General features: G+C 38.7%; 10 protein-coding genes and 2 pseudogenes across 17 annotated transcripts; 8 read left to right on the top strand and 4 right to left on the bottom strand.

Moving 5' to 3' along the window:
- The first annotated feature begins 1,623 nt into the window (after positions 1 to 1,623).
- LOC122658624 (cell division cycle-associated protein 7-like) lies at positions 1,624 to 7,618 on the top strand. Of its 2 annotated transcripts, none has more exons than XM_043853650.1 (5): positions 1,624 to 1,948; positions 2,178 to 2,420; positions 5,528 to 5,611; positions 6,643 to 6,772; positions 6,865 to 7,618. In XM_043853650.1, the coding sequence occupies exons 1-5, from the start codon at positions 1,653 to 1,655 to the stop codon at positions 7,447 to 7,449; spliced, it is 1,338 nt and encodes a 445-aa protein (XP_043709585.1). In that variant the 5' UTR covers positions 1,624 to 1,652; the 3' UTR covers positions 7,450 to 7,618. The 2 variants fall into 2 exon arrangements, with proteins under 2 accessions (XP_043709585.1, XP_043709586.1); XM_043853651.1 differs by having other exon boundaries at positions 6,643 to 6,781; positions 6,877 to 7,618.
- Positions 7,619 to 22,335: 14,717 nt separating this feature from the next.
- On the top strand, positions 22,336 to 25,554 carry LOC122658615 (annotated as a pseudogene).
- A 3,149-nt stretch (positions 25,555 to 28,703) lies between these two features.
- LOC122657619 lies at positions 28,704 to 32,356 on the bottom strand. Its single transcript, XM_043852379.1, has 3 exons — positions 32,062 to 32,356; positions 29,256 to 29,363; positions 28,704 to 29,168 (listed from the first exon to the last, which is right to left on the bottom strand). Exons 1-3 carry the CDS (start codon positions 32,353 to 32,355, stop codon positions 28,857 to 28,859), a joined length of 714 nt encoding a protein of 237 aa, XP_043708314.1. The 5' UTR covers position 32,356; the 3' UTR covers positions 28,704 to 28,856.
- A 5,900-nt stretch (positions 32,357 to 38,256) lies between these two features.
- On the bottom strand, positions 38,257 to 41,205 carry LOC122657372 (pentatricopeptide repeat-containing protein At1g08070, chloroplastic-like). Of its 2 annotated transcripts, XM_043852057.1 has the most exons (3): positions 39,087 to 41,205; positions 38,832 to 38,934; positions 38,257 to 38,603 (listed from the first exon to the last, which is right to left on the bottom strand). In XM_043852057.1, the coding sequence occupies exon 1, from the start codon at positions 41,168 to 41,170 to the stop codon at positions 39,353 to 39,355; it is 1,818 nt and encodes a 605-aa protein (XP_043707992.1). In that variant the 5' UTR covers positions 41,171 to 41,205; the 3' UTR covers positions 38,257 to 38,603; positions 38,832 to 38,934; positions 39,087 to 39,352. The 2 variants fall into 2 exon arrangements, with proteins under 2 accessions (XP_043707992.1, XP_043707991.1); XM_043852056.1 differs by lacking the exon at positions 38,257 to 38,603 and having other exon boundaries at positions 38,634 to 38,934.
- A 3,099-nt stretch (positions 41,206 to 44,304) lies between these two features.
- Positions 44,305 to 49,598, top strand: LOC122657373 (putative B3 domain-containing protein At5g66980). Of its 2 annotated transcripts, none has more exons than XM_043852059.1 (4): positions 44,305 to 44,376; positions 48,383 to 48,881; positions 48,946 to 49,094; positions 49,257 to 49,598. In XM_043852059.1, the coding sequence occupies exons 1-4, from the start codon at positions 44,320 to 44,322 to the stop codon at positions 49,515 to 49,517; spliced, it is 966 nt and encodes a 321-aa protein (XP_043707994.1). In that variant the 5' UTR covers positions 44,305 to 44,319; the 3' UTR covers positions 49,518 to 49,598. The 2 variants fall into 2 exon arrangements, with proteins under 2 accessions (XP_043707994.1, XP_043707993.1); XM_043852058.1 differs by lacking the exon at positions 44,305 to 44,376 and adding an exon at positions 47,846 to 47,999.
- A 6,093-nt stretch (positions 49,599 to 55,691) lies between these two features.
- On the top strand, positions 55,692 to 58,295 carry LOC122660501 (B3 domain-containing transcription factor VRN1-like). Of its 4 annotated transcripts, none has more exons than XM_043855833.1 (6): positions 55,692 to 55,856; positions 56,111 to 56,404; positions 56,603 to 56,787; positions 56,992 to 57,380; positions 57,465 to 57,667; positions 57,875 to 58,295. In XM_043855833.1, exons 1-6 carry the CDS (start codon positions 55,755 to 55,757, stop codon positions 58,148 to 58,150), a joined length of 1,449 nt encoding a protein of 482 aa, XP_043711768.1. In that variant the 5' UTR covers positions 55,692 to 55,754; the 3' UTR covers positions 58,151 to 58,295. The 4 variants fall into 4 exon arrangements, with proteins under 4 accessions (XP_043711768.1, XP_043711769.1, XP_043711767.1 ...); XM_043855834.1 differs by having other exon boundaries at positions 57,459 to 57,661; XM_043855832.1 differs by having other exon boundaries at positions 57,459 to 57,667.
- Positions 58,296 to 64,570: 6,275 nt separating this feature from the next.
- Positions 64,571 to 68,047, top strand: LOC122659018 (B3 domain-containing protein At4g01580-like). Its single transcript, XM_043854183.1, has 3 exons — positions 64,571 to 64,672; positions 67,356 to 67,860; positions 67,941 to 68,047. The coding sequence occupies exons 1-3, from the start codon at positions 64,571 to 64,573 to the stop codon at positions 68,045 to 68,047; spliced, it is 714 nt and encodes a 237-aa protein (XP_043710118.1).
- A 7,993-nt stretch (positions 68,048 to 76,040) lies between these two features.
- LOC122659017 (putative B3 domain-containing protein At5g66980) lies at positions 76,041 to 80,096 on the top strand. The gene is made up of 4 exons (XM_043854182.1): positions 76,041 to 76,210; positions 76,501 to 76,903; positions 76,989 to 77,104; positions 79,761 to 80,096. The coding sequence occupies exons 1-4, from the start codon at positions 76,106 to 76,108 to the stop codon at positions 80,094 to 80,096; spliced, it is 960 nt and encodes a 319-aa protein (XP_043710117.1). The 5' UTR covers positions 76,041 to 76,105.
- Positions 80,097 to 82,675: 2,579 nt separating this feature from the next.
- On the top strand, positions 82,676 to 83,488 carry LOC122660304. Of its 2 annotated transcripts, none has more exons than XM_043855548.1 (2): positions 82,676 to 82,819; positions 82,922 to 83,488. In XM_043855548.1, the coding sequence occupies exon 2, from the start codon at positions 82,941 to 82,943 to the stop codon at positions 83,325 to 83,327; it is 387 nt and encodes a 128-aa protein (XP_043711483.1). In that variant the 5' UTR covers positions 82,676 to 82,819; positions 82,922 to 82,940; the 3' UTR covers positions 83,328 to 83,488. The 2 variants fall into 2 exon arrangements, with proteins under 2 accessions (XP_043711483.1, XP_043711484.1); XM_043855549.1 differs by having other exon boundaries at positions 82,912 to 83,488.
- A 1,250-nt stretch (positions 83,489 to 84,738) lies between these two features.
- On the bottom strand, positions 84,739 to 88,791 carry LOC122659016 (annotated as a pseudogene).
- A 51-nt stretch (positions 88,792 to 88,842) lies between these two features.
- On the bottom strand, positions 88,843 to 91,733 carry LOC122660380 (pentatricopeptide repeat-containing protein At1g05670, mitochondrial). The gene has a single exon (XM_043855662.1). It carries the CDS (start codon positions 91,683 to 91,685, stop codon positions 89,433 to 89,435), a length of 2,253 nt encoding a protein of 750 aa, XP_043711597.1. The 5' UTR covers positions 91,686 to 91,733; the 3' UTR covers positions 88,843 to 89,432.
- A 6,362-nt stretch (positions 91,734 to 98,095) lies between these two features.
- LOC122659015 (agamous-like MADS-box protein AGL82) lies at positions 98,096 to 98,932 on the top strand. Its single transcript, XM_043854181.1, has one exon. It carries the CDS (start codon positions 98,096 to 98,098, stop codon positions 98,930 to 98,932), a length of 837 nt encoding a protein of 278 aa, XP_043710116.1.
- The last annotated feature ends 16,052 nt before the right edge of the window (positions 98,933 to 114,984 follow it).

Genomic DNA, 114,984 nt, shown 5'->3' with positions numbered 1-114,984 from the left:
AGTTTGTAGGAGCTTGCGAGCTCTTCTTTTCTTTGTGACGTGTTATTCTCCCTCCTTCCCTGTCGATCCACTCCCTAGCCCAAGGCTACTCCAGAGAGGAAGATGGGGGAGGGCGGGGAGTGGTGGTAGGTTGGGTTGCAGCAAGGGGTAGGGGCGGGTCAACGTTTTAAAAATCAAGAATCGAATCAGTGAATCAGCTGATTCGGATCGGATTGTGGTGACATCAATCTCAATTTCCACCAATTCTAATCATTGCTTCTTGAATCAGAATCGAATGGGCAAATTCTTAGTCATTTAGTTTATAAACCATCTCGAATTGGACCGTTTCATGAGCAGTTCCCGATTCCTAAATTGAGTCGATTTTCACCATAAAATAGCTTAGATTCCCAATTTAGACCGATTTCGATCCAATTTGGATCAGAATACTCTTTGACTGATTTCGTTCTCGATTTCGAGTTTTAAAACCTTGCGGGCGGGTGGGATAGGGTTGAGTTGCAATAAGGCGTGGGGCCCGGTGGGATTGCTGGAGGAGGAGAAGGAGGAAGAAGAAGAGGAGGAGAAGGGGAGAGTGATGTGGGTCTCATTAGATTATTATATTAAAAAAAATAAAAAAGTTATTTATAAGGGTTTGAAAATAGAAAAAATTGAGTAAATCGATTAAATATAATCCAATTTAGGTATCCCAAACACAATATGTGAAACATTGAGTATCCTAAACTACAATTTGTCGAAACCTTAGGTGCCATTTACGTGGATCGTCGTTGGTGGTTGAGTCTTTGACGGTGCGAGCAGAGCTTCTTCATGCGATTAATAGTAGTATCACTGAAATTATTATCGAGTCCGACTGCTCCTCACTTATCAATCAATTGAACTCAAGCTCCTTTGATTTCGAGATTCTCAATATTTGCTAGGATATTTCTCACTTACAATGTCGTTGTCCTCTTGCACCGTTTTGTATGTTCCGAGGTCCTCCAATGTTGTGGTGGATTCCTTGATTAGGTTTGCCTTTTCGACTCCATTTCCGATCATTTGGCCTAATACCACCCAGTGATTTTTCCAGCTTGATTTAACTGATGCTACTGCTTGTATGGATGCGGTTCTTCAATGAATTTTTTTTGGTTAATTGGGAATTTTTACATATATAGTTGATAGAAGGGGGGGGGAAGGGATCAAACTGGGGAGGAGATAAGATACCAGCTAAGAGATTCAAACTCGAGACCTCTTGGTGAACATGGGCATGAAGCTCACCACGGCTCACCAATTGAGCCAAGCAGTTGTTGGTGTTCTTCAATGAATTTTCTACCCAAAAAAAGAAAAAAAAATTTATTCTTACCCTTTACTCCTTTAAGAACGGGAAAGAATTTTTTAAAATAAAAAGGAACCGTGGTGCCGCCCCACCTACCGCTGTCGTCTGGGTGAAGTTCTGTTGTCAAAATGCTATAAATCATGGTGGACGAGTAGGCATTGTACCAGTGGCAGTGAGCCAGTGAGAGGGTGAACGATCCTACTCCTTCCATTGATAGTTGTGACCGAAGTAATTTCTCCTTTCTTTTAAGAGATTTAGGGGTGGAGGGGTTTATTCTTATGATACGACTATTGTGAAGACGAAGAACGGAAGAAGTAGCACAGAACATTCAGCCGAGCAAGTAGAAATGGTCACTCTGAGGAAGAGAGCTCGAACGTCGGAAACACCTGCAAATGCCAAAGAATCCCAGAATGACAAAAACCCAACCGATGGCGCTGGAGATCAAGAAGGGTACGAACAGTGCAGAGATAAAAGGATTAAAGAAAACATGGAGCGAATGCAGAAGCTTGGGATCCTCGACCTCTCTCTCAAACTTAAGTCAGGTCTTTCCTCTCCCAAGCGCACTCCCAGAAACACTTCCGAAAGAAAAACCCCTCACCCGTCTCCATTACTTTCTTCTGCACCGTCGAGACGTTCTTCCAGGTATCCTCATCTTCCGATGTTTCTGCATTCAGAAACCAGCAGACGGGCTCTTGTCTGTTTCCTGCCTTTTCTTTCTTCTTTTTCTTCTCTATCTGTAAATGTGCTTTCCGTGTTACCCTGAATATTCTGTTTGTTCAAGTTTGTGTTATTTTTTGTGGGCTCTTTTAGCTTCTATTGAATGTCCTGGGTAACGCATCGGTTGTTTTATTGGGTTTCTTTCTGGTTTTAGGTTGCAGAATGCATCTCCTGTTAACTACTCAGAACTCCCTGTGCCCAAAAAGAACAAATCGGGATCCTTGGACGATAAGGAGCCATTCATGGGAGAAGGGGAGAAGCCAGAGATTTATACGGAAGAAGACGAGAAGCTCTTGGGTACGTGTGAAACGCCTTGGACTCTTTTTGTGGATGGATATGGGAAGGATGGTAAGCGTATATATGATTCGGTTAATGGTAAGACATGCCATCAATGCCGGTAAGTGATTGTCATCTTCTTTAACTCTCTTATGATCTTATCCAAAATTATTGAGTTTTTTTTGAATAATAATGTAAGATGAAGTATGTCATTCTCTGCAAATATTGGCATCTAAATTTTATATTTGTTGGTAAAACTGATGTTTTTAGTAGGTTAGTGAGTGTATTTTTGTTCTTTTACATTAGAACTTGCGGAGCCTTGATGAGTCCGATTGACGCTCTACTTTCATCCACTCATGAACATCCTTTCCTCTTTACCAACACTCCAAAACTCATATCTGTACTACTCTTGCATGTTCACCTTTTTTAGGTTCATTTGAATGTATCTCCCTTAAATGAAATTTAGAAGGTTTGATTTTATCACATCACTTTTCATTAATATGGTCATGGCTTCATATTACTTACTTCTTTGGTCTTTGTTAAGGGTGGTGGATATCATTATATTTCTGATTCTGTTGATTTTTCTCCCTCATCCCCTTATTCTTTCTTCTAGTAAATCATCTTTTAAATAAGAAAAAGGATCATGCAATGATCATCATGGTTACAAATTTGATATTGATGCTATTAAGAGTCCTATTAGCTGTAGATTTTGTTCCCACCATAGTTCTCATCACCTTCATTTGTTCATGAATAAAGTTCTTGTTATACTAGGCATATCTTTAAGACAAAGCAGATATACGAGAAATAGAGAAATACTCGTATCGCACACCAGGTTCGAGTGAAACGAACGAGAAAGGAAGAAGCACGGACAATCGAGTTGAGTCGTATCTGTAAATACTTTCCTTAAGGATTTAGATGCCCCCTCTTACGCAGCGGGGTTGATCTTGCACCTTACCCCTCCAAGATAAATACAACTCCTAAACGTATAGGTTGCGGAACCTAATACGTACCAAGGATATCAAACGGCTATACAACCCTCTTATTACTTAAATGAAAATACGATTCTGCTCTGGAACGGACATTGCGGGGACAATACGTCTCTGTTGTCTATATAAAAAACAAGCATGACATGGTGTATATATATAATCTTTGGAGTACCCTTTCATGAAGGGATACATCCGTATGAATACGGGTGATATACGTGCGGGGGTGTAACCGTACATGGGAGGTGTGACCGTATGTATACCTCCACGTACGGGGAGGGGTGTAACTATTCATATATATGTACGAATAGACAAGTGTGGTTCAACCGTATAGATGAACCACGGGTGAACCAAATCGAGTTTTAAACAAAACATTAAAACTCCTATAAGGTTTTGTCCACACCCACACCCACACCCACACCCCGACCCCGACCTCGGCCTCGGCCCGGCTCGGCGCGCGCGCGATTCAAAAGCACCCCAAGGACCCCCCACACACTAGAGAGTAGGGTGTGAAACAAAACACAATTTTGAAACTTTGACACACACTTGAAAAAGTGCTTTTTGAAACAAGTGCTTTGACCCAAAGTGCATCTATAAAATAATAATACAACAGTTCTAGAGGTTTAGGAATTATAGTACTGTAGGAACCTTTTAATTGAACTTTGTAACAAAAAGTTCATAATCTTGGTGATTCTCATGGTGTGCATCTTTGGAAAGGAACTGTAAATATTTTTCGGTTGTATTGTAGATCCACTGAGTTGAGTTCAGGCGATCACATCTGCTTTTGGGTTGATAAAGAAATGGACCAGCCCCTGAAAAGAGTAGAGATTCCATTTCATTTGGCCAAGAATAAGGAGGCTTTGGTGGCAAACTTTAAATCTTGCTGATTGGGAGATTCTGAGATATTTAAATAGATTAGATAGGACTGGTAACATGCGCAGAGCTGATCATAGGATTTGGAAACAAAACTGAACAAGACACCTCCAAGTATTACCCTTTTTTGTGTCCTCCCAGGGCTCTTACTATAGTCGATGTGCATGCCAGACAAATCTTTCTAATGCAACTGTAATGAAGATGATATGAATCATTTCTTGCTGGATTGCTTGTTTTAGAAGGGTATGTTGTCTGATTTCTTGCCTAATTTGAAATTTCTTGGGTCTTGGGAAGAAAGTTGGCCAAACTTAATCAAGGAACGAAAGATGGTTCAATTTGGCTCCATTAGGAGGATAATATGCAAACCGCTATTTTAGAAGTCTGGACTCTGGAGAGGAACGGATGAGTGCCTCTTCTAGAATCATTATATTACATTACTACTTTGAATTGGGTTATTCAAAATGTTTCTCTTTGCTATTTATGATGTTCTGTTTTACTTGACTTTGTGGGACTTTACGTCAAGGTTCGAAAGCTCGTTTTGTCTCGCTGTTTCGGTCAGACCGAGATGAGCGAAATACCGAAATTTCGCCCAAACAGTGTATTTTTCCCCATGAGTTTGCATTTGGTTTATTCCCATTGGCTACTGTGGTTTTTCTTGACTGAAATAATGATTTTTGCGTTTGATTTATGCAATGTTCTGGCATCTGATTCAGTATCTATCGAGTCACCTATTTCCTGTTCTTGAGTGTTGGTTAATTACCGAAATACCCCTTCCCCAAATCTGTTAAGTTTCCCCCTTGAGTTTGAATCATTCTTTGATTTGAAGATTTTGTCTATTGGCTACTGTTTTGAGTCTTTCAAATACAGTACTACATTAACTGGTTTCTTTTGTCATCTTTCTATCTGGATACTGCATCAATCAGGCCTTCATTAAGCCCCTTTTCGGTTCAATGCCTGGTCAGATTTAGAAACTATGGTTGTCTAATCTATAGAAGTAGTTGCTTCCAAAGGATGGCTTTACTATATTCTAGATAGGCAGAAACTTACTAACAATTTTTGGGTCTCAATCCTTTTTCTGATCTCTTTCCCTGTCCTTTGCATGTTATGTGTTGCTTAGTTTTTCTGATGTAATAGTGTGACCAAGCAGCTACTAACCTGGTCAGGTAGCCACCTTCTCTCAGTGGAATATTTTGTATAACCCTTTATGAACTTCATGTTTTACTGTCATATATCCTAACTGATTTGTCACATTTATGATTGTATAATTCCACAATCCACTATGCATTTTAAGATGATAATGTATATTGATTATGTCTATCTATAGAATCGTTCATTCAGTTTAGTATGCTAAGATAGACTCAATTTCTTGCAGGCAGAAAACTCTTGGTCATCGTACCCATTGCATTAAATGCAATATAGTACAGGGGCAGTTCTGTGGAGATTGCTTGTACATGAGGTATACCTATTGTAGCAATTTTTTACCCTGTTGAATATCCGACAACATTTTTGTTCCATTAACTCCATTGCCTCAATAATTCTCATGCCTTAAGAGTTTTATGTTCGCACTTCTAAATTCTTTTGGTATTGATCTTTATGATGTTCCAATTACCTCGCGTGATTAATAGTTTACACTCATTTTGTGATGCACATGTCAAAGTTGAGATAATGTCGTTAGAGTTGCAAGAATTTTTCATTTTTCTGCCATTTAATAAAAAGGTGTGAGATTTACATTTTTAAGGAACCCCAGGACGAAGAGGGGCAGAACCTGGCAACCACTCCTATACTGTCATGTGATAAAAAATGACAAATAATGTGTTTGGCCCTAATAGTCGATGATACCACATTAATGCCTGATGTGGTTAGCGTATTGGCTTAGACATCCTTGGTGGGAAATACTGTTTCAAATTCTTTTTGAATTGCCCCATTATTTGGCATGGCAGGGGTGATAACTCCTTCCCTTCTCATCTCAGGAACTGCCCACTCTCACAATAAACATCTCTTATGTGACGTGGGAATAAGGTAGAGAATCCTCACACTTAAGAACAAGAACCATGGTTTTGAAACACAGAGGGCTCCATGTGATACATCAAGTTTCAGCTCAAGACAAGTAGGGGAAGGGCCTTAAAAGTGAGTTCAAATTTTAGAAAATGATTCAAAACTCTAAACTCACTTTTTAACCACTTCCCCTGGTTGATATTTGATTAGGGAGACAAGTGTAAGATCCCCCATCACATGGACCCAACTGTGCAAAGAGACAAGTTGTGACAGGTACCAAATGTAATGAGGATTCTTTACATTTAATCTTTCCCCAAATTTTTAGGTATAAATGATCTACTACTTCAGTAATATCATTATCAAAGTTTCCCTATTAAACAAAGCTTTAGCTATCATCCCTTGATGAGTTGATGTCATTCCATACAAATGGTGAATCTTAGTCTCATACAGGCTTTTGGATAACTCTTTTTGTGTTTTAACTCTACTGTGAAGATATGGGGAGAATATACTAGAAGCCAATCAGAATCCCAATTGGATTTGCCCTGTTTGTCGAGGGATTTGCAACTGTAGCGTATGCCGACTGCGAAAAGGATGGGTTCCCACCGGGTATCTCTATAGGAAAGTAAGCTTATTTTACTCTTCTGTCCGCCTACTTTTATCTTTCACACATGTTTCAAATTGCCAATAAAGCCATGGCCATCGGTGTCCTTCCAGGTTGAGAGACTGGGCTACAAGTCAGTCGCACATTATCTCATCCAAACCCGCCGCCCTCAAACAAACTTAGAAGAAGATCCAGGTACAGAACACCCAGTTTCAGCAAAGAGCTCATTAGCCTGTGAAGACTCGGAAGGACTGTCCCAGCAGAAGCCTCTTGACTATGATGATGGCAATCATGAATGTTCAAAGCCGCAATTTGAAGATGATGATGGGACTAAAGGGAAGAAAGTGGAAGTACAGAGTATGCATACTGAGCATGATGTTAGCAATAGTGCATCAGAAGGTGACTCAAAGCTTAGAATGAATCATGTCCTAGCTACTGAAGTATGCCAAGAAAGTATTGCTGGAAGGCAGCAGAGTAACAATAATACCGATGACTGCAATAGATGCACAATGTCGGAGATTGGAAACAGCCAAGATGATGAGAAGTCCAGAGTGGGGAAAGAGGTAGGGAATACAGACGATGTAGAGATTATAAGCGATACTGCATCTGAGAGTGATCAGAAGCCACTTGCTTTTGCCAGCAAGTTGATTCCAGATAGTATTGTTCGAAGGTTGAGGCCAAGGCATAACAGGTCCTAAAGATGGATGCTCTCTTTGTATCAGCAAGGTACTGATGTTTTAGTATTGACTCTCAGTTACATATTGAAGCAAGCACCCACTTTTAAACAGGTTCCATATTTTCGGCAAGGATGCATGTGAATTCTTTTTCTGGTGGGATTCGAGTCTTTTTGTCATTTTACAGGTGCAAGATGACCCTGATGACTGGATGTTGACATGTGTGGTAGTTAAGTCACCAAAAACTTCACTGAGATTTTATTTGGCACTGAACCAATCTCCTATGTTGGTTTTCTGAGGTATCAACTTGTCCTGAAGGTGAATGCTGTCTTATTATCTAAGCATGAGTTGTTATTATTCATGCAAATGCTGCTCAAGTCATGGAAGCAAGTGCACATAGGTTCTGCAATTTATGCAGGGATAACAAAATGAATTTGTTTCTGATACTGTGTTACAAACTTCTAATGAAATTTTAGTCTTTCAAAACTTTTGAAAACACTCGTTAAAGTTGACCTTTCGCATGATTCTTGTCATTGTTCTATTACATAGAATGTGTTGTGTATTTAGAGAATCTTGGGCAATTAAACTCCTATTAAATGTTTGATGATTACCTTCTTCTATGGTAAACTGCAAGGGATGGAAACCCTAAATGTTCCCCTAAGCTGCTAGATTCTTTTTAATCTGGTAAGATCCACTTACTACTAGCCCAGTTCATGGGATTCCCCTTATTATGGTAAAATTTTGTGACCTGTTAATTTTTCATGACTATGCTTCACCATCTGGCTGCCCCCTTTTTTTATTGGGTCCACATCAATTCATGTATTTAATAACTAATTACACAAAATAGTAACAAATGGGTATTTTGGAAAACATACTGAAAACCTATAGGGTTTTGTGAACCCTAGGATGGTGTGGTGAAGGAAAACTTTCTTTTTTTTTCTTTTTTTTGGGTTCAAGGAAAGAAGTACATAACTGATGCATCATGAAATCGTCCCCCAATAGAAAGATGACACATGTATCCCTTCGGGGGTGAGGATGGAGAGAACGAGGAGCGAGTACCAACGAGGTTGGCCCCTTGAAGGACAAGGTCGGTCCTCGACCGATCTAGCCTTAGTAGCGACCCGATCTTAGTAGCGGCTTGATGTGGCCACAATGATTAATCCAGATAAGGCGGTAGAGTCACCTCCCGGAAATGAAACAAAATGGCCCTAATGGCCCTAAAATAATGCACCAATCCAGCTTGTGAGGCGTAGTGGGTTGGGGAACTTATCCCTAACACTAAAAGGACTCCTAATCACCTAAACTCACATCGAGGGAACTTCCTTTCCTAATGAGTCACATCATTGCCTGCAGGACTCTCCCAATCGCCCATTAATAATTGAGTAACCTCCTTCCATGATCATCTGAATTCAACTACCATTATCTGTTGTTAAAGAGTTCTGACTTAGGCATCGAAGTGACTGAATCGGCTCGGCCCGATTCTCTATTGTTGTTTACTTCTTTGCAGGAACAGTAGGCTCCACCCCCAGTTCTTGACGCAACAATAACATTGCCCAATTTAGAGTCTCTACTGCCGAGCTGCCCGGAAGGACCATGCTACCCACACACGATGTTGTGCGCAATGTCCACCTTACCCCTGCCCAGACGCCTTGCCTGAGTGGGGGTAAGGCGATCATTGCGCACAACACCGTGTCTAGGCAGCACGGTCCTGCCGGGCAGCTCGGCAGGAGAGGATCTGGATCCAACATTGCCACATCTTTTGTTTGGATCAAGAACTACCAACTGAGTATTGGGGCTCATGCAACTGGGCTAGGCCCATTTTAAACCCACATCCTACCAGTCATGGGCCTCGTCTATACTCATCCATGTATAAGAAAAACGGATCCAGATCCTCTATTGCCGAGCTGCCCAGTAGAACCGTGCTGCCCAGACACGGTACTGTGCACAAAGACCACCTTACCCCCACTCGGGGGCAAAGCATTTGGGCAGGGGTAAGGCGGACATTGTACACTGCACCATGTCTGGCCAGCACGGTCCTGCCGGGCAGCTCGGCACTAGAGGACCCACATTGAAGAAAAACTGTTTACCTTCTTCCTGTTATCAAATTTATCTGGGGACAATGCTTAACGATGGAATCCAAGAATTTTCTCAAGTCATCCTTAGGATACCTATCAGCCATTCGCAAAAAGGCCAAAAAGAACTCTATTCCTTAGCCCCCCTAACAACATCAGCAGTCAGCTCAGCACCACTCTTGCCGAACAAAGATGCATGAAGAAAAGGGAGACCCGCCCATGCTGCCATGCCCCCACTCACCTCTCACAGACATGAATTAACTTTTCAAGTAATGGAATTGACACCCAAGGAATAGGAAAAGTCTTTCTAAGTAAGAAAGCAACCAAAGCTGTATTTGTAGATATCATTCAAAACTCAAAAAGTAGGATTTTCTTTTTCTACTTTTCAACCCCACCTCAGACAAAGCTGTTGCTTATTATTATTTGGTCTTAAATGTGCCTGGACCCAAACCCGATCCGATTGTTATCCATAAGGCATGAGCGGGTTAATACTTGGAAGTAGAAATAAGGCGTTTCAGTTCAGTAGTAACCTAATAAGTTTGAGGTGAGGTGGAATCGGATTATTATGATTAAATTTGGGAAACCAAACTGCAGTGGAGGCTTGGAGAGTTCAGAGTTCGTTTGAAGCTTGAACCCCGATGAACCCCCAAAAACAGGACCAGAACCGTCCCATTAAAAACCTAAATCACACCTCTCACTAGTGTGTTGGGTCGTTTCTGGTTCCGGTTTTGCAACCCATTAGTTAATTGGGACGGTTCTAGTCCTTGCCCCCTGAAAAATAGGTGAAACCGATTAGAGCCTTATCTGACTTCGTTAATGTTGTTCTATTTGGTTTGATCTAAGAGGAGAGAATTGGGCACACCGCTGGCTTACGTTGAACTAGCAGTTGTGCCTGATCGAGAGAGTGAGATGGAGAGGGTAGGGGGTCATTTCCATAAGGGGTAGGAGAGAGACAAACTCAGATTGAGCACAGCGCCGAGCGTGCCTAACTTTTACTCTTTTTTTATTAGAAATTTCAATTGAAACCTTGATGTTGAAGAACAAGACTTGTCTTGGCTTATGAAGAACAATGACATCTCTCTCTTATAACCAAAAACAAAAAAACTCTCTCTCTCTCTCCCCTATGAAATGACAAATCTGCCCCTATCATGGGAGGAGAGAGATAGACCTGTGAAATGATAAATCTGCCCCCTACCATACGAGGAGAGAGATAGACACGTAATCGTTATCCTCTGCTATTACAGCACGGTGCTGTATTGCATCGTGCGGTGCTGCAGAGGCCATGTGGCACAACGAGCCCCACATGATGCACATGGTCTTTGCAGTCGCCGCACAATGTAGTACAACACCGGGCAATTACAGCATAGGATAAAAATTCTAACATACACCATGCAACTTCTTAATTCACCAATTTAGTGACAACAAGTTGCATCAATTAATTTTTAATCATTATTTTCATAAGAATCAATTAAAAAATCGAAATGGATCTATCTTTTCATTCTTAATTGATATTGATCCCAAGGTTTTGAACCGATTAATTAATATGAACAGTTCTGGTCCATGGCCCCCAAAAGAAGTGAAACCGATTAAATTAGAATCTTCTGTCCTAATTACTAAACATAAGCTTAAAGCTATATATAGAGCCTAATAGATGAAGAGGACACAATATATGCAATCACCATATTGGTGCATCGTACCTCGAGCCAATGCCACACATGAAAAGCAGAGCCCAGTTCCCATTTAAGTATCTCTCTCTCTCTCTCTCTCTCTCTCTCTCTCTCTCTCTCTCTCTCTCTATCTTCTTCTGTTCTTTCAAGTGTTTGCCACTTTGCCCATTCCGCAACAATACATAAAAGGGTTATAGACCCCAGAAGGCTTAGACTGCAAATGGAAAAATCTAAAAGGAAAGAAAGGAGAAACAAAAAATAAAGAGAAAAGAGAAAGTGCTTTACACAATTGTACCAAAGCTAAAAGTAGACAAATAATGATGAAATAAAGTGGAAAACACAATTATGTCAACTACAAATAGGCTAAATAATGTGCATACATTTGTTATAATTTTCCTACCATGCATTATACACCACTAGGGGTCTGGCCTCTCCCAAGTTGTGTGTACATATGATTAAGCAATACAATAAATGGACATAGTTCATTCTTCCCTATAGAGAGGTCTGGACCATTGAGTCCAAAGGGTACCTCTGAATTGCACAAATATATACACTTACATGGGGTTAAAATTTTATAGATAGATAGACCCCAATATGAGGGTGGGCCTTGGTGCAACAGTAAAGTTGCTCCATTGTTACCAAGTGATCACAGATTTGAGTCTAGAAACAGCCTTTTTGTGAAAGCAGGAGTAAGGCTACGTACATTATGACCCTTCACAGACCACGCAGTCAAGACTATAGAATGGTGCACCTCAAGACATGGATGATTAAAAAAATGAAAAAAGGAACTCTGTCCGGGAGTGTGGCCTATGCTAGCACTCCTATGAGTCTATCTCTCTTCTTCTCAAAGCCACACTCCCAGACACTCATCTCAAGCTCAAAGACTTCTCCCTTAAGTTTTCTCTCAAAGCACCTGGTCCCTTATCAATCCCCAATCTAAAAAGCCACTTAAAAGCCCAAAAATCACGATTTTGGGTAGAACAGGTCGACCTCCATTAGCAATCGATCAACTGATTGATTTTAGCTCTCAGCCAAAATGGATCTAGTTCCAATCGGCCAGTCGGTTCCTTGATCTGGCATAGGGCTGCAACATGGTCGGGTTGGGCCGGGCCTTTTAAAACCCCAACCCTTAGCTGGGCCCAGGCCCTACCTAGCCCTGACTCAGTACCAGAAAAATCCAACCCCGACCCACCCTCAGGGTCGGGCCGGGCCGACCTTGATTAGACCTGATGATGGGAGTGGAGGGAGATATGCAAGGGTTGGCCAAGCTGGGAAAGGGAGATGCATGGGCTGGCCAGGCTGGGCTTAGCCTGAGGTCTCAACCCTGACCCGGCCCGGCCCTGACTCAGGGCCATAAATTCCCAATCCTGACCCTCATTCAGGGCCAAGGTATCTCAACCCAAGCCTTGTTCGGGCTCAGGGTGGGTTCGGGCCGTCAGGGCCAAACTTGCACCCCTAATCTGACATAGGGGTGTCAATTCCAAGCCTGGCCCGGTAGACCTAACCGAGCCATTTGTAGCAAGGACCCTAGTTTGAACATTGCATTGGTCTGGGAAAGGGTACTTTCAATCAAGGTTCTAAAACTCGGGTTTCAACAAGGTTTCGACCAACCAACAATCGTGTTTGTCTCGATTTCGACCATATCTCGGTCGAAACCTGGGATTTTTTTCCCATTGATGGGGAAACCAAGGTTTCGACCCCAAAACAAAGTTTTTTAGGTCTGATTTTTTGCAGGTTGCTTATTTTTCACATTTTAAACACAATCCATGAATTATATTCACCAAAAAATCACTGAAAATAGTACTTGTGGTTATTGACCCAAGTTTACTAACGTACACTCTGATACAATACAAACACTAAAATAGTATTATAAATTTATAATTAGTTTACATAATTATAAAGTACTTGAACCATGAATAATACATTGAATCCAAATAAAACATTAAGATGCCTCTCTTCAATTCCATGCGGAGTTTCTTGGTGGGTCTAATCCACGAGCAACGTACCACTAAAGATTGCGAAGCCGTTCCTCCGAATGCACGACATACGTATCCATGATATGTTATGGGATCAATTGGTCTGATAGTCCATTACTGATTGGAAAAAGAAAAACAAAGGGTTGGAATTTAATGTCAAACTCTTTATTGATCTCCCCAACCCACCTGAGAAGCTTTTTGTCATACAAGGGGATGCCTCCGTAAAAATTGCTCTCCTCCTTGAAATGGTAATCTTTTCAAGATCTATGAATCCCAAAAAAAAAGCAAAATCAACAAAACAACACAGCATACAATTTGAACAATTATTGTGGAATAGAATAGAATAGAACAAAATGAATACCAAGAACAACTTCATTTCTCCCAAATATTTCTTCATCAGATCCTTTTCTCCATTTTGAACCAAAAATCTTTGGAAGGATAGACGACTTTGACCCAGAATGGAATTTTAACTAAAGGAAAGAAATAAATAAGGAGAAGAAGATGCAAAAATAAAGAATAGGAGAAGAAGATAAGGCTGTCATTGGTTTGTATGGGAAAAAGAAGGTAGGAATAGAAGATAAGGCTGTGTAGTATGGTTCTGCACCTAAAAGTAAAGATGCTTGGTCTGTGAATTATTGGCATCATGTTCAATTCAGCTAAAATCAAAGAAAAAGCATGCTGATTGGTCATGGTTTTGACCATTTCGATCTATTTTCGATCGAAACCAGGCCGAGTTAAGGGATTTTTAAAAGTTTTAGTCAAACTCATCTCGGAACCTCTCGAAATCGAGACAACTCGACGGTTTCGACAGGTTTTGTTCGAGTTCTTAATCACTGCTTTCAATTAAATACAATAGTGGGTAGGAGTTCAACGCACTCTGATGACTAAAATGGCTAATCTCTCTCGTCTAGTCTCTGATTGATTTGATTCTTTTTATATATAAAAGATTGTTCAAAGGATAAAATCATAACTTCCAACCACAATATCGGATTGATATGATTATTAAACTATTGGAAAGTAACTTAAAGATATATAATTCTCATGTTTTGAGTTTCCAAAAATCCTAAATGGAGAACTTCTCAAAACACCCATGAACTTACTGCCACAACATAAAACTGGCAGTATTCAACTTTTAACATTTCTCCTGAAACTTGTGCTCTTCTTCACACCGGCCACTCCTTGCTCTTTGAGTCTTCAACTTCTCATGTGAGTGTGTAGACCCACTGACTGTGTTGACAACAATGACAATATCAATAACACTTCGCTCAATACGGGTCTGAGGAGCCAGGTAGAGATGTTATTGCTAGACATAGACCAAGTAACCAAGATGCAAGATGAGGGGTAATAACAGTCTTACCTCACCTTATAGATAAGATAAAGAGAAAAAGAAAGAGAATGGTAACACTATATATTTTTCGGGAAAAAGATTTCTGTCCTGCCAGCACTCCCGTGAGTCTATTTCTCTCATCCTCATGTGAAAAGACACTTTTACCACCTTGTTTTAAGGAAGAGAGAGATAGACTCATGGGAATGCTGGCTTAGGCCACACTCCCATACAGAAAACTGCTTCCCATATTTTTTTATTGCCATATAGTGAAATTAAAAAATATAGAAATTTAAATTGTTCTTGGCTCGACCCACCTAGAAACGGCTTTTTGCGAGGCCCAAGTATCTACCACATGGTAGCTTGGATTAAGAGTGCCAATTTAGAACCGGAACCAAAAACCGAATCTAGCTTCATAAAACCAAAATGAATCGAACTAAAAAAACACAAATTTGTTCAGTTTTTGTTTTGCAAAAATAAAATTTCATTCGTTTCGATATCGAGAAAGCCATCTATTTGAACTCAATCGAACCTAAATCGTACTAAAACTGACATGTGCCTTTATTGAGTTGTGTCCTTTGTGTGAAATCACATATTATGGGTTGTGTAAAAAGGATGAAAGATACCAAATTTGATATTGTGGAACCGTATCTTCATGTGGTTGTAATTTTCTTATCAATTTTATTTGTTTTAGCATGTTATTTCCATTTAAAGCAAATTATTGAGTCCATGTATGAACCGAATGAAATTGCATACAAAAATCGAACAAAACCGAATTGAGTCAGTTTGATTACAGTTCATACATATTATATCTTAAATCGGATCGGACCAAAATCGAACATATTGACACCCTTAACTTGGTGCACGGGAGTAGTAACATAAGTATACCCAAAGGAGATATTTGATTGAATTGGAGTAAGAAATTTGACACGTGCCTAATCTAGACGATATCCTCTCTATCCTATGCCAAAAATGTGGCACAAAGATATTTGCCCGCACAAGAAAGCCACTCCATGTGAAGAGGGGGCAGCAAAAGCCTTTTTGCCAAATATAAAATGGTAAAAGGTTAGCTAGGTGGTCGACCCAATTGTTCACCTGTTCCATAATGTGGAAGGATGGATATCTTGATATTAGTTTGCATTGATCATGTGTCCAATTTCAGCCTTAAATTCAATCACTTAGTCTCCCATGCAATAAAAAACCTTCCAATGTATGACCATGTACCCTTCAGGTGGTCCCAGATTTTTCAATGTTTCATTTAATCACTTGGCAAATTTTATTCAGGGATTGGATCTTGATATGGGAGCGAGGGGCCTAGGATCTATATATCAACCAAACAAGCTTAGATATTTAAAAAAACATATAACTCAACTCGAAAGGATGACATTCCACCAAAAGCACTAAAAGGATGTATCCAGTGCACACGACTCCTATCACTGTGGGGTCTGAGGAGGTTCATAATGTACGCAGCCTTACAGCCTTAACACCGCAAAAACACTTGTTATAATTGAAATTGGACATGAACTAAATGGACAAATGAACAATTGTGAGTTGTATGAAACCCTACACCCCCTTTTGTGAAGGCAACCCTTGAATTAAAATATTTGGTGTACATGAAGGATAATCTTTTAATTAAACTTTGGGGAAGTCTAGCTAAGATTGCCATTAAAATATTCCAAATAGAGTGCTTGCCACTACAAGATTACATGGTTTTTAATTGAACATCAGGAAAGTCCAACCCTTAATCCAATCCTTAATCTATTTAACATCTTAAGGGGTGATACCCATATATATATAATAATAATAAACATGAATTACATGTGGAGGTCTATTCAATCAATCTCAACCCATCACAATAAAGGAAATTATTAATTTAAAAAAAGTTCGATTTTTGTGTATAATCGTGGATTTTGTTTCTATCCAAGGGTTCAAGTATGACCGTGCATCATACACGGTACTACATGAAACTTTTCTTTTTAAAAAATAAATTGAGAAGAAAATATTACTTTCATGAGTCAGGAGATCCAGTTGCGACAAATTTGAGCGTATAAATGACAAAGGATTTAGATGAAAAAAATATATTAAATCGTAGATTGGTACATCAAAGGGTACAAGTTGATTATTTTTTTGGGTAAACAAATCAAGATAACGGATGAAGCCTATGTTTACCCAAAAAAAAAAAAGACAAAAGATGAAGCCTATACAATTTGGATCCTTTACTGTAGAGCTGGCCGGCTGGATCCTAATGCCAAGATACAGCAAGGCGGTAAATGATTGCCTTACCCCCACTAGGGCAGCTCGGCAGTAGAAGATCTGAATCCAAACCTATAAGGGGGTGTATGGATTTAGATCCTCTCCAATGAAGTCTGCGCTCAATAAGTGCCCAATGAGCATTCAACGGCTGCACACGTTGGGTGCACGTCGGGATGTGTGCCTTCGTGCATCTCAATACACGCACAACACCTCAACTGTCAAATGACTCATTGGACTCTCCAATGTGTTGGAGAGGATGTTGATCCCAATGTGGTTTTTGACACGACAGTAAGAGTCCAAAAAATGAAGATAAAAATATATAAGAGGTATCCTAGTCGCGTGGCTTCTGTGCCAGACATAAGAGCATGTGAAAGTACCATTCTGCCCCTATAAAATAAAAAATTTCATCTATGTTGATGCCTTTGTATGTACTATAATTGACCCAACACATCTATACTGGTGCACGTGCTACACGACCTGAACGCAATTGTGTGACAAATAAATGGCAACTTATGAAATTCAATAAGACCAACGTTTTGTGGGTTTGAGACTTGAGACTTCAAACTTGAAATATGCATTGTGTCCCCAAGGCAAGCAAGTAGGGATGTAAATGGATAGTTTGAAAATTCGAATTCGATTCATTTCTTATCCATTTAGATATTCATGTCAAAGGGAATATGAATCCAAATTCAGATATTCCAGAACATAATCTTTTCTTTATATGCACCCCGACAACTTTGCAATTGACTAACTCAAAATAGGACCAAATCAAAATCTAAACCTAACCATGAATGAACCAGAACCTAAGCCAAAGTGGTTTACAACTAGGGGTGTAAATGAATAGTTAAAATCCATTTCCGTATCCGTGTCCGTATCCGTTTAGCACTATCCGAATCCGTTCGAAAACTAAACGGATGCGGATACGGATAGGCTATAGCTATCCGAAAAGCTATATTTACATGTAAACGAATAAAATATCCAATCCATATCTGTGTCCGTATCCTTTTAGCACTATCCGAATCCGTCTGATAGCTAATTGGATGCGGATGCGAATATAGCACTATCCAAGCCGAATCCGATCCGTTTACAGCCTTATTTACAACCTTGAATCGATGGTTTAAGTAATTAGTATCGTTTGAGTCCGGCTCAGCTCCTCGTACGAGGAGGGAGATATTTCTCCTTGTACGCTGGTTACTTGCCATCTGTACACCACAAAACCCAATACTTGTTCGTACCTCCTTTCCTTTAATAAAGTTGGAGAGGTGGAATAAAAAAAGAAACTTCAATTAGTTGATTAAACTATACATAAAGAGTGGGCCTAGTGATTCACCTGCATCATTTGTACATGGCACGAGGTGCCTATAGTATAGTCCTCCTTTTATTACCTATATCTTTGTGTATATATGTAGGCCAAATGTTCTCTATGTCGGGCGCAGGCTGGACCAGACATATGGCGGTGGCCAAAATGATCATCCTGGCCTTTGAATGGTAGGAATACTCAGTCCATGTGTCTAAGCACAGGTTGCATTGTGGCACAGAGAACATCAGCCCATACATTTATATATAGGAAAATTTATGAAACACCCCCTGAAAATGGGTCGATACTTAGATCACCCTCTCATATTTGAAAATATTCAGATCACCCCCTCTACACTAACGGTGTTAGTCTGTTGTTAGTTATTGGTGTAAAATGATTATTTTACCCTTATACTAAATCATTAGAATTAAATTTACAACACTACCCTTTCCTATTCTTCTCATCTTGTGTTTCTTCGAACCCTAGCCTCAATTTGTGTATCCAAACCAGACGAAACCCCAACCCAAGCTTCCTCATCTTTCTTATCTGAACTCATTGAAGCATCTCTAGCTTTCTCACCATCGGCATGGGCTGTTGCAGTAGCATCAGCATCAGACCCATTAATAATCTGGGACAGAGACCTCGAAGCAAACCCTTCAGAGAGAAAAGCCGAGAAAAGCCCTTTCGGGTTTGAAATCAATGCTCTCCAATCACTTCCGTTTCTACTATTACAGAGTATTACCCATTCACCAGAAATCTACATGTGTACAAACAAAATCTTCCATTTAAGACGGCATTGAAACCTAGGGTTTTGAATTCAAATCCTTCCCAGGTTCACAAATGGCACCAATACAACAACAAAACCAGTTATCAGGGTGAAAACTTCAAGGTCAGCAATGGCTTTAGAGATTCAACAGAGATTTTGAAGAGCTAGAGAGAACAGAACAATCAGTCTTCGTTATTCGATAATCCAACTAGCAAACAAAAAAAAAAAAAAAGGAACAAAAGAAGAGATTACGAGACGATAGTCTCTTTGCCCATTTTAATGAAGACTGGTATTTTTCTATTTGATTTTTGTCTTGGGGTTTTGTGGTGGGAGAAACAGGGAGAGCTAATCATGAGGTGCAAGGATCGTCGGAGATTCACGGCGTCTGACGCCCTACGATTGGTCGCCGGCCTATCACCACCCTTCGTCGGGATTATTGGGCCGCCGTCACAATGTTTTGGCAGCCATTCACGGCGTTTCCTTGAGGTAGAACCCTAAGGGTTTCATTTGTCTTTCCGTTGATTTGGGGAAGAAGAGGGAATATTCCCCTTTGATTCCCCTCATCCTTATAAACTTAAAAAAAATTGGGTTTTTAGATCTAAGGGTAAAAAGTAACTTCACATTAATCAAAGGGTAGTTTAGGGATTTAAATTTATTTAACTGGGTGACATATCTAAGGGTAAAATAGTAATTACACTCTTCTCAAGGGTAGTTTAGGGTTTTCAAAAAATTTAACTAGCTGACTTCATTAGTTAACTAACGGTAGGGTCTAATTTGAGTATAGGGCTCTAATGCAGGGGGTGATCTGAGTATTTTCAAATATGAGAGGGTGATCTGAGTATTAACCCATTTTCAGGGGGTGTTTCGTAAATTTCCCTTGTATATATAGGGAAAGAGAACACTAACTGCACATATGAAATGATCATCACGCCTTTGAAAAATTCCTTCTTTCTATGGGGGTGTGGCGGGTCATTTTGCGTACCTTGTATCTAGGCGTAGGGACAGTGCACCACACGTACCCAATTAACATTCTTTCTCCATATATATATGGAAAAACGTTCTCTCTGGGGAACACAAGGGCCACGCACTTGAGGCAGTCAATGAGAGAGAATGCATTTGCATCTCAAGGGTGGAATTTTCACCTTTTATGGGGGTGGGGAGATCATTTCGCTCCCCCACCCCACCATCCAAGCACACAACATTTTCCCCATATATAAATATCAATCTTTTTTAGCTAGTATCATGGTGGGGGAAGGCAGAATGACAAATGAGTATCTTTAATATCATTTTCACTATAATTTTTTATGAAAGTGTAATCACACAAACCACACACCAATCCCAAAAAGGTTAACCGACCCTTGGATCGTAGAATGGCGGATATCATTGTCATTATAATTGGGTAAAAATAATCATGACAATAAATATGATTCATTCATCATATATGAAACAAGAATATTAAAGGTTCAGTCCGAAAGAAGGGAAATGGACCATGTATTCTTATTGCAAATAATATTATTTGGTTCTAGGAACATGTTGTTATACGCTATCACGTCTTCTATTACTTTAATAATAATTTTCTTAAAATATCATATTTTTATGAATAATTTATTAAGAGTAAGGGAGGAAATGATATGATAGGGTGATAAGAACAAAGCTCTTAAAAAGGAGTTGACTGAAATAGTGAAAACAACTTGAGACGACGACAACTTACAGCGACCCTCTCTCATTCTCTACCTGATAAGTACCCCCAAGTCTCCCTCGGAGCTCCAGCCGTTTGCCACCCTATGACCCTTCACCCCTCCCTCCGCATTTTCTAGGACCCAAAGAATCCAAGAGAAGAATCCTCTCTTGGATTCCTTCCTCTCTGATCTCACCAGAGTTTTTTTTTTGATAAATTGATCTCACCAGTGTAAAATATTGGGATTCTTATTTTTAGAGGAGATAAAATGGAATTTGGTGTAAGGAGTTAGGACAGATAATGGCTTTATATAGTGGGTTTATTTGACTTTTGTCATGCCACTTTGCAGAAAAGCCATTGTTGCCTTGTGGGTCCTGCCAGAAATCAAGCATTAGCATATTTAATGCTTCTCTTTGTGATGTAGGCAAATAATATTACTAATTTCTTAAACCCTTTCTTAATTTAATGAATTGGGTAAATAATTAAGGGGGAAACAATATTAATTATTTGCTTTGTAGATTTGAAGTCAATGCTTCAATGGAGTCTGGTTCACTTGTTTATGTTACTTTTACTTTTTTCCTTCTGTTTTATTTGCATTATTTATGTGGTTTTACTGTTATAGTTAAATCAGGAGAGATAAGTTATTTTTGGCGATAGGAGAAATAATGAGGGAGGAAAAGAGCAGGGACAATCAATGCAAAAATGTTTGGATTGACCAACTCAAGTAATGAGAAGTTGATGGCAAAGAATAGTTTGCTTTTAATTTTATTGCAGAGGTAGTCAGGTCAGGCAGAGGAGAAAAACTTAAAGAGAGTTTGGTGGAAGCAGAGGGGTTGGTGGAGCTGTTATCACTGTTGCTTTCTTTTCTCTGTTCCACAATCAACTCTCTGGGTTTTGATGGTTTTTTTTTTTTTTTTTTTTTTTTAATGGGATTGGAGTCTAGGCCTTGTTTTGTTTTTGACCCTTTTACTCTCTTATCTTTACTCTGCTGTATTCACGTTTTAAGGTGAGTAGTTTTTTCAGGTTTGGAAATCATTTCTGGGTTTCTTTTTCTTGATCTAGGGATTCTTGGAGGGGGTTTTTGGTGTCGGGTTCTTTCGGTCCTGTTTTGCTTCTGAATCCATCTTTACTAGGACTCTGGGAGGTCAATTTTAATTCTTTTAGAGGAAATATTTTTTGAGTCTTTGCTGGGTTGTGTCTCGGGATCGTGTGATTAAGTTTTGGGATTTGAGGTTGCTTTACGTTTTAGCTGAGCGCTGGATTTGTTCCGGACTCTCTGGTTTTCTGGGAGGAGATGTCTCATGTCTGAGAATGTGGAGCTTCTTTCTTCTATGGGATTGAAACCTGGAGTTTGTTGTGTGAGATCTTTTGCTCTCTCATCTTTTGGATTTTTGATGTGGTGAGTTGTATCTGAATTGAATCTTGCCTTGGATTCTGTGGCGCAGACCCGGACTAAAATTAGGGTTTGTCTGATCAGGTTGAAGGTCAGAGGAAAACCGGAACTTTCTTTGGTTCTTTTCCCTTTTCCCTTCTTTTGGACTGAGCCTTGGTGATCTTGTTAAAGTTCTGGGTGTTAATGGAAGAATCTCTGATTCGGAGTGTTTGAATGTTTTGGATAAAGTAAAGCCTCCGCGGTCCAGCTATAGTTTGGACAATTGCTGATTCCATGCGATTTTCCCTCCTCAAATTAGGGTTTTGATTTTCGAAAGCAGAGGTTTGATTTTTTTCGGAAAGCTCCCATTCCTTTTGCTTTCTGTTGGACCTACACTGAATTTGTTTTTGTGGGGGTTTGTTAGATGGGCTGACACCTGCGTTCTGGGTGCGCTGTGGCTGTTTCTTCATTTCTGGATTTCCCCGTCAAAGATTGATTTTGTGAGGATCATTTCGATCAATGCATCTTTCACTATGGAAGCCTATATCCCACTGTGCGTCCCTATTCCTGGAGAAGAAGAGTAGGAGGAGAAATGGTTCGGATTCGACAGAGGAAGGCAATGGCAATCCTTCCACCCTCCGGCAGTTGCAGGAGAATAAGCTCAGAGAGGCTCTCGAGGAAGCATCGGAAGATGGGTTACTCGTCAAATCGCAAGACATGGATTCTCAGACCTTGAACAATCAAGATGGGAGCCTCGGCAGGTCGAGATCCCTCGCTAGGCTCCACGCTCAACGAGATTTTCTCCGTGCCACTTCACTCGCTGCTGAGCGTATCTTTGAGACCGAAGACTCCGTTCCTGACCTCCACGAAGCCTTCACCAAGTTCCTCATCATGTACCCCAAGTATGAATGCTCCGAGAAGATCGATCAGCTGAGATCGGATGAGTATGGCCACCTCTCTGACATGGTTGCCAAGGTATGTCTCGATTACTGTGGCTTTGGGCTCTTTTCTTATCTTCAGACTCTTCACTATTGGGAGTCTTGTGCCTTTAGCCTTTCCGAGATAACTGCAAACTTGAGCAACCATGCTCTCTACGGTGGTGCCGAGAAAGGCACTGCGGAACACGATATAAAGACTAGGATTATGGATTATTTGAACATCCCTGAGAATGAGTATAGCCTTGTATTCACTGTCAGTAGAGGTTCTGCCTTTAAATTGCTGGCCGAATCATACCCTTTCCAGACGAACAAGAAGTTATTGACCATGTTCGACTATGATAGTCAGTCTGTTAATTGGATGGCTCAGAGTGCAAAAGACAAAGGTGCAAAGATTAACAGTGCTTGGTTTAAGTGGCCAACGCTGAAACTCTGCTCCACGGAGCTGAGAAAGCAGATCACCAACAAGAAACGGAGGAAGAAGGATTCTGCAGTTGGGCTATTTGTGTTTCCTGTTCAGTCGAGGGTCACCGGAGCCAAGTATTCATACCAGTGGATGGCTCTGGCACAGCAGAACAATTGGCATGTCTTGCTTGATGCTGGGTCTTTGGGTCCCAAGGACATGGATTCACTCGGCTTGTCTCTCTTCCGACCAGATTTTATCATAACATCATTTTACAGGGTATTTGGGTCTGACCCTACTGGCTTTGGATGCCTTCTCATCAAGAAATCTGTTATGGGAAGCTTGCAAAGTCAGTGTGTGTACAGTGGGTCTGGGATGGTGAGGATTGTGCCTGTTTTCCCCCTGTACCTGAGTGATTCGGTGGATGATCTGGACGGTTTGACTGGAATTAAAGACGAGGAAATAGATGGGAATGAGGAATTGACACCTCAAACTCACCAGGGTTCACAATTACCTGCTTTTTCAGGAGTATTCACTTCTGCACAGGTGAGGGATGTGTTTGAGACAGAGATGGAACAAGATAACAGCTCTGACAGGGATGGTGCCAGCACAATATTTGAAGAAACTGAGAGCATTTCAGCTGGGGAAGTAATGAAGAGCCCTGTTTTCAGCGAAGATGAATCATCAGACAACTTGTTTTGGATTGATTTGGGTCAGAGCCCATATGGATCTGACCATTCTGGCCCGTTGAACAAAACGAAGCCAGACTCTTCTCCATTACCGCCCTCATGGTTTACTGGCAGGAAAAACAATACAAGGCTCTCTCCAAAACCAGCATCAGTGATATCTAGGAGTCCAATCTACGATGACAGACGGGTAAACCTCAGGCCACGTGAAGATCATGTCATATCTTTTGATGCGGCTCTATTATCAGTCTCACAGGAACTAGACCGTGTCAAGGAAGTCTCTGAAGAGGAACAGTTTGCAGAAACAGATCGTGAAAAGGATGTAGATTCTCAGCATGTCAATGAAATTGAGGAAGAAATCAGGGAAGAATCACTTACTGGTTCTAGGTTGTATTCTAAAGTAAATGGATCTGCACTCAAAGATCCTTCCAGCATTAAGCATGGTAGCCAACAGAGTGGCTCAACACCTGAAGTATGCGGAGAGACCCCTGAAGTATGCCGAGAGACAAATGAAAGCGCAATAAGGAGAGAAACAGAAGGTGAGTTTAGGTTGCTGGAAAGGAGGGAAGGTAACAGATTTGGTGGAGGTAGATTCTTTGGCATGGAGGAGAATGAAAGAGTTATGAGCATGGGTCGGAGGGTATCCTTCAGCATGGAGGACAACCGTAAGGAGCATCTAAGTCATACTCTAGAGCCTGGAGAAGTTTCTGCAGCTACACTTGGAGACGACGAATCATTTAGTGATGGAGAAGATGCGGATGGACTAGAATGAGATAGGAGAGAGCCTGAGATAATATGCCGGCATCTTGACCATGCTAATATGTTGGGTCTCAATAAAACTACCCTCAGACTGCGGTACCTGATCAATTGGCTTGTGACCTCATTACTGCAACTTCAGTTACCTGATTCAGATGGTACCACAGGAAAGCATCTTGTTCATATCTATGGTCCGAAGATCAAATATGAAAGGGGTGCAGCTGTTGCTTTCAATGTGAAGCACAGTAGTGGGCGGCTAATTAGCCCAGAAATTGTTCAGAGGCTAGCTGATAGACATGGCATATCTCTGGGCATCGGTTTCCTTAGTCATATACGAGTTGTGAACAGCCCAAAACAGCACAGTGGGGCATTAGATCTAGATGACACTTCCTTGTGCAAACCAATGGTGAACGGTCGCCAAGACAGTAAAAATGCATTCTTTCGGGTTGAGGTTGTCACAGCATCCCTTGGCTTTCTAACTAATTTTGAAGATGTGTATAAAATGTGGGCCTTTTTGGCCAAGTTTCTTAACCCTTCATTTGTTGAAGGGGACAGACTACCCACTGTCCCCGAGGGTTCAGAAACGTAATATATGCTAGTGGTATGTATGTTTTATTTCAAGTTTGTAGTGAGATGGACTCCACTGCTGCCAAACCCTCTCCCACCTTTTTCCAAAAAGACATGTGATAACCAATCTTAGTGGTATCTGTATCTGAGCTGGAGGGGGTTGGAGATCCAGAAGCAGTCTTTTGATCTTCATGGAGTGATTTTCCATGAGCGGGTGGATTTATTTATTCTTGTTTTTATTTTCCCTTACTTCGTTGGTATGTATTTTTTCTTGGATTCATGTAGAGGTTGCTTTAGAAGAAATTTGTATCATCTCAAGGAGACGTTCAGAACTAGAAACATCAATGAAATGGGCAGAGCAGAAACAAGTTCCACAATTTTGCAATCCTTTCTCTTGCTATCCACCCTAATCCCAAATCTCTTTTTTTGTGCGCAATAATTTATCTTTTATCATAATCTGTATGTATAAATTGGGTGTGTTTTACTAAATGGTTTGTCTGTTTGACCCGTATGTATTCTGTAGTTTAACCCTCAGGGGTTGCAACATAGGACTGATAAGATAGACATTGGAACTCTGTATTGAAAAATAGACAGTGAAAAGTAAAAAAGAAAGCTTATGTTTTGGAGACGCGGTGGAAAAGAAAGTAGGGGCAGTATATTAAGCAGGTCTTCTGATGCTTGTTCAAGGGAATGTGTCTTCGTTTTCAAAATATATTGGGATTTTATATATGTCCCCTTCTGATGCTAGTTTTTTATTTTTCCTTTTAATGCTTCAGTGGGTTCTTCAGAGTGTTATATGATCTGTTTCAGTGACGATGTTTTTTCTCTAAATCTGAAAACATGGGTGTGCGACTGAAGTTGCCTCAGGCCTATGTTTCTGTCTGCTTCTCTTTCACCCACTTTCACATATTTGAATTCAGGTTATGTTGCTGTGAAATTGATGGCAATTTGGGTTATTAGTCTGTTCAATGAAAGATCAAATTTTCCATAACAGGGTTGTTTACTGGATTGCAGTCCAAGGCCATGAGGTTTCTGCAGTTCCTTATTGTTGGTGACGGATTTTCTTTTTTGTCGGGTGCTGGGTTTGTGGTTCTTTTTCTCTAATTTACTCTCGTTACTGTTATTTGGTTTTGTTCTCTTTGGCTTGGCAGTCTATTTAGTGAAGTTCCCCTCACAGCCTCCAAACCGCCATGCCTTCCCCAATAGGAGGTTGGCCTCTGGCCGGAAAGCTTTGCTGAGCTTATGTGAGCAATAATGCGTTTGCATGTTAAGAATTAGATCTTTGAAAGATTGCAGACCCTGAAAAACTGAAGTAATTGAAAATTTTCACCCCATTTTAATCTATGACGAAAAAGACTAGCGTTTAGCAAAGAAAACGGATGCATTAACATGCAATGTCTTTCGCGTAATGGTAGTTTTGATCATAATTCTAGAGAAGCTGGGTGGGCATCTGTTATGCTATGTAATTCTCAGTATATTTTTGCATCTATGAACTATGGTGGCTCAGGATGTGCTCAAGATTTGGAGGCCAAAGGAATCCTGCTGGGTTTGCAAAAGTCAAGGGAGTAGGGATATGAAAGAATAGAGGTTTGGACTTTGGACTGATAGTTTGCAACTAATGGATGGCTTATGCAGGGAGTCGAGATTGATGGCCTTGGATCTAATATTATGGTTTCTGTTGGATCTGTAATTATTGTTAAAAGGATAGACAAATGATCTGAGAGACTCATAGAGTTGCAAGAATGGCTAGGATCTTAAAGAAGCAACAAACAGTGGTGGTGGATGTAACTATCTTTTCTCTTTTATTTAGTTTTCCTTGTCAAAAAAAAAAGGTGGGTGAGCACCTAGATCTGCTTGCTATCGACCACATGGCTTACTGGTTAGGGGCTGAACTTTTATAAACATTTAGACCTTAATGTTCCCTATCACATACTAATTTTCAGTCCAATCAGGGTTGGCCCTACCGTAAACAAAAAAAAATGGAGAAACCCAGGATTACCAAGAGAGTGTGCATGGATATACTTGATATCATATACAATTAATTTGAGGCTAAAATTTGGCACAGGGTCAATTTAGACTATTTCCTAAATATGCATCCATCAATTGTCACACACACTACTGTCATAAAAATAAAATAAATTTTTTGTCACACTCCACCACATATCAAAATAGATGCATCCATCCATACACCAATTTTACCCATGAGTTGAAACCACAAAATCCTTTCTTGAGTGATGTTAAGAAAGTTGCAGAACACCTCTTGCACCTATTAAAGGAAAAACCACACCATAACCCAGCTTTATTTTTCGGACTTAGTGAACCTTTTCAAAAAATTTCCTTGTGTTTGGACTTTAGTTTCCTTTTTCTGAATAATAATTACTGGGCCATGCCCATTAAGTTATGTTTGGCATGCAGATAAATAGATAATGGAATTTAACTTTTTGGCTTTTGCAAAGTGGGTTCTACTGCTACATTTCCAAAAGTTGTTTTGGCTGTGGATGTTTTTAACCGGACCCTGCTGTTGTGACCTGATGATGGTGACCAAAGAGAGCTGCAAAGTTGGTCCAGTGAATATGGTGCACCTCAAGTGTTCACCATTGGATCAGGTGATCCTCAAAAGAGATTACCAGTGGTGAACACATGATCCCTGTAGCTCGGTTTTTGGTAGCTCGGTTTTTGATAGTCTTATAATAACACTAACATCCATCATCTCTCTCTCTCTCTCTTTCTCTCTGTGTTTTTGATAGTCTTATAATAACACTAACAGTCATCTCCCTCTCCTTCTCTCTGGGCTTTATCTTAGGATCCTGAAGAAGGTCATAATAGAGAGACCCTTGGTTCAAAATATTAAAAAAAAAAAAAGATGTACCCAGCACACGAGGCTCCCGCTACTGCGGTGTTTGGGGAGGGGGTCATAATGCACGCAGCCTTACCCTTGTTTTCACAGGGTGGGCCTTGGTGGAACGGTAAGGTTGCTCCATTGTGACCAAGGCAAAACATCTGTTCAATCAAATTATAGACCTGGTTCCCAAAAAAACCAGAAACTGCTGTACTAGAAAAATGCTCTAGAGAGGGGCTATAATAATATGCATGCCAGACGAAACACAATCTATCTCTCATGGGGTAGTATTAGAATCCATTGATTTACACAGCATCTCAAAAATGGAAAAAAAGGGTGTCTGCTTATTTCTGTCTCTGATCATGTAGAATTGTTTCTGAAAAATTGAATCAAATGTCATACTTTTGTACCGTTACATCCGTCAAGCAGTTATGTAGCCTTTATCTGTTGATAATTTCTTTAAGGTGTTTAAGATCTTTTCGACTCCAAAATAATCATACATATCACTCATATTGTAGTGATGTAATTGCCTGAGCACCCGAACGAACTATAGACATGGGATTTTGTTGTAATTGATGTTTAATCAACAGGGTAAAAGATATGTTTGATAACATAATTTCAAATCTTCAACCATTTGACTTCCTTTTATGGTCATCCAGACGAGAAAAATCACCATTAAAAATTTTGGAGCAGAAGTGTCTAGAGATAATATATTTGAACATTAATTACATTGTGTGATGCATTAGTACAGGAAACTTAGAATGTCCATGTTCCAGAGGTCAGAAGAGAGGCAGATACAACATGCTACAGCTTAATGATGAACAAGAAAATACCTACCAGCTAGAAAATATTGTTGAATTGGCTCGTAAGAGAATCCCTTAGGTCGGAATACAGACCAAAGAGGGAGTACTGCCGGATATTTTTCACTTCATACCATGAGTTAAGCCCCTCATAGTTCTTATCTGTACCTGAGAATGCCAATTGTATTCCGATGTTGCAGTCAACAGATCCTCCCTTGCTTTTACAAGTGGAGAGTTGGATTGCACAGTCCTGGTGATTGAGGCAAATGAGAGATGATTCTCCAGAACATTTTGCACACCCATCTTTCTTCCAGAACAAGTTCTGTAGTGTACCCTTTTCAAATTCCAGTATCTTCGCAGACATACAAGCATGTGTTAGACAATGAGATCAAAAGAAAAAAAATAAGACCAGGAATGCCAATTTCCATATTGATCTTACCAGAGTAAAACTGGTTATGATGTGGCTACTATCTGCAACAAAAACAGGGATTGATCTAGCTGCATATTTTCGTCCAGCAAATGCTACCATGTAACCGCCATGCATATTCTAGGAAAGAAGGGGGAAACCCATTGAGTTATTTCATTTAGTGATATGGAGATAAATGGTTTAGGATTATTAAATAAAGTGCCTCATCAAAGATTGACAGTTGAATACCAAAATCTGCAGATAATAATAAAACTACTACAACTTTTACACTAGATTGAGGACTATGCCAGCTGGTTGCAATCCAAAAACCATACCCACTGATGTAAGTTTCAATTATCTAGGAACCCTCTCTGAGGAGGTTGGAGGATATTAGGTCTGCAAACCAGAAAATAAGTTTAACATTTGTCATTTCTTCCCTATGCAGAATGGGTTCATGTTGTGATGTTAAGAATGAAAGCAAACTTTCTTAAGAACAAGACCATGAAGCTTATTTCTCTTAGGAATGAGTTTCCTGACGGCTTAAGCACCAAAAAAGCAGGTGGGGGCAGGGTGAGGAAGAATACTGCAACCATTAACCTGAAAATATATTGAAAATTGAATTGGAATAATTTCTTCCCCGTGCAGAAGTGTTCATCTCAAGGTTTGGCATGAAGTTGCAATCTTATGTTTGTGAGTTGTGACAATTGAACCTATATATTTATCAGGCACATATCTTGGGATAGTTCAATCGTATCAGACAGCAGGAAGAAAATAAAGCAAACAAGGACAAACCTTACACCCATTCTCCTTTTGATGCAAATTATAATTCAGTCATTCACTTGAAGCACCTTTAAAAAGCTTATACCGAAAAAATGTTGGACATCAAAACAGTAAACAAAAGAGGAAATAACAGAAACATCTAGAACTGGTCTAGGTCTCGAACAAGTGCAGGTTTTTAGCTGCAGCAGCATATCATGGAATGAGTGATGGATGGTATACATTCTAACATATTTTACTGGCTATGCACTTCCACTAAACTATCTATTGCATCAAAGCTTACCATGTTCATTCAGAACAGATATATACCTCATTCAAGAAACTTCCCAAAAAAAGGGGGAAGATAAAATAGAAAATAAGGTATGAATTTTGAGGATCCGACATATCTAAACTCACCCATGTCATATTGTCTGATACAGGTAAATTGGATAAAATGAAGTATATTATATTGGTTGGGAGGGTCAGTGCAGTGGTGAATTGAATTGATATGAATTTCCTCAGTCTTTCCCATTTGATCAATTGCACTTTCTATGGCATCTTACATCAAGATAATTCTAAGCCAAGGAATCTTATATTGGTGGAGGTTGGGTGTGAGATATACAATGCAATTAAGAATTGTGAATGAAATAGGCTTAAATTCTAAAAAGTGTGAATGTTAAGACAGTGAGGACTTGTAACCTTTATAGTGAATTTGGGTGGATAACCAAATATTGGCTATGTACCATATTCAAAGAAAAATTCAAGAAGGAACAAAGGCGCAGATTAGACAATCTGGCGCATCTCTCACACTTAATAAACTTATTTAGCGAAAATATTGGTCCAGGTATTGTAAATTACATGTGGTCTTTTATCTTGGTTGGATGGATCAGTGATGCAATTTTCTGGATTGATGCGCACCCTGCCTTTGCTTTTGATATGCCAACTTTTTATGGCATGCGAGTTCTGGATTCAACTGGCCCTTGCTAGTGATATGTGATTAGACAACTTGAAAGTCGAAATCATTCTCCTTGAGAGTGACGTTTCTATATAAGTTTAGAGCTGCTTCTGTTGGTTCACTATTACTTATCTTTGCTTCTGTTGCTTTTTTCCCAGCAGTATTTTGAAGGATTGGAGTAGACAATCAGGCTCAATCAATTGATAGGCTTATCCTTTTACTGTTTATTTGGAAACATCCTGTCCAAAATATAAGTTCTCTGCAGGGTTCTCTAGAATAGTTTATTGATCAAAATAATAGGATCAGATAGTGAGGACGGTGATATTGAATCCAAGCAGTCTCACTTTCTACCGCTCCAAAGGTTGCTACGTCCTTTATCTCTACCCTCAGCAGCATGGCCAAATTGAACTCAATTAAATCCTATACAGGGCAAGCTTGACCATGAGAGAATTTGTTTAAAATCTTTCAGAAGTCTAGGTAGCCCTTTTGTTTCACCCTTACATATGGGCCTACTTAGTTTAGAAAGGTTAGAAGTCAGAGTACAATATCTGAAAATGGTTCTGTGCTATCCTTGGACTTAGTATAATCCTAAATTTGTTATTGAAGTTTGGAGGCTCATAGTTGGGCAGACAAGCTAACTTGCTAATAGTCTAACAACACATGCCTTCAAAATTTTATTCATCTGTTACTGATTAATCTCATATTGTAATTCCTGTTCTTATTAATCAGTGTTTAATTTGCCAAAAACAAAAATGAAGAATTTCCAGCATAAATACTGCTCTCAAGCTATTGTACAAAAAATAAGGCAAAGGATAAAGGGGGGTGGGGGAGGGAAGGATTGCCAACATTGGACCTTCACTGATAAATGCTGTTAGGCAGAAACTTAAAATTATAACTATGCAAAGAAAAGAATCTAGAGGTTAAATTTATCTAGCGATTTGAAGAGTAGAATCCTAGAAAAACATAGACAATGACATATCCGAAACAGAAAATGCAGATAGATGAAGAGTGTTCCTTTATTTGGGTTTGGGGGTGGGGGTGGGGGTGGGGGTGGGGGGGGGGGGGTGAGTTTCAATGAGGAGAGGATTTGAGTGAGTGAAGAGCCCCTTCCTTTTGTTTTGCACGTACCGGTGAGAAGGTACTGCTGTTGATGGTAAGGAGAGAGATCTCATCAACCTTTGGTCTAAAGACAGCAAGTTGAGCATTCATGCTTGATAGGGGAAGTCGTTTATCACATGGTGAGAGCTGCACCTGGTTTTGGAAGAATGACTCTTTAGTGGAAAATGCAAGCCCGAAGCTAAAACCGTCGAATTTCTGAACCTTTGCATCAGAGCAGGGATCAAATACTATGTTTGAATCGCTTGCATCCACGACTGTCACCGTCAATAGAGCGATCAGTAATGCGATCACCATTGTCCTCATCACTGTCGCTGCATCAGATTCATCAAAAACAAAAAGTAACTTTTCTCTTTACATACCAGAAGAACTTAAAAACCCATCACAAATTGATACCATAAGCCTTAACAGATGAATTTTAAAAATATAATTATTAAAAAACCAAAGAGTTCTATACCAAATTAATCCCGTCATTTGCGAGAGGGACCAAATCCAATAATCCAAACACAATAAAAGGAATATGGATCCGAAGAAACCATTTTATTTTACCTGGAAATGATGAAAGAAATCAGAAACGCTCAGGAAAGAGGGGGATTCGTTCCCCCGATGGATGCCGTTTTCCTCCGCCTCAAGACAACTAGTGCTGTTTCTGAAATTATCATTAACGATTCTCAAAATGTAAAAGACATGAAGAGAAGATGAAGTCGGAACAACATTCTAACTCTGGAGAATAAAACCTCAGATTTGGAAGATGATTTCAGATGTTCATGTCTCTCTCTGTTTCTCTTTTTCTCGCGTACTCTTCTCTTCCCAAGAACGAAACCGCCCGAACGCGTCGAGAGTCGAGATTTCCCCATCGTTCGCCAAGCTAGGTGGATCTTGTCGTAAAAACGGTTATGGAAGTTGGAAGGGTTCCGTGTGAATTTACAAAAATATGAAGGACCTCAAATTGCCAGAATACCCCCATCCGTTAGGGGGGCAAAGCAAGATTTCAAATAAAATAGGCTACCTAATTTTTTTTAAAAAAAGCCTTATTCAGTCAAATGCTCTTGCACGTGCTCTTATTGGTCCTGTGCTAATACAGGCGCTCCATGATCAGATAGCGATCTCTTGTCCTTAAAAAAAATCGGACGGCTTGGTGACCTTCCCTCCAAAACGGGGGATTGCTGCCAGGCTGCGTCAGATTAGAGATACCAATCAATTTTACGGGGTAATTATAGGTTTTTTGCATTATTAAACTAGTTCTTATCCATCAAAGAGTCATTCAATACTATCCAATTGGGGCAGGCCCGGGAGGGCAAAGGTCTGAGCCACTTGACCCATCCCATTGCTAATTTGCTATCCCTAAGGAGACTCCTTGTGGTTTCTTCTGGTCTAACCTCAAGGCAAACTTGCTGGTTTGTCCATCATCCAATTCAAAACAAATTGGATGAAAACTTGATACTTCTCATCTACTTAATTGGGATTGAAAACTACCATTTCGTCGAATCAAAAAAGGTTTTGAAGAGCGCAAAAGGTCAGTTCTTTGTGGCTTGTTTGATAAGAGAAACAGAAGACATCCCTCCAAGCCCTCATAAGCTAGTTAGGCGATCCTTACGTTTTTAAATTAGTATAAGCTCTTAGCTACTCTATTATAAGGCTAAAGGGTATTACTTGACTGAAAGAATACTCTCAGCTTACAAACCTATTACTAAGATGCATTAGCATGCCCATTTATCATTGGGACGTTAACACTTTTCTTGTCGCGTTAGCAACGACACTACCAAAAAAGAACGAGCTACGGTCAGTCAGCCTTCCTATGCTTTTTGGACAGAAGATTTATGTTTCCCAAAACTCCTTAGTATTTTTTTGTTTTAATCCCCACAGGAAAAGTAACCCAATGCATTACAGACTTCTTAAGTGTTCCCAAATTTTGAGTGTTCTGTTTGGACTAAGTTTCCTGTCCAAGTCTTTGGACTGGACCTATTGACCCAAAATCAATACAGAATTGCAGAAACACAGTTGTGGGTTACCAAGCCTAATATACATAATTAGATGCACCTAGTGGTCACGGGTTCGAATCGGGAAACAGCCTCTCTGCGAAGCAGGGGTAAGGCTGCGTACATTACGACCCTCCCTAGGCCCCACAGTGGCTGGAGCCTCATGCACTGGGTACACCCTTTTTGTTATCAGGTGAACACAATTGAGCAATCACTCGCCCAAATGACCAATGGCTGCTCGGCTGCTCCTAACTGTGAATAAAGCTGTTTGTTGAATTTCCTTTTCCCAGTCTGGCAGCAAAATAACAGAACAAAATTTCGCTGGGTAGCTTGCAGAATTTCGGATCACCAGTGTAGACCATGTTGATTTTAAATGCAAGTGATTGGTGTAGTTTCTCCCAATAATGTGGAACATGGCATGCCACTGTAAGCCTCTGAGGTACAAAACATGTGGATTCTGATCCCATTTATATGTTGCACATTTCAAAAAATGTTCCCATGGATGGTCTTTTTGCATTTGTATTTGCTGAGACTGAAAACACCAAGGTCTGTTAACAGCACATCCAATCATGTTTCACATTAAGAGAAACTTGTTTCAACATTCTTCGTGTAGGAAGACGCTGCACAGCGAAAATTAATCTGATCAAATCACTACCTTTTAATCCATCCAGAGGCAAAAAGCATCAAGTGGCTCCAATATTTCTGTTTTTACTGATGAGATAGGCAGCTTTTTGCAACATGTGAACTCCATTTGAGACCTGTCAAATGATCAGTCCTGTTCCCACCACCAGCATGTCATAGGATGGTTCCTCTTTCGCAGATCCTGCATGCCCTATACAGATGACTGGTATGAGAATCTCAAAAATTAGTGCAAGACAAGTGCATAACATAGGATCTGATAGATTAGGGAAGCACATGAAGCTCCAATGCCAGCTCCTTAACCAGACACCACAACCAAGAAAGAAACCTAATAGTTCGTAAATTTCAAGAATGAAATATACATGAGCTATAGCATATAATATTAGGACCTTTCTCGTCTCTCATCATTAGAAAAAAATTGTTACTTGAAACATGAAACTCATCCAACAATATAATAAAAAAGAAAAAGAAGTTCTAACACCTCATTCTATTGCTACCGTTGGTTGTAGGAATTTGGGTTTTGAAGATGATGATGAGTTATTAACAGATTGCCAGCAGAAATAATGATGAAGGTAATGTTGGACAAGTGTGTGTCCATCAAACCCGGTTCGGTCTGGTTCAACCCGGTTCACCTTTGTATTGAACATTTATACATTTTAGTTTAATATTGTCACATGCGATATAAACTTTTTGAGCATTATGTGTCTGTAAGTTATACTTAAAATGGTAGTCACGACTAGGGTTTGGGCTGGGCACCCTTATCATATGGTCGTCGCATTGGGTATGCCTAGACATGTGATGTCAGGGTATGAACGCGAGTGCTCACATGTTTGATGTGTGCATTGGCGAAGAATCTACTTTGTCGATTCCCTCATGTATTACTGCCAGATGTAGGAAGGGATAGATATGTGTCGCTGACACCCTGTACTGAGGAACCACATCCGCAAAGTGTGATCGCATTCTTTGGTTCATCAATGACGAGACTCAAGCGAGTCAAAGCCGGTGTTCTGGGAATGCGTGAACACTTTGTGAGTGAAGGAGTTATCCAACACGGTCACCACTGCCCGATTGGGGAACACCAAGATAGAGACTGTCGCATGGTCGGATCGAAATCTGGATCCAGCGCTTTTGGAAATGGTTTTGCAAAATTTATGTTACATAAAATTATACATTATTTATAGTTATTTCAAATAAAGTGTTTTATCGAGTTTTGCGGGACCCAATCGGATGCACAAACGCTCTTATATGGACATGTACTATGGATTGGGGTTTGGCAGTACATGTGCACATGCCCTAGATTCCATAATGATGGTGTTGATTAGTGGGGGGGGTTGTATATGATAAATTGTTATAATATAGGGAGTTATTTGAAATTTGCTAATTTAATTGGATCTTTATTTAATTAATGGATTTGGTACTAATTGTAATTATCCATTAATAATTAAATAAAGAATCTAATTAATACTTTTCCTATTAGATTCTGCTCACCTGTGTAGCACTTTGAGTTTAAACAGAACTGCCAGACTGAGAGAGAGAGAGTCAGACTCTCACTAGGGCTCTATTAAATCTATCTAGGATTTAATTAAACCCTATTATTATAAATAAGGGACCATAAAATGCAGAAGAGTGTAGCTCTCCATGTTTTTGGAGCAGACTCTCTCTCCTACGTTTTTGGTTTCTCTCTCTCCCTCTTGTGATCTCTCTTCTTCTTCTTGCTTCTCTCACCTGTGTTTGAGAGTTAGGGTTTGTGAAACCCTAGATCTGTGCTGAGGAGTTTGAGGGCATCTGGGATTGGAGTGTAGAACTTTGGTAGCACCATTGGAAGTTCAGATCTGTTTGCTTGGAGCGCTCATTGGAGGAAGAACCACTGTCTATTGGAGGAGCAACACTTGAGGCTCACCAGGTTAGCAGTTCTTTATTAATTCCTTCTGTTCATTGATTATTAATATTTATGGGATGCGAAAGAAACTCGAATCGATTAATTTTCGCTGCGTATTCGAGTATGGGATGATCCCCCTTGCCATGTGATGACTAGAGATGTATTTTCTCTGTCCCTAATGTGTGCTATAATTGCGTGGGACACATGAGGGAAGGAGAAACCCTAATAGGGATGCACCAGGGTTCTCATGGGCGACCATGGGAAACCCTAAAATTTATTAGGGGCACCCATGGGACACCATGGGATAACCCAGGGCATGCAATACCCTAATTGGTTTATAACTGGTTTCCTTAGGGAACCATGTTTTGATTCCTGGACCGTTGTTTGACCAACAGGTAATCCCAGATAAAGAGATAAGGAAATTCATGAGGGAAAATGGTAAATAGTAAGAATTCACTTTCAACTTTCACCTAAACAGACAGTTCTCAAAAACCAAAAGCGAAGAGAAATGCAAATAACAATCAATAAAAAGGAAATGCAACTATGAAGAGTTCTTATTCACTAATCCACAATTGGGAGGATGAGAAATTCGAACTCTTAAAATCCATATTCTTGACCTATTTATCAACTTCTTGAGCTTTGAATGGAAACAGAATAAATGCCACAATAGTTTTGCTCTCCTAGCCTTCAAACTTCTCTCCTATAGGAAATATTTAAAATATACAAATGTAAAACAGAAAATATAATAAATCAATATATAGAAATGTAGAAGGGATCAAGAAAACCTTTCAAGTTGTCTTCTTCATCAGTGCTTGAACCAATGCTCTGATGCCACCCTATGCCATTCAGTTCAGCCTTTGCTGGCACTAGACGCACTCATGGATAGTGCTGAACTTCACTCTGTTTTCGATTTTCTGTTCACTCATGATCTGGCCGTTTGCGTGGATGACCGAGTGATGCTATGTGAATATAGATCACCTGGAGGCGGACACAAACATAAGCTCTAGTACCCTTTTTGGTGTATTCTCGAGAGGACTCATCACATATTCCCGAATCGAATGCTGGCATAACGAGCATCAAAGGTTTGGAGCCACCACTTGGGATGGGAATGGCTCAGCCCACACGCATCAGTTGATGAAAGCACAGGCGCATTAGCGTGCTTCCATCAACTGAAGCACTCGGCTTTCACTTTGTTAACATCTCGAAGTTCTTTCAAACGAGGTACCATTAAGAGTTCAATATATACGAGTGTTATTCTGTGAAATAACTCGAATTTCAAATCATTCACTTGCTTCCGCGACTCTGGTTGCTCGGTTGGATCTTCAGGGCTATCAAAATTTTCCTCTCCTTTCCCTAAAATCTTCAAATGACAACGATTCTCTCTTCTGAACCGACTTGACGTTATGAATTGCAGTTTGGAAATGGAATTTTTATCCGGCCCTGATGATTCGGATACCCAGGGGAACTTTACTCTTTCCTTTCTCAACTATTATTCATGTCAACCATCTGCTATTCTGCATATAATTTAAGACAATTTTCAGTTTCTCTTACAAAAGATGAACAGAGACGATACTATATCTTTTTTTTTTTTTTAAATTAAAAGATGAAACAAAATCTTTAATAAAACAATTAATGTGCTAGGTATTAAAAGGTTAAATAGACTTTTACCTGTTTCAAGTGATTAAAATATACGCTTGTTGGATTCTCATTCAGGAAAATGGCATCTGGCTGCATCTTCAAGCTGTTCCCGTACAGAAGCAAATTGTATTAGTCCAAGAAAGAAATACTTAACTAAAGGCTTATTCCAACTACTTGGGGTTGTAATCCTCTTCTTCCATTTCCCTGTATCTAGAGGCATATTTCCCATTAGATCCATTAAACCATAAGTAATGATGTCCCATCTCATAACTTCACCCCAAATAAATTTCACCCTTCACCTTGTCCTTTTAATGCCTTCAACTTGCAACTTATTACTCCTCACGAGGAAAATGAAGAGAGAAGGGAAAGAATACCTGTTATTTCAGCACATGGCATGCAATAATCATGCTGCTGGACTTCTGGTGAACCAGACCAAAGATTAATTAATACTAAAATGTGGAGTACAATAGCATACTCTTCATATCAAAACATGAGCAAGACATACCGGCAATACCGCAATACAAACCTCCTGTTGGCGTGCCTCTTAAAGATTCTGATGCACAAATCCAAATATGGTGATCTTTTCATATAAAGGGTACAAGGAAGAGGAGGGAGGACTGCCAAATCCCACATATGAATCAAGACACCTCCACATTCCATGAGGATGCCATATGAATGAAGCAGCAGGAATGCACAGCACAAACAAACACAAGCTGCTATATTGAATCCCCCCGCATAATGTCATAAATCCTGACCATCCAAATTTCAAGGTATCTGTTAGAATTGTTTCGGACACACCTTCACTTTGTATACTCCTAGACATCTGATCAAGAACCTACTGTTGATTACAAGTTCTTCATTTACTAACGAACAGTATAACGTAAGAAATGGAAGAAACTTACCTGATTAGATTAGTACAGGATCAATAATGCATGTGTTGTTCTCAAAGGAACCTATAACTTTACAAGAGAAGACTTCATCTTGAAAATAGTGAAAGCAATTTGCATCTTTCATGACTATTTCTCTTCCAGGGGCCTTGGAGATAAATTTGCTCACTTTTTGACAATCATTACAGGTATGAATTTTGTTAGCTATCTAAATGATTGTTCCAGGTTGGGTTCTCATCAACCCTCTATAGCTAGCTTCTCACTATGGTGATACAGGAAATTTATGTCTCATCTGGTAGATCCTGGAAAACACAATTGGTGTCAGGTACATTTCCTGCAGTTTCAATCTTTGTAATCAAGCCCTTTAACATATTATAAATTTCAGGGTACTGGGGGTGATCTCTATCTCCCGCCATAAATGTATGAATCTCTCTATCTATCTCAATTGAACTGAAGCCTGGGGTCTTCTTCAATCCCTTTGATCTCAATGATATTCTGGTCGTCAAGGCAGCCTCCCAGTTTCCAGCAGTAGCATACATGTTTGAAAGCAAGATGTAGTAACCAGCTTCATCTGGATCCAACTCAAAGAGCTTTTGTGAAATCTGTAGCCCCAAGTCCATATTTCCATGAACTCTACAAGCACCAAGCAAGGCCCCATAAACCCCAGAATCAGGCTTCAAAGGCATGTTATTTATAAGTGAATGAGCATCTTCTAATCGCCCAGCACGGCCGAGGAGATCAACCACACAAGCAAACTGTTGCAAATTCAGCTTTATATGCCAATCCTTAACCATACAATTGAAAATGTGGAGCCCTTGATCAACCATTCCTGAGTGGCTGCACGCAGACAGGACACACAATAGAGTTGAATTAGCAGGCTCTAAGCCAGAACCCTTCATTTGCAAAAAGAGATCAATTGCATCATCACCATACCCATTCATCCCACTACCAGAAATCATGGCATTCCAGCATGCAATATCCCTTTCCTTCATACCTTTGAATACATTTCTTGCATTTTCCAGGTCCCCACAGTTTGCATACATGTCTATAAGTGTGGAACCTATGAAGTTATCATCTCCAAAACCTGTTTTTATTGTAAGTGCATGAATACGTCTGCCATGTTGTAGAGCTCCAGACCTGCTGCAGCTTGATAGAATACCCATCAAAGCAACAGAATCTAAAGTTGCTATGCCTATGCACATCATTTCATTAAAAAGTTCTAGAGCCTTATTCCAGTAGCCAAAATCTGAAAAGGTCGATAACATCAATGTCCATGTAACCACATCCTTCGTTGGAGTCTCATTGAATACTCTATACGCATGCTCAATGCACCTGCACTTTACATACATATCAATCAGAGCAGTCTTAACAAGCAGGTCATTCTCAGAGCCATGTCTAATTGTGTAACTATGAATCGCAGTCCCTGCCTGTAAACAACCTATAATTGAACAACCCGATATCAAACTCATAATTGTCATAAAATCCGCAAGGAACCCATTTGTCTGCATCAACTTGAAAAGACAAAGAACCTCTTCACCAAATCCATTATGAGAATAGCCTGAAATAAGAGCATTCCATGAAACAACGTTTTTGTAGGGCATTCTGTCGAACAGTCTCTGAGCAGCATTTATGCAACCAAATCTCGAATACATATAAATGAGAGATGTTTCTACAAAGACATTAACATCCAAGCTACATCGAAGCAAGAAACAATGCAATGATTTCCCGATCTGAGTCAAACCCAAGTTAGCAATGGCAGGTAGGACGCTTGTGATGGTAACCGCATTGGGCAGGAACCCACTCGTCTTCATCTCACAGAAGACCTCAAAAGCTTCCATATGGAGGTCATATTTGGTGAATGCAGATATCAAAATTGTCCATGAAACCACGTTTTTATGCTTAATTCGTCTGAAAATGTGCTCTGCCACGGCCATGAGACCAGACGATGCGTAACAGTTCATCAATCTGTTGGCGAGAAAAATGTTGTTGGTAAGACCTAATGTAATTATGTGGGCGTGAACTTGTTTAAGGGGCTTCAGTCCACTAAGCCTATGAAGGATAGAAGCGTAAGATGGAGCTTGGTGGACTATCGACTTCATTGAGTTCAATCTGAGATTCGGCAGTTGAATGATTGAGTGGAATACAAGGAACGACAATTACAAAGATGAATTGATGATGATGATGAAGATGATGCAGAGAATTCAAATGGAGATTGGCTTTTTCACCGGAGGGAATAACGGTAACGACAATTTTTTTTCTTTCAGTTATGACTCATGTCATTTCCCTCCATTTAAAGACACGCATTTGACCTTCCTCAGACCCTGTTCAACACGGGAGACTTGTGGACTCGGTACTGCCTTTTTTTAATAAAGAAACAAAGATTTTGTACAGTTCAGAAAATGGAATTTAGAAATCAGGCATAATCAAGGTCAGTTGATTCCGATTTCTGAAACCATGATCCTCCTGTGCAAGGATTTAAAAGTCGGACTCAGTATCTACACCAGTTTCGATCCAATTTTGATTCAAATGAATTAAATTTGGATGGAAATCGGTCAGAATTGGGAAAAAAAAAAGAAGAAGCAAAAGTGGAAATGTGAGGAGCAGGGTTTTAAGTAGGGGTGTCAGCGGGCCGGGCTTGCACTAAACCCTAACCCAATCCCAGGCTAGGTCCCCTAGAAGCCTTAACCTAAACCCAAGCCCAGCCCAACCCTGCCAGGACCAAGCATACCATCAACCCAACCTGATCCTAGTAGGGTTTTCCCAAGCCCGGTCCAGCCCTGTTGGCCCTGAATATAAAGCCCACTCAATCTACCCACTTAATATAGCTAACCTTCGACCAATTGGTCATGCTAAAAGAATTAACCGCTGTACCAAGAGCCTCTCTTTCTTTATTTTCTAAATATATAGTATATAATATAGAGTCGGGCTGGCCCTGCCAGGGTCGAGGCCTCAACCCAAACCCGACCCGGCCCTATTCGGACTCAGGGCGAGTTAGGGAGGGTTCGGATTGGTCAGGTTTTTTTGGATTTGAAGACTGATTCTAAGATTTTTATTCTTTTTGATAGTTTTTCTCATATTTGTGGAGTTCCATATTATTATCAATCTAGCTACAATATGTAATTTTACCCCCCAAAAAAAGAAGAAGCTATAAGATGTAATTTTACTCGGGCTTCGTTTGTTTCGGCGTAAAATTTTACCTGAAAAATTTTGCGCAGCAAATTTTAGTTCGTAAATGTAAAATTTTACACGTTGAAAAATTTTGTAATGTTTGTTTTCATATAAAAATAAATATTGAAACACTTTTCAACATTTAAAATTTTACATCTAAAATTTTTTGCACATAAAGTTTTCAAGTAAAATTTTACGCCCAAATAAACGGAGCCTTAAGGGTGGCTAAGGAAGGAGATAATGGGCAACAAACTACGCAAGTTTTATGCCAAATCCATTTACCTTTTCTAGAGACTAGAATAGAAAATGTTGTATAATCGAACTTGAGTCGGGGAGTTTGAGCAATTACATGGTACGTATGGGGAGTGACAGTAATTTCCAAAAAATGAAACTCAACGAGTTAATGGCCAAAATTACAGTGGTCACCATCCGATGCACTTTAAAGGTGCACTAGACAGTGCACTGCACTTGAGAAGATGAAAATCCCAAAATTACACCTTAACGTGAAGATGACGCTTTCACTTCATCCATCGATGGCATAGTACAGCACCTATGGCATAAAAATAAAAGGGTAAATTACACTTGGTGCCCAATGTTTGATGCACTTGGAGTACCTCAAGTTTCAAAAGTGATATTTAAGAATAAGGAAGCAGTTTTCTGTATGGGAGTGTGGCCACGTAGGCCATGTGTCTATCTCTCTCCTCCTTAAAACAAGGGGGCAGGGATGTCTTTTCACATGAGGAGGAGAGAGATAGACTCATAGGAGTGCTGGTGTAAGCCACACTCTCGGACAGAGAACTTTTGCCCTTAAGAATAAGACTCCTCTCCAGTGAGTGTCCTACCTAGTGAGTGCCCACTGAGGCATCCAATGATTGTGCCTGTGTGGGCCCGGTGGGTATCTTACCAGCGCAACCGTTGGATGCCTAACTGGGCACTCCCTGGGTGATGGGCTCGCTAGAGAGGAGTCGGAACCGATATTTTGGGTATCTTGTGAAATGTTTTTTTCACAATCACACATATTTCCAAGTTCCAACTTTACTCATTTTCCTGAAATAATGTAAGCCAAATCTTCCCTAGTAAATCTTTTCATAGTGATGTGGCAACCCTCAATAGTGTATCCCAGTATATTGAGTGGTGATGTGGCAAAACGAAAAATCAAGATTCCAGGCTTTATCCCCTTTCTTCAGGTTGAAACCCACGAGACCGACGAAATATGTTCGAAATTTTGAACGCCTCAAGACCATGCCGGTTCTTTTTATGTAGGGGTTTGTAACATTTTGGCAAGATGGTACAAACAGTACTGAAATCGCACGAAAAAACTCAATTGAAACTATGTATGTTTGATATCTTGTATGCAATTTTGTCTCGATGATCTCGACGAGTTTTTGAACAAGTCTGGAAAGATCTCTTTCCCTCTTTTTTTTTTATAGGGCAACATTTGTTTTCTTTTCTCTGATTGTTGAGTGCAGTGGGATACTTTACTCCATTGTTAATCAAACAACTAAAAACTTGTAAAGAGAATGAGGAAAAAGCTTTGGCACATATGGAAGTTAAATCAGCCAGTTCCTGAGCTCTAGCCTCTAGCCCTGAGACCCGACTCTTGGGTCATGCTCAGTACTCCCATCACTGTTTAGTGGAGCCAGTAGCTACTAGCAACCAAAACTCTCAGTGAAGGAATCTAAGAAGCCACATGTGTCTCTCACAGTCACGACAATCTTTCCGACCGTTGGACGTTAACCCAAACGTTCTCAACACAAAAATAAGATCCACTCCAGGCTTGATTCAGCTGCAGCAGCTCAGAATGACTGATTCTATTTTCACTATAAATGCTTTTTTCACATGCACTTGTCCTTCTTGTTGTTTGCTCATTCAAGCTTCATCGTGGTTGGTCTGACCGTTGGTGGTAGTACAGTTTCTTCACTTTTTTAATTTATTTGTAGAGCCCGAGGAAGCATTAGCCTAACCTTTGGCTTCTTCTTCTTCTCCTCCCTCTATATAACCCAGACACTGAGCTCTCTTCCTTCGTGCCTTGTCTCTGTCTTCTCTTCCCATTCTAAGAATTCAAATTCAAAATTTCCGAATGGGTAGAAAACCTTCCTTCTTCAAAGTCCTCCTCCGTGACTTCTCAAAGAGACTGGTAAGAACATCTCTTCTCATTGATCCATGTTAGGATTCCATTTTTTTTCCCCCATTTGGTGATCCTATTTGCTGGTTTTATCTTTTGCAGAAGATACCAAGAGAATTTATCAAGCGTGTCAATGGGAAATTGCCAGGACAGTTCAAACTTCGAAGTCCTAATGGAACATATTGGTGTGTGAAGGTGAAGAAATTTAAGGATGGATGGTTTTTCCGAAAGGGTTGGAATCGCTTTGTAAAGTACCATTCTTTAAAAGTTGGGGAGTTCTTAGTTTTCAGTTACAATGGTAATTCCAAGTTCATCGTCACCATATACGATAGAAGTACATGCGAAAAAAAGCTTCCTTTAACCCAGAGGAGGAAGAGAAACGATCACGAAGGAGACATTACTGAACTTGGTTCTAAAGCCATTACCGAATTCACCAAGAAAGCTGTTAAGCATGAAGAAGAAGAAGAAGAAGAGCGCAGTATTTCTTCCCATATTAAGCGACAGGAACTTGGTTCTAAAGCCATTACCGAATTCACCAAGGAAGCTGTTATGCCTAGTGAGTGGAGTTCTTTATTGGGATTTTATTCTTCCATTTAGATATTGTTTAGAACTCTTCTCACTTCAGTTTCATTTATAGGTAATTACAAGATCAGAATAAATGGTAGGCTTGAATCAGTCCGCTTATTGGAAACAGATCGTCCACATCTTACCCAAATTTGGAGGCCCACTCTAAGAAAGCAGATTGTGAGTTCATTTTTTTTCCTTCCAATGTGCCCTCCTCCTCCATTTTGTTTGGTTACATTTTGTTGCATGTTCCAGGCTTATTCAGGATTGTATTCTTCTTCTTCTTCTTCTTCTTCTTCTTCTTGGTTTTGGATTTGTAGACTGTTCCGAGAGCTCTGGCAGAAGAGACTGGCCTCATAGATAAGGAGAGAACATTGCTTTGGGACCCTCAAGGGAGGTCATGGCCAGTAAAGGTATATTTAAAGACAGATGGCCGTGTGCAGTTCAGAACCGGATGGTCTGAGTTCTGGAAAGGAAACAATCTGGCAACAGGTGATGCTCTTGTTTTTGAGTTCCTACAAGAAGGAACAGACGATGATGATGGAGTATGTGTCCATATATACCGAGCAGCTGCAAAATATTTAGAGCCCATCATCAGCTCTGATTTGGTGCCACATACCAGAACTAATGCTAAAGATGGTGAAACCAGAGCAGCACTTGCCAGTCCTGGTCTCCAACTCCAAGAAGTACAGATATTGGAATGATGCACAAAGTTTCTGAGTTATTGTTATTGTTATTGTGGTAGAAATCCTGAATGATTTTAGCGGTCTTGAAATGTTCAAAGCCAAATGTTTCCACAGCCAATTTTACATTTCTGTCAAAATTTAAGGCCAAATGTTGATGACATGGACCACAAATTTGTGGTTTTTAGGGCCCTTCAAGAAATGCTTCCTAAACAGCCACAACAGATGGCTTAATTAATCCCACAGAATCAGAATAAACTATATAGAAATAGACCTCCTCTTTGCTACTGAATCCTCTGCATTTGCTGACCACATGATGTGAGAAGGTCTCTAGTGCACCAATCCACATTTTATTGACAAAATGATTAGACAAATAAACTAATCCATTCAAGAACCTGATTTTAAAGAACATTACCAGATTTAGTTATTCTATCTCAGAATCATAAAAACCACAACAGATGGCTTGATTAATCCCACAGAATCAGAAAAAATATATAGAAATAGACCTCCTCTTTGCTACTGAATTCTCTGCATTTGCTGACCACATGATGTGAGAAGGTCTCTAGTGCACCAATCTACATTTTATTGACAAAATGATTAGACAAATAAACTAATCCATTCAAGAACCTGATTTTAAAGAACATTTCCAGATTTAGTTATTCTATCTTAGAATCATAAAAATTTGAGTTCCCATTGTATCTGAAAACTGACAAGTGATTCTCACATGTTGTGATATTTCACAAAATCCTGCTAGCTTTTCTGAAACCGAACTTTTCCCTCAGCTTTACCACTGGGAACCTAGAGAACTGCTATGTTGGAGAGTTCCTTTCTGAATTTTTTGACAAAATTTTCAAGGAATCCTCTGGAAAAAGTACCCAAATCAAGTTTGTTCCACAAATTTAGTCCTATGGCTTTGCACTGTTAGACATATCTAGATAGATGACTCATTATGTAGGCACTGGGATCAAGCTTTTCAATGCTTTCTAATGCTGTAATTCCTACAAAAACATAAGGGATGGATCCTAAAAGGCTGTGGTCAAGGGCACTGGCACTCAGTTATCTCAACAAAATTGAACTCTCATGTCATCAAGTTCACCCTGCATATGTCAACACTCTTTAACATTTTATACTTCACAATTATAAATAGCAAACCAAACATCAAAATTTGATACAATTCATATTCTTAACTGTTCTACCATTAAAATATATAAAGCTCTTTTTTTTTTTTCCTGATTGGCTTCATCTGTTCAGATCTTAAAGATTTGAATAAAGAAGCATTCCACAGAGGCAGCAATTTCTCTCAACCGATAGAGGCACAGTGCATTTACTCTGACTGTCATCAACAGATAATTCATGTTTGTGAATCAGAGTCAAACCCAAAAAAAAAATGAATCAGAGTCGAACCAAAAACAGTAATGGACAAGCATCAATAAGTCAATTCAATATGCAAATAAGAAACTCTATCATTAAAACCTCCCATGAGAAGGGTTGAAATAGGGACACCAGATTGCTTTAGGATTGTTATTCAAACTGTACACAAAGCAAAAATCATTTTCTCTTCTTAGTACTCTGTAACTTAGATCAACCAACAAAGCAATACCTGCATAAACAGCTCATCTATGATTCATAGATCACACTGGTATATCAAAAATAGAGAACCCACACTCATAATAGAAAACAAGAATATGAGAGAGAGAGTGCTTTGTTGGTTGATCTCGAATGATGGCGAATCGCGTGACACAGGCCTAAGAAGGTCTAAGACTCCTGTGCTAGTCCCTAAGCACTGGAGAGTGGAGACTGGATTTGCAGTTTCCTCACGAAAATCTAAAAAGAATTGAATTGAAGCAACCCAAAGGCCCTGGGAGAGGGAAATGTATAGTGGATTTCAATTTTCAGAAGCAGTTTTTTTTTTGTTGGATTTGTTTTCTATTTTTGTTTTTCCAGTCCTCGACAGTTTTGAAGTTGGAAATGAAAAGAAAAGAAGAGCAGCCACCATAATTGTGCTGCATCAGGTTCTCTTTTTTTCCTACCGTTTGAAGCTGTTCTTGATGGATGGAACTTTTTTCCTACCGTTACACTCCAAGAACCAACAGACCCAGTCCCAACCACAGTTGAGCTAACCGTTAGAATGGGGAAAAGGACAACCATGACTGTCATTCAAGCTCAAGTACACTTGTGCCGAGATGGAAGATTGAAGAAGGGATCTCTATTTATATATGACAGAGCCTCCCCTCCCCATGTACATTTGTTCTGTGTTCCTTCTTTGGAGTTTCAGATGCAAAATTCAAATTCAAAAATTTTAAGTTTCAAATGGGTAGACTACCAAACTGTCGACAGATGCAACCTTCCTTCTTCAAAGTCCTCATCGGTGATTTTTCTAAGCGACTGGTAAGGTTAAATTCTTCCTCCTAATTAGTAGTTCCTTCCCATCTTCCTCAATCTTGAAAGGTTAAATTCTTCTTCACTTGCAAGCTTCCAGAGCAGGGCAGAGCATGCCTAGCACCTTCCTTTCTTTTTGCATGAAAGACCTTCGACTTTGTTGGCTGCTTCTTGCTCTGACGTGACGAGAAACTCATTATCTCATTAATCTCGTTAATGAGAGAGAGAGTATAAGGAAATCCTGAAAATTTTCTTTTTGCTTTTTCTGATGTCATTTAATTTGTTTACTTATTGAGGTACAACCGAGCTAAAGGAGTTGGTCTCTGTTTTGGGTAGTCTTTTCTCATCTTTTGCCTACTTTTCTAATCGGAGCTGCTTTTACCTTTTCTCAGCTGATACCTCCAGAATTTATCAAGCATTTCAATAGGAATTTGCCAGGAATATTCATCCTTCGAAATCCAAATGGAAAATTGTGGCCTGTGAGGGTGAAAAAGTTGAAGGACAACTGGTTTTTCCGAAGGGGTTGGCGGCAATTTGTGAGGTATCACCGTTTGAAACCTGGAGAATTCTTAATTTTCAGGTACAATGGCGATTCCAAGTTTAGGGTCACTATATTTGCTAAAAATGCTTGCGAAAAGGAATTTCCATCATCAGCTAAGAGGAGGAAGAACAGTGATCATGAAAATGGAAATAATCATCTCCATACAAAGAAAGAAGAACCCATTTCCTTTTCTGATGATGAAGATGAACCCATATCAGAATCAAAGAAGAAAATACTCATTTCCGAAATAGTGAAAGAAAAACCCAGTTCTCACATATTGAAGGAAGTACTTGGGAAGAAGAAGAGTCTCAAATCCTCAAAGAAAGGGGTTGCTTATGGTAAAATGACTAGTGAATTCAAGAATAAAGTTCGCTTATTTTTAATTTGCATTTCACACAAGCTTTGTATGTATAGGTGAATCCAGTGTATCAAAGAAGACGACGAAGAGTAGGATTCCAGCTAACAAGATTGAAAGGAATGGGAATCTTGAAGCAGTGCGCTTATTCAAAACAGAGCATCCACATTTCACCCAGATAATGAGAACGAACTCAAGATATCAGATTGTGAGTTTTCCCCGTCGATCTTTGATCCATCAGGTTCTTCCGATTTGCTGATTTCAAGGGGAAAAAAACTGTAAATAACCCCGTAAAAATGAAGTTAATAATTTGTGATTTGCTCTGTACCTTCACCTCATATGATCGTTTATTATTAATTTTGGATGGCAGACTGTTCCAAGGGCTATTGCAGTAAAGAATGGGTTCATAGATAAGGAGATAGCAGAAATCCAGGATCCGCAGGGGAGGTTGTGGACATTGAAGATTGCTCATATGAGAGACGGACGTACTTTTCTGCGTACCGGATTGCTAGAATTTTGGAATGGAAACAAACTGGTGGAAGGTGATGCTTGCGTGTTTGAGTTGATTGAAGTTGGAGAAACCAAGAATGCAATGCGTGTCCATATATTCCGAGTTGTTGAAACCCATTAGCCATGGTTAGTTTACTCTTTAATGCTGTTACAAGTAACGAAGACTGGAGCACCTGATAGTCCTATATAGTGTCCATGTCCAACTATGACTTCAACTATGTTTTTTTCCTTTGTAAAATCATAACTTTTCGGCATAGCATTTACAAAAGAAGGGGTTTTTTCTGGGGGTGTAAAAAGTACTAATACTATTAAGAAAAACTAAGGTTTCCATGGTTTCAGCAGAAGAAAAATAATAGAATATTTTTAGAGATGTCAAAAAGAAAAAGGGAAGAGGGGGTCCTTTCCATCCAGAGCAGGGAATAACTTTTCAATTAAAGTTATATTATCATCCTTAAAGGGACTTTTCTGCTGACAAATTAGAAATTTCTGAAAGCTTTATTATGAACAATCATTATTAGTAGAGAGAGAGAGAGAGAGAGACCTTATCTGCTGCCTCATGGACCTAATGATCTAAAAATTAGAAAGTAGAATTAGATCAGCAAAATATTACCTGTGCAGAATACATGATATTATAATTCAAGTGTGAAAATGTTCAGTTATAAGATATGAGAGATGAAACATTTTCCAGAATATCCCGATATTTAAAGTTTACACAATTTCAGAAACAATGTGAACTGGAATTAGTGGGGGGGAAAAATGAGGTCAAAAGTGTTCATTTTTCGACTCACTGAAGATGTGGCGTACCATATGGAAGTTAGGTGAGTCCATAGTTGCATTAGACTGTGTAAACTTTGTTAGATAAAAAATTCAATGGAAACAAACTGGAATAAAGGACTCAGGCAAGACTCTTCCAAGTATCATCAATAATAATCTTTGTTTCCACCAGAAATATCATTAAACTAAAGAAGAAGATTTACAGTCTGAAGAATTTAAATCACAGAATTGTATAATATAAAGTAGAATTGTTGAGATGGCTCCATGAAAATTGGATTTTTTTATTTTTTTTTAAAGTGCCTACAACCCCGCGGTGGAGTAGTATAAAATGTCACCTCCATTTATCTAAAACTAATACTATGATAAAAGGAAGAAAAACACAAGTAATTATGAATTGTGGTACCACAACAATATCATCAGCAACCCAAAGGAATTTGACAGATGGAAAGGATGATGATGGTTGCCCACATTTCCTCTAATACTACTCAAGTGTCTCTTGACTCTCAATGTTATTGTGAACGGAATAAACTTTGTCCGCATTTTCATTCTAATTTTGTTAAACTTACTTCTAAAATCCACGATGTATTTCCCTCATTTCCTTTTCGTCACAGCAGCTCACTTGTATTGTCTGATGCCCTGAGTATAAAGAAGCAATCCTCTCTGGCCCTAAGATACAAGATACACAGGAGTGTTATACTCCCCCCCCCCCTCCCCCTCCCCCTTTTTTTTTTTTTTTTTTTTTTTTTTTGGGGGGGGGGGGGGTTGGGGGAGGGGCACTTTCTCTTGACGTTCAATAGTTTTATCCAGTTGGTTTGTTCATTGATCACCATCCATGTAAAACTACCATAGTAGATTACTTTTGGAACTGATCCACACAAGGTTCTATATTTACCATATGGAGTCAAATACACGAGTTATATTCACTAATATAACTTGATGGGAAAGCTTCGCTACATTAGCATAAGCTTGAAACATTGCATTTATGAAAATCTAATGCTAGCTGCAAAATTGTTGCATACCTTCACCATTTCGCCAATTGCACTGTAGTAGAAAAACTTGATTCTTCTGTAACCCCAAGGGGGTAGCTGAGTTGGCAAGGACCATGTCTCACAACTAAAAGTCATGATTTCAACTCTCCTTGGGGCTACCTATCAAAAGAAAAAAAAAAAACAAAAACTTGATTTTGGCCGGGTACAAACTTCTTGCCCAGGTTGATATCCAACAAGGGACCTTCTTTTGTTTTAGCTAGACCTTTTTTAGCACAAGTCTGAAAATTAATTTACTTGAGTATTCTCATTTTGGTTTTAATGTTTTAGTAATAAATTATACACATGTTCTATTGGGGTGCACATGGATGGTCCTAGCCTCCTAGCTCTATAATCATGGCAGCAACATATACCCTACAATAGTTGAAAATACTAGACAAATTAAGCTGAACATATAAGAGCCATATACAAGATTTACTGCCCCACTGGATAAATTTCTAAAGCAGAAGTAGACAAAATCTGGTGAGAATTAATTGATCAGATAGGAATTAGAAGAGACACTTCCTTTGACACAGATCTGATTGGAACAGTATGTGATTATAATTCTATTGTTTTATAGGCTAGGTCAATTTGAGCATTATAGAGAAATAGGATGGTCAAAGCCTCTTACCCGAATATTGGATCCTTTCTTCCATAGTAAAGCCATTCACTTGTTAGACATGCATCACCTTCTCATTCCTATTTTCCCCCCTTTTGCTAGAGGAAATCTAACCAACCATCCGAATTTGGGGCCAATCTCTTGTTACCGTCCAAGTGAATTGACTTTATGTATCAGGAGCAGCCTCTTTCAATGATGATTAGAGCTAATATTCAGGGCTGTCATGTGCTTTTTCTTATTTATAATCGCTTGACCCCCCCCCCCCCCAACAAAAAAAAAGTCATAATGATCAATTTAATCATGATGATCGATTGATAAATTATAATTTAGTAGCAAAAAATAATGTGATCTATCAAATTTATGTCGGTAATCTTATTAAACTTCATCAGTTTCCATATGTTTCAAAATTAGATAAATTTATTTTCCCCCATCAATTCCAATCTCAATCTGAAAAGTGAGAAAGATCAGAAAAATGATTTAAGATCTTGCTTTTATGATCTCTCATTTATCTTGGATACTAGACCTCAGCACACTGAACTATACCCAACTACTTTGGGCTATTCTTTCAGGCTCCTCATGCAGTTTCTTAAGGTTGGAGTCCCCCCCCCCCCCACTGATCCTTTTATTTTATTTTTTTTAAATAGGCCACTAATTTATTATTTTATCCTACACCATTGGTCAATTGCTTGACCTCATTGGTGTTCATTATGACTCTACAAATTATGTATTCCTTTTTGCGAAGGTAAAGCCTTTGCTAAAGTCTTAAGACCAAGTTACCAAATAGAAACTATCAGGGGCAGATGAAGTAGCTCCAAATTATGACCAAGTAAGAATTAAGAGTTAGAATGTGTAGGAGTCCTTTATTCCAGTGCCAGCATAAACAGCCATCCTTTTATAACTGTCTGCTTAGTACTATTTCATCTATACCAAATAAATGTTATGGAAGTTACTTGATTTTGGGTCCTTTTCAGAGGATTCTCGGAAAATTCATCAGGATATTGGGAGAGGAACTCTCCAACATTGTGGTTCTTAAAATTCCCAGTGGTAAAGTCTGGCCTGTAGGATTGAGGAAAGATGATGACAAGGTTTTGTTTCAGAAGGGTTGGCAGGATTATGTAGAATATTTTTCTATACATTACAAGCACTTTTTACTCTTCAGATTTGATGGGAATATTCTAACTTTTTTCGGGGTGTCAAATTAAGGGACGAAAGAAATCGCAATACTGTGAAAAAAATCTTTGGTGTTTCTCTAGGACCAAGCCAGAATGTTGCTGCTTCAAGGAAAGTGAAAATTGATGCACTAAAAGAGCAACAGACAGCCAAATCCAGAGGGAATCCACCATTTCCACAGGTGTTGAAGAGAGTTTTGTGACTTTGTCAACATATTGAATCAAGGAAAATGTCCAACTGGCATTCACCTTTTAGGAGTAGTTACAGGATCAAGCATTCAAAAGAGTTGAATCAAACTATTTTGTGCAAAAAAAACAGGAGACAAAAGATTTTCAGTTTGTTAAGCAGCTAAAGCTGAAGCTGGAAAGTCTTCGAAAATGAGTTTTTTTATTGCATTAGATACCATTTTCTCATCATTTAGTCAATACAATGCAGATTGAAGTTGCTTGAAGTTAAGACAGGAAGTGAGTGAAACCATTCCTGTTGCCAAAGGACATACACAAACAAAGGATTGAGTGACAAATGAGACCAGTGATGATTCTAAGTTCTATTCCAAGATCCGTGATCCACCAAACATATATCAAACCTGGTTGGATCTGTTTTGGTTATTCATTGTCTTGTTTGCATCTGATCCTGGTAAAAGGGAAACTTATTCTAAGTTGAATAAGGTAAGCGTCAAAATTAAGCTTACATACACAACTGTAATTCTTATCTAACATAAATGTAGGACCATTTTTTTTTAATTTTGGGAACTGGATATGGTCCTACTTGGATTTGGATATGGAATCAGATAGCTTCAACTAAAATCCCATGTTTGTATACCTAATAAGCGGATTAATTAAAACAATAATGTGTTGGAGGTAAAATTGGAAAGGAAAAGATAGCCACAACCATGGTTCTACCTAATAAATACATATCTAATTCAATATATTCTCAGTTGTATGTCTGAGTTCATGGGAAGAGTAAAAGCTTATTCCTGTAGTAAGTATAACATGATGCCATTTTTGCTGAAAAGCTACTCTTGGATGTGTAATATGATACTGTTTTATTTGATGAATTTCCTAAACTAGAATGAAGGAACCAACTTAAGCTGATAGGAAGTTTTTATGTTGAAGTCTCAATCATTTAATTAACTCTAACTTGTTATTACGACATTCAGGAAACAGCCTCTCCGCAAAGCAGGGATAAGGCTGTGTATATTATGACTCTTCCCAGATCCTGCAGTGACCAAAGCCTCGTGCACTGGGTACGCCCTTTCTTGTTTTATTGTGACATTACTCCTTGTTCAGCCAAAGGGGGAAGAAACTTCTTAGGAGTCTGTTAGAAAGCCAATGTAATCTTGTATACAAAACAGGCAGAAAAATTAATTGTTGCTTTATTGAATCAAGGAAATATACTTCTGGATCAGAACCCCACAGGGGGTGGGGGGAGTTGATCCCTTGACTATGAGATAAACTCACTTGAATTCGATAGGGTGACGAGCGTAACTGACATATCTACAACCAAATTCTGTGGCAATTAGGAGTTTCCATCTAAGTTGATGCATCTCGTATATGTCGCCGTATTCATCGATTCCAGATGAGGTAAAGCTATTTTTTGGAAGCATGTTTTGTTCTAGCAAGTTTGAATGAATAATTAGATCCAAGAATTGGTGTCCACTAAGATTGAATGCCTTGCAACAGCAGAGAGAATCGTAGCAATTGCACTCAAGGAACTTCATATAGATATCGAAGGAAATTCTAAGGTGGTTGTTCTTAACCTGAATGACCACAACTGTTCTCCCTCCTAGAGAACCAAGCCACTATCATGGATTGAAGAGACCTCATATTCTAGATTCAGAATGTAAAGCCAAATAATCTAAGAGGAGTGCTAGATTATCTTCATTGTAAATAAGTCTCAAGATCAATTAAGAGTCTGTGAGTCTTCTCATTAGAAAAATTAAAAATTGATGGAGGGGAGAGGAAACCAAAACCAGAAAAATAAACGTTTATCCTTCAAAACAATGTTAACTTGGCAATGGTTGAATAAGATGCAGTAAATCTGAAAAACAGGGTAATTTAGCAATCCTAGAAATGAAAAACTTTGCTCATACAACATCATTCAATCAAAAAGTGAGTAAGAGATCACAACCAGCAGAGCGAAACAGTTCAGTACAAAGAGAAAGGAATTCATACCCGATCATTTCTACCATAACCCAAGATGAACCCATCAGGGAGACCTCTGTTCCTTCTGCATTAACTGAAAAAAAGATCTCTAATCATAACAGCAGAAGGGTTCCACCTAAATTATCTCATGTACAAGAAACCAGCTCAATCAGTTGTGCTTTTAATCATTTTTTGCAGAAACTGGAATTGTTGACATGATTGCTGTAGTTTCAGGAACTCCTTTTCAGTTCTATCGAGTATCGATCTCCTATAACAGTAGGACCTCTGCTTCAAGTGGGTCGTTGCTGTAATTAAAGGGTAATAGAAGGGCTAACTTTTACTTCCATTTTTTTTTTAATCAACTACGCGATTATCGGACAAATTTCTTTCTTTTAGGACATATAGAATTCCTAGTGTGGGTTGTCTTGTCGTAATCCGTATTCTCCATTGGAGAATGAGATCCGAAGATCCAGAATAGAAATGGGGGAAACACCTGACTGCCCTCCTCTGCTTCTGTTCTCGTTTTCTTCCATTGTCTCTTTCTCTTTATAGTCAGTTCATCATCACTCATCACGGTTCTCATCCCTTCACAGTTTAAGAGATTAGCAGAGCCCGTACACTGAAAGATGCGACGACGCCGGAGAATCCGAGAAGGCTCTCGTATTTCGAGTCCCAAACCCCATTTCTTCAAGATAATCGCCAAAGCAAGTCTTGAAAGTGGAGAGCTAGTAAGTTTCTCTCACCCTCTCTTTCCTTCCGTCGTTCTGCTACTCTTTGTTTGCCATCTTGTAATGGTTTTCAGATTTTTCATTTCACTGAGATCCTTCGTCAAATGCCAGTGGACTGTAACCTAGTTTTACTCCAAAAAAAAAAAAAAAAATCCAATCTTTACAAACCAAATCTATTATTAGGTTGTGATGCCAGTTTAGACATGCAGAAGAAATTACATTCATACAATTTGACATTATGGAGGGCTTTGCAGATGATCCCGAAAGAGTTCACAAGGCAATACGCAAAGAAAATAGCAGATGTTGCAGTCCTCAAGGTTCCCACTGGGAGAAAGTGGGAAGTAGAAGTTAAGAAAGTCGATGGATCAGTTACGTTTCAAAATGGCTGGCGGGGATTCCTTGAATATCACTCCATTTCTATTGGTCACTTTCTCGTTTTCAGATACGATGGGAATTCGACTTTCTCTGTCTTTATATTCCATCAGGGTGCTTGTGAGATAGATTATCCAAGCGACAGTGAAGACGATCTTGAAGAATCTAATCTTCACATGATCCCCGTAAAGGAAGAACCAGAGAAAGAGGATCCTGTGGAACCCTTGTGTGCCTTTCCTTCATTCCAGCCTCCGTCTTCTTCAACGGATGAAGCTCTCGACAATGCTCAAGAGCTACGGATTACTAAAAGAGGGAGAGGGAGACCAAGAAAAAGAAGTTCTGATCGAAAGCAGAGTAGAAACAGAAAGCATCACACTGAATGCTTGATCCCCGTAAAGGAAGAACCAGAGGAAGAGGATCCTGTGGAACCCTTGTGGGCCTTTCCTTCATTCCAGCCTCTGCCTTCTTCAACGGATGAGGTTCTCGACAATGCTCAAGAGCTACGGATTACTAAGAGAGGGAGAGGGAGACCACGAAAAAGAAGTTCTGCTCGAAAGCAGAGAAACAGAAAGCATCACACTGAATGCTTGACCCCCGTAAAGGAAGAACCAGAGGAAGAGGATCCTGTGGAACACTTGGGTGCCTTTCCTTCACTCCAGCCTCTGCCTTCTTCGACGGAAGAGGTTATCGACAAAGCTCAAGAGCTACGGATTATTAAAAGGAAGAGAGGGAGACCAAGAGGAAGTTTTTCTGCTCGAAAGTTGACGAGAAACAGAAAGCATCAGGAACTTAGAGAATTGGGTGATGGAAGTGGACTAACTGGAAACAAAGGCAAAGGTCCTATCTTTGATGCTGAGAATGAAATGGAAGTGATTGAGATTTCTTCCGATAATTCTAAAAATGAAACAAGCATGTTTACAGCAACAGAGACTTCCTCACTTAGCATGGGCGACGATGCTCAACATCAGAACACAGATGCAGACAATTCCCTACCTTTTGTTCCACTTCCTTCTTGTGAAGAAGTAAGCCCTCAGTTTAATAGGAGTGAACTTTCAGCAACTGCTATTCGGGAAGTTGAATCCAACTGTTTGGAGCAAGAATGTAGAAGCAAAGAATTTACAGCTAGGAACAGTACTTCAGCACCTGAACCCGGTAACCTTTTAAAACCAGGTGCTATTTTCATACAACAAATATAACAATTATTCTTGTTTGTTATTATTTTGATCAAAGATGCAGGAAAACACCTTGATTCTAAAGATGAAGAGAATGTGAGCATGCCCTCATCTCAGAGGTATAATAGGGTTGTGGCAGCAAGTAAGAGGTTGGTGATGTACCAACAAAGAGAAAAGGCGATTTCCGCAGCCCAGATGTTTAAAACAAAAAATCCTTCTGTTATGATAATCATGAAACCATCTTATGTGTACAAGGGAACGGTATTGGTAAGTTCTTGGAATGTAGTCCACTGTTGTGATTGTTTTCAGACTTCTACTTATAGTGTCTGTAATGGTTTCTGGGGCTATGGATTTGGTGGAAACAAGCATTTTGTTTCTTTTTTTCTGCTGAGACCTTTGCATCAGTTTGTTTCAAAAGTCAATTACATCTCTAGGTATATCATTTATCCAGCATTTTGTCTTCTTGCTTTACAGAATTTTCCAAAAATTTTTGCCAAAAAGTACCTGAACTACGGATTGCACAATGTCAAAGTATCAGTTTCAGATGGGAGAACATGGATACTTCGGTGCTCTATAAAGGAACGTAAGGCCATGATAAGTGCGGGTTGGTCCAAATTCGTTCGGGACAATAAACTAAAAGAGGGAGATTGTTGTGTCTTTGAACTATCTAAGGCTAAAGGTATGGAGCTCAAAATTTCAATCTTCCGTGTTGTTGAAGAAGCAGAACCAGAGTTAAAATATAATCAATAGGACTTCTGCTGAATAGGGAGCCAAGTAGACTGGCTATTAACTCCTTTTTTGTGTTGAACTGGTTTTTTATTTACTTGTGAAAGTATTGTATGGATCTTTACATTGATGGAGCAGAAGCAAGATTTCCTTTTTGGTCATGTTGGGTCATATCTTCATTTGTCTATCTATCTGTAATCAGTTGTTTCTTCAACCACCCCTACCCCAACCCCCACCCCACACCCATATTCTTATTCATATGAGAGTATGGAATCATCTATGACTCTTTTCTCAAGAACAAACTGATAAAGATACAGGAGAAACCACCTTCCCCATCTGATGCAAAGGATCCTGTCCTCCTTCCCCATGGTATATTAGTATTGTTATCGTTTTTTTTTTTTTTTTTTTGGGTTAAATAGCCTCCTGGTATTTGTGTGACACAGAAAAGAAGAATTAGCTTACTCATTCACTCTTAAGTGTGAAGTCTTTAAAAACCTTGATTCAATTAATTAATCAGAGAAAAGGGGTGTTTTTCCTTTTACTCAACATTATTCTCCTTTTTTTTCCTGCGAAATCTTCTCATGTGATTATGATATGGAATGAATGTAGTCAAGCTTTTGCCTTTTTTGCTTTTATATGATTTGTCTTCCTGAATATTTATACAGTAATAATAGAAACAACATACAATATTACATAATTTATTGACTTGTTATTGTAGCATCAGTACTAAATTTCAGTAGTAATAATTATTGAATGGCAAACAATACTGAATGGGTATTAAATCTCTCATCTTGTTAATGGATCTCAATTTGCTCTAAAGATGGCAAGGCATGCTGTTCGGATCAAAAGCTCTGAACAAATCCTTAAATGAGTGGAGAAGCTAGTGCTGTCTCTTTTCATTAAAGTTGGGAAGATGACCTTGTGTCATAACCTATTCATACAAAAATAGATAGTATCAGTGATCTTGTTGGCCCTGGATTGGATTGGAACATAGCATGCTCAAGTGTCACTCATGCTAAAACCTGAGAAACATCCCATGAGTAGTAATCCCTTGCCTTGCTGGATTACCATGAGTGTTGGTTTACTATGATTATTTCGGCAAAATAAATACTTTATTTTTGGTACAGATTCTGAATTTATTAAGTAATTCAATCTTCTTATTGAGGTAGAGCATTCTAGCCCACAATCCCCAACCCCACCCATGACCCCAAAAAGTAGTAATAGGAATAACTAACAAAGAAGAGAAAGAATGCTATCTGGGTACGTACGGTGCGCCCAGACACAGTGGTGCATGAAATGACCACTATGCCCTCATGGAAGGTGGAAATTTTCAGGGGTGCAGCGGTCATTTTGCTCACCTGTGTCTGGGCGCACCTTAAGCACCCAGGTAGCGTTCTCTTTCCCTCAACAAAGCTGTTGAAACCTTTTGTTAATCGAGATAAAGAATTTCTCCATAATTTTAGAGATTGCTTATGTTTTATGCCATAGAGGACTTGATTGCATTTGATTTTTGGAGTAGTTGAGTACCATACGGATTTGTGGTGACAAGTCAAACAATGTTTCTTTCAGTGGAATTAGTCAGGAAACAATGGAAAATTGCTAATACATCTCTATTGATGGGATGATCTCAAAAAACCTATTGAATTTGAATCTACAACACATCTGTTTTTTTTTAATAAGGTCACACTATATATTATTGGCAACAACACACAGTACATAACCTACATGGTTTTAACCAGTGATAGGTAGCCAATCTGCTGGAACCCTTATTCTGTCTACTTCCCATCACATTTTCAGTTATAGTCTGCTACACAGTTCAAGCTCCTATTTTTATACTTAACATTACAAACTTGGAAAGATTTGGTTGAGTCTCAACCAAAGCAAACCATCATAAAGCTCTCTATTGATGGTAGTATGCAGTCTTGGATTTGAAAGTTAAAATATGCCTTGTATCCAACAACTTAAACCTACCAAAAGCAGGGTTCGAGGAATAGGGATCGTCTGCAATTGATCCTGTTTCCAGCCAATTTGGCATAGCTTTTCCGGCGGGCTTGGTTTTTTGGCCAATTTATACCGATTAACCGATTTGGAACATAATTGGAGGTGACTGATTCCAGTTGCAGATTAAAATTACTCGAAATTTATGGTAAAGAAACATTGATTCAAATCCTAATATTGAATACACAAAACCACTTCATATGATTGAATAGATTCAATTATTTATAAATCTAAACTGTGAATCAATATATCTGTTTTCTCCTAAAAAACCTATGCATTGATTACAGAGCTGAATATTTGAAATATCAAACACAGGAGAAATGAACATGCCAAAAAAAAAATCAAAAAACTAATGACAACCATTGAAGAATTGCATGCTCAACAGCAAACTCTTCGGCCCATCCATAAGACCCAGTACAGAATCTTATAGGATTGTTCTTGGACATTCCCTCTTGCAGGCATAGGTTCTTTACATTGTGATGGGATAGAACATCTTGGCTTGGATCCCAATGATTCTGGAGGTCCTATATTTGTATATACTAGAGTTGGAATTGAAAGGTCTGTTTTGTATATGGAGCTTCTTGCCATATATAGGTGTTTGGTGCCATGTATGGAAAAGAATATTCAAAAGATATCTACCAAATCAGATTCAAAGCTAGCTATTGACATACAAGAGAAAAAGGTGCAAGGGCCTTGGATGGTGCAACATTTGAAGAGTACTATAGTAAATCTCGTTGTATGTACTAGTCTCTAAATTATTTTTTTGTAACTTTAAGAAATTTCATCTTCCCCAAATCTCTTGTTTTCCAGATCGGTTCAAACCCTAAATGATTTTGGGAAAAAAAAGATTTGGGGAAGATGAGGGCAATTTGGTTATTTTATTTTTTAATTTTGATGGGTTTTTATTGGAGGGGCATTTTGGTCATTAGATTCACTAAAACTAATGTCGAACATCCCAAATTAACGGATTGGACCAAAGCGTTACACTGTTTTGAAAGTAAAGGAGAGTTTATAATTAGAAAAGTTGTAGAGGGCATTTAGACAAATGGGCATTTCAGGGGGATATTTGTAAAAAACCCAAAAAAAAAAAGGATCCACCACAGAATCAAGAAAATAAATAAAGGGTGAAAGAATCCCACCCGGTCGTGTGCTGTGGTGTGTCCTGCATCCAAACACAACTGAATACGAAATGACCGCCCCACCCCTGGGTGAAAAATGCCACCCAGTCATCATCTTATCCTCTGTTTTCAGTATATCACTTTTGCTTATATTCCTAGAGAGACTAATAGTGTGACTGACACTCTAGCTCGAAAGTAGGGCTGTAAACGGATCGGATTTGGCTCGGATAGTGCTATATCCGCATCCACATCCGATTAGCTATCGGACGAATTCGGATAGTGCTAAACAGATACAGACACAAATACGGATCAGATATTTTATCCGTTTACATATAAATATAGCTTTTCGGATAGCTATAGCCTATCCGTATCCGCATCCGTTTAGTTTTCGGACAGATTCGGATAGTGCTAACGAATACAGATACGGATACGGAAACAAATTTTAACTATTCATTTACACTCCTACTCGAAAGGTCCAATCCAATATGTGCAAGATAGATTGGCCTGTTTCCACTCTTTGATTTCGCGAGCCATGTCTCTCATATGCTTTTGCCAGTGCACGTTTTTCTTCATAATCCAAATCTGCCTTACTCGGAATTTTGGATTGGGTATCTCAAAATAGGGCGCATGAATTTAACTTCACTCAACTACTTGGTTTTTCCTTGAAAAAACATACCAGAGATGGTGAAGGGAGCCCACTGATTCCTCCACCGTTCTAACTCAAAAAAAATAAAATAAAAATTACACCATCTTATTTACATAATGAAAAAAAAAAAGGATCAAGTTTCCCTCCACCCATAGAGGACAATTCACCCATCATTATATTTCGTATGTTCCAAAATAATCTCTCGATACCCATTTCCACCCTTCACAAGTTCATAGTTGGTGTTGCTTTTTTAAAATGCCTCTAAATATACTTTTCAACAACAGTAATTTGAATAAAAGAATAGGGTTGAGGAATTTTTTTCCTCTCCTTTCCGTTGCCCAGACAAAACCGTGCTGTCCTCTCACATGGGGGTGCAAAATGACGACTTAACCTTGCCCAGGCAGGGGGTTAGGTCATCATTTTGCGCCCCCATGTGAGGGGATAACACAGTCCTGTCCAAGCAGCGGACAGGAGAGGATAACGATTCAAGGGTTGAGGGCTAGTAATCAATAAACTCAGAGCTTTTCATAAGACTAAGCAAAGGTTGGCAATTCAATGTCTTCCAGTCAATTGCTCTCATCTATTCCAACAATTAGATTCATTAAACTTTCTTGGTGAGGCTTTGATTGGGGAAGTTATTCTATTCGTAAGTCTGGCATTTTACCGCCTCAAATAGGTATGTTATAGTGGGCTAAGTAGCAATTTTCATTTGCTTTCGCTAAAAACTTTATGGAAGAAAAAATACCACCCGATCGTGCCTGACACGCCGGCCCTGTACATTGACGATCATTTCACGTGCCCCTGTGTTAGGGTGCAGGGGCGACATGTGCGCGTCTAGATGGCATGATCTTTCCCAAACTTTATCTAGAGCCAATATCTTTTTTGGACTAAGTTACCCATTTCCCTATCCAAGGTAGGGGTGTCAATTGGTTCGGTTCTGGGCTATTGGTCTGGATCCTTAGCGACTCTGGCTCTAAGGAATCAAGACCATAACTGGACCAATAAACTTATCGGATCCAAATCTAAGACCTAGGACCGATAACTAATGGGTGGTCTGGTTTCGGTTCCTAATTGGTTCCAAACATTATTGAGCCCAAAATAAAGACAGAGAGAATTTTTCTAGGAAAACAAGAGCTTCATCATACATAGATATAGTTATGTAGAACCCAAAATAAAGACATTGATGCATATATAAATATGGAAATAGCCTTAAGAGGTCATGATTTTCATTTCAAACTCAACTCATATACTGATAACTTAAAGAGCAACAAAAGAATGCCATGTAAAAGTCCTAAGCAATATATAATACTATTAATAGGTTACGAAAGCCTTTTAGGGTTTTAGACTTCTAATTTCCCATTCGATTTGTTAAATATCATCTGGTTCCAACGGTTTTCGGTGCTATCGGGTCCTTAATGGGCTATCGGTTCTGGAACCGTTGGGAGATCCGGACCAATAGTATATCACTAGGACCAGATTCATCCCAATAAGCTATTGGGTGGTCCGGTTCCTATCGATCCGGATCGGTTCCAATTTCTAGTTCTAGTCCTAAATTGACACCCCTAATCCAAGGGTTAGCAACCCATCCTTACATTTTAGTATTTTTTTCAAAACTGACCGAAAAAACCCGACGATGATGATCACGGGGTTGCGTTAATGTTGATGATTTCTTGTACGATGAAGTTGTTAAGACATCTAGTTGGGCTTAAGTTTCTTCAATTGCCCTATTTGGATTTGGACAGAACTTCTAGTTTATTATCAATCGGGATCGTCTACGGCCTGCTTTCCGTAGCAGTCATAGCAGCGTACTAATGAGGCGCGGCACAATGACTGCCTTACCCCCGTTCAGGCAAGACGTTTGGACAGGAGTAAGGCGGTCATTGTGCCACGCCTCATTAGTGCGCTGCTCTGGCCGCTACGGGCAGGCAAGCCGTAAACCATCTGGATCGGTTTATTATTCTAAGAAAAAGGAAAGGCCGAACGCGGGAAACTGCTTAGGTTTCTTGCTGAAAGGGTTCGTGGAGGGTACCTTACTCTTCAGACATGGCCGAAAGCGGGAAACTGCGGAACCTTACTCAATATGGAAAAGGTGACGAAATGCAGCGAGATGCAGAAGACATGAATGGAAAAATCCAAGCTGGCTTCCGTAGAAGTTGGAAAACGTTTGGTTTACGTTTCAGGTTCAGGCCTTCAGGGATCATAACTCTCCAGAATCATGTTTAGGGTTTGGTTTATTAGAGTCTTTGAAGTTCTTAAATTATGGGGAATGTGGACAACAGCTTATCTTCCGTTTTGGGCTCATTAATGATATGGCCGAAAGCGGGAAATATGGAAAAGAGAAAGAAATGCAGCAAGATGAAACAGATAGGAATGGAAAAATCCAAGCTGGCTTCTGTCGATACGATTGGTTTTCTTTCTTTATTTTTTTGGTAAGAGTTTTCTTTCTTTATTTGGTTTATGTTTCAGGTTAAGATCTTCAGGGATCATAACTCCCCAAAATCATGTTTATGATTTGGTTCAAAATCTTCATAGCTCTTAAATTATGAACCCCAGCATCCTGTTTCTCAAAGAGCAAAACGGGAGGAACAGCACACTGCCCCTGCCGTTTCTCTTAAGTTTTCTTTTTTCTTTCTCACTTGTGTTTAAAATCCGTGTTTGGACTGTTCAACTACCGCTGAAACCATGCTGAGTCACCGGACGCTATCCCACAGGCAGAGTTCACAGGCAAGGAGACCCCATTTCTTCAAAGTCATCCTCGAACCAAGCATCCGCGATGGGAAGCTCGTAAGTGTCCTCTCTCCCCCTCCAGATTCTTCTAAAATTTCAACGCAGGGGCTAGGAGAGACTCGGTGTGTGTTGGGATTATCTCATTCTGGAATATTGTTGAGTGTTGTTTTTCTGTTTCGTTGCTTCATTTCTTTAAGTAGCGATTGTTATTGTTGTGTGTGTCTCAGTGGATTGTAGCTTGCCAAGCTTTGTTCTGCTAATAAAAGTTTCTTTACCTATCAAAAAGGGGATATAAAATCCTCAGGTGACAATTGTCCCAATTTATGAATTTTTTTTTAAATTTTTAGTTGAAATTACAAAAGTCCATTCTTTAGAATTCAAAAATTGAAATGATTAGGTCAACAACCCATCAATCACCACTCATAATTGATGAAAAGAAGCTTCTTTGTTTTTTTTGGAAAGATAGTTGTAATATTAGAGAGAGAGAGAGAGAGTGAGGATTTATTGGGTTTAAGCCTCTTGCTCCTATTAACACAACGTTTGCTTGGTAAATGGCTCTGAACTGTGCCGTCGGATTCTAAAAGCCAAATAAGGTGGGTGGTGGATGGAGTATAGGCTCAGTTACAACACCCTATGGTGTAGTTATATGGAGAGGAATTATGGTGTCGTATCCTTTTCATCAAAATCCTTCAGCTGTTAACAGGCAGAGGTGATAAGCCTCTATAAGAAGAAGTGCCCGTTTTATTTGAAAAATTAGAATAAATTACCAAGAATTCAAATTACCGTGGTAGCAGCCCTCTGTGTTGGGAACGAACGCACAACCATGAGGAAGAAACCAAGCAAAATAATCACACAACACGAGGAATTTAGCATGGTTTGACATGAATGCCTACATCCGCCCGAAAGAATCAAAGATTTTCCACCAAACCTGAAAAATTCTCTACACCACTCTCCAACTCACAAAGTGATTTCACCTTTGCTTGTTTCTAGGGTTTTCCACACAGATACAATATATAGGAAACCCCAAAACTTTGGTCAAGGAATTTGGACTCCTTATAGTGAAGGAGCTTCATCAGATCTTGAAATCTTCATGGCCTTGATGCTCCATAATAAACTTGCTTATGGAAAAGGTGAAGAAATGCAGTGAGATGCAGAGGACAGAAGGATATGGAATCTTTCATCAAAATAGTATTTTTCTACAAATTCCTTCTATGCATTTCACCTCCCAGTTGGTGATTGTCCTTATGCAGTTGTATGGCAGGCAAAGCATCCTCTAGAGAGACTTTTTTCTTATGGGACAGTAGCCAGGAATCATATTCAGACTGCAGAATTTTGTCAACCAAAGGGGGTCTCTATAGCAAGCAGATGGCCTCTTTCTTTAGGGAACACTGAAGATATAGTATACATGCTTATTCATTGCTCCTCCTCTTATGTAATATGGCTGTGGTTCATGGATTTATTTGAAGTATCTAACCCAATCCGAGGTAGTATGAAATCAGTCTTTGATTCATGGAGGGCCAAAGTTTTCAATGAAAGCAAGGAAGCATTTACTTAAACCTCTGCTTCATGCGATTGGATGGTGTACTCTGGAAAGAGAGAAATGCTTGCATCTTTAAAGAGCAGTCGAAAGAATCACATGAAATATGGTGTGATATGTGGGACTCTTTTGCATATTGGTCCCTTCTTCATCGAGCTCTAGATGGGTTATCTTTTAGATTTCTAATAGTAACTTGGTATTCCTTGATCGGAGAAATTAGAGATTGACCTTTGTATGTGTCTTGTCGTTACCATGTTTTGAATTGTTCTATAATTGCCATTTGTTTTGTTTAGTCTTTTACCCATTTGGTTGTAACCTTCTCAAGTCATGGGCTTTTCACCCCTTCTTTCCCTTCCCTCTGAATAAAACTCCCACTAACCACACCCCAAAAAAAAAAAAACAAAAAGCCATTGCTCAATTGGTATGGTCATGCTCTAGGTTTGGCTCAATAGCAAAAGAGAATGACCAGTGAATAGACCTCCCCTCCTTTTATTTTCTCTTTCAGTCTATTCAGTGTGCACCAGTTGTAGTGGCAATTGTTTAGAGCATGTATTTAGAAATAAACAAAAGAATATTTGAAGTAAAAAATAAGAGACTTGCATCAGATGTGTGAGAGTCATATTGGTTATTGAAAACTGGGTTAGCATTTAAAAAGTAATTTAGAGATATTGAGTTCAGGACAATGAATGTTCAAGGCAAAGATCATGAGCCATGGTTTTTGTCAAAAGTTCTTTTTTTTCAGTGTTAGTTTCTATTCTACATATATGTTTCTCTCTTTTGTAATTGTAGAGACAATTGTAAAGGTTTCAGCTCATGTGTTACATTATTTTCATAGTAATTAACTTTTCTTTGTGTTTCTTATAAAAAAAAACGTTGGTGCTCTTTATGGCTGGGTAATGCTTTCTTCATGGTAATTCATTATGGTCATTAGTTGCCACTATTTAAATCATGGTTCAAATGTCCAACTTAAGGAGACACCAAAAAGACAGATCATTTGATTAGGTGTCCTAACTGTTAGCTGCACGTTTTTTTTTTTGTTTGTAGGACTGTTAGCTGCAAGTCCGATATATGTCTTCATAATATGCTTTCTGCTGTATATAGAATCTTGTTGAAGAACTGATCCTTCTACCTCCATACTTTTTAGTTTTTATTCATCAAATCATTGTTGAAGGGAAGTTGAAATAACAATATGGATCTCTGTAGGAGATCCCAGTTGAATTTGTGAGAAAATTTGGAGGAGAGCTCCCTGATGTTGCAGTCCTCGAGGTTCCTGGTGGAAGAGAATGGTCCATAGAATTAAAAAAAATTGATGGAGCAGTTTGGTTCCACAATGGTTGGCAGGGATTCTTGAAGCATTACAATATATCTGCTGGTCATTTTCTAGTTTTCAGATATGATGGCAATTCACATTTCTTTGTTCTTATATTCAATGAGAATGCTTGTGAAATCAAGTATTTACATAATGTTGATACTCCGGGAGAGTCCAACCTTCTTAATAAAGGTTCGATGCTTGAAAGTGGAAAAAGAGGAAGTGGAGTCCAGTTCAGTTTGGGAAAGAGACCTGCATCAACTTGTGATATTGGATCAACTTCTAAACCTAGTGGGCTTTGTAGAAAGAATCGAATGAAAAACAAAGACCAAAGGAAGATGGAAGAGCTACCTTATGCGTGTGAACCAAATCAAGTAAAAAAGGATAGAAGTAAAGAAGGTATTTGATTTTTAGAAATTAAGTGATGTTTTCGTTTTATAACAATTGTCCTTCGCTTCATTAGCTTGATAAAAATGCAGGTGAAGACACATTCTGTATGAAACAGGATGAGCATATGCGCAAGCCCTTAGCTGAGAGAACAAGAAGGTCAAAAACAAGACAAGAAAGAGAGAAGGCAAAACTGTAAGGACCTAACTTATATAAGAAGATATGCATAATAATGGTTATTGTTATGGTGTACTTAGTTTCATAAATGATTCATATTAATCTTGAGAAAATATGGTCTTGTATATGGAGAATTAAACTATTCTTAAATTAGAAAAACATACTTGTTCTCTAAACCAGAGAGAAATTTGGTACTTGAAAAGCATGCTGAGATCAAGGTTGTAAAACTCGGGTCTCGGTGGCATCTCGGCCCAGCCAGAAAACGAGACGAGTCGAGATCTCAACGAGGTGCTGCATTTTTTTTTTCCCGACTTGTACCCCCAACTCGGTGGGTTTTACACATATTTTGGGTCTAAAACTTGGTATTTAGCCTATTTTAGGCCATTTAAACACAATGGCATGCCCAGATTTCCCAAAAAACAAGTCCAAATATGAGTTTCACTTTGGACTATAGGTTGGTAGGCGACGAGTCCTACTAAAACAACCTACTCTATCAAGGATTACACAAATTTTGTTGAAAAAAATAGATTTGGGGAAAACTAGAAAATACCTTTGAAAATTCTTGAAATAAGTGATGATTCTTGGACTATTGGAGTTGAATCTTCAATTTAGCACTTGAATCTCACTTGAAACCATGCAATCCACCTAAGATTTGAAGGAAAGAGGAAGAAAATGGAGCAAAATGGGCTGTTTTCCCTTTCTTTAGAGCTATGGACAGAACTCAACGAAATTTTCGAGTTCTGTCCATGTAGCTTAGTTTATAAAATGGGTTAGATGGGTGAAATGGGGAGAAAAAATGGGTCAAAACCCATATCCAGACCCGATACCGAGATCTCGGGGCAAAAAATTGCATTTTTATAACGTAAAAAATCAGGAAAAAAACTTCAAAAGTGGTCTGATTTGGCTGGGTCGAGACGATACCGAGATCTTGCCGAGAAAGTGTATTTTTATAATGCGTATGGCATCTCGACTCGAGTTTTTGAAAAACCGAGAAACTCGGCGAGATCTCGCAAGTTCTCGAACCACGGCTGAGATTTCAATATTTTCTTATCAGTAGAAAGGGGTTAGTAGATGCTGAGTTCTTCTCATATGACTTTAAGTGCATTCATAGTTGTCAAGGTGCCGCCTTGCAATCCTGGCACTTTCTTGGGTCCAACGCAACAACATGCCTTGTTGATACTTCACAACTTTGCGTTGATTTATGTATAATATTTTATTTTTTGATGAATATGCTTATATTATGACTATATCTTATGCTTTGTTTATTCTATGTTGGTTTTCTCATATTGTGTCACTACTAGCATAGTTATATCATATTGCGTTGATATGGCTTCTATGTTGCATATAAGCATAATTATATCAATTATCATTGCTATATTACAAAAGGACGGGCCTTGGTGCAACGGTAAGGTTGCTCCATTGTGACCAAGTGGTCACAAGTTCGAGTCTGGAAACAGCCTATCTGCATACATTATGTCCCTCCCCAGGCCCCGCAGTGGCGGGAGCCTCGTGCACTGGGTACGCCCTATCATTACTATATTACATGTAGTCATATACTACATGCTTAGGTGGTCACCTGGTTGCCTAGGCGCCCCTCCAACGCCTTGGGTCACCTAGTCCTTGTGACAACTATGAGTGTTCTATAATATTCACAAATTGATTCATAAATGATCTTTATGAAAAGATCATACACTTAGGACTGGTTCTTTTCTTAAAAGAAACTATACTTCAACTCATTTCAAACACCCTTAACAGTGGTGTAAAACTAGTCACGGATAGTTGCATGCTATTCCATAACCATACAAGTAAAGTTTCATTCTCACGCATCCATTCTTTATATCTTATATTGTTTGGAGATGGTGGGATGACATTAGGTAATCCATTTTTACCCTTTGGATTTATGTAATCTTTACAGCTTGTGCCTACATAAGATAATTGGTAGCCTCACTCAGTTTAATAGATGTAATTTGGACATTAACATTGTCCACATGAGGTTTAGAGTCACCTATTAAATCAGAGAAAATATAATATGAACAACAAAATTAGTTTCAGTAGTAGAGTAATCAATAGAATCAAGAAGAAATCATCGCAGGATGAAGAGTAATTCTCTCCAAACCGCAGAGAGAATAATTGGCTAAGGATGCCAAAAAATTATGTTTATATGCTGGTTGAGAGAAAAAACATGTCTAAAAAAAATATTATGAGAATAGCCACTAAAACAGTGAAGTAATCACCAAATAATAAATAAAAAAAACAGCAAGCATTCTAAACAATCACGAGGCATATAATATGGTGGAGATGGACTGATGGAGAAAATTCGTATCTCCAAATCAGCACCTCAGATCACCATGAAAGGCTGGGTAGAGTTTGCATGTAAGAGAACTACACCTCCAAGTTTGATAAACTTCTAATGGCCAGATTCAAAGATATGGGCTAAAATTGAATATATAAACTCAAGATCGAACAAAATATGGAAGCCCAGAACTTCCAATCAGTACAACAGATTTGACCCAAATTTTAATCAAATGTGATTTGGGAATAGAAGTACACAATCCCAAAATATTGCTTCAATCTACTGGTGGGATGATCAAATCTTTTAGAACCCTTTTTCAGATCTAGAACCTTGAAAAACATAGTATCACATGCAATGATTTTGTAGGAACCATGAATCATATCAGCATCACAGCAAAGTAGTCTTCAGATAAAGAAATCCCTTGTTTTACATATTCGATTAACCAAGGGAACCCATTAACCACACACACACACACACACACATATATATATATATGAGGGCGGTCCTTGGTGCAACAGTAAGTTTGCTCCATTGTGACCAAGTGGTCACGGGTTCGAGTCTGGAAACAGCCTCTCTGCGAAAGCAGGGGTAAGGCTGTGTACATTATGACCCTCCCCAGACCCCACAGTAGCAGGGGCCTTGTGCACTGGATACGCCTTTTATACAAACGCACACTCAAAATTCTTGAAATATTCTCTAATCAGGAGAAGAGAACAACCTTGGGTTATTGAATGAATATTGCTCTGATTGTTGTAATACTAGATCAACAGTGACCAAGAACCAGAAGAACAAGATCAAGAAGCAAAGAGCTATCAAAATAGGAGGTAATAATAACCCTATCGACAACAACTTAACTAACAACTTAGATAGTACCCTATATGCCCATGGAACATAAAAAAATGATAACTAAATCTCAAACCCCTGCGGTATAATAAAAGGAACGTTAACAAATGCAATCATGCCTGATGCTAATGATCACTTCCTCTCTACAGTTATAGCAAGAGGAAGAAGTCTACCCGAGAAGCAAGAGATTTCAAGTCTAGACACCCTTTCTTCAACGTTTTCATGCATTCCTCTTATGCTCAAGGGAGTTGGGAGTTAAGCTCCTAACCGAAAACCTTAATGTTGATTCAGATTTTAGTAAATTATGTCACAGGCATTCTTCTGGTTAAACTAGTTTTAGAGGCACCTTTAACAGCTTCATGTACTCTTGTTCCCCACTGTTAGATAAACTTTGTTAGTGAAAACATAGACTTCATCTGAGTGTTGGCCAAAGGTTTCCATATATAGTTGAGAATTGGAAGATCCCAGCTGATATTTCCCATTTTTAATTTACTCTTTAAGTATGGGTTTTATACAAAGTGTAAGTCATATCTTCTTTCTTGTGCAGATTTTGAAGACCAGCTTTATCAAAAGGCATTTGACAAATAACTTAGAAAGAGTTATATTTCAAGATACAGACGGAAGAAAATGGCCTATCAGATGCATTATGAAACGTGGCCATGGTAGGCTTGTGCTGGTTGGACTGACTTCGCAAAGAAAAATAATATAGAAGAGGGAGATGTTTGTGTTTTTGAGCTTATTGAGAGGAAGAATACTGTTTTGAAGGTCTCAATTTTCAAAAGCCATTGAATATTGATAAAACCATTAGACTTACCAAGTAAAATGGCATCTGTTAAGTGGTTGATGTTAAAATGGTAATTATTTTGAATTTTGAGTCATCTGAATCCCTTGTTTTCTTTTTCTGTTTCAGTTTCTTTAACCCATGCAGGATTAAGATTTAATGGCTTACCTAATCTACTTGAATGGAACGTAACCACCTAATTCTTTTTTGTTTTTTGTTTTTTTTTTTGAATTAGTTACTACTGATCCTTCTCAAAAGAATCCTTATTTTTATATCTAAACCTTAGGAGGAAGGTTTATATGTTATCTCTAGAGGCACTTATGCTTTGGACTTGCCCAGATTAGTTTCATAGAAAGGAGATTCAATAATTTTAATCTGGAAATAGGGTTAGTTTCACATTTATTAGATTCAGAAGTGACTATCTTGCCAGGTACTCAAACATGAATGGTCGACTAAAAAATGCAAACCTAGTGTATTGATCATTGTGTCTTATATGGATTTGAATGTGATGAAAAGCTTCAAAGATGGCTGCAGAGACTAATTCAAACTGGATTATTGGGTAATGGCGGTTAGAAGTGTATTAGAGCTAATATGAGACTAAAGTGAGGAATGAATATATTAGGATTGATGTGAGAATTGCCCCGATCAGCGACAAACTTTGAGAATATTGTCTAATGTGGTATGGCTATGTTCAACAAAGGCCTGGGGACGCACTAGTAAGGAGGAGTGATTTGATCCAGATTGAAGGAGCTAAAAGAGTTAGGGACAGGCTTAAAATGACCATAGGAGAGATTGTGAAGAATGACATGCATAGTCTAGGCTTTGTGTCAAGTATCACCTCAGATAGAGCCTATTGGAAGACAAGAATTCACGTTATCAACACTATTTAGTTGAGATTTTTCTAATTTTCTTGGCTATCCTTTGTCCTCTTATGTCCTCTTACGTCCATTTTTCGTATCTCACTTCTCTTATCTCTTTTCTTCATTTCTGTTACTTTCATTTCCCTTTTAGTGAAGACCTCAGTTTTTCCTACTTTGTTTTGAAAAGATCCATATAAACGATCCCATTTAGTTGGAATAAGGTTGAGTTGCTGTTGGCAGTTAGAAGTGGATTGTTGGAGGCACTCTCAGATTGTGTGAGCAACTTGTGATATGATTGAGAACATATTACATTGGCTATCTATTCTTGGGTTTGTGGAAGAACTCCTACCTAGACCTCATCAAAATTGTATTTACCATTTTGCTTAGTGTGACTATATTAAAAAAAACAGACTAGAGAAAATTCCCGGCTAATGGGGTTTTCAGCGAAAAGAAATTTTGATTGAACTATACTTAGCCCGGGTTCATTAGGGAAGCTTATCATTCTTGAGTCAATATTGTGGGTACAAACAACATTTTGTTGGACCCTTTTACAGGCTAGGTTCTATGAAGCCCTGGACCTTGGAAATTCCACTGAAGATCAATTGGTGCAGGCCTTAACAACTACAACATCTTATTGATCAAAACTCAAAACCCACCTGCCAGATCATATTGTTTGAATGCAGATCTGATTTTGGATTTATTCTGTTGGGTTTGTTATTGATGTTTTTGGTTATATATTTCATCAAAAATATGTTTGAACATCAAAAAATGAATAGAAAAGAGGAAAAAAAAAAAAAAAAAAAAACACAGAAGAAAAGCATAATAAAGCAAAGGACTGAGTGTTTCTTTATCCACAGCTTTATGGGGTTTGGAAACAACTTTTTTTTGCGATGTGAGATATGCAAGAAAAATGTAGGTGTAAGATTTTTTAAAAAATCAATTACATTCACGGAATGAGATCCAATTTTCACTATGAATTAAGAGAAAAGAAAATAGTACAACCCTTGTGATTTGATATTCAAACCCATGCGCCCATGTACACCTCATCTCTCATGTTCCCTTCACTCTACATACCTTGACTTTGGCTCCTCGCTTAGTCCTTGTACACACGTTGTATCTCTTGAACTTTCAAATTCCACTAGACTTCTTCCTAGGTGTCTCTTGGAAGACTTCATCGTGCTTAATGTCTTCAACCACCAACTACTTTCATTCCCTTGAAAGATCCAATCTTGTTGAAGACTTCACTTTTTCACTTACTAGGAAGACTCCACCTCCTTAGAAAACTTCACTACTTGAAAGGCTTCACCTGCTCTACTCCCTTGGAAGACTCATCCTTGCAAACATTCACTCATTCTCTTTTTTCTTCTCATAGTAGAGATAACCAACTTCATACACTTCCCTAAGTGACCAATTGGTTTTCACACTCCACTAAGGAAAGTGCTTGCCAACTCATATGGCACTTAAATACATAAACTTGGATCCAACATGGCCCAACACCAACAAATTCTCTATCTTCTCCATTAGCCCATCTAGACTAAGGGTGTTAGTTCCAGGCCCTTATTGGCCCGGCACGCCCGATCAAGCCTACCCAGTTAAAGGCCAGTCTGGATCGGAACTACCTGATTATTAAAACACATTTATAATTAGTCGTTCCCGATGTGGGGTTCTAGCCCGCTGGACACCTGACCGGACCGACCTATTATTAGCCCGACCTAGCCTACCCAATTAAAACACATGTGTAACAATTTTTTATTTTTCCCTCCAATGCCCATAAAACCCAATTCTTGGATTGATGTTTATATTATGGGAATTTGAAACTCGCATGCCTATGTTGTGTGTGTGGGATTCATAATGCAGATTTACTTAATCAAAAGTTTACTATCATATTTACCAAAACAAAAAAAGTTTATAATCATCTTATTGGGTTGATTTTATTTGATAGTTAAAATAGTGGACAATAATTTGAGGAACTTTTGTATATTATGATGTATTTGGCCGCAAAAGCTTAAACATTTTATAATTCTAAATCCATGAATGTTTTCCACCAAAAACAAAAAACACCCATGAATATTGTGAAATGGGAATTTATGGGTAATTATTTTTTATTTTTCCCTCTAGCCTACTTTAGAGATCAATTTTAGGATTGCACCATTTAGAGCCCGTTTAAAGACAAGCTAGAGTTAAATAGGATCACAACCTGATTAACGACTGATCCTTGCACTCAATTATATCCCGAGACCGATTGAGCCCATACAGACCTGACCCAGTTAGCTAAACGGGCGAACACGATGCAAGGCTTGAAGTTGGTTAAACCTGATTAAGCCCGACCAAGCCCAATCGATTAACACTCCTAATTTAAATCATTGACCTGAACCCTTAACCAATTTAGATAAAAACCACCACACCCAACAAACTTTCGGATGGAAGGAAAAGGTATTGCATAGATCCACTTCTTGGGAATGTTTAATGACTCCAGGACAATATCTAACTTTTCCCATCTCTTCCTTGAAGCAAAAGGAATGATTAGTGTATGTGTTCATCTAAACTCCTTTACTTTTGGCAGTCCAAACATAGCCAGAGTATCTATTCTTCAATCTCTACTACTATTAGTAATCTGAGATTGCCAGTTTTGCATTAGGCAAATGTTTTGATATTTAAAAATCTCAATTCTCACATCTTAAAGTACTGAGAATTAGAATACTGTTTTAGTTTGGATTTTCATGTTAGCATTTACGGAATTCCTCACTGATCTAAAAAGAGAAAAAGTGGTATTGTTTTCCTCCCACAAGATCCAAGAAATTTTAATTCTCTGCAAATTTTTGCAAAGCTTTTAGAACTGAGGGTATGATTCCCCATAGGATAACCCTTATTTTGGAAAGAATTTCGTTGTAATCCAATTGGTAAATGCGTACAACGAACATCTTACAAACCACAGAGAGAGAGAGAGAGAGAGAGATCTACTCATCTACCGTATTAGGAAACAGTAGGTAATGCGTTACAATCATCATCTAGTATCACTTTCTGTTTCCACTGTAACAGTGTTTCATAAATATGGCGGGATTCGTCCTGACACACAATGCTTCTTGGACAGTTGCGCATGGGTTTTAATAAAACCTCCTTTTTTACTGAAATCCACACCGTTCGATCCATTTCTATCCTACGTACTACACTCATGATTTAGGGTTCTCTGCATCTTCTCTCCTGCAAGTTTCACCCTTCCAAGAACCTCAACCCCCCTCTCCAACGCAACCCTTCTGGTCATTATTGTTTTCTCCGTCCGTCTCCGGTCAGAACACTGAAGAGATGGTGAGAGATTCCAACGAGAAGAAGAAGACCAATTTAATTACTCCTGAGAAGATCCCTGAATTCTTCAAGATTTATCTCCCTGACCACAGCTCTCAAAAAATGGTAAAATGTTCTCTCTTTCTCTCTTTGTTTACTCTGTTAGGTTCTGGGTTTGTTCCATTTTGCTTTTCTCTGAGCTATTTATCTTTCCATGACTGTTTCTCCGACTGGATGTTACTCAAGAGGGAGACTTGGGAGGAATGTGAAGTTTTGATTGATGGATTTCAGAGCTACTTCCCGTAGTAGTTTGCAAAGGCATCATTTACTCACAGGGGGGGGGGGGGGAAGAAGATTTTTTTTTTTTTTTTTGTTATTTTGATTTTGTTTCCTTTTTTTTTTTTAATTTTATGCAGAAGATACCGCCAGGTTTTATCAACCACTTCAATGGTTTGATACCCAACAAGGCCATCCTAAGAAGCCGTAATGGGAGAGTTTGGCATGTGGAACTGGAACAAGTTGACAACAATTTGTTTTTTCAGAATGGGTGGAAGGGGTTCGTGAAAGATCAGTCTTTGAAACTTGGAGAGTTTTTAGTTTTCAAATATGATGGCAATTCAGTGTTCAATGTTAAAATTTTTGGTACAAATGGATGTGAGAAGCAGGAAACATTGGCTTATAACAACAACTATGACCAGGAAGCTCCGCATCTAAAGAAGGAAGAACAACCAGAAGCAGAGGGAATCATAAACAACTGCACCCCTTTCATTCAAAATTTTCCTGAATTAAGTGGCAAGAGAATCAGAAGAAGACCAAAATGTAAAAAACTCTATTTTATCCCCTTAAACGTTTTAAGTTTTAGTATTTCTGCTTATTTACAGTTTTGCAAATTAACTTTCTGTAGATGGATCTCCTCGTTCAAAGGTGGTAGAAGCGCTGACGCTTAAAGCAGCTGGCTTGGGTAGACTGAAGAATCCATATTTTGTGGCTTCATTTGTGCCAGAAAGGCCGTATGATTTGGTGAGTTTTTCTACACCATCTTCTTGTAGAAATTATAAAATGCTAACATTCTTGCCTTCCCCACTTTCTTTTAAAATTATGATGTATAGAAAGAGCAGAAAAGTGTTAAGGTCTTATAGACATAAGATGCTTCCAAGATATACTTTGGAGGGCTTACAAGGAACTAATTCTGAGGCTATGGGGGACCTATTTCTAATAGTTTCCCATCCAAAAAGCCACCCAGTTCATGCTCCATTAAGATGAGCTCCCTTTGACAGTCCACAGAACTTTGCCAATGGAAAAATGATGTTGCAATTTCGACAGTTGGATAAATAGTGGATGGTTTACATACGCCATTTGTCAAATTTCAGACTGAAGTTCGACCGTAGTCTTCCCATGTATTGTTATGCATCTCAATGCATGTCCATGGTTGCTTATGGTACTTTGACCACTACTGTGCACTCTCCCATAGCCCTGGATTTTCAAAGCTCTATTTTTCCAGTTGGTAAACTCTGTTTGGGTTGAAATTTGACATGTGAACAGGGGCTCCAAAGGTTTATCTGTCCCAAAATTTGGGCCCATCGACATGCCATGTAGTAGATTTTTGAGCTGAATGGATATACATTGCCCATAGTAATAAATAATAATAATGATGGAAAATTTCTATTAGTTTCAGACTGTTACTGCAAAATGGTACTGCACATACCCTCTCAACCTCTTTGGTGATCTGTTCCCTCCAGCAAATCACTGCTGGTCTCTTGTCATCAGTGCCACCCACAATCACAACAGGTTCACATTATGGAGATCGACAAGCTCTTGCATCTGTCCAGATATTAGGTGGGAAAAATGCCTGAAGTTTTCATTTGACTTCTGTTTCTTCTACTAGTAGTTTGGTAGTAAGGGAAGTGGCTAGGTAAAGCCTTACATCGGGTTCCCCTTGACATCTAAGTGAAGTGTCAAAAGTCAGGTTTGTTCTGGATGCAAGTATGCCCATGCCCAATTTATCAAGGGAAAAAAAGATTTGTCCATGCCCAACTCTATTTTATACATTGGTTCTGGGTTCTGTTTAGTCCATGCCAAAGGGATGCTTCTCTGGGTTCTTAAACTTTAAAATAAATATTTGATACCAAACAGGTGACCAATGGGCTTCTGATGGCCATTGGGATCTTACTAATGATAGATAAAAGAAAATATTTTAGAAAGAGAGATGCAAAATAAAATAATAATCAAATAAGACTTGTATTGATTGATTACTAATCTGAATCAAAACTAGGTTTGCATCAAGTTACAGAGAGGAAGGTGTCTCTACTTTGGTATTAGGTAGGTCTCAGTAACCCATACATATGCATTGTATATTCAGATTATTGTCAGAAAAGATTAGTAACTAGATGTAGATCTCATTTACCGACAATAATGAAAAATAGAGATGCATGCAAAGAAAGTAGACTAATCTGAATCCAATGCTTACGCTAAATAGTGAGAAAATTTACACTTACAAAGTAAAGTATGTAAAGCAGTGTAAATTATGAAGAAGAAACAATTTTGGTAAAAGGGGTCGGGGGGGGGGGGGGGGCACATTAAATATCCTTCCAAGTACCCCATGTAATATTCCAAACTGCCTTCTGGCAGTTGAAATATGTTAAGGAGAATATTCAACTTTACAGAAATTGAAAATTAATTTTAGTGCTTTAACTGTTATTAAACTAGCTCGCAGCAGTTGAAAAAGCCCAACTCCGTACCAGATTTTGGCTTCCGATATCATGTAATAATCTATACATGTTCCCAATTTAAAAAAAAAATAACTTCATCATCATTTTGAAATTGGTTTTAAACCCCATTTTCAGACTTTAGAAATTTGTCTAGTTTTACTGTAGAAAGGTTATTTTCCCCGTATCAGGACAATGCACCTCAAAGACTTCTCTCAAAACAACCCCCTTTTGCTTCCTAGTGAATATGCCTGAACACACCTTGATCACACTGTTAGATGCAAAAAAGCCCCAGCTTGACCATGTAAGTTGGACTCAAAAAACAAAACAAAAAAGAGAAAAACTTGAGGCTAAATCCAAATTTGGAGCCTAGAGTTGGTGAATGTTTGACTGGTGGTAGAATAATTTTAGCAATAGAGAACTCAATGGAAGGTGAAGTATTTAAGAAAAAGAAGCAATGGAAGGTTAATGATTTAAAACAAACAACATCAGGGGGAATCTTTTCAGAGCTCAGAAGTGAAAAGGATAAATACTTAAATTATTAGAGTTCCTTAAACCTCAAACATGCTCCTTTACTTGGGATACTTGACCCAAGACCTCTGTTTTTTTCTTAAGAGTGATGAGGATTCAAATTGTGCACTCCCCAGACCAATTTTATCGGTCCCTGTGAGACAATCCAAACCAGTCTCTTTACTGCCATAATTTTTACCTATAAATATTCATTTAATGTTTTTAACTTCTGGGCCTTCAACCATATTTGATTACTTGAGACTTTGTTTCTTTTATCTGATTATTATCTTATTATGGAAAGATTACTGTGTGCCTGGGGGTGTCACTTGGAGTTTACACCCTTCTCAAACATGCTTCTCAAAGAGAGAAAGAGAGGGAGGAAAGAAAATCCTATCCATTTATTTGCTCACTTCATTTCATTATACATTCTTACCTACACAAAAACAATGTTTCCTTTACAGTTTATTCCAAGAACACTGATAGCTAAACATCATCTCAAAATAGTTCCTGAAATGACCATGTGCGATCCAAGTGGAAAGCATTGGCGTGTGAAAACGAGTCGATGGAAGGATGGTCGCGTATCTTTGGCTAAAGGGTGGTCAGCTCTCTGCAAAGAACACAACCTGGGAATAGATGATAAATGCATTTTTGAATTTATTAAAGGAAGAGACAGAAAGATTGGTGGTATTGTTAAGATACACTTTGTTTGGGCAGGGGCAGGAACTTCAATGCCAAACACCAAAGTGAAACGGGATGCTTATACAGCCCTGAAAAATTCTGAAATTCTTATTGACTGATAGTTGAGGCTGCTTGATCTTGAGGGTAACAGTGCTATTGTAGCTGTGGTATCAGATGTGGGTGAATGTAGCTTGAGGATAAGTAGGAGTTAAGGCTTGTGATGCTGATTTGAGTTTATTGGCATGAAGCTTCTCTAGCAATTTGCAGATTCAACTATTTTAACCAATGAGGTTAGCTCTTCTCTTTGGTCCAACTATAACTATTTATAATGGCTATAGCTTCCCTTTACTAGATTATGAAACACCTTGACCAATCAGTAAATCATTCAACGAAATCCACAGTCAAGAACTATTTCCATTCTAATGCAACAAGAAAAGGCTTCAAAGTCCTGAATATACCAACAAGCAAAGTGCTACAAATAACAACCTAAAAATCACAATCAGATATTCCATCAGAAAAATATCTGATTGTGATTTTTAGGTTGTTATTTGTAGCACTTCGCTTGTTGGTATATTCAGGACTTTGAAGCCTTTTCTTGTTGCATTAGAATGGAAATAGTTCTTGACTGTGGATTTCGTTGAATGATTTACTGATTGGTTAAAACATGCAGATTTGGAGATGGGAGCACAGTTGCTTATTTGTAGTTTGATGGCACTATGTTGCAAAGTATGCTTTCTTAATGACATTCTTGATTAGGCTTGTCAAATTTCTTGGATTGCATGGCCTCGCATACTATTTGGCTGATTCAACCAGGTCTTTGTAAGGATATAATGGGTAGTCGAAAATTTGTAGTTGATTCATATTCATATCCATTTAGGGAATTCCGTTTTTGAAAAATCAGTATCAGGAAATTATCCTAATCCGTTCGAAAGCAATATCATCTAATCTGATTATAAAAATATGATTAAATAATAGTTTATAAATAATATTAGGGAGAGAGTTCTCTGTGGGGGAGCGAAGCCCTTACAAACGGGGGCCAATGGGAGTGTGCACACAAGCATCAATAGTGCTGGCATTTTTGCCTTTCATGGTGCAAAGCAGTCATTTAGCCCCCCTCTGTCTAGGTGCATCTTGCACACTCCCCCCATAGAGTTCACTTTCCTATAATATTATATAATACTAAAATACTTTCTACCAAAAAATAATATAATACTAAAATACCCTTATTAGTTACATGTAATTAAACAAGAAATTAAATGAAAGAAAAAGATTCATGAGGATATCTATGTAATTTCAAAAAGGACTCTTCAAAGTCAATTGTAATGGGTAGTGGCTTGTGTCCTTCAACATCAACCTTAGTCGAGTTTTTCGTCTTCTTCAATTTTTTCCACTCAACGCAGACAACTAAGGATGTAAATTGGATAGTTGAAAATCGGTATTCAATTCGTGTTCATATATGTTTAAGGTATTCATCGAAAAATCGGTATCTAGAAACTATTTGAATCCATTCAGAAGCTAATCGAATGGGAATGCGGATTGTGTTATATCCAATTTATATTCGATCCGTTAACTTCTCTAGGTATTTGTAAGTGTTGGTTGAATAGTCACTCAAAAAGGCCCACGAGAGGGAATATAGATCCCCCAATTTCCGAATCTTTTTCTTCCAAGTCCAAGATGGTATATTTTTTTGAAGGAGGCTTAAAAGACGGGTCTATGTAGTTGGAAATTAAAGTCATACCGCAAGTTCTCCCCGAATTTTTATCCTATGCGGTTCCTTGATCGGTGTGGTTCCCTAGTGCCTCTCACAAGAGGAGGGTGGACTTCACCCGGGCAGAGTGTTCGGTTAGGTGCCCCGGATGGGTCTCACTCCCCTCTTGTGAGAGGCACTAGGGAACCGCACCGGTCAAGGAACCATAGACGATAACGATTCGCTCTCCCCTTCCTACTTAGCTCACAACTATGATACATCAACCAGGACCTCTAAGCTCTCCTTTAGTAAATTTGAGAGCTTCTTGTAACTTTTAATTTTAATGAATATTTTCTTCACACAAAAAATTGGTCCAAAGATTTCCCTCATGATTCATGAATCTTTATAGAGAAAATTTTCTTTCACCGTGGACCGAAGGAAAAGCACACCCATTTAAGGTCATAAACCCTCTACCCCTTATAATACGAAGTCCATAATACCCTTATAGTCCTAATACCCTCTTCACAATCCATCCGAATTCGATCACTTGGTCATTCTCCCTTGACCGTGGGTGAAGGAAAACTACCTCCAATCACCATAGATTCCAACACATATATGGATGTACTTATCCCATGGTTTTAGTGCCAGGTATCGGAATGGGTATCGGCAATATGCAAAATCGATACGATCTCAATACAGTATCTGTCTAGATCAGTTGTATCGGACAAAATTACCCCTAAAATTTCTTGAAAAGTGAGTTTTTTTTAATCATTTTACCCCTTGTCCATACCGTGCTACCGATACAATATCAATATCAAAGACTAGTAAAACCGATATGTATTGCAGGGCCCGACGATACGATACCGACACTTAGAACCATGACTTATCCCCCATTAAAAGAACAGCTAGTGGCTACACATTTTTTTCTTTTTTATTTTTTCAACACTTTTTTTTTTCTTGGACTACTTTTAAAGTTGGGAAGACATTTCTCACACATCTAATCCCCTCTTCAGCCAACCATCTTCTTCACACCTTATCCAAACTCTTTCATCCTTCCCCATACAAACTGTACAAAGTTTCATTTTTTTCTCAATCTCCTCTGTTTGTACTCACAATCCCATTGAAGAAGATCCCCCAGAAACCATCGCAATTCAGGTAATCCCACTGCCCTTCCACACTCTTCTGCCAATCGAATTCTAATTTGTTGTCTTCACTACAAAATTCTTTGTTTGCTCTCTGCAATTGTTGTTTTTGCAGAGTTAGGGCTACAGAAGAAATGGCGACCACATCTGCTACGCTTTCTTCGGCGACTTACGCCGCCGCTGCTGCCGTTGTGAGCTCAGGTCGCAGTTCATCCCAAAGGAGAAAGAGTAACGTAGCATACATAGCTGGCCTGAATTCCTTTGGAGGGTTGAAAGCCCACAATAATGTGGTGACGTTAGGCCTGCCCCTCTGTACCGAACGGTCCTTTGCAAAGGTGGTGAGCTCTCTGAAATCAGCTTCCCAAAGCAAAGGAACGGGTGGGGGAGCCCTCTCTTCTACGTGCAATGCTGCAGCCGAGATTTTCAAGATTGCAGCTATCATGAATGGCCTTACCCTTGTTGGAGTTGCTGTTGGCTTCATTCTCCTCCGAATGGAAGCAACTGTGGAGGAATCCGAGTGAGGATCTGAAAGTAAAATAGCTTCATTTCTGTATTCTTTTTCACTTCAAAACTCTGTTTCTCTGTTATCTTGTTCTTTTGATTTTAGGACTCATTTGTTTGGTTTGTATGTATAAAGCTAGATCAGGCAAACTGGGTGTCTCTTGAAATTTCATGAAGCATACACATCTCAACATTTTATTTCTTAATATTTCCCAACTCATCTGTCTTTATAATCATTATTCAATGGTTTAAGGGGGTTTAGAACATAATGGATTGATGGGAGTGATGAAATTACTTGCTTATGTTACACACTTACACCTCACTCTGAAAATGAAGGGGACCTTATTTAAGTGAAATTGTATACTTCTTAAAATTATGGGCCAGAATACTCTAAGCAAGCAACACAGAGAACCCCGTGATGAAACGGTTTGTGCATGGGGGTAGAAAGATCATTTCCTGCAAAGAGACAGATATAGAGGACCTTTCATGTGAGGATGAGAGTGATATGTATTTCTCTGGAGAATCCTATATAAATTATGGGAGAAAGAACACTGTTTGGTCGCGGGCAGCCTGCGTTCAGACACAGCCCCCGCTGAAATGACCAGCATCCCCCCCCCTCCTGATGACGAAACAACGTTCTTCTTTCATTAAATTTTTATTTGATAAAAGGAATTTCGTACATAGGGGAACATTGGGAGCACGCCAAAGGGATGTAAATATCTTCTAGGGGTGCTGTTCTCTGTGTCGCAGCGCAGCCTGCGCCCAGGCACATGGGCAGGGTGGTCATTACGCCCGCCCTCATGTGCCTAGGCGCAGGCTGCGCTGTGGCACAGAGAACATTTTCCCTATCTTCTAATATGAGTTTTATCTAAAAGGAGTTTTCTGCCCAGGAGAGTGGCCTACACCAGCGGCCTAGGTCTCTCTTCTTTCCCATTAAGAGGCAAAGATGTCATTTCATATGGGGAGAGAGATAGATACAGGAGACCGCTGACATAGACAATGCTCCTCGACATAAACCATTTCCCCATAACTTATAATTGGGAAAAAGAAAGGTGCATTGTTGCGTGCGGTTAGCGGCCAAACACAGCCCCACCCCTACAAAATGAAAAATCCCTTTGGTTGATGCCCCTACTTCCCCTTGTTGGCCCCGACGCTGGTACAGGGGCCATGCAACTGGACAGCATTCTTCTTCCTATTATTATTTGATAAAAGATTACCAGCCAGATTCAATTTAATATGCCAGCATGGGGACATGGTGGGTCAGCTAACTGCCCATGCATCATCAGGATATATAGCACAAGAACAACCACAATTACGGGTGGACTAGTTTCAAAAGTTCATTTTATGTGGCAATCTGAGTTTACAAACTGCAATTGGATTTTGCAAATAGTGTTGAATGTACCTAAAGTCAAGATCATCGGCAATTTACCCAAAAAAAAAAAAAAAAGATCATCAACAGATTCATCCCCTTCAACAAATCATCAGTAGTGAAAGCCTGCGAAAAAAATACAGCAGAATTCCTCAAGATTAAACCTGAATGTGGTTAAATTAAGTTTGCTTCAAGGCATGCTACATTCTTCTATGTTGGGAAATTGGAGATCCTTCAGCAGTAAAGTCAGATTGGAAGGCAAATCCCATCATTGAACAAAATTGGTTGGACCTTCCTCCGGTCACTGCTTCTAAGCTGCTGCAGTTCTCTGACATACAGAAGTTGCCAACTAATAAATGCCATCCCAAAGAAAGTAAAAAGTTCAAAACCCACCACCTTTGGAAAGTGCCATCCCAAACCTCACCTGAGATAGCTGCAGTAAACCACAGAACATCAGTTTAGCTTAAGGATGAAAAATAATATAGAAATTAAAAGAACACTAGCAGAAAAAGGATGCAGCGTTGGGGGCATGTCGCAGATGAAAAGCTTCGTTGTTACTGGTAAAAACACTAAGTTAAACCATCTTAGGGAGCTGGTCATTTTTGCAACACGTAAATATTAAGCAATTGCGATTTAGTCAGGCCCAACAGGATGCTGATCAGATGGGCATCCAAGAAAATTATAGCCCATCAGTATCATTTCGGATTATATAAAAACACCATAGGATTAAGATTGCAAAGAGGGAACTTGAAACAGATCATGCTTCAGTAGAAACAAAATCAGTCATTTGGAAAGGCAGCTTTCACTTCAGATGAAAAGTGCCAGATTATCAAACTTTTGTAGTTCTGTTTTGGCAAAAATAAGAGAGGAAACAGAAGAGCCCTTGTGGAAAAAGGTACTGGCCTGGGTGTCTATATGTGGAAACAGAAAGTTGAACAACTCAGAGGAACTGTTAGAGCATAGAATTAATATATCAAAATTATTGCCATTGTTAAGCAAACTTACAATTCTTGGGTAAGTGATGTATATGGTTCAAAAGCAAACCTTGTGATAGATGGCATAGTCGCAAGAATCCCAGCACACGCATAAATTATAGGAATCAGAGTCTTGGGTTTGTTCTTCCGGAGCCACATCAAAGATCCTAATGCAGCAAGAGTTACAGTTAAGACCTGAATGCAAAGTACAAGAAAATAAGGATCAGAAATCATCAGAATAAGGCCAAAAACTACATAGTAGATAAATAAGGCAAAGAGGAAAACAAAATGAACGACAAAGTAAATAATTCAAGGCATTCTGTATATGAGATACTGCAAATCCCCCATTCCTAAATCCCTCCTTGGACACTCAAAAAGACCTAGTTTATTCTTAATTTCCAACTACTTTTTTTTTTTGATAAGTGATTTCCAACTACTTTTGTTTAATAGCATTGAATTTTTAACGATGAAGTAAATAATTCAAAGCATACTGTATATGAGATACAGCAAATCCCCCATTCCTAAATCCCTCCCCGGACACTCAAAAAGACAAATAGTTTATTCTTAATTTCCATCTACTTTTGTTTAATAGCATTGAATGAAAATAACTTTCAAAGAAGGAGGGGAAAAAGAATTGAATGCAATATACACTTTTATGATTTTTCTGTCAACTTGTCCACAACTAATGAAGTTGGAAATGGTAGTGACTCAAAGATAACAGGGGTTGCAAGAAAGTAATCTCACCAGATTTGCATTTGCCTCGAGGCCTTGCAGAATGTATTCATAAGTAAATTCTAAGCCTCTTGCACCAACCCAGAGAGGTGCTAGCCTGTGTAGAACAGAATCAGCAAAAGCCCATCCTAGCAGCTGAAAAATATGGTCTGGTTAGCAATAGAAGGAATGAAAAAAACAACTAAAAGAAGAGATTAGGGAATGCTGGAATAGATTTCGAGATCCATTTCTCATTCCCATACACACTTGAAGGCATTGAGATTGAAAATGGTAAGTATATTTGTATACACACACAGATAGAGACCTGTAGATTACATACAAGACGAAAGACAACCACAAAACCTTTCAATTCTTCTCCCCTTCTCTATATGTTAAGTAACCTTTTATTTCAAGTCCTCAATCTCAAGGGGATTAAGGATCAATGGTTCTAGGATTAGAGTAGTTACAATTAAGGATTTAAGTACCAGTACAGGGTATCGTATCAGAGAAGGTGCTTTAAAGAGTCGTATCGTATTGTATCGGAGAGACGCAAGATACGATAAAGATATGCATGGAAATAGTCAAAAAATGCATGGATGTGCTTATGATACATATAAAATACAGTTTTGAATCATAAAACACCTTGTTTTGCAATATGTAAATATATATCAACTTGATGCAAGGATTTGAGTTGTTTTTACCTAATCTAGTGACATATAACAGAAAAAAAGAAGTAAGAAAAAAGAGAGAGAGATCTGCAACTTTACCACTTTTTCCCCCAAATCTGTTTCGATATGTGATTTGAGCATTGTAAATCCCCAAAACTTGTCTAAATAGTGAACAGGGTCATTTTTTTATGTTAGATGATTTCCTCCAACTCATATCGAAGAGAAAAACAATTTTCAAGGCCTTCGGTTGCTCTCATTTTGTATCTCACTCACGGTTTCTGTTTTGCAGATTTAAAGGAGTATCAACCCCGTATCCGACTGTATCAACCCGCATCGGTCAATAAAATTTTTTTTTTTTGAAAAATAAGTATCGTATTGTATCATATTGATACCAATATGATAAGCTACTTACCGGTACTTAAAACCATGGTTACAGTATCTCATCATCTGAGAAGAAGGGTAGTAGTAATGCACATAGAAAAGCAAACAAACCATGCTTAAATTTTTAGGTGGAAGAGAAACAATTAATTTGCAGAAGTAATATACGGCACATGACAAAGTGCTTTAGGCGCTTCCCACAAGGAACTATATGTCATCATCATTGATTGTGGCAGCCAGGCCTACACTTGACTATTTGAGGTCAGCCACATGGTAATGTAGTCCTAGATTGGTAGGAGACCAACTAGAAGCCAATAACCAGGATCTACTATGAACTAGATAATTCGGTTAGGTCAAAATAGGTGAACTTGTGAAATTAGGGTTAGGAGTTGATGGGGCCTAGGGTTTGATGGTAGGGCTATACTAAGTTGATGTAGGGAAGCCTTCTAGTGAAGGTTATGTTAAGTTTTAATGGAGGGAAGTGTGCTGGAATAAATCGGCAGCAAGGTGCAGGGGTAGGGTTTAGGGTTTTTGAAAAGAGGAAAAAATGGTTGGGTTTATGATGGTCAGATGAAGGAACCACTTGGATCGAGTTTTCCTTAGCATGAGAGAAGAATTCAATCAAAGACTCACAATGAACCTTGCATCACCTGAAAGTCCAATTTGAACATCATCATTGAACGTATTTGCTTAATCTCTGGTATATGTATCATTTTACTTCTTTGAGCTTTTACATACAATGACTGATTTCATGTTCCCCCAATAAAGCAAAAGTAACTGATATGACAGCAGATTGTTGAATAGACAAAGAACACAGCTAGAATAGAACCATGACAATGAACTAATGTAGAGAGAGGAAAAAACCAAAAGCATACAATATTTGGGTAATATGAGAAAGAACACAAAAAGAGACTGACTCTCCCCCCCCCCCCCTCCCCACCACGATATGACAGAAGATCCATTAAAAAGATAAACACCACCTGTGGTACCACCATGATGAAGAACCAATTTAGGTAGAGAGCAAAAACCACAAGCAATACAACATTTGGACAAGATAACAGAAAGAAGAGGATATGATATTATTATATATTATTTTTTTTGGGGTGGGGGGTGCCGGGATAGGGAGCAGTTTTCCATGGGTACAATGAATTTCCATTTGCGAACAAGTATTCAACATTGTTAGTCCTATAAGTCTATAACAGAGAAAACTGAGAAGGGAAAACATTAAGGTTTTCTCACCAAGTCCACCGGCTTGAAATTTATGATTTTGTGATATGTTTCTGTGGGTCAACTGAGTCAAAGCGAAGTACAGCCCAGCAACATCGATAAACCCAATCCAAGCTTTCAATAATTCCTGAAGAAATAAGCAATGAGCTATTACTATTTATAATTCACATTTTGACGGTAGTACCTCGACGCTATCAACTGAAACCCCACCAAGAGTGCAACAAATACTACACCTTTAAGTGATCAAGACAATATCCCCTCCTGAGGGTGTTCTGAGAAGACTCAGCCACTAACTAGCACATTATGGGGTGATGTCAAAAGAATTGCTTGTTGAGAGCTCTAAACCTTAAAAGTCAAGAAACGAAAACTTAAACCCACTTGATCTCTTCAACTATTAATTTCTTGATTTTTTTTATTCCAATGAATGTGGACAACTCTTTACATAGATAGCTCCGTACAGAATTCTCTTCGACACCCAGTAAGAAGCATTAATCACTTCCTAGAAGTTGTAGCTTTACATGTAAATAGTTTGAATACAGAAAAACACATTTAACCTTCAAAGACAAGAAGCTTAAGTGCAATTTATCTAGACACTTGGATTTTGTAGATACGAACCAACTTCTAAAATCTAAACAGATATTACAGGGGACATGTGTTATAGGAGCAAAAGATTTAGAACTTACCGTGGTTATAAATCGACAAGGTAAGTATGTTGAAGGCATCTGTCACCATGAGAATCCACTCAGCCAGAGCCACGCAATACTGTAAAAGCATCACCAACAATTGAATAAAGCGAAGCTACCTTTGTTCATTGTGAGTCTTCTTCACAAGAAAATTCTCAATTGCTTCATCACAAAGCTTGAGGGTCATCTCAATATTCCCCTCATCATAGTTTAGGTCAACAAAGTAATTGTATATTTCTTTATCAGCAACAAAACCTTCTCTCCTCATCTCATCAAATATTTCCCTTGCCTCAGCAAATCTCTTTTTCTTGAAAAGCCCCTTGATGAGTGCATTATATGAACTCACTCTGGGACTGAATCCTTTACTAACCATTTCTTTGTGAAGATACCATGCCTCTTTCATGTTCCTTGCTTTACAATGCCCTTTTATCAAAATGTCATATGTGTTGCTGTCAGAAATCACCCCTTGAGTGCACATCCCTTTATAGATTTCAATGGTGGACCTCATATCATTTCCAATGCAGTATTGCTTCATAAGAGAATTATATGTTGTGGCATTTGGCTTGATACCCTTCTCTAGCATCCAGCTTAGCAGCCTTTTAGCATCTTCCAGCATCCCCGATATACAAAACCCGTTCATCAACACATTGAATGTTACCACTGTTGGTTGAAGACCTTTATCCAGCATCTCACTAAGGAGCTCATGAGCGCGAACCATCTCTCCTGATTTGCAATAAGCATCCATTAGAGTGGTATAAGTAATTGTATCTGGATGAAGCCCTGCTAACTCCATATCTTCCATGAGCTTGACTGCTTGCACTGTATTTTCCACCTTGCAAAGACCATTAATTAGTGAATTGTATGTGTATATATTCAGTTCCAGACCCTTGCTGCACATCTCATGAAGAAGTTCATTTGCAGCTTCCAGATCTCCCTGTTTACAGAGACCATCTGCCAATGCTGTGTAAGTGACAATGTTAGGGGTAAGACCCATCTGAACCATTTGGTTGTGAACAGCAAAAGCCTCTTTCATCTGACCTGCCTTGCAATAACCATCAATTACCGCGGTATAAGTGATTTCATCTGGATTCAACCGTTTACCAAGCATTTCATGGAATAACTTATCTGCTTCCACCATCTTTCCACTTCTACAAAGCCCACAAATGAGGGCAGTATATGTTATGTTATCAGGAACAATCTGGCGATTCTGCATCTCATTGGAGAGCCAATATGCAGCCTGTAGATTTCCCAATTTGCAGAATGCATCAATGAGTGCAGTGTACACCACATTATCCGGAGCTATGCCATGACTCATCATCCCCCTCAACACCCTCTCTGCTTCTACTACTTGACTGTTCTTACACAAGAAAACGATAATGCTATTATAGGTAAATGCATTTGGCTTTAAATCTTTAAGTCCCATTTCCCCTATGAGCTCCAGTGCTCTTTGGAGATCCCCAGCATGACAGTAGCCATCAACAAGAGTACTGTAACTAATAACATCAGGAACACAGCCCCTTGACTCCATTTCACGGAGAAGAGAGTGAGCTTCCTTTAGTTTCCCTAATCGGCAGAGACTGTCGATTATTATATTGTGTGATGCGGTGTTCCAGCAAACACCCATATCAGGAAATTCACTAAAAATTTTCAAGGCGATGTCAACACCAGTAAAGGTGTTCGACAAGCGAGAGAGAAGAAGGTTACAGGAATCAACAGAGATAATCACTCCATAGTTCAACATTTTATCAAACAGCTTCCTTGCTTCATTAAACGTTCCAGCCTCAACAAGTACTTGGAAGAAAATATCGAAGACGAGGGGATTCGAACCCCAGTTTTTATAAGTGTATATCAAACGTTCGACGAAATGGCTGAAGGAGAGACCAACATCTAACTTGGGTTTCACCCAGAAATCACGAATAAGTTCGTGAGCCGTCTTCGGATGCTTAGAAGAAACGGCTATCTGAACAACTATGCATCGAGCTTCCAAGGTCGGATCTCTACGCAAGCATGCCCAGTTGAAAAAATCGATAACCAATTCGTAATCGTTCTTGATTCTCACAAGGACCCAGATAAGGTGATCGGGCCTGAATTTGGATTCAAAAGGCTTTAGGACGCGTCGAAGTGGCTCGTAGCGTCGCTGTTTGATAGCAGTGAAGATGTGGAGGACGAGTTCCGCGTCTGTGATGGTTGGTTTCTTCGGGGAATAATCAGGGAAAGGCCTACTGGTACCACTTAAGCCTAAGGAGGAGAGGTTGTGGCTCAAACTTCCGACGAAGAAGAATGGGAAGACGCCGGGAGCAGAACCCAATTGGAAAGAAGAGAGAATCGGCAAGCGACAATGAGATAACGAGATGATACACCTCTTCATGTCTGGAGGGGAACCCCATCAGGAGGGAACAAAAATGGCCATTTCTGCTGCAACAATGGAGGAGAGCGTCTTCATCTACGCTCCTGTGTCTTTTGGATTTCTGTCTTAAACCAGTTAGGCCTGATTTGGTACCATTTCTATTTCAATTTCATGGGGTAATTTTTATTTTCAAAAGTGTTTGATTTGATTTTCACACCTTATTTCAGTGAAATAGAAATTAATTTCTATTTCATTTGATTTCACTCTTGATCATTAATGACCACATTATAGTTAATTTGATGGGCAAGATAGTAATTTTATGTTAAATTTAAATACCACCATTCTTCTCCTAATATTCTCACTACCACCCTCCCACCACCACCACTCTTCTCAAAGAAATATATAGAATCTAATCTCAGAAATTGAACTGCCAAAAGAATTTTTTTGTTTTTGAAATATTTCATATTGATACAACCAAAACAATTTCAATTTCTACTAAAATCTATTTGTTAACTATTTCATGAAATTAATCTGAAATTAAAATAGAAATCATACCAAATCTGACCTTAGTTTGTGTCTTTGCTTATTGCATTAGAGGTTTGCCGAAAAAAGAACCTAACATGTTTTTCGGGCCATGGTTTAATTGGGATTGGTCTCAACCGATATCAATTCAATATAAATCCCGATCGTCTTAAATCTGTTTCACATCGAATGGAATTACCCCCCACCTTTTTATTTCCCCTCCCTCCTCCGCCTTTTTTTTTTTAAAATAAAAATCGGTTTTTATTACTTTTTTATCATTGGATTTTACCAGTGGATCACTATTAAATCGATCCATATTCGGGATCGACCTATTGATCCGATCTGGACGAATCAACCAATTTGATCTTAAGATTACGGACCATGTTCAGGGCTCTAGCTCCTCTCCAATACTTTCTAGAGCGTTGATCTCAAATTAAAGTCAATATATTATATGAAACATCACCTTGGGATAAGTGAAATCATGAAAGAACTGATGTTTTTCGGTGAAACCAATGACCCCACATCGAATGTGAGATGTAAAGACTTATAAGAATTTTTATACTTTCTTCTTAATAGCTAATTTTTGAGCAGAATCCCAACAAATGGTATCAAATAAAGAAATCTCATTAGAAACATTAGTTTTTTTTTGGAGAGGAGCCAAACCAAGCCTGGGGCTTTAATGGGGTAGGGGTAGGGGTAGGCTCAGTAAGGCTTGCTTTAAAGCATGAAAAATTTCAGCTGGGCTGGGCTGGGCTGGGCTTCCATGGTATTGATTTGGTTTTGGAATAGGGTATCATGAAACCGGCTGAAAACCAGACCCACCAAAACTGATTGAAACTGCATCAAACATAAAAATTAGACCGAAACCAAATCCAAACCAATATAAGATCGATACAAACTTGAAAATATAAAAAACATTGCTTTTCAATAATTATGTATATATACATGGTAAACCGAATCCAAACCCAATATCAAACCGCTAACAAAACCAAATCCAAACCGAAGCAAAACTGAAACCAATTCAAACCGAACCTTCCCTTTGATTAAGGTTCAGATTCACTCATTCCCACACCAAAACCGATTCTACCCATCCAATACCAGATCGAAGCGATCGATGGACACCCTTAGCTTTACCCTTACCCTTTACCGTGTAGGCTATTAATGGTATTTCAATCCGTAACTATCTATGGGTAAAAAGCATCATCAATGATGTTTGAGCTGGGGAAATGGGCCACAGGCTATGGACTTGGTTTGGTGTGCTGTCCTGAGCCTGGTCCGAGGTTCATGATGGTTGGCAAGGCTTAGACCTGGTCTGAGCCCAAAAAAGCTTGTGGGCTTGATGAGCTATTATTGAGCTTCTCTCAGCCTGGTCCAATTAAGTTCTGATCCTACGAGGAATTGGGATTGCAAGTCAAATCAAGTAAGGGTTAAACATTGGTAAATTAATTTGCAACAATAGCAAAAGTCTACCTTGAATGAAGTTTCCATGGAACTTACTCTTTCTTTGGATTTAAGGGCAACCAAAAGATACTTTCATCTCAAATTCTCCACCTGCCTGTCCCTTCCTTTTCTCTGCCTTTGACTGTGATTGCAGCTATTGGGGTTTCACGCGGAAGTCGGAAAAAAAAAATAGTCTCATATCGGATATGAATGAGGAATACGATGGATTATAGGTACACTTCGACATCTTCTCTTTGACGGTTAATTTTTGAGAATGAGTTCTACCCAAATTCCTAACAGCATCATTTGTGTATTTGGCAAACAATATGTCATTGATCACTTCGAATCCTCCAAGTATTTCAAGAACCATCCACGAGATAACAAGAGCAACTGTTTTGCTAGAGTTGCCATCATTATCCATCAAGAACACAATAAAGTGTTACTTTGTAGAGACCCAAAAGAGGTAAGTTGCTTAGTGGTAGAAAGTGATAAAGACTCTTTTAGTGACCTAAAACAGAGAAGAAGCTCTGGCATACTTGGTTTACCCTGTTGTTTATTGGGTGGTGTACAAGTCTGTTTTAAAGTAAATTTGTATCTGTGTTTATATTTACAGAGATGACATATTAAATACGTATTGTATCATTATTGTATTATTTTATTACTCTGGATTTCAATTTAGTTTGTTTAATTGTCGTATGTATTTGTACCTGTTTTATTGCCGTTCACGGTCTTACTAACTACGATTATGACTCACAAACCTAGTACATAGAAAATGACCCCTCCTTTTCTTTGGAGCATAGCTTTTAGGACCGACAAGTGGGATCGACTAGGGCATCAACTCTAAGCCCGCACTAGTAGGACTGACCTATCCTAATTGGTGAAAACCCCAAACCAGCCCAACATGTTAGCTAAATATGTCAGGCTAAGGTGCAAGGGGATGGACCAACGGGCGCTCGATTGAGCCCGACACATTTAAGCCCGTCTATGAACTGTTTGTTTTACCCTAATTATCCTTTAAATTCTTTGTTTTATCCCAAATATATACTCTTTCTTAATCCCATTGATTAATTTATCTTCTCACATTACATAAGCTATATATAAAGGACTATGAGCCAAGTAAAAACATAGAATTGATAATTGAATATTAATACACTATGAAGTTAATGGACATAGAAAATCAGGTTTGTTAGTAAAGTAAAAGACCTCCATTAGGGTTTTTGTTTCTCTTTTTTCGCTGTTGTTACTTTTCCATAGTCGTGCGTGTCTCTGTCTCTGTCTCCGCCTTTTGGCGTGTATTGATCTCCACCTTTGTGGCGTGTCTCTGTCTCCGCCTTTGTGCGTGTATTGAACCTGCGTTTTTCCTTCTCCATATCCTCCTTAGTTCTTCCATCATGACCATCGGCCTTGCCAACGATGAAGACGCCAACGACGACGATGTCGACGCCATCGTCGACATGATCTGTTCTTGCAAACAACAGAGCTTCACCTATGGCGACATCGACCAAAAGCTCTCGGTCTTCATCCAGGTTCTATAGGGCAAAAGTTCAGATCCATGGGCACGTTTCTCCCATCCTCTTTTGACCACCACTTGGGCTTGCTTCCTCTATATTTTTCGTGTCTCTATCTCTCTCTAGCGACGACGGTTGCAGCAATAACCCCTTCAAGTGCTGAAATCCTTTCAATTTTTTGATCCCTGCTACAAGTTGCTGGGGAGCTCTGCGTCATCGTGTACGTTGCTACTGGGAGTGGGAGAGGATGACGCGCTCATATTGGTGTTGTGCGTACAGCGCTTAAGCACGTAAGCCCACCAGCAACAACACCAGCTCGGGTGGCCGCCGATACACACCCAATCTCCTATCCGCCTTGCGATGGTGTTGTAATCCCTGGGTGGGCTTCCGTCTTATCCTTTTGCAATCGGTACGGTGTGCATAGGGGGCTTGTTCAATGTCGGAAACAATGGAGCAGTCTCGCCGGAGATTTCGAAGACTGCTCTGAATCGATCTAGGTCATTCGGAACAATCTCCGGAGAGAGTTGAAATTGCTCAGTCTCTTTGATAGGGAGGTTTTCGATATTAACCATTTTCCTACCCCGTTCCCTTCCCCTCTCCTAAAGCACCCTGCTTTGTGTTTTGTTAGGGTTTCTTGCCATTGCCGGCAAACAAACCTTGTTTTTGGGATCCAAATTCTGGTTTCCGTTTTTGGGTTTTTTGTGGACACCACCGAGGGGCTACCAGTACAGGAAGGTTTTTCTTTTCTCTTTCTCTATGTGTTTGTAGGTGTTGCCGACTTTGGTGCTGGTGGCATCATGCTTTTCGTCAGCTTGGATGTTCCATCGGTCGTTCAATCCTCATCAACCATTTCCTATCGTCGGATGATACCCCACTCGTCGGTCCATCAGATATTTGCCTCTCTGGTAAGTCTGTTTGAAAGTAGGCTGTGGCAGTATGTCGACACGAGTGGGCAGTGTGGATTTGTCCGGTTTGGCAAGTACGAGGACCCCTTTATTGGCACGTTTGTGCATGCGCTTAAACTTAGTTGTGTTTACAGCCTGTTCTCTAGGGAACTGTTTGTGAACCCACCCCTAGTCTGGATGACCCAGTCAATGGCAGGTGAGACCGGGTCAATCTCCACTCCTTGGTTTTGGATACCGCCTATCCATACCTCGTGTTTATCATGTTATCTTTTAGTTTTCTGTATTGTGTTTCCTTTTGTTTGGCATTGGGTGCGCATGAATGAATAGCCTTGCTTTCAACCCAAAAAAAAAAAAGTTAATGGACAAAAAACAAACGAAACACATAATCAGGGCGATTTAAATTGTTAGAAATGTGATCATATGTATGTCCATTGAGATTGAGCTCCATAGAACTTCAAATGCATTTAGATTTACTTATTTAATTGTTAGCCTCATGAGAAAGATTCTCTCAAATAAGTTCTTGTTTTGTCCGAAAGAATTGAACCTCATTAGGATCTATATGGATCAAACTTGCATAGTCCGATTGTAGCCCATTTAGTACGAGCTCAATTTTAGATTGATACCCGAACGACCATTTATAAATAGGACCATGCCTAGCCTATGAGGACCAATTACTTAAATAAGTCGGTTATGGTGCAGGATCTTAAAGTAAGGGGACCGATTAGTAGACAGTAAACAAATCGAATACCGATTGGATGTAATCGGATCCTGATATTCCCTGCCCATATACGTATATCCCTAAACAGATACGGATAAGAATTGAATTCGATTTTTTACATCTCTGACTTGTGTAACCTAGACCTTCCTCCCCCCAACAAATACGATTCACTCTCAATCCTTGTTTCTCAGTTGTTTTAGTCTCATAATTCTCATTTCTTCATTCTTTAGAACCTATCTAATCTTCAAAAACCCTCAAGAACACTAGTTAATTTTTTATTATTATTTGGATATCTATTCAGATCGGATAAATTTTTTTTGGATTATTTGAATTAAAATTCGGATACCACAAAACAATCGAATTCGGTTTTTTGAATATCTATTAACATTCCTACCGATTAGACCCAACCTAAACCGCCCGGACCAACGATTTACACCCTTAGGGTCGACTATACGAAATTACCGTCCACTGTCCACTCTGTAGTTCACCCCAAAGACTGAATTACTTACTAGTTTATGAAATCGCCCTTGAATGAGTGATTTAGCAGATATTTTCTTTGTACCCAAGGAAAACAAAAAAATAGTGCCAAATCATGAAATCAACCCAAATCCTTTTACCGTTAGAGAGAAATTTAGAACTAAGCACATGTGTTTTATTTCCTTCCTTTTATGCATCAAACGAAATACTCTAAAATTTGAAAAGATTTGATTTTATTTAGTTTTTAATTTTTGTGTTTGAAGACAGACCAATATCGGTTCTTGGAACGTGGGAAAAACACTATTTATAGCCTCATTAATCCTTCTTTACTTATTTACAATTACGCTAGCTGTCTTCAGCCCATCAATTGGTAAGCCATTCCTACCTTCCTTTTCTTTCTCTCTCTCTCTCTGTTTCACAGGTTTTCTTTTGTCCGCCATTAGAAGAGCTTTGGTTATCTCTCTCTTGCGCAACTTGTAAAATTATTTTGGCCATTAAATTCCATCGGTTGAGCTTGTTACGATCTACCACTTAATTAATACTTAAAGGAGTTTATGTTCTTTTCGGAAGCAGTTAGAGAGAGATCGAGAGAGATTAAAGGGTTTTACTAACTTTGATTTAAAGAATGGGTTAATCATCATATTAATTAAAATAGAAAGTTGTTTGAAGATTTAGGTAAATGGGTTTTATGATTTTCACAATTGAAATTTTGATTCTCTGTGTTAATTTGTATATCTTACACTCTTAATCTGTGGAGTTTAAAATAGGGATTAATAATCTTCATATATATATGATCTGCTTCTCTTTTCTTAGAAATTACAACGTTAGAAACACAAGAAGATGGGAAGATCAAAAGCAAAGATGGAACTCATAAGCAACGAAAGGGCTAGAAGAACAACTTTCCAGAAGAGAGTGAAGGGTTTGAAGAAGAAGATTCGTGAGTTCTCCATACTTTGCGATGTGAAAGCTTGCGCAATCATCTTCGGACCAAAACAAGGAAACTCATACCGATTGGTTGAACCAGAGATTTGGCCCGAGAACCAGACCGAAGTCTGTGAGATCTTGAAAGAGTTTCAGAAGCATGATATGAATGAACGAGGAAAACGAGAGGAGGGTATTGCCGATTTCTTCATCCACAAAACAAAGAATGTTAAAGCTGAATTGGATCGATTGCGTAGAAAGAAAGACAAAGCTGATCAGTACCCTACTTGGGACGAGCGGTTGGACCATTATTCCTTAGACCAGCTCAAGACTCTCTCTACTGAACTGGATTTGAAGGTTGAGCTTGTGAACCAGAAACTGAACAGGACAGAAGAAGAGGAATTTGACTTATTGGAGAAAGCGATAGAGTACTTCTCATCTCCACCAGATGATGATGTTCTACTACTACACCAGCAGCTGCCTCTCTCTTATGTGCCGAATCCCATGATGATGGATGAGTACTCCTGTTTGCCTATTGATTTCACATATGGTTCTCCAGCTATGTTATTTGATACAGGGACATTAATGATGGACGGTGTTGATTTCACATACGGTACTCCAGTGATATCATCTGTAGCTCAAATTCATGATCAGAAGAACTACTCTTATTTGTTACCAACGTTGGATGAGAATCAGATTGAGGGGGTATTCAACAATTCAAGTCAGGGTGGTGGTGGTGGCTATTATTACATCCCTGCAGTTGCAGACATTCAGTAGAGAGTGGCAGCATCAAATCCTTACTCCTCCTCCTCCGGACGTTTCATTCAGATTTGATTATAACAATTGACATATAAATACATTTTTATTTTGGGTGGTTATATTGGTTAACGGTTAGGTTGTTTTTTATTTTTGTGTAGATGTCAGATTGATTAATGTAATCGACTTTTAAGCAATAATAAATCATTGAGTGGTTTCAGTTTTTCAGATCATTGGGGTGGGGGGTAAGGCGGTCATTTTTAGATGTCCCAAAGTGGTTATGTGTCTAGGCATGGCCACGGGCAGCCGCCAAGTCTAGTGTAGAACCGGTTAGATTTTTCCCTTGTTTTATAATTTTATTCATTTTTAGCAGTAATCCAGCAATATTGTCACGATTGCAATTTATTATCTCAATTGTTGATACATGTTTCCAACTGTGACCATCGTGCCTCTAGGAATTTCCAACTTTCCATAGGGACATGACAATCATTTCACGTGGCACTGAAATGATTTCAGTTGAACATTCTATAAAGTATAGAATGCTCCAAGAAGAACAAGGTTTGTTTTTCCCTCCTATTCTGAGAAATTAAGCCTAGCTAAGTATGTTTTTTGAATGGTGGGCCCCAGCTCAACTCATACTTTGACTACTTAGTTACTTATTCCAGTAATGATAAATGATGATAATTAATTCTTTGGGTTTGGATTCTAAGTCATCCAAACTCCCCCACACAAGAAGGCTAGAAGCCATGAGGGGAAAATAAAATTCCTATTTATTTCACTGGAAGGGAAATTATTCTATGTGTAGATGTTGACATTTTAGGGCTGGAAGTTTTCCAATAAGGGTACGTAGGGTGTGCATGACAGGTTAATTAAGAGTCAAAAGGAAGGCTAGGTAAGGATTGAAATGAAAAACTATAGACAATGTGTCAGCATATATGGGAAGTGAGAGTGTGACAGTGTCACGAGAATATTTAAAAACCTATCTATTAATTTTTGTCCATTTATTGAAGGAGAGTTTTATAGAAGGACAGGTTTCAGTGATTCTTCTTTCATGTATTTATTTTGATGTTTGGCCCTTTGTGTGAGACAGTGTCTCTATATATTTGATTGATTAGATACTTTTTATATTTGTATTATTCATTATAGTGTAGGACCTTTGTACTGTGTAACATCATATATACATGTATAGACTGCCAATCATGGTCTATGCCTCCAAAATTAACTTGACCTAAAATAAAAAACCTATGATTAGTGGATAACCTGTAAAGCATAAATGAAACGAGATACCAAAGGTGGTCGGAGTGAACTCCGATGGGATTCTCCGATTCTTAAGTCAGTTCTTTGGTCGCAGTCTTGAACGTACGACAGATTAAATTCATAAAGCTGAGAACTTGATCCATACTAGTTCAAGTGAGGTCTTATTCATAGTATAGTACCTTGTGATGTAGGTTGTGATTAGAGTCCTTCTTGGGCATGTCGTTTTCTGGGTTAGTAATTTTCTTTTCAAAAATGGAATAAACATGGAGAGTCCTGTAATGGAAATTTTCTATTTACAGAGTTCTTGGGGAGATTCCAACCCCTTATTAATTTGGGAGTTTAATCTCGCTATCATAGATCTTCTTGAACCATTTATGACAAGGTGATGCATGTTTCCTATTTAGAATACTAATAGTAAATGCTTGATTTGAAGTTGGTTTCTGTTTAGGAAGATATGACCTGACACGAGAATCCAACCCACCAATCTTCTTCAAGATCTACCATGTTCACGTGTCATATTTTGAGTGGTTTTTATTTTACTCGTATCACTCACAAACATGATTTTAACGCACGGTATCGGAATGGGTATCGGTAACACGCAAAACCGATATGATATAGATACGGTATCCGCCTAGATCGGCTGTATCAGATAAGAATACCCTTGAATTTCCTTTAAAAAAATGAGTTTTTTGACCATTTTATCCCTTGTCTATACCGTACTAATGATATAATTTATAATATCAGCACAGTATCAATATCGATGACTAGCAAAACCGGTACATATCACCCACGGGCAATAAGATACCAATACTTAGAACCATGCTCACAAAAGGTTTTGATTCCAACTTTTGGTGTGCCTCATTTCCATCTAAATTCGAATTGACACAACTAATTTTCATATAATAGAATAACCTCAACGTTTCTTCCTATCTATCTCAAATATGAGGAGAAGACTCTACCCGGTCATGTGGCCCCTGCATCGGTAAGGACCAATGAGGGGACGTGAATAAGCATTGATTTGGGGGGATTTTTCATTTGTAGGGGTAAGGGTGATCATTTGGGGGGGGGGGGGTGAGGAAGTGCCTGAGCTTCCCCATGCATAATGAAGTGTTATGCTTCACTATCTACCATGTGGCCCCACCCATGTATTATCACGTGGTAAAAAATACTAAAGCCTAATACTACACCTCACTGGACACTCTAGTTTTTCCATATGGTTCTCCTAGGCTTTTCTCTATATAATGTGGCCCCACTCTTCCTATTGAAGGGTTATGCTTCATTCCAAGCCACATGGCAGGGTGGGTGATGTAACAAGTACTGAAATGTAACACTTCATTAGGCATAGTAAAGTGTGGTTTTTTTTCTTTCTAAAAATTTTGAAAAAACAACCTTATTTACTTATTTGAATAACCTTTATTTTTAATTCTACTGATTTGTTTAGGTGCGATAATGTAAGGTATAGTATGAATGATACGAATATACTTGGGTTAGGATTATGTATGGTATTTTAACAGCCCTCATATCTATTCAAGGTATTAAAAATTCTAAAAATTTAAGGTTCAATATTAGGGTTTGAAAGAAAGTACTCTTATTAAATTCTTAGCAGAAACTTTGATCTTGTTTTATACTTATCTTGTCGCGAACATGATTCTAATCTCACATTTTTTAATCCTTTTAGTATAATGCACTTTTTAAAAAATATATATATAAAGATAAATCCTATCATTTCCATAGTTAGTAAGTTCGGGAACGGTATTAATACGGGAACAGATACGTACGGCAGTCAAACGGACTATACGACAATAATACTTTTCAAAAAATCCAGCGCAATAATATGCTACAGCAATAATACGGTACGTGTTTAATATGTGTATAATACGATTGTTCTATAAAAATCCAGGAGTAAAAATACGTGCATATATTCACTATGCTACAAACATGTACACCTAATAAACACAATAATAGCATTTACTGATGTGCCTAAATATATAGTTTGAAAGCAATAGAGATTAGAGAGCGAAAGAGGGAGGGAGCTGTTGGTTGGCAACCAATGACAAATGGAAGGAGAGCTAAGGAGAGGTCCCATGTGAAAGGAAGGAAGAAATGGCTAAATGGGTGTGAGGTGAAGGGTGATAGATGGTTATTAACAAATCACCCAAAAACTAATAAAATTTACTACTTACAATTAAGAAGAACTTTTATACAAATGAAGAGGAAAAAGAAAGAGGATGAGGTGGGCAAACAACCCCCAAGTACGGAAAAGTGATGGTTATCTGAAGAAACAATAGGTCATGAACCACCGTTACTAGGTCATGAACCACCGTTACTGTTGCTATAGAGACACCACAACCACCACCATCACTATCACCATCTTATTACTTTCATGTTATAAGCATAGAAACACAGACATGAAACAGTTACTTTATTTTTTTCCCATTTCTTAATTTACTCTTTTAGATTTGGAAATTTGAAAAGGGCTGTGGTGTGAATTACATCGTGTGATCATGAAGTGTAGAAAATATTTTCTATAACAAATAAAAATAAATGAAAAAATAAGTCAAGAAAAAAATTCTCCTCCATCTATCAGACTACAACAGCTTTTGACCAAGTCAGAAAACTAGAACCTACAAGTTTGAAAATAAAACAAAGCAAAACAAATAGTCCTTTTCTTCTTTTGAAGCTTAGAGAATAGAAGAGAAGAGCATAAATTAAATCTTAAAAAACTAAATCAAAAGACAAAGGTTCTAAAACACTACGAGCTAATTAAGAAAATACCTTAAGGAATTCCCACTGCAATCGCCGACTTGACGAACGCAAGAAGCACCGCTGCAATCGTCGGTAGAACGCAAGAAGAAGAAGAAGAGACAGAGAGGAATGGAGAAGGGGAACCAGCCGCTGGAGGTTCTTAGGTTTTTCGCTGGAGAAGAGACGAGGGTTTGGTACGTGGTAGATTTTAGGCTTTTTTTTAATCTAACGGTTAGTATTAGAATTGGTTTAACGGTTAAGGCAGTTTTTAGTTTTTTTTTTTAATATATATATAAACATATTATACGCGTATTATATGTGTTTCATTCGAATATCATACGTCAACACTTAAAATGCGCATATTTTACCAACTCTAAAATATTATACGCAATACGGAGTTTTTCATTCATACGTTCGGATACGCGTATTTACTAACTATGGTCATTTCATGTGAAAATTTTATCAAACAAATTTTAACTTATTGAAAACCTTTTTTTATCCTTGCATTAAATACATAATTAAAAAAAAATTGAAAATAAAACAAATGAAAATTACAAGAAGGTTACAACTTCTTAGTTCACCACTTTGGTGACAATTTCAGTTGTTTCCAATAGATAAAATAACTAGATTTTAAACAGTAGTTAAAACTTAAAAAGTGAAAATAATATTTCTCTTTTGTATTGCTTTTCTTCTAAAATCTAAGTTATTTGATAGAAAATGAAGTAATTTTTTTGTTACTAACTACTGCATGTCTTAAACTTTTGAGTTAGTTATATTATCATTGTTTAGGCAGTATCAATTTTATTTCTATTTCAAATTTACATTAATATCCAACCATTGGTAGATATAAGGGGTGGTGCTTTATCTGATATATGATCTCTTTTTAAGTTGTCCAAATGTTGGTTAAAATTTATTTGGGGCCCGCGTCATGCAAATATCCCACCCTCTTATTGATGGTTGCACTCTGGCATCATAGCAAACCCTGTCACTTTTCTTTTTTTTTAACTGCTGATATATTAAGTTCTTGCATCCTTACTAATATGTAGAGCTAGTTGCATGGGGTCAAAGGTTCTCTTCTATATTGTCCTTCTCCTCTCCCCCTCTAGTCAAATAATCTTTATAATAAAAAATAAAGGACTTGGTGGATTATTTTATGTGATATAATACTTTGGGTTACATTTTAGGGGAGAGTTTTTTCTCTGAGAGTGTGGCCTTTGAGGTAACTAGTATTTAGGGGGCGCCAATGAGAGCACGCGTTGGCATCTCATGTTAGAAAATCCTTGGGTTTTTCATGAAATCCTGCACAAGTTTTATATAGTAAACTAGAACATGATTGAATAAGAATACGAGAGAAACGATGTGTACCTTGCATCTACATGTGTTGATGAAGAACGATTACAAATCCACGATCAAACTTGGATAGCCGCGATAAGAATCTTCAGCAGTCTCCAAATCTCCCTTAAAGCTCCCTTTCTTGTGGAGAAAATAGAAAGTGACTCCAATGACTCTCATCAAAAGTAGGGATGTAAATGGATATTCGAAAATCCGTATTCAATCCGCGTTTGTATCAGTTTAGGAGAATCCGAATCCGTCTGAAACTAATCGGATACGAATATGATAATCCCCCTAATCGATCGATTATTATCCGATTTGTTTAGCAATCCGACGGTAATAAATATTTGAAATATATCTCTGTGTTCGTTTGTCCTTTTAAGTTTCCTTATTGGATTTTGTTATCTTATTTTTATAAATTTATAAGTTAAGATAATGTGATTCTTTTTCTAGATTTACTATTGGTTTATATACATGGTTTTATGCAATGTGATACATGGAATCACATATTTATTAAAATAAATACAAGACATAATCAAAAGTAAAAAACGTAAGAAAATCAAAGACTAAGAAAAGGTAGTTGTTGAACTCTCAAGTTTCAATCCTAACCTTCATCATAAAAACGGTAAAGATGTCAACGAATAATCAAAAATTCGTATTCAATCCATGTTCATATCCATTTAGGAGAACCTGTATTCAAAAAATAACTATCCGAAAATTATCTGAATCCGTCCGAAAACCGTTAGGATAGTATCCGAATCCGTCCAAATATAATCGGATATGAATATGATAATGTCACTATCCGACCAAATTCGATCCGTTTACATCCCTAATCAAAAGTATTTTTAATACTCTCAAACCCAAACTTACTTCCACAATGGGCCAGTTTGGCCCATCTCAAGAATAACAAGTATCAAGCCATGTCTCAGCCCATGTATTTTGAATCTCATCAATGACTAATCCGATAATTACTTAAGCCCACATATCGACATTAGACAATATCTAACATCTCGGAAGCAGGATTTCTACCTTTCATGGGGGCAGGACGGTTATTTTGCCCCTCCCCCATTGTGTCTGGTCGTGACCTTTTTGTCCTTTGCGTCTCCCATAAAGAACTTTTTTCCTTTTTCTTTTTTTTTTTTTTAATTATGAATCTCAAATTAAATTGAAAATTTATAGCTAGATAGAAGATATATATATAGTGAGGCCTTGCTCCTTGTACATCGAATTTGAGTCTCATTACCAAGGATGTGGAATAAAAAGTGAAACATTTTGCTTAGCTTGACAAATGACAACACATCTATTCTGTTTCCACCACAGTTTTATATATGATTTTTTATGAAAGTTTAATTACATGCTAATTCCAAAAAGTTAATCGACTTTTAGGATCGTGAAATAGCAGATTTTTATATATAATTGATGAAGGGTTTCAAGAATGTCCACATAAAAAGAGCCACTTTCCTTCATCGCTACATAATTTCTTGGGGTCATCCGCCTGAGGCTCATTAGGGCCCAGAAGCTTCTGGTTCGTGCGTGGCACGGGGATCATATGCGAGCCCAAAGAAGGATTTAGTCGGCTTAAAGCCGGATACCCCTCTTGTCTCCAACAAAAAAAAAAAAAAAAGAGCCACTTTCTGTCAAGACAACGAAATGTGTTGGAAATTATTGGAGAAAGAAAACTTTGCGTGGTAACAAAAGAATGGGCGAAATGGTGCTGGGGACGCGGAAAGCAAAAGAACCAAAAAAAAGGGCCATCCCTGGCCCAGCCTTGGCATCAAGACGGTCGGGAAAGCACTTTCTGAACCACTTGAGCGAAAATTTCGCCTTTCGGTTACCTCTCTCTCTCTCTCTCTCTCTCTCCAGTGAGTCATGATATGATAGTGAAGGACAAAAGAATCCTCATTAATTGTTCTTCCCTACAGTACAGTTTCCCTCTTCCCTGAATCCCTTCAATCAATGACTGAGAAGAATAGAGTGAAACAAACACCGAAACCCTTCTGCCTAGTTTATATTATATTACTATTAATGGGTTAGAAATCGTGATGTGTCAACAATGTATTGGGGTGAAGAATTGTTGATCATAGAGGTTCAGCGTATGGTATCATTCATAAATCCTTTTCTTTTAAAAACTCTTTTTTCCAGTTGTGGGGTTTTAGAGTTTGGGGCACTAGACTGGCAGTGTTTGGTCGGGGTTGGCACGGTGGAACCATCTATCACAATCCTTCCTTCCTTCCTTCATTATATAAAAATCAGAGATTTCAGAAATCAGAATAGTGGTAGCCCAAGCCCAGGCGCGCATGGGACTTATTGTCCCTATTTAATTATTACACCGCAACTACTACCAGTTACGGAGAATGATCATTTTGCCTTGTGGTTTGTGGGTCCATGTTGTGATAAGGATTCCATTGTTGATGACCGCTATTCTATCTAGCAAAGCTAATCCCCAACAGGGTTCGGTGGATTAGAATATTTCAAATTGATGACAATAGAATAGGACGGAGGGAGTCCAGAGCCATAATTGTATATGAGAAAGTTTTTCTTGACCGGCTAGTGAAGGTTCACCAACTCATCTTAGGCTTCACAAACTCCAATAGGGTACCTTTTAATATAATTTCCAAAGTATCCTTTCCATACCTAACATGAAGTGAAGGTTGATCAATCCATCCATGTGTATGTGTGTCTCTTTCTCTCAGCCTCAAAACAAAAAGGTAGATGTGTCTTTTTCATATGGGGGGAGAGAGATAGACTCATCAGAATGCTGGCACAAGTCACACTTTGGGACAGAGGTCTTAACTTTTCCCAATTTCTAAAGTATCCACTCGATACTTACTTGTCCCATCCTTCAACCCGTGACGAATGGTTACGAATCAACATGGTTGAAGGGAAACTTGGAGTGATGGTTGCCAATCAATCATAGGGTTTACAAGTTCCTATAGGATTTTAGTATAATTTTCAAAATAACCCCCAAGTATTTACATGTTCTCATCCTTCAACATCTATTGTATATTATTTAAAATTTGAGAAAAAGAATGCTACTTGATTGATTGGTTCTTGCACACCTAAACATATGAGTACGTAAAGGTATCACCGTATATATCCTATAAAATTATGGGGAAAAAAAACACTAATTGGACTAGTAGCCCTTGTGCTTAGACTAATGGGGGTGTGAAATGATCGCCTCGCACCCCTATGATGCTTCCATGCACCCTCTCACAGCAGGCCGGCCCTGTTGATGCTTTGCATATATGTTGTCATTGGTTACCATGCTGATGCAGGTGTTACACCCCCCAGACAACAATCTTTTGCCCTTAAAATGTATACTTGGATTAGAAATTTAGAATATCTCCTATGATATTATGGTCCCCACATGTCTCAAGGATTTTTTTTTTATCTTTAGGTGGGAATAGTCGTAAGGGTATTGATTACAAGATGTACAAGTGCGTGGCAGGATCGAAAAGAATACGAAGACTCTTATTAAACGCCCATGCATAGTACATAGTACGAGAGACAGAGAGAGAAGAAAGAATTCAGAATTGAAGATGATGATGATGATGATGCTGATGATGTGTGGAGAACCAACAGAAAGGAAGAAGGGAATAATTGTACTGTGGTACGTTAACGAAAATGATGAAGGTGGTGGTGGTGGTGGTGGTGGGAGGTGATTGGGTCCCACATTCTCACCCTTCTCTTTCCTACTCTCGGGCTCGCTCGTAGTCAGAGTCAAGGAGTCTCTGAGTCTGCTCTAAAAGCCTCCAACTCTGAGTGCACCAGAGATACAGATAACACACATCCCATAACACCTCTGCAACCACTATTTCGCTCAGCCGTCAATTCCTCTCAATTCTCAAACCCCACCCCACCCTGTTGAGTTGCCCTCCTCAACATCTGTGCCCGACCGATGGATATACATACAAGTTAATAGGGTGTACTACTTAGGGTTATTTTATTAGGGTTTATAATTGGAGACGATTCATTCCAATCCAACGGTTCAGGAGTCCACTTTATCTCTTTCTTTTATTAAGGAAACAAAGCATTACTAGGCTAATAACGGCTTCTTTTTTTTTTGTACAGTGTTCAAGGGCACAAGGTGCATTAGTACTAGTAGTTCATTGTGCAAAAGATCTAAATCAAGTTAGTAGAGAAGGATCTATCAAGGGTTTGAACATAACATCTTTGGTTCGAACCAAAATCTGTAAAATAATATTTGAAAACTTCAAAAGGTCAAAGAGAATGGGATGGAGTTGGAAGAAGTCTAGGTAGCACTGTATTGGAGCACCAAACGTCTTTCAGCTTCAAACCTCTCAAGATAGCCTAGTCAAGACCATTGAGAATTGCAATCAACTCTGGTTCCAATTCATGACTATTTTTAATCTGACATGCAGTCAACAAAATGAATTTGTCATCTAACAAAATCCCTGCATTTAATACACGCAAAAAAAAAATCCCTACATTTAATACACGCATTTAATCCCTGCAAAATGAATCTTTTTTCCTTAACTAAAATCCCTGCATTTAATACACGCAAAAAAAAAAAAATTTAAACTTAGGATGAAGATTATGTTTCCAAAAAAATTTCCACCAAGCGGTAAAAGAAACATCATATATAGAGGTGCAAGAAAGGAAATTAGCTGCTTTTTTAGTACTAAAACGGCCATCTCTAGAGTGCACCACCAAGAGTCAGGGGAATCAGAATAAGGAATATTAAGAATATTGGGGAGATAAGAAGGAATTGTATTCCTAAGTATCTCCTCATTCCAGTGGTCATCTAAAAGAAAAAAACCGACTTTTTCAGGGTAAGTCCTCTTAGATTCCCCAGGTTTAATAGTAAAATTAGGAATAGATGGGATCCATGTGTTGGTCCAAAAATAAGTGTCAGAACCATTCCCAATTCTTCTGAAACAAAAGGAACGAAGGGGAGTAATGATTTTGGTGATATTATTCTAAGACCATGATCTTTTTTTCAATCTCGTACTGGGGTTGAAAAGAGAGGTATGAGGGAAGTATTTGGCTTTCAGGACCTTGGTCCACAGAGAATTTTTGTCAACCAAAAGCCTCCAGTCCAACCGAAGAAGAAGAACATTGTTTTGAATACGGGTAGGCCGAAACCCTAACGCACCAAGAGATGTGGGAGCACACATTTTTTTCCAAGAAATGAGAGAGTTTTTTCTTTTTTTCTCATTACCATCACACCAGAAGTTATAACTAATAGAATCAATTTTCTTGCAAACAGATGTTGGAAAATAAAAATAACTCATAAGATAAGTAGGTAAAAATCTAACACGGATTTGATGAGAACACTACATCCTGCAAAAAAAAGAAGGTTAGATTTCCAAGAAGAAAGTCTGACATAAATTCTATTCACTCGAGGCATCAATTGTTTAGTTTTAAATTTATGGTGAAAAAGCTTAGTTCCTAAGTAAGAAGTATCTCTAGCCATCTCAAAAATACCCAACAAGGAACATAGTTGAGCTTTCTCAGCCTCAGACACATTTTTGTTGAAATGCAATCCATTTTTTGAGAGATTATTCTCTTGTCCCAATAAATCAAAGAATAAATCCAAAATAGCATTAATGGTAAGTAAATCCTCAGAGTTAGCTTTGCAAAAAATGAAAATATCATCAGCAAACAACAAGTGAGTAATTTCAGGGGCACCACGTGCCACCTTAATACCCTGGAACAGGTTTAGGTCCTTGTAGGCAGAGAGGAGGCGAGACAAAACCTCCATACCCGAGATGAAGAGATAAGGGCTGAGAAGGCAATCCTACCTAATTCCCCTAGAACCCTTTAAAAAACCAAAAGGACTTCCCTCAAAATTGATTGAAAAGGAAGAGGAATACATGAGTTGCAAAATGAAGTCACACCAACGATGTCCAAAGCCAAAAAATTTAAATATAGAAACAATGAAAGACCATTCAATTTATCATAGGTCATAGACATATCAATTTTAATAGCAACGAATCCATCTTTCCCCCTTTTTTGTGATTTAGAAAATGGAAAATTTCTTGAGCAATGACAATATTATCAGAAATTTGTCTTCCTCTCACAAAAGCACCTTGAAAGGAAGAAAAGGTTAAAGTCTGTTAGCAACAATCTTAACAATGATCTTGTAAGTCACCGTGCACAAGCTAATGGGTCTGAAATCACCAAATTTGCAAGCAGCCTCACATTTAGGAATTAAGCAAATAAGGGTATGATTAATTTCATCCGGAACACAAAGAGAAAAGCAATTAGTGATGAAATTAAAGAGATTATCCTTAAGGTCCTCCAAAAATCTCTGTAAGAAATAGGCCTGAAAGCCATCAATACCAGGTTATTGATTTCATCCAAAGAGGGGGGGGGGGGACACATAAAGAATCAGCAAGATCAACAGACACAATAGGAGAGAAAAGGCATTCCACCAAACTAGCATCCAAGGGGTCAAAGATAGCAAAAATTTTATTCATATGGTCAGTAGAATTTGGACTAGTTAACCTCTCCCCAGAGTCCAGACATAAAAATCAATTCTCCTTTTACGAACATTTTGCTTAGCCACAGAGTGAAAAAAATCGGTTATTTGTATCTCCAAACAGAATAAAATTTTGTCTCATTTTTTAAGCTAGAAACATTCCTCCGCATTCAAAATCCACTTCAATTTATCAAAACAACAGCGAATGTCATAAAGGGGGGGGGGGGGGGGGTTGTCACAGTCCTCCAGAGCTAATAAGGGTATTGGACTCCTCTCTCTCTAGAGTCCAATACTGGGATGACTTTAGTATTGGCACAGATATATGGAATATTTTTATTCCTAATGGAGACTTTCCCAAAGGAAGGATTCAGAAATGGAGCAGAGCAGAGCAGGTAAGGACTAAAGAGTGGGGGTAAAACAAGTGGGTAGCAGAGCAGTAGACATTAGTATTATCTCTGTGCTTCTGCAATTAGATTGATAGGTAACACCCGTCCTTTGTCCTTGATCTGGGCCTTCTTCTCCCTGGGGCAGATTTGGAGTTTTGAATTTTGAAATTTAGAATGGGAAAGTGTTTATAGAACAATAAAAAGAAAGAAAAGAAAGGGAAACAGAGCTGCTGGCACAGAATTAAAAAGGGAGATAGGATAGGATAGAAGAGCTTCCAATTCAATTATTGAGAGTTGATTTGGGTTTGACCAAGACCTCACCCCACTTTTACACCATTATAATTAAAAAGTTAAAGAACTTTTAGGTTGGAAGAAAGAAAGAAGGGCTTTTAACTTTTCAGAATAGAAGGGAAGATTTGAATTTAAGTGCTGTCTACTGTGTTTCTGCATGCATGGCTATGTAAGGGTACGGTGGTCTGGTCTGTTTAATAGTAAAGAGAAGGAAAAAAGGCAAAGGCAATTGAAACTTTTCATGTCCTTCATTTCTTTACTCCAAACTCTAACTTCAAAGCCATAGACACCATTTGATTATTCTTTTGTTTATTATGTCTTCAAGGCAGCAGCAGCGATGAGAGCGAATCCCGTCGTCTCCTCTGTTTTGCCTTGTCTTTAGATTCTCGCATTGTCCACCATCTGTTTGTTGAATTGTTCTGTCCCCTTCTTTACCATAGACCAGCATTTTCATAAGAAAATTGAAAACTAAAACAATATGAAAAAATAATGGAAACCGCAAATAATCGACAAGATTGTCTACATCCATGGCGAGTTGTGATCTACCTCACTATCAATGGAGAATAAGATTAGGGTCTCTGGTTCTCACGTTTCTCTTAGATTAGTAAGAATGTATGTCCTACAATTCATAGCAACATTATATAGGTACATTTTACTAAAATACCTAGTAATGAAAATAACATGCAAGGTAGTCTGATTCCTCTATGCCTTGAGCCCTTCAGGCCTACGACCTCTTAACGGTTCTTTGGAATCAACCCATAAATCCAGGCTAATGGGACTAATTGCTGTATGACTTGGTTTTAGATTGGTCCATTTGTGCGGTCCTTTTTTTTTTTTTTTTTTGGGGGGGGGGGGGAGGGGGGCGGTTTAAGTACCTGTCTGCTACCAGCCAGTACATGCTAATAAAATTCAATAACAAAGCACATGCTGTTACAGTAGGTGCATGAACTAATATTCCAAGCTTGTATATAAAGCAAGATATAAGTCTGAGCAACCAAACCATGAGACAAACATGGATTGTGGAACGCTAGTCCTAGGTAGATGGGGTGAAAATATTGTGGAATTGGGTCTCACAGTATAATTTTTATTTTTCCTATGAATAATAAATACGCGATGTCACATCAGTAGATAAAACATTTAATATTATTCCCTGAGTTTATGTAAGTTCACTATCCCAAATTAATCAAACAAGATTGAAATGGGATTTTAAAATATCGCACATCAATATTTTCCCAATCCACCAAAATCCCTGTCAAACAAACAGGCCCTGGTTATAAACCCAAACCAAAGAAAACCATGAAAAATGGTATAGTTTAATAGTGGTCAGTCCCTCTCCTCTGGTATAGAAAAGAAATTTCCAAAGAAAAATAAATGAGAGCGAAAGGACCCAAAATCTCTCATTTCCCAGAGAATCTAGAGCGCATCAGCCGCTGACCACAGCTTCAAAAAACGATTAACAAATGATTAAAAAACACTCTTGCAACTCCATATCCCAAGGGGGACGGTGGACATGAAGAATTTTATACAGTGAATAAACAATCATTAATGCTCAACAAATCACCTCAAATTGATTAATTTGAATAGAACAAAGAACCTATCACCTCGGCAATGTCATTGCCCATATCTCAGGTGACCAATGATGCCATGGTCGACCTTCCGATGGCCGCCACATGCAGCCTTGGGAGGGGGAGAGAGAGAGAGAATTATTTGGACACAAAGAGGGAATATTAATTGTGGAAATTAGTGAAGATTAATTAATCTCTTAATCAGACCCTAATCCTTCCCTCTTATAGAAATGGGCCTTGGAGCTTCCTGGGCTGGAAAATACCCATATGGGCCATGGTGCATGTGGTTTGCAGCCCTAATGTCGCCGGGCACTCCTACCGCGCTGACACTTCTTTGTTATTTCGCACAGACAAACAATAATATCCCAGTCCTACGTGGACGGCTCGATACCATCCACCTCGGTTAGATGGGGCCCACGTCACTTCAATGTTCAATCAGGTAAGCACCCAAGGTCCCAAACCCAATTATCACGTGCTAACTAGCTTAGAATTTGATTTTCCTCTTGATATTATCGGCAATAAATCGCGCTATTAAACGATATAGTGACTGCTTACATGGTTTGATTCCTTGGTAAATTTTTTTTTTGATTCCTTGGTAAATTGACTTTGACATTTTGACTGTGAGATTCTACAGTTTCAGCAGTTCAGTTTTAAAGGCATGCTTGTAAGAATTCTTGCTTTTTTCTAGGGGTGTGTCGGTCATTTTGTATTCGACTGTGTGTCTATGTCTGGACGTAAGTACAAGTGCGATCAGGTGACGTTCTTTCTCCCTAACCTCATTGTTCCTTAGTACCCTGTACACTCCATCCAAACCCCTTGATACGCAAAGTATTGTATGCATTATGAGATAATAAAAGGGTTTTATTTGATGGATAAAGTTTTCCTCCACTCATTGATGATGGTTCACCTACCATCCTAGGATTCACAAACCCCTCCTAGGCTTTTAATATGTTTCAAAATACCCTCCTGATATTTTTTCCCACCCTCTCCCACCCCTCAGTGAATGGAGAGAAACTCGATCCTCGTAGTTCTGATCATATAAACAAAGAATGATGAAATCATGGCCTGCGATAATGCCCTATTGTCTGACTCCTTCCTTCACTCCTCAGATGAGATAATTAAGGAAAGCAAATAGTCGGGGTTCAGCAGGATCACAGGCACTCAAATAATTTACAAACAAGATGGTTTGTCTCCATAAAAAATTTAAAAAAAAAATAAACAAAAAAACTTAGGAAATTACCTATAGGGGAAGGGTTCCCCATTGTGCTAGTGTGGGAGGGCGGATGTATTAAGCTTCTTCATCAATGGCGACACAAGGAATGATATAATCCATATGAAACATACATTGTAAGGATAAAAAAAAAAAAAAAACACTGTCAAGATAGAAGAGAGAAATAAAGCAAATTATTTCTTATTTTAAGATTTCCCGTGGTTGACCTACAAACACTAAACAAAAAAAAAAATAATTTTTGATCTAAAAAGGGTTGGAAACTTGTCAAATAGTTTTCCTGGTGGAGATTTTTCAATTCTTAGGATTTGTTGGGGTCTTGTCAATTTACAAACATTGACAAGATTGAGATGCACACTAATGTTTCAAAACATGGTGGCCGGGCACCTCAAATTTAGACTTTTTTTTTATCATTTTGCAAATGAAGCTTCTCAAACTTTCATCCGTATGGCCCAATTATGTCTCTAGATATGAAGTAAGAATCACATTAGAAGATCAAGTCCATCATATCCATTCCTCCCAATTCTTATTTGTCAAGACAAAGAGAAATAATTAATGGTGGGGAAGGATGAGATATAATAGAAGTCATAGCTAGCTTTCAAAAGGAATTCTCTTGGCCTATTGGTGCTCTACGTCTTTTGGGTTTGTTTGTCACAATTTAAAATGGGAATATTCTAAATTTTGTTGTAATGGAATTTTGTATAAAATAAAAGGGCTCACGTTCTCTGTGGCGTAGTGCAGGCTGTGTCCGGGGCAGGATGGTCATTACAGCCACCTCTATGTGTTTGAGCGCAGCCTGCACCCCGGCAAAGAAAACATTCTCC

This window comes from Telopea speciosissima, chromosome 4 (genome assembly GCF_018873765.1).
Source record: "Telopea speciosissima isolate NSW1024214 ecotype Mountain lineage chromosome 4, Tspe_v1, whole genome shotgun sequence".
Lineage (NCBI taxonomy): Eukaryota > Viridiplantae > Streptophyta > Magnoliopsida > Proteales > Proteaceae > Telopea > Telopea speciosissima.
This window is presented reverse-complemented; position numbering and strand designations above follow the sequence as displayed.

Excerpts from the sequence above, each read along its gene's own strand:
- LOC122658624 (XM_043853650.1), top strand. The coding sequence starts at position 1,653 with ATGGTCACTCTGAGGAAGAGAGCTCGAACGTCGGAAACACCTGCAAAT. Across the intron at positions 1,949-2,177 it reads CCGTCGAGACGTTCTTCCAG|GTTGCAGAATGCATCTCCTG; the intron begins GTATCCTCATCT and ends TTCTGGTTTTAG. Across the intron at positions 6,773-6,864 it reads CCGGGTATCTCTATAGGAAA|GTTGAGAGACTGGGCTACAA; the intron begins GTAAGCTTATTT and ends GTGTCCTTCCAG.
- LOC122657619 (XM_043852379.1), bottom strand. The coding sequence starts at position 32,355 with ATGAGGACAATGGTGATCGCATTACTGATCGCTCTATTGACGGTGACA. Across the intron at positions 29,364-32,061 it reads ACAGCAGTACCTTCTCACCG|AATATGCATGGCGGTTACAT; the intron begins GTACGTGCAAAA and ends CTTCTTTCCTAG. Across the intron at positions 29,169-29,255 it reads TCATAACCAGTTTTACTCTG|ATACTGGAATTTGAAAAGGG; the intron begins GTAAGATCAATA and ends ATGTCTGCGAAG.
- LOC122657372 (XM_043852057.1), bottom strand. The coding sequence starts at position 41,170 with ATGAAGTCGATAGTCCACCAAGCTCCATCTTACGCTTCTATCCTTCAT.
- LOC122657373 (XM_043852058.1), top strand. The coding sequence starts at position 47,922 with ATGGGTAGACTACCAAACTGTCGACAGATGCAACCTTCCTTCTTCAAA. Across the intron at positions 48,000-48,382 it reads GTGATTTTTCTAAGCGACTG|CTGATACCTCCAGAATTTAT; the intron begins GTAAGGTTAAAT and ends ACCTTTTCTCAG. Across the intron at positions 48,882-48,945 it reads TGCTTATGGTAAAATGACTA|GTGAATCCAGTGTATCAAAG; the intron begins GTGAATTCAAGA and ends TTGTATGTATAG.
- LOC122660501 (XM_043855832.1), top strand. The coding sequence starts at position 55,755 with ATGCGACGACGCCGGAGAATCCGAGAAGGCTCTCGTATTTCGAGTCCC. Across the intron at positions 56,788-56,991 it reads AGAAGTTCTGCTCGAAAGCA|GACGAGAAACAGAAAGCATC; the intron begins GAGAAACAGAAA and ends TGCTCGAAAGTT. Across the intron at positions 57,668-57,874 it reads TGTACAAGGGAACGGTATTG|AATTTTCCAAAAATTTTTGC; the intron begins GTAAGTTCTTGG and ends CTTGCTTTACAG.
- LOC122659018 (XM_043854183.1), top strand. The coding sequence starts at position 64,571 with ATGCTGAGTCACCGGACGCTATCCCACAGGCAGAGTTCACAGGCAAGG. Across the intron at positions 64,673-67,355 it reads GCATCCGCGATGGGAAGCTC|GAGATCCCAGTTGAATTTGT; the intron begins GTAAGTGTCCTC and ends GGATCTCTGTAG. Across the intron at positions 67,861-67,940 it reads AAAGGATAGAAGTAAAGAAG|GTGAAGACACATTCTGTATG; the intron begins GTATTTGATTTT and ends ATAAAAATGCAG.
- LOC122659017 (XM_043854182.1), top strand. The coding sequence starts at position 76,106 with ATGGTGAGAGATTCCAACGAGAAGAAGAAGACCAATTTAATTACTCCT. Across the intron at positions 76,211-76,500 it reads ACCACAGCTCTCAAAAAATG|AAGATACCGCCAGGTTTTAT; the intron begins GTAAAATGTTCT and ends AATTTTATGCAG. Across the intron at positions 76,904-76,988 it reads AATCAGAAGAAGACCAAAAT|ATGGATCTCCTCGTTCAAAG; the intron begins GTAAAAAACTCT and ends AACTTTCTGTAG.
- LOC122660304 (XM_043855548.1), top strand. The coding sequence starts at position 82,941 with ATGGCGACCACATCTGCTACGCTTTCTTCGGCGACTTACGCCGCCGCT.
- LOC122660380 (XM_043855662.1), bottom strand. The coding sequence starts at position 91,685 with ATGAAGAGGTGTATCATCTCGTTATCTCATTGTCGCTTGCCGATTCTC.
- LOC122659015 (XM_043854181.1), top strand. The coding sequence starts at position 98,096 with ATGGAACTCATAAGCAACGAAAGGGCTAGAAGAACAACTTTCCAGAAG.